The sequence below is a fragment of the Ranitomeya variabilis genome, chromosome 2 (genome assembly GCF_051348905.1).
Source record: "Ranitomeya variabilis isolate aRanVar5 chromosome 2, aRanVar5.hap1, whole genome shotgun sequence".
Taxonomy (NCBI): Eukaryota; Metazoa; Chordata; class Amphibia; order Anura; family Dendrobatidae; genus Ranitomeya; species Ranitomeya variabilis.
In genome coordinates this window covers 855,815,124-855,959,302 of record NC_135233.1, presented here as the reverse complement: position 1 = coordinate 855,959,302, position 144,179 = coordinate 855,815,124, and the positions used below count along the sequence as shown (strand labels likewise).

General features: G+C 43.8%; 2 protein-coding genes across 4 annotated transcripts; both read right to left on the bottom strand.

Annotated features, from left to right (window-relative positions):
* Positions 1–34,639: 34,639 nt before the first annotated feature.
* On the bottom strand, positions 34,640–87,168 carry PDCD1 (programmed cell death 1). 3 transcript variants are annotated; one of them, XM_077290252.1, is made up of 5 exons: positions 86,413–87,168; positions 76,846–77,157; positions 62,792–62,959; positions 40,133–40,167; positions 34,640–36,613 (listed from the first exon to the last, which is right to left on the bottom strand). In XM_077290252.1, the coding sequence occupies exons 1-5, from the start codon at positions 86,483–86,485 to the stop codon at positions 36,434–36,436; spliced, it is 768 nt and encodes a 255-aa protein (XP_077146367.1). In that variant the 5' UTR covers positions 86,486–87,168; the 3' UTR covers positions 34,640–36,433. The 3 variants fall into 3 exon arrangements, with proteins under 3 accessions (XP_077146367.1, XP_077146369.1, XP_077146368.1); XM_077290254.1 differs by lacking the exon at positions 86,413–87,168 and adding an exon at positions 85,467–85,538; XM_077290253.1 differs by lacking the exon at positions 62,792–62,959.
* On the bottom strand, positions 52,835–55,193 carry LOC143808987 (uncharacterized). The gene is made up of 3 exons (XM_077292166.1): positions 53,199–55,193; positions 53,003–53,112; positions 52,835–52,901 (listed from the first exon to the last, which is right to left on the bottom strand). Exons 1-3 carry the CDS (start codon positions 53,340–53,342, stop codon positions 52,835–52,837), a joined length of 321 nt encoding a protein of 106 aa, XP_077148281.1. The 5' UTR covers positions 53,343–55,193.
* Positions 87,169–144,179: the final 57,011 nt, after the last annotated feature.

Genomic DNA, 144,179 nt, shown 5'->3' with positions numbered 1-144,179 from the left:
CAGCGGATCTGCAGCTGCGGGTTTGCAGCAGCTTTCCATGCGTTTACAGTACAATGTAAACCTATGGAAAACGCAATCTGCAGTGCCCATGCTGCAGAAAAAAACGCGTGGAAACACTACAGTTTACATTCCGCAGCATGTCAATTCTTTGTGCGGATTCCGCAGCGGTTTACACCTGCTCCATAATAGGAATCCACAGGTGTAAAACCGCAAGTGGAATCCGCACAAAATCTGCATAAAATCCGCCATAAATCTGCTGTAAATCCGCAGGTAAAACGCAGTGCCTTTTACCTGTGGATTTCTAAAATCCGCTGCGGAAAAATCTGCAGAGCTCCTTTCTACGTGTGCACATACCCTTATGCTCTCAAAATGGCCAGAAAAAAAAAATTTATGTTAAATTCGACAGACTATTCTTGTTCTTAGAAATGAAGGCTATTCCATGAGAGAAATTGCCAAGAAACAGAAGATTTCCTACAACGGTGTGTACTACTCCCTTCAGAGGAGAGCACAAACAGGCTCTAACCAGAGTAGAAAGAGAAGTGGGAAGCCTCGCTGCACAACTGAGCAACAAGACAAGTACATTAGAGTCTGTAGTTTGAGAAATCAACGCCTTCCAGGTCCTCAACTGGCAGCTTCATTAAATAGTACAAGCAAAACACCAGTGTCAACTTCTACAGTGAAGACTGAGGCGACTGCGAAATGCTGGCCTTCAGGGCAAAGTGGCAAAGAAAAAGCAATATCTGAGACTGACTAATAAAAGGAAAAGATTAATTTGGGCAAAAGAATCCAGACATTGGAGAAAGGAAGATTGGAAAGAAGTGTTATGGACAGACAAACCCAAGTTTGAGGTGTTTGGATCACAAAGAACAACCTTTGTGAGACGCAGAACAACTGAAAAGATGCTGAAAGAGTGCCTGACGTCATCTGTCAAGCATGGTGGAGGTAATGTGATGGTCTGGGGTTGCTTTGGTGCTGGTAAAGTGGGAGATTTGTACAAGGTAAAAGGGATATTGAATAAGGAAGGCTATCACTCCATTTTGAAGGAGAAAATTATTATTTCAAATTAAAATCTTTTTTGTAACCTTGTCAATGTCTGGACTAGATTTTCAATTCATTTAGCAACTCATTTGATTAATAAAAGTATGAGATTTCATGGAAAACACAAAATTGTCCGGGTGACCCTAAACTTTTGAACGATACTATATATATATATATATATATATATATATATACACTCACTGGCCACTTTATTAGGTACACCTGTCCAACTTCTTGTTAACACTTAATTTCTAATCAGCCAATCACATGGTGGCAACTCAGTGCATGTAGACATGGTCAAGACAATCTCCTGCAGTTCAAACCGAGCATCAGTATGGGGAAGAAAGGTGATTTGAGTGCCTTTGAACGTGGCATGGTTGTTGGTGCCAGAAGGGCTGGTCTGAGTATTTCAGAAACTGCTGATCTACTGGGATTTTCACGCACAACCATCTCTAGGGTTTACAGAGAATGGTCCGAAAAAGAAAAAAAATCCAGTGAGCGGCAGTTCTGTGGGCGGAAATGCCTTGTTGATGCCAGAGGTCAGAGGAGAATGGGCACACTGGTTCGAGCTGATAGAAAGGCAACAGTGACTCAAATCGCCACCCGTTACAACCAAGGTAGGCCTAAGAGCATCTCTGAACGCACAGTGCGTCGAACTTTGAGGCAGATGGGCTACAGCAGCAGAAGACCACACCGGGTACCACTCCTTTCAGCTAAGAACAGGAAACTGAGGCTACAATTTGTACAAGCTCATCGAAATTGGACAGTAGAAGATTGGAAAAACGTTGCTTGGTCTGATGAGTCTCGATTTCTGCTGCGACATTCGGATGGTAGGGTCAGAATTTGGCGTAAACAACATGAAAGCATGGATCCATCCTGCCTTGTATGGAGCATCTTTGGGATGTGCAGCCGACAAATCTGCGGCAACTGTGTGATGCCATCATGTCAATATGGACCAAAATCTCTGAGGAATGCTTCCAGCACCTTGTTGAATCTATGCCACGAAGAATTGAGGCAGTTCTGAAGGCAAAAGGGGTCCAACCCGTTACTAGCATGGTGTACATAATAAAGTGGCCGGTGAGTGTATATATATATATATATATATATATATATATATATATATGTATATATAATATAAAGCTGAATGTGTGTGTGTGTGTGTGTGTGTGTGTGTGTGTATGTATGTGTGTATGTCGCAGCTACAGCCACAAAATTTTGCACAGTCACATGCCTGGACCCCGAGAGTGTCATAGGCTATGTTGTGAGGCGAAATTTTAACCCCGCCCTTTCCAAATCACAAAACAATTTTTCCCCTATCTACATAATCGGAAAAAGTGAAAGGAAAAGTGTTGGAGGCAAATTGACAGCTGCCAGATGTGTACAAGGGGGACTTATAGAATGAGAGCAATGGCGCCAAAGAGTATATACCATACAGTTGCTAAGGTGGGGCCCCGACATGGGATACTCACCACACACGGGGATATGGACACACACACAAAATGCGCCACACACTACCATGGGCTTGACCACATATACCACCCTCAGGACACATTTCACCACACATACACCAACCTCGCCACATAAAAGTCGAAACACAAAAGTCACCGCTCAAAACTCGCCACGCGCAAAATTCACCACATGCAAAACTAGGCTCACGCAAAACTCGCCACACGTGCAAAACTCACCTCATGGAAAACTCGCCACACGCAAAACTTGCACACGCGGAAAAATTGCCACATGCACAAAAGTTGCAACACATGCAAAAGTTGCCTCACACAAAACTTGCACGTACTCAAAATGCACCACACATAAAACTCACCATGCGCAAAACTCGCCATGTGCAAAACTTGCTGCACACAACTAACCTGTCACATGCAACTCGACACACAAAAAGTTGCTACACGCATGTCGCCACACAAAACTCATCTCACAAAAGTCGCTACATGCATGTCGCCACACGCAACTCAACACACACAACTTGACACATGAAACTCGCCTTAAAACACACACAAGTCTGGCATTATCCTTCAAAAATAAAAATCTGATTAATAAGCAGACAAACTACAAGAGCAACAAATGTACCATATAGGAAATACGCCAGCTGTCAGTCACATGACCTGTCTATTATGTGTATGTGTGAGCTAATATATACTGCCAGGGGGTAGGGCTTCATGTTGACGGGATTTATCAGGCTGCCAATTTAGCTTACAAATACTGAGGTAACAATACTGACCAAATAACTTGTTAACGAGGTCTAATACAGGAGGAGATGACATACAGGTATATACTATATACAGGGGAGATGACACACAGGTATATACTATATACAGGAGGAGATGACTTACAGGTATATACTATATACAGGAGGAGATGACATACAGGTATATACTATATATAGGAGGAGATGACATACAGGTATCTATATATATAATTGTCTAAAGGTTTTTCCATCTGTCTGTCTGTCCTGGAAATCCCGCGTCTCTGATTGGTAGAGACCGCCAGGCCTCCACCAATCAGTGACGGGCACAGCATGGCGACGATGATGTCATAAAGGTTGCCTCGACCAATCAGCGACGGGCACAGTCTGCCGCGAATTCGCCTCGACCAATCAGCGATGGGCACAGTATCGACGTAGATGTCATAATGGTTGCCATGGTGACAATGATGTCATAAAGGTTGCCTCGACCAATCAGCGACGGGCACAGTCTGCCGCGAATTCTGGAATCATCATTGTCCATATACTATGGGGACATGCATATTCTAGAATACCCGATGCATTAGAATCGGGCCACAGTCTAGTATACTATATATAGGAGGAGATGACACACGTATATACTATATACAGGAGGAGATGACATACAGGTATATACTATATAAAAGAGGAGATGACACATAGGTATATAGAGGAGGAGATGACATACAGCAGGTATATACTATACACAGGAGGAGATGACATACAGGTATATACTATATAAAAGAGGAGATGACACATAGGTATATAGAGGAGGAGATGACATACAGCAGGTACATACTATATACAGGAGGAGATGACATACAGGTATATACTATATACAGGGGAGATGACATACAGGTATATGCTATATACAGGGGAGATGGCACACAGGTATATACTATATACAGGAGCAGATGACACATAGGTATATACTATAAACAGGAGGAGATGACTTACAGGTATATACTATATACAGGAGGAGATGACATACAGGTATATACTATATACAGGGGAGATGACATACAGGTATATGCTATATACAGGGGAGATGACACACAGGTATATACTATATACAGGAGCAGATGACACACAGGTATATACTATAAACAGGAGGAGATGACTTACAGGTATATACTATATACAGGAGGAGATGACATACAGGTATATACTATATATAGGAGATGACATACAGGTATATACTATATACAGGAAGAGATGACACACGTATATACTATATACAGGAGGAGATGACATACAGGTATATACTATATAAAAGAGGAGATGACACATAGGTATATTGAGGAGGAGATGACATACAGCAGGTACATACTATATACAGGAGGAGATGACATACAGGTATATACTATATACAGGGGAGATGACATACAGGTATACACTATATACAGGAGATGACATACAGGTATATACTATATATAGGAGGAGATGACATACAGGTATATACTATATACAGAAGAGATGACATACAGGTATATACAGGAGGAGATGACACATAGGTATATACAATATACAGGAGGAGATGACATACAGCAGGTATATACTATATACAGGAGATGACATACAGGTGTATACTATATATAAGGGAGATGACAAACATGTATATACTGAGGGGAAAGGTGTGAGGTGAAAATGAGAGGTGTGAGGTGAAAATGAGAGGTGTGAGGCGAAAATGAAAAGGTATGAGTGCAAAATGAGAGGAGTGAGGGAAAATAGTGGAGTGATCGGAAAATGACAGCTGTGAGGTCAAAATGACAAGTGTTAGGGGGGAATGAGAGGAGTGAGGGGGGAATGAGAGGAGTGAGGGGGAAAATAAGAGAAGTGAGGGGGAAAATGAGAGGTGTGAGAGAGAAAATGAGAGATGTGAGGGGGAAAATGAAAGATTTGAGGGGAAAAATGAGAGGAGTGATGGGAAAATAAGAGAAGTGAGGTGCTATAACTAACCACAGATATTTACTGTGCCCAGGCAACGCCGGGATCTTCAGCTAGTATACATATATATTGTGAGATAGTGGAACATCCGCGAGGGCCGTGGGAGGTACTCGGTACTGGGTCCGGTACTTAAAGGAGATGTCTTGGTGGTGGAAATCCACTCCGTTGCCCTGGGCGTCCAAGTAAAAGAGACTGTCCTTAGGGGTTTTGAATAAAGTTTGTGTTCGTGAGGCCACCTGTGGTTTCTCAGTCAGAGGTGACCAACGCTGCTTAAAGGGGTCCACTGGGGTGATGTTATGCCAGCTAAGATGGTATAGCTTCCCACAGGTGAAGCTGGGTCCCCAGGGCTCCCAGTGTGTAGATGAGATGGTGGGTAGTGTAGAAAGAATCTAGGACAAAGGTTTGCAGTCTCTCTACCTGGTTTACTGAAGACTTCAGTCAGCCACAGTCCGGGGCACCAGATCACAGGTACAGGCAGGATCCGGCCGGCTTGGAAGCGAGTTTAGAGTCCCCTCTACCAGGTGGAGTTAAAAGCCTTCCTACTAGTGCTGTGGTGTAGTCCCTTGCTGCCTGTGGCTTCTGTCAAGGTCCTCACTGTTCTCTCTGTCCTCCTTAAAGGTGGGACACTAACCCTTATGACAGGTAGCTCGAGCCTTTTTACAGGGTCTCTATCAAGACCCAGGCTCTATGCGCCACTGTGTCTCCAGGTGTTAAGGCGGACAGGTGACGTGTAGTCCAGCTGTCCTGACGGTTTCTGCTGCGAGTCTTGGAGTCCCTCACAACCTCGGTCTTCCGGCTATCGGAGTCTGCACTCTGTATGGAGGTAGCCCAGTCGCAGCTGTCCTCCCCAGTTCTCACTCTCCTGCACTTCACTTCTCCTACACGCTCTCTACAAATTGTTCATCTTTCTCTTTTTCTTTCCCCAGAAGCTGCAGCACTTCTCGTGGCTGCACGGCCCCTCTGCTTCCTTCTCCTCTGTCTCTCTGACAGGAACTCTCTCAGACTCTCACCGTCTGCTTCCTCTCTGTTCTGTCCCTCTGACAGACTGTCACAACTCTCTTTCCCTCCAGACCAGAATATATGTAGGGGAGCCACCCACAAGCTGGATCAGAGCTCCCCCTTCTGGCCTGGAGTGTGAACATGTTGCATGTTTGTGTGTACCTGATAAAGGAGATCTTTCCTCACTTCCAAGCATGACATCACTCTCCCCATGAGGAAAGCAATGCCACTGTGACAACCAGGAACCTGGGGTGTCACACCAGCGCTACCTGAGTGGATTGGGGGACACTCGCTTGGCAATAGGATTAAAGCACTCAGGCACGGTTTCTCATAAAAACAGTCTATTCCAGTATTTTTAGACTCATAAACCGCATCACAAACAGTTCATTATATGCATCAACGGAACACATTTACCACCGACAGTCTGCTCCAATGGCAGATACTTATCTGCTCGTAACTCCTTTTATCTGTAGTTACCTTACAGGAGCTCCTGCTCCACAAGCTGACTCCTGTCAGTCCTGGTTCCCAGGGAAGCTGCCGAACTGGGATCACCGTCCTTGTGACCAGGGCACTTCAGATAGTCCAGACCCAAATTCGGAACTGTAGCTTCCCCAAAACAGTAACAATCACAGGCTCTGCCAATACGGACTCTCTGTGCGCTATTCAGGAAGTCCAGTCCCAGGCACTTCCAACACACATCCCATCAGTCCATTGCCTCACCATGTGCTTCCAGAAATCCAGTCCACTCCAGGACATTACAACACAGACCATCCACACGACCTAACACTCTGACCATTCAGGTCCATACACTCTGAACATGTGACCCAAACCCTGGTCACATTATGTACCTGTAACCACCCCCATAGGTGGGAGGTGTGTGTGGTTAGCCAGTCCCGCCCAGCTCTCCGATGAACCCTGCAAGCCTCCCATTTAACTATACAAATACTTGTGGTACAGGTCCCAGGTCCAATTAATCACATCAGAACCCTTCTTGGTCAAATCTGTCAAGGGTTTAACCACGCCAGAAAAATTAGCAATGAAGCGACGGTAAAAATTAGCAAAACCCAAGAACTTCTGAAGACTCTTAACAGATGTAGGCCGAGTCCAGTCATGAATAGCCTGGACCTTGACTGGGTCCATCTCAATAGTAGAAGGAGAAAAAATAAAACCCAAAAAGGAAACCTTCTGTACTCCGAAGAGACATTTTGAGCCCTTCACAAATAAGGCATTGGCACGCAGGACCTGAAATACCATCCTGACCTGCTTCACATGGGACTCCCAATCATCAGAAAAGACCTAAATGTCATCCAGATACACAATCATAAATTTATCCAGATATTCTCGAAGATGTCATGCATGAAGGACTGAAACACAGAAGTAGCAGTAGAAAGTCCAAAAGGCATCACCAAGTACTCAAAATGGCCTTCGGGCGTATTAAATGCTGTTTTCCATTCATCACCCTGCTTAATACGCACAAGGTTATACGCACCACGAAGATCTATCTTGGTGAACCAACTGGACCCCTTAATCTGAGCAAACAGATCAGACAATAATGGCAAAGGATACTGAAATTTGACCGTGATTTTATTTAGAAGACGATAATCTATACAAGGTCTCAGAGAACCATCCTTCTTGGCCACAAAAAAGAATCCTGCACCAAGAGGGGAGGAGGATGGGGCGAATATGTCCCTTCTCCAAAGACTCCTTTATATAACTCCGCACAGCGGCATGTTCTGGTACAGACAAATTAAAAAGTCGTCCCTTAGGGAACTTACTACCAGGAATCAAATTTATAGCACAATCACAATCCCTATGAGGAGGCAGGGCACCGGATCTGGGCTCATCAAATACATCCTGGTAGTCCGACAAAAACTCAGGGACCTCAGAAGGAGTGGAAGAAGCAATTGACACCAAAGGAGCATCGCCATGAATCCCCTGGCAACCCCAACTTGACACAGACATAGCTTTCCAATCCAGGACTGGATTATGGGCCTGCTGTACTGTTATGATCCTTAGTGGCTGAGGATCACAGAACTGACTAGCTAAGTAACTGAACATAGGACGAGCTCTAGGGAGGTGGTAACTGGACTGACTGCAATCCTGATCCTAACCGCACACACTAAAGGTAGCCGGTGAACGTGCCTAAATTCCTAGACGTCTCGACGCAGCCTGAGAAACTAGCTAACCCTAGAGAGAAAGCAAAGACCTCACTTGCCTCAGAGAAATAACCCCAAAGATATAGAAAGCCCCAACAAATAATAACGGTGAGGTAAGGGGAAAATACAAACGTAGAAATGAAACAGATTCAGCAAATGAGGCCCGATAATACTAGATAGCAGAAGATAGATAGGAAACTGTGCGGTCAGTAGAAAACCCTATACAAAATATCCACGCTGAGAATTCAAGAACCCCCACACCAACTAACGGTGTGAGGGGAGAAACTCAGCCCCCTAGAGCTACCAGCAAGCAAGGAAATCACATACTAGCAAGCTGGACAAAGACTAATAATTAACCAAGAAACATATTGAACACTGATGAGCAAAAAATGAACAAACAGAAACTTAGCTTCTCTTGGAGAGACTGATAACGAAGGTAGTCAGGAGAGCTCAAAATAGCACTGAATACATCGACAGCAGGGAACAACTGAAAGTCCAGGTGAGCTAAATAGGAAACCAACTAGCAGATAACGAGACAGCTGATCCCAGCCACAGACCCACAGAATGACAAAAAGAGCCACCAGAGGGAGCCCAAAGATAGCACTCACACAGTACCACTTGTGACCACAAGAGGGAGCCCAAAAACAGAGTTCACAACAATAATGCACCCCATAGTTCTTCATATAGTATAATGTATTTCCCATAGTCCTCGATACAGTATAACGCAGCCCACATATAGTATAATGATGCAACCCCAGAGTACAATGCAGCCACCCTACAGAATATATTGTACCCCCCTGAGTATAATGTAACCCCCCAGAGAATATAATGCAGACCCCTCATATAGTATAATGCAGCCCCTGCATATATAATATATGGTAGCCCCCTCATAAAGCATAATGCAGCCCCCATAGAATATAATGTAGCCCCTCCATAGAATATAATACAGCACCCCATAGAATGTAATACAGCCCTCCCCCATAGAATGTAATGCAGCCAGCCCCCCATAGAATGTAAGGCAGCCAGCCCCCCATAGAATGTAAAGCAGCACAGCCACCCATAGAATGTAATGCAGCCAGCCCCCATAGAATGTAATGCAGCCAGCCCCCATAGAATGTAATGCAGCACAGCCCCCATAGAATGTAATGCAGCCAGCCCCCATAGAATGTAATGCAGCACAACCCCCATAGAATGTAATGCAGCACAGCCCCCATAGAATGTAATGCAGCACAGCCCCCATAGAATGTAATGCAGCACAGCCCCCATAGAATGTAATGCAGCACAGCCCCATAGAATGTAATACAGCACAGCCCCCATAGAATGTAATGCAGTACAGCCCCATAAAATGTAATGCAAAACAGCCCCCATAGAATGTAATGCAGCCAGCCCCCCATAGAATGTAATGCAGCCAGCCCCCCATAGAATGTAATGCAGCCAGCCCCCATAGAATGTAATGCAGCACAACCCCCATAGAATGTAATGCAGCACAGCCCCCATAGAATGTAATGCAGCACAGCCCCCATAGAATGTAATGCAGCACAGCCCCCATAGAATGTAATGCAGCACAGCCCCATAGAATGTAATACAGCACAGCCCCCATAGAATGTAATGCAGTACAGCCCCCATAAAATGTAATGCAAAACAGCCCCCATAGAATGTAATGCAGCACAGCCCCCATAGAATGTAATGCAGCACAGCCCCCATAGAATGTAATGCAGCACAGCCCCCATAGAATGTAATGCAACCAGCCCTTTTAGAATGTAATGCAACCAGCCCTTTTAGAATGTAATGCAGCACAGCCCCCATAGAATGTAATGCAGCCAGCCCCCATAGAATGTAATACAGCCCCCCATAGAATGGAATGTAGCACAGCCCCTATAGAATGCAATATAGCCAGCCCCATAGAATGTAATGCAGCATAGCCCCATAGAATGTAATACAGCACAGCCCCCATAGAATGTAATGCAGCCAGCCCCCATAGAATGTAATGCAGCCAACCCCCATAGAATGTAATTGTTGTGACCCCAGTGGACAGGGTCTCAGAGGAACGTGTAAGTCTGCAAGATACAAAAATCCAGCTCATAGGGCTGTGGTAACTGGGTTGACCAAATAGCTACTCCTAACGCCAACACTAGAAGTAGCCGGGGATCATGCCTACGGTGATCGCTAGATGACACGCGCCAGCCGGAGAATCTAACTACCCCTAGGAGAAGAAAACAAAGACCTCTCTTGCCTCCAGAGAAAGGGACCCCAAAGCAAGATACAAGCCCCCCACAAATAATAACGGTGAGGTAAGAGGAAATGACAAACACAGAAATGAACCAGGTTCAGCAAAGAGAGGCCAGCTTACTAATAGCAGAATATAGCAAGATAACTTATCTGGTCAACAAAAACCCTATAAAAATCCACGCTGGAGATTCAAGAACCCCCGAACCGTCTAACGGTCCGGGGGGAGAACACCAGCCCCCTAGAGCTTCCAGCAAAGGTCAGGATACAGATAGGAACAAGCTGGACAAAAATACCAAACAAAACAAAAGCAAAAAGCAAAGGAGCAGACTTAGCTTGAAAAACAGGAACCAGGATCAGAGGACAAGAGCACAGCAGATTAGCTCTGATTTCAACGATGCCAGGCATTGAACTGAAGGTCCAGGGAGCTTATATAGCAACGCCCCTGAACTAACGGCCCAGGTGAGGATATAGGAAAAGACAGACGCTCCAGAGTCAAATCACTAATGACCACTAGAGGGAGCAAAAAGCAAAATCACAACAGTACCCCCCCCTTAGTGAGGGGTCACCGAACCCTCACCACGACCACCAGGGTGATCAGGATGAGCGGCATGAAAGACACGAACTAAATCGGCCGCATGAACATCAGAGGCGACCACCCAGGAATTATCTTCCTGACCATAGCCCTTCCACTTGACCAGGTACTGAAGCCTCTGCCTGGAGAGACGAGAATCCAAGATCTTCTCCACCACGTACTCCAACTCGCCCTCAACCAACACCGGAGCAGGAGGCTCAGCAGAAGGAACCACAGGCACAACGTACCGCCGCAACAAGGACCTATGAAACACGTTGTGGATAGCAAACGACACAGGTAGATCCAGGCGAAAGGATACAGGATTAAGAATTTCCAATATCTTGTAAGGACCAATAAAACGAGGTTTAAATTTGGGAGAGGAAACCTTCATAGGAACAAAGCGGGAAGAAAGCCACACCAAATCCCCAACACGTAGTCGGGGACCCACACCGCGGCGGCGGTTGGCAAAGCGCTGAGCCCTCTCCTGTGACAACTTCAAGTTGTCCACCACAAGATTCCAGATCCACTGCAACCTATCCACCACAGAATCCACCCCAGGGCAGTCAGAAGGTTCCACATGACCCGAAGAAAAACGAGGGTGGAAACCAGAGTTGCAGAAATACGGCGAAACCAAGGTGGCGGAACTAGCCCGATTATTAAGGGCAAACTCAGCTAACGGCAAGAAGGTCACCCAATCGTCCTGATCAGCAGAGACAAAACACCTCAAATAAGCCTCCAAAGTCTGATTAGTTCGCTCCGTCTGTCCATTAGTCTGAGGATGGAAAGCAGACGAAAACGACAAGTCAATGCCCATCCTACTACAAAAGGATCGCCAGAATCTGGAAACGAACTGGGATCCTCTGTCTGACACAATATTCTCAGGGATGCCGTGCAAACGAACCACGTTCTGGAAAAACACAGGAACCAGATCGGAAGAGGAAGGCAGTTTAGGCAAAGGAACCAAATGGACCATCTTGGAGAAGCGATCACATATCACCCAGATAACAGACATGCCCTGAGACACCGGAAGATCAGAAATGAAATCCATGGAGATATGTGTCCAAGGTCTCTTAGGGACAGGCAAGGGCAAGAGCAACCCGCTGGCACGAGAACAGCAAGGCTTAGCTCGAGCACAAGTCCCACAGGACTGTACAAATGACCGCACATCCCTAGACAAGGAAGGCCACCAAAAGGATCTGGCCACCAGATCTCTGGTGCCAAAAATTCCTGGGTGACCTGCCAACACCGAGGAATGAACCTCGGAAATGACTCTGCTGGTCCACTTATCAGGCACAAACAGTCTGTCAGGTGGACAAGAATCAGGCCTATCAGCCTGAAATCTCTGCAACACACGTCGCAGATCAGGAGAAATAGCTGACAAGATAATACCATCCTTAAGAATACCAACAGGTTCAGCGACTCCAGGAGCATCAGGCACAAAGCTCCTGGAAAGAGCATCGGCCTTCACATTCTTTGAACCTGGTAAATACGAGACAACAAAGTCAAAACGGGAGAAAAACAATGACCAGCGGGCCTGTCTAGGATTCAGGCGTTTAGCAGACTCGAGATACATCAGATTTTTGTGATCAGTCAAGACCACCACACGATGCTTAGCACCCTCGAGCCAATGACGCCACTCCTCAAATGCCCATTTCATGGCCAACAACTCCCGATTGCCCACATCATAATTTCGCTCCGCAGGCGAAAACTTCCTAGAGAAAAAGGCGCAAGGTCTCATAACAGAGCAACCAGGGCCTCTCTGCGACAAAACGGCCCCTGCTCCAATCTCTGAAGCATCCACCTCAACTTGAAAGGGAAGCGAGACATCAGGCTGGCACAAAACAGGCGCCGAAGTAAACCGACGTTTCAACTCCTGGAAGGCCTCCACGGCAGCAGGAGCCCAATTAACCACATCGGAGCCCTTCTTGGTCATATCCGTCAAAGGTTTCACAATGCTAGAAAAGTTAGCGATAAAACGACGGTAGAAGTTAGCGAAACCCAAGAACTTCTGAAGACTCTTAACTGACGAGGGCTGAGTCCAATCAAGAATAGCTCGGACCTTGACTGGGTCCATCTCCACAGCAGAAGGGGAAAAAATGAACCCCAAAAAGGGAACCTTCTGTACACCAAAAAGACACTTTGAGCCCTTGACAAACAAAGAATTTTCACGCAAAATTTTAAAGACCATCCTGACCTGCTCCACATGCGAGTCCCAATTATCAGAAAAAACCAGAATATCATCCAGATAAACGATCAGAAATTTATCCAGATAGTTCCGGAAAATGTCATGCATAAAGGACTGAAAAACTGAAGGGGCATTAGAGAGCCCAAAAGGCATCACCAAGTACTCAAAATGACCTTCGGGCGTATTGAATGCGGTTTTCCATTCATCCCCTTGCTTAATGCGCACAAGGTTGTACGCACCACGAAGGTCTATCTTGGTAAACCACTTGGCACCTTTAATCCGGGCAAACAAGTCAGACAACAGCGGCAAAGGATACTGAAATTTGACAGTGATCTTATTTAAAAGCCGATAGTCAATACAAGGCCTCAAAGATCCGTCCTTTTTAGCCACAAAAAAGAATCCCGCACCAAGAGGGGAAGAAGACGGACGGATGTGTCCTTTCTCCAGAGACTCCTTGATATATGAACGCATAGGGGTATGTTCAGGTATCGACAGATTAAACAGTCTTCCCTTAGGAAATTTACTGCCTGGAATCAAATCTATTGCACAGTCACGTTCCCTATGATGAGGCAATGCACTGGACCTGGACTCGCTAAAGACATCCTGATAATCAGACAAGTACTCCGGAACTTCCGAAGGCGTAGAAGAAGCAATAGACACAGGCAGGGAATCCTCATGAATACCACGACAGCCCCAACTAGACACTGACATAGCCTTCCAGTCAAGGACTGGATTATGGGTCTGTAACCATGGCAGCCCCAAAACAACCAAATCATGCATTTTATGTAGAACGAGAAAACGTATCACCTCGCGGTGTTCAGGAGTCATGCACATGGTAACCTGTGTCCAATACTGCGGCTTATTTTCTGCCAATGGCGTAGCATCAATACCCCTAAGAGGGATAGGATTTTCTAATGGTTCAAGAATAAAACCACAGCGCTTAGCAAATGAGAGATCCATAAGACTCAGGGCAGCACCTGAATCTACAAACGCCATGACAGGATAAGATGACAGTGAGCAAATCAAAGTTACAGACAGAATAAACTTAGGATGCAAATTACCAACGGTGACAGGACTAACAACCTTAGATATACGTTTAGAGCATGCTGAGATAACATGTGTAGAATCACCACAGTAGTAGCACAAGCCATTCCGGCGTCTATGAATTTTCCTCTCATTTCTAGTCAGGATTCTATCACATTGCATCAAATCAGGTGTCCGTTCAGACAACACCATGAGGGAATTTGCGGTTTTTCTATCACATTGCATCACATCAGGTGTCTGTTCAGACAACAACATGAGGGAATTTGCGGTTTTGCGCTCCCGCAACCGCCGGTCAATTTGAATAGCCAGGGACATGGTATCATTCAGACCTGTGGGAATGGGAAAACCCACCATAACATTCTTAATGGCCTCAGAAAGGCCATTTCTAAAATTAGCGGCCAGTGCACACTCGTTCCAATGTGTCAGCACGGACCATTTCCGAAATTTTTGGCAATACACCTCAGCCTCGTCCTGGCCCTGAGACATAGCCAGCAAGGCTTTCTCTGCCTGAATCTCAAGATTGGGTTCCTCATAAAGTAAACCGAGCGCCAGAAAAAACGCATCAATATCAGCCAATGCCGGATCTCCTGGCGCCAACGAAAAAGCCCAATCCTGAGGGTCACCCCGTAAGAATGAAATAACAATTTTAACTTGTTGAGCAGAGTCTCCAGACGAACAAGGTTTCAGGGACAAAAATAATTTACAATTATTCCTGAAATTCCTAAACTTAAATCGGTCTCCTGAAAACAGTTCAGGAATCGGAATCTTGGGTTCAGACCTAGGATTTCTGGTAACATAATCTTGTATACCCTGCACACGAGCGGCAAGCTGGTCCACACTTGTAATCAAGGTCTGGACATTCATGTCTGCAGCAAGCTTAAGCCACTCTGAGGTAAAGGGGAAAAGAAAAAAAAAAATGAGAGAGGGAAAAAAAAAAAACTCAAAATTTTCTTTCTTATAATCCCACTTCTGCAATGCATTAAACATTTAATACTGGCCTGGCATACTGTTATGACCCCAGTGGACAGGGTCTCAGAGGAACGTGTAAGTCTGCAAGATACAAAAATCCAGCTCATAGGGCTGTGGTAACTGGGTTGACCAAATAGCTACTCCTAACGCCAACACTAGAAGTAGCCGGGGATCATGCCTACGGTGATCGCTAGATGACACGCGCCAGCCGGAGAATCTAACTACCCCTAGGAGAAGAAAACAAAGACCTCTCTTGCCTCCAGAGAAAGGGACCCCAAAGCAAGATACAAGCCCCCCACAAATAATAACGGTGAGGTAAGAGGAAATGACAAACACAGAAATGAACCAGGTTCAGCAAAGAGAGGCCAGCTTACTAATAGCAGAATATAGCAAGATAACTTATCTGGTCAACAAAAACCCTATAAAAATCCACGCTGGAGATTCAAGAACCCCCGAACCGTCTAACGGTCCGGGGGGAGAACACCAGCCCCCTAGAGCTTCCAGCAAAGGTCAGGATACAGATAGGAACAAGCTGGACAAAAATAGCAAACAAAATGAAAGCAAAAAGCAAAGGAGCAGACTTAGCTTGAAAAACAGGAACCAGGATCAGAGGACAAGAGCACAGCAGATTAGCTCTGATTTCAACGATGCCAGGCATTGAACTGAAGGTCCAGGGAGCTTATATAGCAACGCCCCTGAACTAACGGCCCAGGTGAGGATATAGGAAAAGACAGACGCTCCAGAGTCAAATCACTAATGACCACTAGAGGGAGCAAAAAGCAAAATCACAACAGTAATGCAGCACAGCCCCATAGAATGTAATACAGCACAGCCCCCATAGAATGTAATGCAGCACAGCCCCCATAGAATGTAATGCAGCCAGCCCCTATAGAATCTAATGCAGCCAGCCCCATAGAATGTAATACAGCACAGCCCCCATAGAATGTAATACAGCCAGCCAAATAGAATGTAATACAGCCCCCATAGAATGTAATACAGCACAGCCCCCCATAGAATGTAATACAGCACAGCCCCCATAGAATGTAATGCAGCCAGCCCCCATAGAATGTAATGCAGCACAGCCCCATAGAATGTAATACAGCACAGCCCTATAGAATGCAGCACAGCCCCCATAGAATGTAATACAGTCCTTCCCCATAGAATGTAATGCAGCACAGCCCCCATAGAATGTAATACAACACAGCCCCCATAGAATGTAATGCAGCCCCCCCAATAGCCCCACAATCCAGTTATCACTCAGAGATATATTTTAAAAAAAAATTCTCACCTCTCCTCGTGCCCTGCGCTGCTCCGGTTTCAGCAGCTGCCCGCCCGACACACAGCAGGTGCACGATGATATGACTTCATCAGCGTGAGGCAGAGCGGGGAATGATGGGAGAGGGTGCGTCAGTAGACGCTCTCTCCTTCATCATTGCATTCAACTGTACCGACGTCATAGACGCCGGTATAGCTGAATGTGGCAGCGCTGGCGGGGGGAGTCGGCGCTGACGAGCGGCCCACGACTGCCACCAGCCCTTCTGGCATTTGCCAGAACTGCCCGATAGCCAGTCCGGCCCTGGGTGCCACCATGACTCTGCCGCTCTGCACCAGCCACTGAAGATGTAGGACCGTAGCCAGGTCCATACACTTCCAATAGTTTCTCTTTTGTTAAATGTTCCTTATCATTGGAAATGGTTCACAGCAAAGAGACGTGTAGTTTACATGTTTTGAGATATTTATCCCTATATTGGTGGGAGGCCCCCACTTGGTGGGTGGCCCAGGGCCCAGGCCCCTTGGGCCCCCCCCCCCCCCTAAATCCAGGCCTGGTCCACATATATCAGCACATAGATCCATTTGTCTGTCAGTCTCTTTGTATATAGACAAGGATCCGCTTTGCTTCTTTGAAAATGTTCATTTATGAGTACTTCTGTGATTTTATCATTCCACGCTTTAGCGGCTTGTTTTAAACCATATATACTTTTCCGTAGCTCACAAACCATGTTTGGTTTCCTTTTATCCTTGAATCCTGGGGGTTATTCCATGTAAATGTCTTCTGTTACGTCTCCATTCAGAAATGATGCCTTTACATCCAGATGTTTCAACTGCATTTGTTTCGTTGCTGTAAATACAAACAAAGTTCTGATTGTGGTGTGTTTGACAACTGGAGCAAATGTCTCATCATAGTCTTCCCCATATTTCTGAGAATAGCCTTTAGCTACGAGTCTTGCTCGGTATCGATCAGCTGTGCCATCTGCTTGGTATTTTACTTTAAAAACCCATTTATATCCTATAGCCTTTTTTTTCTTTTGGTAGTTCTGTCAGTGTCCATGTCTTTGAATCATGCATGGATTTTATTTCTGTTTCTGCAGCCTTTATCCTTTTGTTGGCCTCTTCTTCTGAAAGTTGAGATATGTCCTCCCAAGATGTACAGTACAGACCAAAAGTTTGGACACACCTTCTCATTTAAAGATTTTTCTGTATTTTCATGACTATGAAAATTGTAAATTCACACTGAAGGCATCAAAACTATGAATTAACACATGTGGAATTATATACTTAACAAAAAAGTGTGAAACAACTGAAATTATGTCTTATATTCTAGGTTCTTCAAACTAGCCACCTTTTGATTTGATGACTACTTTGCACACTCTTGGCATTCTCTTGATGAGCTTCACTTAGTGCAGAAGAAACTTGTGAGAGTAGATTATATGGGGTAATTCAACTTTTATCTACACAGAACATGAGGTACATGCATCAACTTCTTAATACAGCATAACAGGAAGTCTGAAGGACCTTTTACCAAAGAGAAAGTGAAACCAAAGTACAACAAGTATACGCATTACATTCAACTAAGCATATAACAGTAACAACATCGACATCTACTGTCAAAAAAGTGTAAACTCCTCCTGCCCACAAATAAGTCTGTATCCGTTGCATATCTGCCAACAAGTATATTATACTCACACTATATTACATGCACATACACACATTTAATGAATAAAAAAGTTAGTGTGAGGCTTCTTTAAATGGTACCTAATTTTTATACACTGTACTATATTGAGGTTGTGTTACAATTTCTCTATGTATATACAGTATATGTAGGCAGCTCCCTGTATTTCAGAGTAAAATGTGCTATCATTTTTCACCTGCATAGTTATAAAGAATATATAATAAATGTAGCTTGAAATAGAAAATGTACCATATTTTATATAAAACTTACAGTTCTGATCCAAAACTCCCCTTTTTGCTTATATTCAATTCAAAACTGCCATCACAAATACGTTATAGACAGCATCAGTAATATAAAATTAAAAATATATAATTAGCAAAAAAAAAGACACACAGCTCAACATCTAAATACAGTACTAACGTTCTTCTTATGAATGTGCTGTGAAAATGAAATTTGCAGCATGTCAGCAATTTACTGATTTATCACTTTCCTGTAATATACGGCAAAAGTGAGAGGTTGTCGTTTCCATTCCCCAATGTTTCCACTGTATGCGTGGTATACTTGTCATAGGGCTGTAAATGCATCGAGTGGTTATCGTCTGTGTGCCGTTTTGTTGAATATGATGGGATTATTTAGAAACCATGCAAACTAGGGTTGAGCGACTTTCATTTTTTTAAGATCGAGTCGGGTTTTGGGAAACCCGATTTTGTCCAGAGTCGAGTCGAGTGCAGTCGGCCGATTATCGCTAAAAGTCGGGGATCGACCGAATCACGAAACCCAATGCAAGTCAATGGGGAAGCATAGTCGACAGTGAGTGGAGGCCAGGAAAACACCTACAGTGCCCATTTTAATGCCAAAAACATCCATTCTTGTTTCTGAAGCTTGTCAATCTTAATTAACTTTATAATAATAGTTGGGCATTGGAAATTGGGGGTCATTTGGCTAAAGTTGTGGGGGGTAGGGCTGGCTCAAGATTTTCGTGGGCCCAGGAAACGCGGACTACGTCACGGCGGTGGAGCAGGGAGAGGTAAGTATTTCAACGTTGCAAGTGCTGTGATCCTGAGCAAGCAGGGGGGGCCCACTCGTTCGCATTGGCACTGGCACAGGGCCCCTCAAAGTACGGCGGTGTGTTTGCATGGCGGGGGCGCCTCCCACCAGCAGCGACACTTTTGCGTACTCTGAGGGGCCCTGTGCCAGTGACGTCACCAACGAGTATGCCCCCCCCCACCTGATGAAGGAACCTGCACTTTCATCTGCACCTTCCTCTTTGTCCCTGTGTAAGGTGGTATAACATGCGGGAAGGGGAACCTTACTTTCAGCAGGGTCAGATTCTGGCTGTGTAGAGTGCAAGGGGAATGTAGTGGTCTAGGTCAATGTACCAGCAGACTCATCTAGCAGTGGCTGGGCAATGGGCAGGATGAAGAGGAAACAGATATAGGGCCAAAGAATAAAGTAGGCTAAATGCAGTTCAAAATTGGTAACAGGACTAAACAGGCGGCATTGCTTTGTTCAGTGGAGTAGCAAACCCAAGAGCAGCAGAAACTGTTTCAAGGGCCCAACCACACTAGTAGGCCAAATGCAGTTTAATATCTGATAGTATAGGCCGAAAGCCAGAAGGTAGAAGCTCAGCTTTATTCAGTTGAGGACAACACCAGGCAGGGGCAGACACCGTTAGTAGGCCGGAACCACCAATTTTTAAAAAAACAGCAGTTAATCAGAGCCAGAAGGTAGAAGCTCAGCTTTATTCAGTTGAGGACAACACCAGGCAGGGGCAGACACCGTTAGTAGGCCGGAACCACCAATTTTTTAAAAAACAGCAGTTAATCAGAGCCAGAAGGTAGAAGCTCAGCTTTATTCAGTTGAGGACAACACCAGGCAGGGGCAGACACCGTTAGTAGGCCGGAACCACCAATTTTTAAAAAAACAGCAGTTAATCAGAGCCAGAAGGTAGAAGCTCAGCTTTATTCAGTTGAGGACAAACACCAGGGAGCAGCAAACAGAGGTATTAGGCCCCATCCAGCAATTTAAAAAAAAAAAAAAAAAAACTTAATCAGAGCCAGAAGGTAGAAGCTCAGCTTTATTCAGTTGAGGACAACACCAGGCAGGGGCAGACACCGTTAGTAGGCCGGAACCACCAATTTTTTAAAAAACAGCAGTTAATCAGAGCCAGAAGGTAGAAGCTCAGCTTTATTCAGTTGAGGACAACACCAGGCAGGGGCAGACACCGTTAGTAGGCCGGAACCACCAATTTTTAAAAAAACAGCAGTTAATCAGAGCCAGAAGGTAGAAGCTCAGCTTTATTCAGTTGAGGACAACACCAGGCAGGGGCAGACACCGTTAGTAGGCCGGAACCACCAATTTTTTAAAAAACAGCAGTTAATCAGAGCCAGAAGGTAGAAGCTCAGCTTTATTCAGTTGAGGACAACACCAGGCAGGGGCAGACACCGTTAGTAGGCCGGAACCACCAATTTTTAAAAAAACAGCAGTTAATCAGAGCCAGAAGGTAGAAGCTCAGCTTTATTCAGTTGAGGACAACACCAGGCAGGGGCAGACACCGTTAGTAGGCCGGAACCACCAATTTTTTAAAAAACAGCAGTTAATCAGAGCCAGAAGGTAGAAGCTCAGCTTTATTCAGTTGAGGACAACACCAGGCAGGGGCAGACACCGTTAGTAGGCCGGAACCACCAATTTTTTAAAAACAGCAGTTAATCAGAGCCAGAAGGTAGAAGCTCAGCTTTATTCAGTTGAGGACAAACACCAGGGAGCAGCAAACAGAGGTATTAGGCCCCATCCAGCAATTTAAAAAAAAAAAAAAAAACTTAATCAGAGCCAGAAGGTAGAAGCTCAGCTTTATTCAGTTGAGGACAACACCAGGCAGGGGCAGACACCGTTAGTAGGCCGGAACCACCAATTTTTTAAAAAACAGCAGTTAATCAGAGCCAGAAGGTAGAAGCTCAGCTTTATTCAGTTGAGGACAACACCAGGCAGGGGCAGACACCGTTAGTAGGCCGGAACCACCAATTTTTAAAAAAACAGCAGTTAATCAGAGCCAGAAGGTAGAAGCTCAGCTTTATTCAGTTGAGGACAAACACCAGGGAGCAGCAAACAGAGGTATTAGGCCCCATCCAGCAATTTAAAAAAAAAAAAAAAAACTTAATCAGAGCCAGAAGGTAGAAGCTCAGCTTTATTCAGTTGAGGACAACACCAGGCAGGGGCAGACACCGTTAGTAGGCCGGAACCACCAATTTTTTAAAAAACAGCAGTTAATCAGAGCCAGAAGGTAGAAGCTCAGCTTTATTCAGTTGAGGACAACACCAGGCAGGGGCAGACACCGTTAGTAGGCCGGAACCACCAATTTTTAAAAAAACAGCAGTTAATCAGAGCCAGAAGGTAGAAGCTCAGCTTTATTCAGTTGAGGACAACACCAGGCAGGGGCAGACACCGTTAGTAGGCCGGAACCACCAATTTTTTAAAAAACAGCAGTTAATCAGAGCCAGAAGGTAGAAGCTCAGCTTTATTCAGTTGAGGACAACACCAGGCAGGGGCAGACACCGTTAGTAGGCCGGAACCACCAATTTTTAAAAAAACAGCAGTTAATCAGAGCCAGAAGGTAGAAGCTCAGCTTTATTCAGTTGAGGACAACACCAGGCAGGGGCAGACACCGTTAGTAGGCCGGAACCACCAATTTTTTAAAAAACAGCAGTTAATCAGAGCCAGAAGGTAGAAGCTCAGCTTTATTCAGTTGAGGACAACACCAGGCAGGGGCAGACACCGTTAGTAGGCCGGAACCACCAATTTTTTAAAAACAGCAGTTAATCAGAGCCAGAAGGTAGAAGCTCAGCTTTATTCAGTTGAGGACAAACACCAGGGAGCAGCAAACAGAGGTATTAGGCCCCATCCAGCAATTTAAAAAAAAAAAAAAAAACTTAATCAGAGCCAGAAGGTAGAAGCTCAGCTTTATTCAGTTGAGGACAACACCAGGCAGGGGCAGACACCGTTAGTAGGCCGGAACCACCAATTTTTTAAAAAACAGCAGTTAATCAGAGCCAGAATGTAGAAGCTCAGCTTTATTCAGTTGAGGACAACACCAGGCAGGGGCAGACACCGTTAGTAGGCCGGAACCACCAATTTTTAAAAAAACAGCAGTTCATCAGAGCCAGAAGGTAGAAGCTCAGCTGTATTCAGTTGAGGACAACTTGAATTAGGGACTGCAGACAGACTTAGCAGGCTGTCCCCTGTGTGGACCATGCATCCAATACATTAACCCATTGCGCCACAAAGGACACGTAACCTTCCGTGGCCATGCCTACAGGTCCATGTGTCTGTTGTCAGGTGTACCTTTGGACTCACAGATTGACAGAATGCAAGGACAATGCGGTCTTTAACATGCTGGTGGAGGGGTGGGATGGCTTTTCTCGCAAAAGAATTGTCAACTGGGTAGCTCATAGCGTGGTACAGCGTAGTCCATCATGGCTTTATTAATATTAAAAAAAATAAAAAAATAGGCTCTATGCACTGTAAATTAGGTTCCAGGGGTACACGGGCAGCAGTGGTCTGGTCAGTGGAGGCCTAGTGGAAGGAGGGACCGCAGACAGGCTTCGAAGGCCTAACACAATAAAATGGGTTGGCTGTAGGCACTTTATAATTGTTTCCAGGGGTACACGGGCAGCAGTGGACTGGTCAGTGGAGGCCTAGTGGAAGGAGGGACCGCAGACAGGCTTCGAAGGCCTAACACAATAAAATGGGCTGGCTGTAGGCACTTTATAGTTGTTTCCAGGGGTACACGGGCAGCAGTGGTCTGGTCAACGGAGGCCGATTGTAATGAGTGTCTGCCAGTTAGTAGTCAAAAACAACAATTAAATGTGAATGTCTCGCATTAAAACAAAACAAAAACACTAAAGGGTGCAAACATTAGGTTCAGGGGTGGGATCCTCTGCGTTGTTTCAGACCTACTAATTTAGCGCAAAGTATTTACTGTGGTAAATAGAGGACACTGCCCCTGACTATGTTAAGTACCATCATACATGTCAACACAATGGTATTGTCAGTGGCAGGTATGGAAGGATGTCAGCGCATAGACTAAACATTGGTAGAAGTGTGAGAGATAACTGTGGAAGTGGTAGAGCAATGTTTGACCTGGGGGTGGGTGAACTCTCTTGTGGCCGGCGGTACAGGCCCAGGGCCCCTCATGTTACAACAGTGTGTCTGACGTTGGGTGCGCACCACCACCGCCAGAGACACTTTATTGTACTATGAGGGACCCAGTAGCAATGCCATCGACCAAAAGCAAGCACACCCACCTCTTCAGACAAACAGCAGTCTCACGGGTGCTTGCGCCAAGTCGCGATACCACGGCCCCGTGTGGGGAGTTTGGCCATTTAGGGAGGTGTAAACATGTCGTATGCTGGACAATCAGCTGCAGAAAATTAGACATTAGAAAAGTAATTCACAGTAGTCCACAGGCAAGAGCTTTTCATAGGAAAGCTAGGTGTCGGCCGGGCAAGGTGGGGCAAAAGATTTTGAAATCCAGTTGTGGTTCATTTTAATGAATGTTAGATCGACAACATTTTGGGTAGCCAGACGAGTCCTTTTTTCGGTTAATATTGAACCTGCAGCACTGAATACTCTTTCTGATAGGACACTTGCTGCCGGGCAAGCAAGCTCCTGCAATGCATATTCTGCCAATTCTGGCCAGGTGTCTAATTTTGATGCCCAGTAATCAAATGGGAATGACGGTTGAGGGATAAAATCGATAAGGGATGAAAAATAGTTAGTAACCATACTGGACAAATGTTGTCGCCTGTCACTTTCAATTGATGCAGCAGTACCTGTCCTGTCTGCGGTCATAGCAAAATCACTCCACAACCTGGTCAGAAAACCCCTCTGTCCAATGCCACTTCTGATGTGTGCACCCCTAACACTCCTAGTCTGCTGCCCCCTGGAGCTCGTGTGAGAACGATCACGTGCGCTGTGTGCTGGGAATGCCTGAAGCAAACGGTCAACAAGAGTTGATTGTTTGGTTGCTAATATTAGTTCCAAGTTCTCATGTGGCATAATATTTTGCAATTTGCCTTTATAGCGTGGATCGAGGAGGCAGGCCAACCAGTAATCGTCATCGTTCATCATTTTCGTAATGCGTGTGTCCCTTTTTAGGATACGTAAGGCATAATCCGCCATGTGGGCCAAAGTTCCAGTTGTCAAATCTCCGGTTGTGATTGGTTGAGGGGCAGTTTCAGGCAAATCTACGTCACTTGTGTCCCTCAAAAAACCAGAACCCGGCCTTGCCACGCAACCAATTTCCAATGCCCCCGGGAAAGCTTCCGCATTAAAAATATACTCATCCCCATCATCCTCCTCGTCCTCCACCTCCTCTTCGCCCGCTACCTCGTCCTGTACACTGCCCTGACCAGACAATGGCTGACTGTCATCAAGGCTTTCCTCTTCCTCTGGTGCAGACGCCTGATCCTTTATGTGCGTCAAACTTTGCATCAGCAGACGCATTAGGGGGATGCTCATGCTTATTATGGCGTTGTCTGCACTAACCAGCCGTGTGCATTCCTCAAAACACTGAAGGACTTGACACATGTCTTGTATCTTCGACCACTGCACACCTGACAACTCCATGTCTGCCATCCTACTGCCTGCCCGTGTATGTGTATCCTCCCACAAAAACATAACAGCCCGCCTCTGTTGGCACAGTCTCTGAAGCATGTGCAGTGTTGAGTTCCACCTTGTTGCAACGTCTATGATTAGGCGATGCTGGGGAAGGTTCAAAGACCGCTGATAGGTCTGCATACGGCTGGAGTGTACAGGCGAACGTTGGATATGTGAGCAAAGTCCACGCACTTTGAGGAGCAGGTTGGAGAACCCAGGATAAGTTTTCAATAAGCACTGCACCACCAGGTTTAAGGTGTGAGCCAGGCAAGGAATGTGTTTCAGTTGGGAAAGGGAGATGGCAGCCATGAAATTCCTTCCGTTATCACTCACTACCTTGCCTGCCTCAAGATCTACTGTGCCCAGCCACGACTGCGTTTCTTGTTGCAAGAACTCGGACAGAACTTCCGCGGTGTGTCTGTTGTCGCCCAAACACTTCATAGCCAATACAGCCTGCTGACGCTTGCCAGTAGCTGGCCCATAATGGGACAACTGGTGTGCAACAGTGTCATCTGCCGATGGAGTGGTTGGCCGACTGCGGTCTGTGGAAGAGCTGTAGCTTCTGCAGGAGGACGAGGAGGAGGAGGAGGAGGGGGTGTGAACGCCTACAGCCAACTGTTTCCTAGACCGTGGGCTAGGCACAACTGTCCCGAAATTGATGTCCCCTGTGGACCCTGCATCCACCACATTCACCCAGTGTGCCGTGATGGACACATAACGTCCCTGGCCATGCCTACTGGTCCATGCATCTGTAGTCAGGTGCACCTTTGTACTCACAGATTGCCTGAGTGCATGGACGATGCGCTGTTTAACATGCTGGTGCAGGGCTGGGATGGCTTTTCTGGAAAAAAAGTGTCGACTGGGTAGCTCGTATCGTGGTTCAGCGTACTCCATCAGGGCTTTGAAAGCTTCGCTTTCAACTAACCGGTAGGGCATCATCTCTAACGAGATTAGTCTAGCTATGTGGGCGTTAAAACCCTGTGTACGCGGATGCGAGGATAAGTACTTCCTTTTTCTAACCAGAGTCTCATGTAGGGTGAGCTGGACTGGAGAGCTGGAGATCGTGGAACTTTCTGGTGTGTCGGTGTACATGGCAGACTGAGAGACGGTTGGAGACGGTATTGTTTCCGCCGGTGCCCTAGATGCAATATTTCCTCCTACAAAACTGGTGATTCCCTGACCCTGACTGCTTTTGGCTGGCAAAGAAACCTGCACAGATACTGCCGGTGGTGCGGAAAATGGTGGCCTTACAGTGATGGAAGGGATGTTGCGTTGCTGACTAGCTTCATTGGCCGAGGGTGCTACAACCTTAAGGGACGTTTGGTAGTTAGTCCAGGCTTGAAAATGCATGGTGGTTAAGTGTCTATGCATGCAACTAGTATTTAGACTTTTCAGATTCTGACCTCTGCTTAAGCTAGTTGAACATTTTTGACAGATGACTTTGCGCTGATCAATTGGATGTTGTTTAAAAAAATGCCAGACTGCACTCTTCCTAGCATCGGATCCCTTTTCAGGGATTGCAGACTGAGCTTTAACCGGATGGCCACGCTGTCCTCCAACAGGTTTTGGCTTTGACACGCGTTTTGGGCCAGATACGGGCCCGGCAGATGGAACCTGTTGCGATGTTGATGCCTGCTGCGGCCCCTCCTCCACCTCCGCTTCTGAACTACTGCCGCCTGCACCCTGTTCCCCCAATGGCTGCCAATCGGGGTCAACAACAGGGTCATCTATTACCTCCTCTTCGAGCTCGTGTGCAACTTCGTCTGTGTCACTGTGTCGGTCGGTGGTATAGCATTCGTGGCGGGGCAACATAGTCTCATCAGGGTCTGATTGTGGATCAGTACCCTGAGAGGGCAATGTGGTGGTCTGAGTCAAAGGAGCAGCATAGTACTCTGGCTGTGGCTGTGCATCCGTGCACTCCATGTCAGAATCTACTTGTAATGGGCATGGCCTGTTAAGTGTTTCACTTTGTAAGCCAGGGACGGTATGTGTAAAGAGCTCCATGGAGTAACCCATTGTGTCGCCTGCTGCATCCTTCTCTCTTGTTGTAGTTTTTGCTGAAGAGGACAAGGAAGCGACTTGTCCCTGACTGTGAACATCCACAAGCGACGCGCTGCTTTTACATTTACCAGTTTCAGAAGAGGAGGCAAAAGAGCTAGAGGCTGAGTCTGCAATGTAAGCCAAAACTTGCTGTTGCTGCTCCGCCTTTAAAAGCGGTTTTCGTACTCCCAGAAAAGAGAGCGTTCGAGGCCTTGTGTAGCCAGACGACGAAACTGGCTCCACGGCTCCAGACTTAGGTGGAATATTTTTATCCCCACGACCACCTGATGCTCCACTACCACTACCATCATTACCAGCTGACAATGAACGCCCACGACGATCTCTTGCACCAGACTTCCTCATTGTTTTAAAATCTTAACCAAAGTAACTTTATTTGTTGCTGTCAAACAACTTACACGGTGAGCTATAACTTCAGTATGATTTCAATATCCCTTAACAGGTTGGTGAGACCACAAGGAAAATCAGGCACAATGTTACACACTCTGTTTTCTGTGGCACCAAATCACAGAGATGCCACACACGCAGGACTGTCACTCAAGCACAAATGTCAATATTAATCTCCCACTGTTTTATTTTTTTTTTCTTTTTCAGGGAGACTTTAGAAACAAAATAATAAAAAATAAATAGGCTTTCTATGGCCCACTGAGTGAGAGATGGCACACACAGGAGTCAGGAGTGGCACACAAGCAGAAAGGGCAATATTAATCTCCCACTGTTTTCTTTTTTTTTTCTTTTTCAGGGAGACTTTAGAAACAAAATAATAAAAAATAAATAGGCTTTCTATGGCCCACTGAGTGAGAGATGGCACACACAGGAGTCAGGAGTGGCACACAAGCAGAAAGGGCAATATTAATCTCCCACTGTTTTCTTTTTTTTTTTTTTTTCAGGGAGACTTTAGAAACCAAATAATAAAAAATAAATAGGCTTTCTATGGCCCACTGAGTGAGAGATGGCACACACAGGAGTCAGGAGTGGCACACAAGCAGAAAGGGCAATATTAATCTCCCACTGTTTTATTTCTTTTTCTTTTTCAGGGAGACTTTAGAAACAAAATAATAAAAAATAAATAGGCTTTCTATGGCCCACTGAGTGAGAGATGGCACACACAGGAGTCAGGAGTGGCACACAAACAGAAAGGGCAATATTAATCTCCCACTGTTTTATTTTTTTTTTCTTTTTCAGGGAGACTTTAGAAACAAAATAATAAAAAATAAATAGGCTTTCTATGGCCCACTGAGTGAGAGATGGCACACACAGGAGTCAGGAGTGGCACACAAGCAGAAAGGGCAATATTAATCTCCCACTGTTTTCTTTTTTTTTTTCTTTTTCAGGGAGACTTTAGAAACCAAATAATAAAAAATAAATAGGCTTTCTATGGCCCACTGAGTGAGAGATGGCACACACAGGAGTCAGGAGTGGCACACAAGCAGAAAGGGCAATATTAATCTCCCACTGTTTTATTTTTTTTTTCTTTTTCAGGGAGACTTTAGAAACCAAATAATAAAAAATAAATAGGCTTTCTATGGCCCACTGAGTGAGAGATGGCACACACAGGAGTCAGGAGTGGCACACAAGCAGAAAGGGCAATATTAATCTCCCACTGATTGATGTAGTGATTTTTTTTCAGGTAGATTTTAGAACCCAAATCAAGCAAAAAAATTAATAGGCTTTCTATGGCCCACTGAGTGAGAGATGGCACACACAGGGATGGCACTCTAGCAGAAATGCCAATCTTAATCTCCCACAAAAAAAAAAAAAAAAAAGAAACTGTCCTACAATTACTATCTCCCTGCAGTAATCTCAGCCAGGTATGGCAGGCAGCAATAAGGAGTGGACTGATGCACAAATTAAATAAAAAGTGTGGACAAACAAAAAAGATAGCTGTGCAGAAAGGAAGGAACAAGAGGATATGTGCTTTGAAAAAAGCAGTTGGTTTGCACAGTGGCGTACACACAGCAATACAGCTATCAGGGAGCCTTCTAGGGCAGCCCAATGAGCTACAGCGCTGAGAGAAAAAAAAAATGTAGCTTCCACTGTCCCTGCACACCGAAGGTGGTGTTGGACAGTGGAAATCACTACAGCACAAGCGGTTTGGTGGTTAATGGACCCTGCCTAACGCTCTCCCTGCTTCTAATGAAGCGGCAGCAACCTCTCCCTAAGCTCAGAGCAGCAGCAGTGAGATGGCGGTCGGCGGGAACGCCCCTTTATAGCCCCTGTGACGCCGCAGACAGCAAGCCAATCACTGCAATGCCCTTCTCTAAGATGGTGGGGACCAGGACCTATGTCATCACGCTGCCCACACTCTGCGTTCACCTTCATTGGCTGAGAAATGGCGCTTTTCGCGTCATTGAAACGCGACTTTGGCGCGAAAGACGCGTACCGCATGGCCGATGCAACGCTGGGATCGGCTCGGTTTCATAAGACGCCGACTTTGCCAAAAGTCGGCGACTTTTGAAAATGAACGACCCGTTTCGCTCAACCCTAATGCAAACGATCAAACTGAGTTACAAGTCAATTGCAAATAATACACAAAAAGCTTTATAGTGTATAAATAATGTTCCAAAAAGAGACCTAGGACTGGAATACAAATACCAGAGGATAACAAAGCATTAAAGTGACCCTGTCACTTCAAAAAGTGCCATTCATACTCTGTATACAGGCATATAGGCACAGACCCATCAATCCAGGGCAGTGGGCGGTGAGAATCCCTTGGAGACCCGCCTGACTGACTAGATTATAGTGCAGCTCAGTCCCGACAGCTTTTAGGGTATGTTTTCCTAATAAATGTGGCAGTCAGACCTATCTGGCTGAAATCATGCAGCCACAGTGTAATACATACTGACTGTGGATCAGGCAGCAGGTATCAGCTGTCAGGCTCTCCTTAGTCCTGACATTATGAAATACTATGCTATTTTCTAGTTTCTAATATACATTTTGGTTTAATTCCTTGTGATTTTTAAGATTTCTGATTGCTGTGTGAATGTAAATATGTTGTATCTCCCGTTCAGTGGCTGAAAACCCATACTGATTCAGCAGGATGGCACAAGGGGAAGGAAAGTGAAACATTACCCCATAGCGCAATGAAAGCCAGTAGAGAAAGTGACAATTTCTTTTTAGGTTTCTATTTTATGGGAACTTTCTGACTTGTCTCATCGCTGATGGTTTCAGCACAGTTCTCTCCTGATCGCTGCCCTTTACATAACTTAAATCCATTCTGCTGACAGTTTCACATTTTTCTTCAGTGACTAAATTCTTTATGCAATGTATATGGAAGGTGGCAGATATGCCTCCCACTGAAATTACACAATGACTAATGATGGGCTTTCTGCTCTGTAAAAATGTTTGTTTTAAAAAATGACTGAGATGACTCCCCAGACAATGAGAAATAGGGAATCAAATCTATATTGGCTGATATAGTTTGCAGTGAAGCAATAGTTTCTTTACTTCCATTGTGTAAAGGTGATACTTGGTTGTGTCCATAGAGAGACTGGAGGTCACTGCCGGCTGTTCCCACATTGTTTACAGGCAAAGAGTAGCACATACCAGAGTCAGTACATACATTTTTATTTTTATTCATTTTTTTCCTAACAGTGTAAACAGAGTCACTCCATTCGGGATGAAGAATGCCCCTGCGACCTTCCAGAGGCTGGCTGACCGGCTTCTGGATGGTCTCCAGGACTATGCGTGTGCCTTCCTGGATGACATCGCCATCTACAGCGCGACATCGGAAGAGCATCTAAATCACCTAGAGACAGTATTAGACAGGATCCACAAGGCCGGAATCACCCTGAACCCAAACAAGTGTCACGTGGGCAAAGCGGAGGTTTAGTATTTAGGGCATTGGGTGGGAAGTGGGAAACAGTGACCAGAACCAGCCAAGATTGAGGCCATAGCCAAATGGCCCACCCCACGCACTAAAACCCAGGTCATGGTGTTTCTAGGGACAGCGGGGTATTACAAGAAATTCGTCCCCAATTACAGCAGCGTAGCCAAGCCCCTCACTGATCTGACCCGTAAGAACCAACCCTGCCAGGTAACCTGGACCCCAGAGTGTGAGGAAGCCTTCCGCCAGCTAAAGGACGCCCTCACCAATACCCCTGTATTGGCCGCACCCAATCCAACTAAACGTTTCCTTGTTCACACAGACGCTTCTATGTTTGGATTGGGGGCAGTACTGAGCCAAGTCGGGCAGGACGGCCAAGAACACTCGGTAGCTTACCTGAGTCGGAAACTACTGCCCCGTGAAGTAAGCTATGCGGCCATCGAGAAGGAGTGCCTGGCAGTAGTATGGGCACTCAAAAAGTTACAACCATATTTGTAAGGACGACAGTTTTCCCTCCTAACGGACCATAATCCCCTAGTCTGGCTTAATCGGGTCTCTGGAGACAACGCCAGATTACTGCAGTGGAGTTTAGCCCTACAACCTCTGGACTTCACCATCCACTACAGACCCGGCAAACAAAACGGTAACACCGATGGACTAAGTCGACAAACGGAACTTGTACCAACCCCATAAACTTCGGTCATCCCCAAACCGATCCGTTAAGGATCAGACTGTGTATGCCGATTGCGTCACTGAAAGGGGGAGCCGTGTTACAGAACCCCCCAGCACCCAGAATATGTTATGCAGTTATTTGTATATATAATAGGTTCCATGTGAGATATATGTCCCTAATGCATCAGCCCACAGGCTGTGCCCCTGGGCAGAGGAGACAAGATATCCCCCTTCTGACCTCCCCCACCTTTGTAATTCCCACAGTAAATATCAGCAGGCTCCGGCCCTCTGCGGCTATTGTAATATATGTCTGGCCTGCCGCTTTTGAATGGACCTGCCCTCTGTATCTGTTGTTACATATATTCTGTGTTCTGTGAATAAAGCGTTGTGAGGCTGGAAATATGTGGAGAAGCAGTCAGCTTTTATATGCTCTCATGTAATCAAGGAATTCCAGCCAGCGTCCTTCATTCAGACTCCAGCCAATGCAAAGTGGACCTCCTGAAACACGGGGTGGTACTGAAAGAGGTACCCCAGCTTGGTAGACCCCGTTACAGGCGCCTCTTCCCTTCTGAGTTTTGCACTGTGCCTCAAAAGTAGTATTTTCCTACATATAAGGTATTGGGAAATACAAGACAAATTATAATGCAAATTTTGCTGTCCAATTTCTCCTGTTACCCTTGGTAAAATAAAAATATTTGGGTCAAAAAGATTATTTTTGTGGAAAAAATATGATATTTTATATCTATTATAAAATAAAATATATATTTTATTTTCATGGCTCTACGTTATATACTTCTGTGAAGCACTTTGGAGTTCAAAGTGCTAACGACACATCTAGATAAGTTCCTTGGGGGGCCTAGTTTCCAAAATGGTGTCACTTTTGGGGGGTTTCCACTGTTTAGGCACATCAGGGGCTCTCCAAATGCGACATGGCGTCCTATCTCAATTCCAGCCAATTTAGCGATGAAAAAGTGAAGCAGAACTCCTTCCCTTCAAAGCTCTGCCATGTGCCAAACAGTGATTTAGCCCTACATATGGGGTATCAGTGTACTCAGGACAAATTGCACAACAACATTTTGGGTCCAAATTCTTCTGTTACCCTTGGTAAAATGAAACAAAATTGGATCTGAAGTAAATTTTTGTGGCAAAAAAGTTGTGTTTTTTTTTTTTTTAAACATTCCAAAAATTCCTGTGAAGTACCTGAAGGGTTAATAAACTTTTTAAATGTGGTTTTGAACACCTTGAGGGTGCAAGTTTTCAGAATGGTTTCACTTTTGGGTATTTTCTATCATATACACCCCTCAAAGCGACATGCTCCAGAGTTCAGCGCAGGTCAGGCTGTGAGGGAGCGCAGCTTCAGTGATGGCTCCACTAGTCGCTAAAGCTGTGCTGGCTGCATCTCCTCATTCACCAGAAGTTTTCAGCCAGGGCGGGCGCATCTTGGCACCATCCTGGTTGAAAACTGTATATACCCCAGATATGGATTACAGTGTGGGACACAACTACGGACAGGTATGAGTATATTTTTGTTTATTTTTTTACTTTTATTACAGGTCGAGGGCATCGCATGGATTAGGAGTAACAATAAAATGGTAAAACTGTGTTGTGTTTTATTTCATTAAAAGACTTTATTCTGGCTGTTTCTTTATTTAACATGTACCAACTATAGGATTAGTAATGGATAGGTGTCTTATTGACACCTCTCGATTACTAAGCTGTGGGCTTGATGTCACCTTTCAATACAAAGGTGACGTCAACCCCACAACTATTACCCCACTTGCCACCGCTACAGGGAAGTGAGGCTAAGTGCATCTTAGAGATGCGTCTTTTCTGGGGTGCCTGAGTGCTGATGTTTTTAGCCAGGAGGGGGCCAATATTCATGGCTCCTTCCTAGGCTATTAATATCAGCCCGCAGCTGTCTGCATAGCCTTTGCTGGTTATTAATTATGGGGGAACCCCACATCAGTTTTTGGGGGTCCCCCATTTTAATAGCCAGTAAAGGCTAAATACAGCTGTGAGCTGATATTAATAGGCTGGGAATCTCCATGGGTATTACCCCCTTCCCAGGCTATAAACATCTGCCCCTAGTCACTGGCTTTCCCCCTGCTGGTTTTGAAAATTGCATTCCACGACCTTTTTTCCATAATGTAATCTTTTATTAATTAAATACATGTCCAGTAATTTGCACAAACACAGTACTAATTGTATTTGTCACTGACATCTATATATCTACCTATTCTATTGGTATTTACTGTATGTAATCCATCTTTTCTATCCTGTCGGCTCCTGCAGTGAATTTACAGAACCCGACAGATGTATTACCGGCTTTTCTTCTATCTATCTCTCTATGCAATATAAATACATATATTTATATACATGTGTGTCACTGACAAATATATGTATTATATGTGTATATGTCTATTCTGTCTATTCTATTCTAACCTTTCAGTGTGATTTTACTCTACGCCCACAGGAATTGCCGGCTTTTCTTCTATCTATCTATCTATCTATCTATCTATCTATCTATCTAAGTAAAAAAAGGAAACAGCACAAAAAAATAGAAAAAGTGGGCTTTAATGCCTGAACGGCATGGCAACGTTTCGGATATGGTATCTTTTTTCAAGCAATGAACATACAAGTGAAATGAGTTTATATAGAACACACACATGTTCAATCATATTAAATTATTAACAATATTTAGCGTTTTCAAACATCTCTGCATATATCTATCTATTATATATATATATATATATATATATATATATATATATATATTTACACAGTATGTGTGTGTTTTGAAAAATATTTCCTTTGAAAACAATGTGTAAATGACAGAGAACTGCTGTATGTAAAAGCTCATGTTAAAATCGCATTGCAATTGGATAGCAATCGCAATGCACTCGGATGTAAATCTGATGCTAGGTGTGAAAATCGCACTGTACTTCAATGACACTCACATGACACTTGCATAGCACTCGTCCGTTTTTTCAGTCCGGAAATCGGACCTTTTTTCTCACATATGGGTATGAGCCCTAAGTTGACCAATTATATTGTATTGATCTTTAAGTCATCAATCTCACAAATTTAAAGCCCAAAAAACTATATAAGTCAAAAATTATACAAATAGTTTAATAAATATACACTTACAAATGCTAAGTAAATATCATAAACAAAAGTCAGTGATAAATGTGCATTGCAAACTTATTGGCATTAAATGAGTATTGCAGCCAATTAATGACAAATCCAGAAACAAAGTCATTTCTGTTTGTGTGACTTCCATGCAGAGAGACAGATTTTTCTTTGTCACCTTCAAGTTGTTGCTGCTGATTGCACCACATGGATGCCTGACACTGCATAAGACTCACTGTTGGCACTGTATAAAGCTGGCAGTCTATAAGGGCTTTGTGTCCAACATTAACTGTAAAATACGGTAGTTATATGATACCCAATATCTTCTGCCCACTTAACGTGAAGTGTAATCATTGTATAATAATTCACATGAAAATAATCGTATTTTATCAGAGAAATCTGCTTCCTTCTCCCTCTAGACTGAACTTTCACTCTCAATTCATGAGTAAAATTTGCATTCAGCGAAGACAAATTTTCCCACTATTAACAGGAAATTTTCATTTGGTGCTTTAAAATTTTATGGAGGTGGGGGAAAAGCTAGAGGCAGACAGTAGACAATTACAGTTCTCCATAGAACTTTATGAGAACTGACTGTCATCTCTCAGCAATGGGCTAGTTTGTATTCATTGAAGGCAGAATTTATGCATTTAATTAAGAATTTTCAGAGCAAATGATCAGTCCACAAGGAGAAAGAAGCAGATTTCTCTGATAAGATATAATACAAAATGCCTTATTTTCATGTGTAATACTGATTTATGGAATAAAATGTAAAACAAATGTTACTCTCTATGCAGACTATTAATAACACAGATCAAGAATATGCTTTTTGTTAATTTTCTTCTGGTGGGTTTTCTTAAGTATTTTAAGCAGTTGGCCACTTTCTTACAATTTTTACAAATGTTCCAAGAAACAAACTTATGAACTAGCAACTTATGTGTGGTATTTACCACAACAGTGACGATCTGCAAATTTTTCTAAAAAAAAAAATAAAATGATAATGGATGAAAGTAAAAAAAGACATTGTGATGCCTTTAACTTGATAAATCTCTCTCACCGTGAGAGTCACTGGTTTATAAGGGGTTGCAAAAAAAGTTGTGTGCTTCACGTACCTTCCCCAGTCTCCATTCTTTAGCTGCAAAAGTGATGTTGCATCAACATCGTTGCTGCAGCCAATTACTGAATCTCAGCAGCTTGCGCCATCTACAATGATTGGCTGCAGCGATGTTGACGTGACTTCACCGCTGCAGCCAAAGCAGCAGCAGTGACAGAGAGTAAAGGACACTTTGTTTTTTGCAACAAACTGTGCAGAAAGGGAAAACTTTTCTGAAATAAGACAACCCCTTTTGAGTATGTTTTTTGGCCATTTTTGAAAAAGTTTCCTAGCCTTTTTTTTTTCTAGCCCTAGAATTTTAGAAAGTGGCCTTTTAAAAAACATGGGTGATAGAGAATTTTCCCACCGTATCCCAAATGTACCAGAGCATCTTCCAAATATACAAATAGACATTATTATTTACATCGACATCAGTACATCATATTCTATTTTATTATATTCCATATTGACTTGTTTGATGTCTTTAAAGTCTTTCCTAGTTTACAAGTTACAGGCACATGGACTGAATTGTTACTCAATGTCCCACACAAAAGATGAAATTTGTCCATTCAGATAGATCAAAACAGTCTTCTTATCATGGCAGATTGGCACCACTGCCCGAGCAGCCACTGATCCATAAATATAAATTCAAGTTTGAATGTTATTAGTCCACTTTTTGGAAATCATGCTGATCTTCCCTTCTTTTCTCCCATTGATGGAGTCGGTGGTGGGAACATGATAGTTGCATATTCCACTTGTTCTGGGACATTCAGTTCTGATGACTTCCTGTAGGGTTGTCTAGATCCGAATTCTAAAATCCCATAATTTATGGTGTAAACTGAAGGATCCTGAGGAGATTTTTCCTATTACAGAAAAAAATAACTGTTTTTCTAACATGGTAAAGATTACAGGTTGATATAAAAGTGTTTTGTTACTTATAATTTTGTTAAAAAAATAACGTCATATTCTCCAATTATGCAGGCTACTAAATGTTTCCATAGTGTTTGAATAGAGTTGTGCAGTCGTCAGTCATCTGCCAGTTTATGTGGGTGTACACATGCTGTAAAGTCTGCCAACGCAATACGTGCACTAGGAGGCACTGACCGATTGAATTTCTGTCCTGAATTCTGTACACAATTCTCTCTTTGGACTATATAGAATATGACAAGTGAAATGGGGGACAGAGAAAATAGTGAACGCACTTTCATTAAAGGCAAGTTGGCTGAAAGTGAGAGACTTAGGCCCCAATTCATGAAAGCAATTTCACCAGAATTCTTGCTTAAATTGCTTTACAAGTCGCAAAATGTTTGCACAACTTGCAGTTGCACAAAAATTTAGCAACTTTTAAAATTAGTACAACAGGTTCTCCCAGCTCCACCAAAATGGGCAAAGCTGGGCCGGGATAGAGCGCAGCGGGGGTGGGGTAAGATTTGTGGCGATGCACTCACTACTTCATGGGAGGCGTACGCCTTAGGAGCATCTGACTCCTATTCCCCCCTCTCGCAAATTGGAGCCTTTGTGGCTGATACCATAGAGTCATTTTTTCAGTTGAGTGTGTAGGGGGGAGTAAATTCTCTCAGAAATAACGTAAAATATAATGCAGCCATTTACGACACTCTTTCATATGCAGAGAAGTTACTCGAAAGTACAATAAACACTGAACACTGCTCATGGCTCATGGGGGCACTTTGAGAGAAAACAGCTTAATGTTTTGCAGGACACACATAGGATAGCAGTAAAGTGAGGAGACAGTGGTATTTGTTGTAAAAGGTAAGCACCTAAAAACTTTCTTAGTTTAAAGAATAACTAAACTTTCATATTTTTTTAAAATAATTTTGTCCAGTATGGAAAATTATGAAACTTTGAAAATTGCTTTATTTTCACGTTTATCTTCATTCCTGAATAAAATGCAAGTAATGTAAGTGGCTTCCAAACTCCTGCTTTTCACATGGTCCATTTGCGTTCATTTAGCTGCATTGTTATCAGGATGTACTCATTAGGAGTACAGATTCTGGTAGTGAAATGGTCAGCACCTGACTCCTCCTCTGATGGTTCTGCTTATCTAACCATCTCCTGCAGGAGTTTATTCCCAAAGTTAGTGAGACACAGTTGCTGACCCTTCCACTGCCATCATCAGAACTCCAATTCAGTACATGCTGATATTACTGCAGCTAAAGGCAGGCAAATAAATTGTGGAAAAGCAGAGGTTTGGAAGCCACTTAACCCATTACTTGCCAAATTAGCAATTTCCATATTATTTTTTTAATGACAGATTTTTAATTATTTGGGTCCTAATGAATCAGAAACATAATTTGCAAAATTTTTTCAAGTACGGATTTTTCAGAAAAGGGCATCCCAATATTCAATTAAAAATGACAATGACATGATTTCCTATTTTGTAAACATTCATTTTACAAACACAACACAGAAAATTGGACCTAATTATAAAAATTATAAAATTTTAGTTGCTAGAAGCAAAAGATTAGGCGTCCCAAAAAAAGGACATTGGTAGATAATGCGTTCATTTTTTTATAGGGATGAGGACAAATCATCTAATAAAGTGATTTGAAAAATTTTATAACTTCCATACTGGCCATAATTATAAATAAACTAGATGGTGGCCCGATTCTAACGCATTGGGTATTCTAGAATATGTATGCGTAGTGTATAGCACAGCCCACGTAGTATATTGCGCAGCCCATGCAGTACATTGCGCAGCCAACGCAGTACATTGCGCAGCCCACGAAAGTACATTGCGCAGCCCAAGTAGTACATTGCGCAGCCTACGTAGTACATTGCGCAGCCCACGTAGTACATTGCGCAGCCCACGTAGTACATTGCGCAGCCCATGTAGTACATTGCGCAGCCCACGTACTACATTGCGCAGCCCATGTACTACATTGTGCAGCCCACGTTGTATATTGCGCAGCCCACGTTGTATATTGCGCAGGACAGGAAGTATATTCCGCAGGCCACGTAGTATATTGCGCAGCCCACGTAGTATAATGTGCAGCCCATATTGTACATTGTGCAGCTCATGTTGTACATTGCGCAGCCCACGTTGTATATTGCGCAGCCCACGTAGTATATTGCGCAGCCCACGTAGTATATTGCGCAGCCCACGTTGTATATTGCGCAGCCCACGTTGTATATTGCGCAGCCCACGTCGTATATTGCGCAGCCCACGTAGTATATTGCCCAGCCACGTAGTACATTGCGCAGCCCACGTAGTATATTGCGCAGCCCACGTTGTATATTGCGCAGCCCACGTTGTATATTGCGCAGCCCACGTAGTATATTGCGCAGCCCACGTAGTATATTGCGCAGCCTGTTGTATATTGCGCAGCCCACTTAGTATATTGCGCAGCCCACGTAGTATATTGTGCAGCCCACATAGTACATTGCCCAGCCCATGTAGTATTTTGCACAGCCCACGTTGTATATTGCACAGCCCACGTATATAGCAATGTGGGCATGATATCCCTGTTAAAAAAAAGAATTGAAATAAAAAATAGTTATATACTCACCTTCCGTTGGCGCCTGGATCCAGGAAGCGGTTACCGATGCTTGGGATCCGCCGAAGCTCCGCCGAGCTGCTCGCGCCGGCGGACATCTTCTGTTCCCAGGATGAACTGCGAAATTACCCAGAAGACTTAGTGGTCTCGCGAGACCGCTAAGTCTTCTGGGTAATTTCAGAATGCATCTCCGGGAACGGAAGATGGTGGCCAGCGCGAGTGGCTTGGCGGACTACGGAGTGTGAGTATAGCAGGTTTTTTGTTTTTTATTATTTTTAACATTACATTTTTTTTTACTATTGATGCCGCATAGGCAGCGTCAATAGTAAAAAATTGGGGACACACAGGGTTAATAGCAGCGGTTACGGAGTGCGTTACCCGCGGCATAATGCGGTCCGTTACCGCCGGCATTAACCCTGTGTGAGCGGCGACCGGAGAGGAGTATGCGGGCGCCAGGCAGTGAGTGCGGGGAGTAAGGAGCGGCCATTTTCTTCTAGACTGTGCGCGTTGCTGATTGGTCGTGGCAATGGTCGTGGGCGTTTTGCCACAATCAATCAGCGACTTGGATTCCATGACAGAGAGGCCGCGACCAATGAATATCCGTGACAGACAGAAAGACAGACAGAAGGACAGACAGACAGGCGGAAGTGACCCTTAGACAATTTTATAGTAGATGTTTAGTTACACTTTAACATTGGTTTACTTGGCAAGTGCCAATTGATTGGTTACATCCTTAATGACTATGTGCAGCTATTTCAAATTGTTAACAGTTATTAATGAAAAATTGTCCTTTTTTTCAGGGTTTCAAGAGAAAATATATATTTCCATATTTTTCTAAAGAGATAAGTATTATATAATAATACTCACCGGGTCCTGTTGCTGAGGCTGTGGAATTCTGTTTCCTAAAATGTAAGAAGGAAAAAAAAGCAATAATTAATTTAATATGGTATTATAATTATGCCTTTAGCTTCTGTGCATATGAAAAATTAATTATCACTGTGCTTGATTGGCCAGCAAACTCGTCTGACCTTAACCCCATAGAGAATCTATGAGGTATTGTCAAGAAGAAGATGAGACACTAGACACCACAATGCAGACGAGTTGAAGGATGCTATCAAAGCAACCTGGGCTTCCATAACACCTCAGCAGTGCCACAGACTGATCGCTTCCATGCCACACCGCATTGATGCAGTAATTGATGCCAAAGGAGCCCTGACCAAGTATTGTGTAAATTTACTGAACATACATTTCAGTAGGCCAACATTTCAGATTTTAAAATCATTTTTCAAGCTGGTGTTATAAAGTATTCTAATTTACTGAGATAATGACTTTTGGGTTTTCATTGGCTGTAAGCCATAATCATCAACATGAACAGAAATAAACACTTAAAATACATCACTCTGATTGTAATGACTCTATCGAATATATGAGTTGCACTTTTTGTATTGAAGAACTGAAATAAGTTAACTTTTTGATGATATTCTAATTTTGTAAGATGTGGCCAAAGTGGCCATTTCTATGGGATACCGGATATATAGTGTGTTTTCATATAAATACTGTGAATTTTTTATATGGACTGTGCATTTTAAATACATTGTGAGACTTGCTGACAGGCAGCACCAAAAGGGGGTTAATCTTCTCCTCACAGGCTTGATCAGGTGATCCAGCTCTGTTTTAGCTATGTGCACACGTTGCGGATTTACCTGCGGATCCGCAGCGTTTTTGACGCTGCGGATCTGCAGCAGTTTTCCATGTGTTTACATTACAATGTAAACCTATGGAAAACCAAATCCGCTGTGCACATGCTGCAGAAAATACTGCGTGTAAATGCTGCGTTGTATGTCATTGTTGTCAAACCCGCAGCAAAATTGCAGATATAAAAAATATCTGCGGTTTTGCTGCGGATTAGGGTGTCAAAAATGCTGCAGAGTGAAGTGATGTCAGGTGGGAGGAAGTGTGTGGGCGGAGTGTGTAGTTTAGTGGAAGTAGGAAGTGACCGTCATGGAGTCGTATCGTCACATGGGGATTGATGTCTGGCGTCTTATTGACCTGGTATGTATGTACTGTATGTGTGTGTCTGTCTATGTGTGTGAAGTCTGTCTGCATCTGTGTGCTTCTGTGTGTGTCTGTCCACATGCGACGATAGTGCTACCTAATTGTACTCAGTTGCCGTATGGGACTACTGCTCCCATCCGGTATTAGGATGGGAGAGTAGTCCCTGTGTCCGGCTAGTGAGTACAATTGTGAGTAAAACACATAACACATACAATACACATACAATACATGTAACATACATGACAAACAGTACATACACCATACAACATAGAGTACATACTCACCATACAGCACATACACCTCTGCGAAGCCCTTGGCCACCTAGGAAAAAATCCAAAAACATAAACCAAATTTATACTCCATGTCCACAGAAATTCCATAATAAGTGTCCCACGCCGATCTGTCACTTCCTCCGGTGATACACTACCAGGAGCTATGCTCCTGGAGTGTATCGCAGAGTTTCCTGGAGTTTTGCAGCTCCGGCCTATGATTTTACGGCACTAGAGCTGAGTGAGAATTTTCCCACGCAGCTGTGCCATAAAGCGAGAGTCCCGGAGTCAATGAACTCCAGTAAACTCTCGCGCATGCGCAGTTACACACTGCAGGAGCCATAGCTCCCGTCAGTGTGTTGCTGGAGCCGTGGAGAGCAGACACAACTCCTGATGTGTCTGTTCTCCATGGCAGATCGTCGTGGGACCCTCATTTTGGACTACATTGCATCATGGAGTATAAATTTGGTTTGTTATTTTTACCTTTTCTCCAGGAGAACAAGGGGGTCGCAGGAATGAGAGTGCAATAAAAATATGGTCAAAAACACTGTGTCATTATTTCATTAAAATACTTTTTTCTAGTGTCTGTGTGTTTAATTTACTCTTTATTACTACTATAGGATTAATAATGGATAGGTGTCTTATTGATGCCTCTCCATTATTAACCGGGCTTAATGTCACCTTACAATAGTAAGGTGTCATAACCCCTTATTACCCCATATCCCACCGCTACACGGGAGTGGGAAGAGAGAGGCTAAGTGCCAAAATAGGTGCATCTTATAGATGCGCCTTTTTTTGGGTGGCAGCGGGTTGGTATTTGTAGCCAGGGGGGGCAGTATCCATGGCCCCTTCCTAGGCTATATCAGCCCGCAGCTGTCTGCATGGCCTTTCTGGCTATACAATATAGGGGGACTCCACGTCATTTTTCTAGGGGGGTCCCCTAATTTTCTAGCCAGTAAAGGCTATGCAGACAGCTGCGGGCTGATAATCATGGCCTGGGAAGATCCATGGGTATTAACCCCTTCCCAGGCAACAAATATTGGACCCCGGCCGTCGGCTTTCCCACTCTGGCGCAGAAAATTGCATGGGAGCCCACACATTATTTTTCCCCATCCCCTTTGTCTTTACACCAAAACAAAGGTATTACTAAAACAAAAATCCTGACATTAAATGATTAACAAAAACCCTTGAGTCACCCCATAATAATGTAAAAAAAAACATAATTATTTTTTAAAAATTTCCTGTTTCAAATTAGTATTATGGTTAGGGCTAGGTTTGGTATTAGGGCTAGAATTGTGATTAGGTTAGGGTTGAGCTTAGGGTTAGGGTTGGGATTAGGGTTGAGATTAGGGTTAGGGTTCACATTAGGGTTAGGGTTGGGATTAGGGTTAGGGTTGAGATTAGGGTTAGGGTTGGGATTAGGGTTAGGGTTGGGATTAGGGTTAGGGTTGGGATTAGCGTTAGGGCTGACATTAGGGTTAGGCTTGGGATTAGGGTTAGGGTTGCTATTAGGGTTAGCGTTCGGATTAGGTTTGGGTTTATGGTTGTGATTAGGGTTAGGGTTGCTATTAGGGTTAGTGTTGAGATTACGATTGGGATTAGGGATAGGGTTGAGATTAGGGTTAGGGGTGTGTTGGGGTTAGGGTTCTGGATATGCCTGGCGTTATGTTTTGGAATAGGTTTTTTTCTCTTTTTTGGTGTTTGGCTTTATGGCTAGGCCTTGGGTTAGGGGTATATCTAAATATATATCAAATTTATTACCATATATACTCGAGTATAAGCCGAGATTTTCAGCCCACTTTTTGTGGCTGAAAGTGCCCCTCTCGCCTTATACTCGAGTCGTTGTCCCAGGGGTCGGCGGGGGAGCGGCGGCTGTCACATACTCACCTGCTCCTGGCGTGGTCCCTGCATGTCCAATGGTCTCTGGGCAGCTCTTCCTGTGTTCAATGGTCACTTGGTACCGCTCATTAAAGTAATGAATATGGATGCATATTCATTACTTTAATGAGCTGTACGTGACCGCTGAACATAGGATGATGCCGATGGCTCCTGGAGACCATCTAACAGTGAGATTATGCCAGGGTCTGTGCCGGGAGCAGGTGAGTATGACGGGGGAGGTGAGCACTGTGCGATATTCACCTCTCCCCATTCCACCGCTGCGCGCCGCTCTGTCTTTCGTCCTCTGGCTGTGACTGTTCAGTTCAGAGGGCGCGATGATATAGTTATTGTGCGCCCTCTGCCTGAGCAGTCATTGCGGAGGATGGAAGACAGAGCGGCGCGCAGCGGTGGAATGGGGAAGGTGAATATCGCAAGTGCCGGGGGCCTGAGCAAAGAGAGGTGAGTGTGATTTTTTATTTTAATCGCATATGGGGCATAATGTATGGAGCATCTTATGGGGCATAATGTATGGAGCATCTTATGGGGCATAATGTGTTGAGCATCTTCTGGGGCATAATCTATGGAGAATTTTATGGGGCATAATGTGTGGAGCATTTTATGGGGCATAATGTATGGAGCATCTTATGGGGCATAATCTATGGAGCATTTTATGGGGCATAATCTATGGAGCATCTTATGGGGTATAATGTCTGGAGGATTTTATGGGGCATAATCTGTGGAGCATCTTATGCGGCATAATCTATGGAGAATTTTATGGGGCATAATCTATGGAGCATCTTATGGGGCATAATCTATGGAGCATCTTATGCAGCATAATCTATGGAGCATTTTATGGGGCATAATCTATGGAGCATCTTATGGGGCATAATCTATGGAGCATAATCTATGCAGCATCTTAGTTGGCCATTATTAACCTTTGTGCAGCATTATATGGGGCATCTTTTAATATGGACATCTTATGGGGCATATTTTGTATGGAGCATCTTATGGGGCCCATCATGAACTTTATGGAGCATTATATGGGGCTCCTAATTCAATATGGATATTCAAAAACACTTAACCTACTGATTTATCAATTAATTTTACTTTTATTGGTATCTATTTTTATTTTTGAAATTTACCAGTAGCTGCCTCATTTCTCACTCTAGGCTTATACTCGAGTCATTAAGTTTTCCCAGTTTTATGTGGCAAAATTAGGGGAGTCGGCTTATACTCGGTTCGGCTTATACTCACTCGAGTATATACTGTATATATTTTTTTAAGATTATTTTGGTTTTTGATATAGTATCTAATGGCATTATTGTATTCACTGTAGGTTAGTGATTATCCAGCAATATGGGATGCCGCAGATGAGTCCTATAAAGACAAATATTGCACCAACATTTGCTGGACAAAAATATTTCCTGTACAAATGCCAGGCAATTGGAAATTGGTAATTATAATGTTATTTAACAATTAATATTATACTTTCTTCAAAATTTACTAAGATTGATATTTTTTTAAATATTTTTTAGAGAGAGATATTAAACAGAGGTGGCGGTCGGTGAGGGACCGGTTCACTAAATTTGTGAACACTTGTGATAGAAGTGGCTCCTCTCCCAGTCAGAAAATGTTTCCATTTTATGAGGAATTGCAGTTTCTGATCACAAGCAGGAGGTAATTTGTAAACCAAAAATAGAGAAATCTTTAATTAACGATATATATGTAGCCTCTATGTTTCCAGGTGGCGTAGCACAGTTGGCTGCGTATTGAATGCTGCGTACAGCGACAACGTTCAATACGCAGCATCCAGATGTTATAGCATTGTGGAGGGGATTTTGAGAAATCCCGTCTCCACCATGCTTCCAAAGATGGAGGTGTCAGACCTACGTCACCGGACATGCGTTGCATCTTTTGACACCACAGCATGTCTATTTATCTTGCGATGGAGCTCTGATTCCGCAAGATAACTATCACAGTGTATTGATAGCATGTGGTGAGAATGCATGTGTTCAATGAAAACATGCGTTATCACTACACAAACAAAAAGGGGGCCGCGCTTTGAGCGGAGCGGCCTTTTTGCTGCATCCAAAGCATTGCTCCTCAACAGCATTGTAAAAATACCGTAATAATTTATTGTTTTCTTTTTTTTCACACAGGACTGAAGGGAACATTTCTCTTCCTGAGCCTCCTGCAGATGATGAATCCGAAGATGGAGCAGGCAATTCCTCTGGAGCTGGTGGCACCAGTTCTCCATCTGTTGCAACAGCTTCTGCTGGTGCCACATCTTCAGCAACTGCTGCAGGCACATCTGCTTCAGCAGCTGTTGGAGCATCTGGTTCCGCAGAAGCTGTTGTAATGGAGAGGAGAGAAAGAGCTTCCTATCAGGTGGCAGGAGAGCCGAGAAAAAAAAAAAAAAAGAAAAAAATTGATGATTACACTATTAAAATTAGCAAATGAGACTCAGGATTTGATCAATAATTAACTACAGAGGATCATTTTGACTTTTTTGCCTTGACAATTGCAAGGAAGGCTCGCTCACTGCCATCGGATAGGCAGTCAATTTTTATGACTATGGTACAGATGTCACTGACAGCTTTTGGAGGACCCTGCTCCAATTTTGCCGTACATGAAGACGTATTGATGGGGGTTTTTGGACTTTTCCGTCTAAGACCAAAACCCCAAGTACGAGAACCCCAACAAAGAGAAGCTGACTACCCATACAGCAGACCAGCCACCACTTTTTCTCATAATTCTGAGGCAGGAAACACATAAAGGCTGGGACCCTCACCAACTGCCACTTTCCCTACTGATCCTGCTACCTCCTATGGGTATTGCCTGGACTATCAGTACTTGCATTAATGTGCAATTTTGTTGGAAAATATTTCCAGTTTGCCAGGCCGAGTTGGACGTTGCCACCAAAAGGTCCACTTCAGCACCAAGAGAGCAATAAACTTTGTTGACGCCTGGCTAATGTTTTGTTAAATCGTCCAAAAATGTATTTCTTTGGGCAAAAGTTTATGTTTTCATATTAAAAAAATAATGACAATGTTTGTCATGAGTTCTTTATTGGTTTTAAAATAAAGTTATATTTAAAAATGTCATTTTTGTTTTTTATATACTTTAGCATAAGTGAACTAGACAAGGCCTCTATGTATTACAGTTTCATGGGTATATGAGCAATGTACTATGGGATAGAAGATATGTATGATGGTATATGGGCACTGGCCTATAGGATGGAGGATAAGTATGATGGTATATGGGCACGGGACTATGGGAAGGAGAAGAATCATGATAATTTGTTTCAACAAACACGACTTAGTAAATTGAAAACTATCCACATGAAATTAACAATACATTTTTTTATTACATACAAATCCAGATGAAATTTAAAAAAACAAAAACGTTAAACACAATTGATCTTGGCTTCTTCAAACAGAATTTGATAGTGATCTTGGCTTCTTCTCACACATTTTGATAGTGATCTTGGCATCTTCTTTTTGGTGGATCAATCTTGATGCATCCTTCTCTGCTGCTCAGGCTGCCCAACACCAGCACAGGAGTATTGCCAGTGCACGGCACCTTCTGGACTCAAAGTATTCAGTGAAGGTTTCTCTCACACGCACACCCGAGTTGGAGGGCCTTCCCCACGTTGACCATTGGATTTGATACTGGCTGCTGGTACTCCACATCTATGTCAGTGCTGTACTTACGAGCATAGTTGTGGAGTACACAGCATGCCTTAATCACAGCGTCAACGATGTCTTTGTCCAACTGGATGGGTGTGTGAAAGATCCTCCACTGACTACTCATGATCCCAAAGGTGCATTCCATATATCTACGTGCACGACTCAGCCGATAATTAAAAATCCTCTGCTGGGCATTCAGTCCCCTTCATGGGTATGGGCGCAGCAGGGTTGTCATTAAGGGAAAGGCCTCATCCGATACCATCACAAAGGGCACTGGATGTGTGGAACCCAGCAAAGGTCGTGAGGCTGGAAGCGTTCTGCAATCTCAAAGAATTTGCAGACTGATCTGTGATGTTCGCAACACCCGAGAGTCTCCAGTACTGCTATAAGCACCAACATCAATGGCAACAAATTTGTAATGGGCATCAGCCACCGCCATCAGGACCACAGAAAAACACTTCTTATAATTAAAGAAGTGTGATCCTGATCGTGGTGGCTGATGAACCCTTACATGTTTACCATCGACTGCACCTATGCAGTTTGGGAAATTGGTCACAGACTGAAAGCCTGCTGCAATCTGCAGCCAAGTCTCCTCGGTTGGGGAAGGCATCATGATGGGCTGCAACTTCTGCCAGATCACGTTACATGTGCACCTCACAATTTTAGAGATGGTGGATTTACCATGTCTAAATTGGAGGTGCAAAGATGTATAGCTCTCTCCTGTGGTCAGAAATTTGCAAAGAAAAAAAAAAGATTATTAGAAATGTCACACAAATAGGTAAGGAAACCTGTCAGCAGTTATGGGCAATATAATATGCGGCCACCACCTTTCAGATCTTATCTAAAGCATTCTATAATGTGGGGCGGTCACGTCAGATGGGACTTGCAGGTCCATGTCTTTCCACTCCAATCTTTTGGCAATGCCGCCGCCCTCCAGCTTGCTTCAAAGCTCTATTGCTTAGCCATACTTATCTGGCCTGTTGAGGGCAGAACTAATTCCTGCAGTGAGCAGGGAAAGGTCTGAGGCCCAGCGCATGCACACCTCCGAACTTCTATCCTCATCATGACACAAAAGAACGCCAGCGCAGTAGAGCAATGAAGCAAGCAGAACAGTGGTATTGCAGGAAGAAGGGAGGAGCTGGACCTGCGACACCTATCGGATAAGATCACACGATAGCGCCCCACCCACGGGTATAATCCAAATTATGTGTCTAATTTTTCTTATCTATCTCCTCTGACCCGTGGGCTTAATTATAGAATGCTGTAGATAAGCCCTGAAAGACAGTGGGCGCATCTTATAGCAGCCAAAAATGCTGACGGGCTTCTGGCATGTTTTAACCCCTTAAGCCCCAAGGGTGGTTTGCATGTTAATGACAGGACCAATTTTTACAATTCTGACCACTGTCCCTTTATGAGGTTATAACTCTGGAACGCTTCAATAGATCCTGATGATTTTCTCCTGAAATATTGTACTTCATGTTGTTGGTAAAATTTATTTGATATTACCTGCGTTTATTTGTGAAAAAAACGGAAATTTGGCGAAAATGTAGAAAATTTTTGCAATTTTCCAACTTTGAATTTTTATGCCCTTAAATCACAGAGATATGTCACACAAAATACTAAATAAGTAACATTTCCCACATGACTACTTTACATCAGCACAATTTTGTAAAGAAAATTTTTTTTTTGTCAGGGAGTTATAAGAGTTAAAAGTTGACCAGCAATTTCTCATTTTTACAACACCATTTTTTTTAGGGACCACATCACATTTGAAGTCATTTTGAAGGGTCTATATGATAGAAAAAACCCAAGTGTGACACCATTCTAAAAACTGCTCCCCACAAGGTGCTCAAAACCCCATTCAAGAGGCTGATTAACCCTTCAGGTGTTTCACAGGAATTTTTGGAATGTTTTAAAAAAAAAAAGAACATTTAACTTTTCTCACCAAAAATTTAATTCAGCTCCAATTTGTTTTATTTTACCAAAGGTAACAGGAAAAAATGGACGCCAAAACTTATTAAACAATTTGTCCTGAATACGCCGATACCCCACATGTGGGTGTAAACCAATGTTTGGGCGCATGGCAGAGCTCGGAAGGGAAGGAGCGCTGTTTGACTTTTCAATGCAAAATTGACTGGAATTGAGATGGGACGCCATGTTGCGTTTGGAGAGCCCCTGATGTGCCTAAGCATTGAAAACCCCCAGAAGTGACACCATTTTGGAAATTAGACCCCCTAAGGAACTTATCTAGATGTGTGGTGAGCACTTTGATCCAACAAGTGCTTCACAGAAGTTTATAATGCAGAGCCGTAAAAATAAAAAATCATATTTTTTCACAAAAATGATTTTTTCGCCCCAAATTTTTTATTTTCCCAAGAGTAACAGAAGAAATTGGACCCCAAAAGTTGTTGTGCAATTTGACCTGAGTACCCCGATACCCCATATGTGGGGGTAAACCACTGTTTGGGCGCATGGCAGAGCTCGGAAGGGAAGGAGCGCCGTTTGACTTTTCAATGCAAAAGAATGGAATTGAGATGGGACGCTATGTTGCGTTTGGAGAGCCCCTGATGTGCCTAAACATTAAAACCCCCACAAGTATCACCATTTTGGAAAGTAGACCCCCTAAGGAACTTATCTAGATGTGATGTGAGAGCTTTGAACCCCCAAGTGTTTCACTACAGTTTATAACGCAGAGCTGTGAAAATAAAAATTCTTTTTTTTCACAAAAATTCTTTTTTAGCCCCCAGTTTTTTATTTTCCCAAGGGTAACAGGAGTAATTGGACACCAAAAGTTGTTGTCCAATTTATCCTGAGTACGCTGATACCCCATATGTGGGGGGACCACCGTTTGGGCGCATGGCAGAGCTCGGAAGGGAAGGAGCGCCGTTTGTAATGCAGACTTAGATGGATTGGTCTGCAGATGTCACATTGTATTTGCAGATCCCCTGATGTACCTGAACAGTAGAAACCCAGGACAAGTGACCCCATATTGGAAACTGGACCCCCCAAGGAACTTATCTAGATGTGTTGTGAGAACTTTGAACCCGCAAGTGTTTCACTACAGTTTATAACGCAGAGCCTTGAAAATAAAAAATCATTTTTTCCCACGAAAAGGGTTTTTTAGCCCCATAAATTTTTATTTTCCCAAGGGTAACAAGAGAAACTCGACCCCAAAAGCTGTTGTACAATTTGTCCTGAGTACGCTGATACCCCATATGTTGGGGTAAACCCCTGTTTGGGCGCACGGGAGAGCTCGGAAGGGAAGGAGCACTGTTTTACTTTTTCAACGCAGAATTGGCTGGAATTGAGATCGGATGCCATGTCACGTTTGGAGAGCCCTTGATGTGCCTAAACAGTGGAAACCCCCAATTCTAACTGAAACCCTAACTCAAACACACCCCTAACCCAAACACACCCCTAACCCTAATCCCAACTCTAACTATAACCCTAACCACACCCCTAACCCGAGCATGCCCCTAACCCTAATCCCAACCACACCCCTAACCCCAACCACATCCCTAACCCCAACACACCCCTAACCCCAACACACCCCTAACCACACCCCTAAATCCAACACACCCCTAACACTAATCCCAACCATAACCCTAACCACACTCCTAACCCTGACACACCCCTAACCCTAATCCCAACCGTAAATGTAATCCAAACCCTAACCCTAACTTTAGCCCCAACCCTAACCCTAGCCCCAACCCTAACCCTAACCCCAGCCCTAGCCCCAACCAGATCCCTAACCCTAGCCCCAACCCTAACCCTAGCCCCAACCCTAGCCCCAACTCTAACCCTAGCCCTAGCACCAACCCCAGCACCAACCCTAACCCTAATGGGAAAATGGAAATAAATACTTTTTTTTATTACTTTTCCCTAACTAAGGGGGTGATGAAGGGGGGTTTGATTTACTTTTATAGCGGATGTTTTAGCGGATTTTTGTGATTGGCAGCTGTCACACACTAAAAGACGCTTTTTATTGCAAAAAATAGTTTTTGTGTCTCCACATTTGGAGAGCTATAATTTTTCCATATTTTGGTCCACAGAAAAATGTGAGGTCTTGTTTTTTGCAGGACAAGTTGATGTTTTTATTGGTACCATTTTAGGGCACGTGCCATTTTTTCTTTATTCTGAGGACTATAACTTTTTTATTTTTTCGCTGATGATGCTGTATGGTGGGTCGTTTTTTGCGGGACAAGATGCCGTTATCAGCGGTACCATGGTTATTTATATCCGTATTTTTGATCGCGTGTTATTCCACTTTTTGTTCGGCGGTATGATAATAAAGCGTTGTTTTTTGCCTCGTTTTTTTTTTGTTTTACAGTGTTCATTGAAGGGGTTAAATAGTGGGACAGTTTTATAGGTCGGGTCATTACGGACGCGGCGATACTAAATATGTGTACTTTTATTTGTTTTTTTATTTAGATAAAGAAATGTATTTATGGGAACAATATTTTTTTTTTCTCTATTTAGGATTTTTATTTTTTTTTTACATATGGGAATATTTTTTTTTTTTAACTTTATAACATTGCCCCAGGGGGTGGAATCATGTTATAGGGTCAGATTGCTGATCTGACACTTTGCAGAGCACTGTGTCAGATCAGCGATCTGACAGGCAGGGCTGCAGGCTTACCAGCGCTTGCTCTGAGCAGGCGCTGGTAAGCCACCTCCCTGCAGGACCTGGAAGCAGCCCCGTGGTCACATTGGATCCGGGCATGCAGGGAAAAGGACGTAGGAGACCCTCGGAGCAACGCTATGTGATCGCGTTGCTCCGAGGGTCTCAGGGAAGCACACAGGGAGCCCCCTTCCTGCGCGATGCTTCCCTATACCGCCGAAACACATCAATCATCTTTGATCGCAGTGTGCTCCAGGCACATAGTGCCGGATGTCAGCTGCGATAGTCAGCTGATACACGGTGGCGATCGGCCGCGCTCCCCCGTGAGCGCAGCCGATCGCATATGACGTACTATCCCGTCACTAGGAATTAAGTCCTAGGTAACCTCGACGGGACAGTACGTCATATGGGATTAAGGGGTTAAACATGATATTTCAAGTACCGTAAAACACTGTACCAGAGATATCCATGTCCATGTGTCTGTGTGTGTGCGACACACATGAGGCCACCGTGTGCCGCACATGTGCTGCATCATTCCCACACGGATGGCTAGCAGGGAAAAAGCGCTACAGTAAGCGCTGTTACATGGTGTTAGGGGAGGAAGACAAAGCCCATTCTTCCCTGATGGCGCTGAAATCATGCAGAGCAGGGGAGAATGATGAAAGCATCTTCATCACCTTCCACCAGGGAACAGCGCTTCCTGTAGCGCTTCTTCACCAGTGCCAATGCATGTCACACAGAGGACATCAATGTGTGTTCTTCATGTACACGTGTGAGTGACGCTTTGTGGACCGTGCAAATGGTAAAAATCTGATATGCGTGTTTGGCCCACGGACACACGGCCCGCGAAAACACGCTGACATGTGCATAGACCCATTAATTTGAGTGGGTCTAAGTGTGTCAGTGTCTCCGCGACATGTGAAAACTTTCATCACACAGGACACACTGACGTGTGAAAGAGCCCTAATGACATACAAACAATTAGTTACTTAACCCAAGGTGATGAGCAGCCTTTCCTCAGCAGACATGGCCTTCTTCCTGACCGTATCATACAATGTCAGATGGGGTGCCAGAATGTGAAGCAGTCTATCAAAAGCCGGGATTGTGAGACGGCAGAAGGAAATCTGAAAATTTGACAGGAAAAAAAATGGTTAGTTAACATATGATAAAATGTTTGGAAACACATTTTAATTCGGAAATTGTCTTTATATATTTTGGAACTAACCTCCTCAAATCGGTGTAAAGCACATAAAAGTGATCCTTCTCTGTGCGCTCAGCTACCAGAGGGTGCACCCACATTCTTTTACACGCTCGCCTTCTCGTCTGCTGTTGCGCCTAAAATAAAAAATAAATATTGTTTAGAACACAACACAGTGAAAAAAAATACATGTTAAGATTTTTTGACATGTACTTTAGCTTACCTGCTTTCTGTGATTGAGGATTTGCAGCAGCAACCCCGGCATCAGAATCCTGTAGGGCCTTCGAAGCTGTAGCTGTGGGCTCTGATCTTGGCTCCACTCTGTGCTCTGCTGAAAGCTCTCATCTTGGAGCAAACGTCGACTCATTATTGGAGTGTGTTTCCAAAATGGAGAATGGAAGAAGAAGGGGTTGGACAAGGAAATGATATCTTTTTTTTTTTCTTAGTGAAGTTTGTCAAGTTTATAGCTTTATTGGTGTAAAAACGCAGACAATTCTGCAGGAAAAAAAGCAATGAAAACCGCGTAAAAAAACGCGTCAAAACCTCACCTGCGTTTTCTGCCAAGAGATGCGGATTCAGTGCAGAAAAATCCGCAGGCAAATCTGCAACATGTGCACATAGCCTTAATATGCAGAAGGTTCTGGAAAAACACCTCAGGGCAGTCAGTCAATTACTGCAGCTCTACAGTCACATAGAAGGGGGAGATAGTTTTAATTTGAAGTGGCAGTTGGTGGTCGGACATCTTGAGAAGAGGAAGCCATTTTGTAGATGAAGGAATTGCCTACCTTTATCACTGCCTGCTTTGCTTAAAAAGGGGACTGACACGATAAGGGGAGTTAATAGTCTTCATATGAGGAAGACAACCATTGCACCTCTAGGAGGAATAATTACATCAGGGCAGAAACAGAGCACAGCGCTGAAGAAGAAATATTCAGACTTAATAAAACCAGAGGTTACTAAGATCTGCCTGTCTGCAGGTACACAGCAATCATCAACCGTGAGTGTAGTCCTGTACATCAGTTTCCTGCTGTTTGGAAATTATTATTATTATTATTATTTATTAATATAGCGCCATTTATTCCATGGCACTTTACATATGAGGAGGGGTATACATAATAAAAACAAGTACAATAATCTTAAACAATACAGGTCACAACTGCTACAGGAGGAGAGAGGACCCTTCCTGCGAGGGTTCACAATCTACAAGGGATGGGTGAGGATACAGCAGGCGAGGGTAGAATTGTTCGTGCAGCGGTTTGGTCGATTGGTGGTTACTGCAGGTTGTAGGCTTGTCGGAAGAGGTGGGTCTTCAGGTTCTTTTTGAAGGTTTCGATGGTAGGCGAGAGTCTGATATGTTGTGGTAGAGAGTTCCAGAGTAGGGGTGATGCGAGAGAGAAATCTTGTATGCGATTGTGGGAAGAGGAGATAAGAGGGGAGTAGAGAAGGAGATCTTGTGAGGATCGGAGGTTGCGTGCAGGAAAGTATGGGAGAAGAGGTCACAGATGTATTGGGGAGAAAGGTTGTGGATGGCTTTGTATGTCACGGTTAGGGTTTTGTACTGGAGTCTCTGTATAATGGGGAGCCAGTGAAGGGATTGACAGAGGGGAAAGGCTGGGGAATAGTAGGGGGACAGGTGGATTAGTCGGGCAGCAGAGTTTAGAATAGATTGGAGTGGTGTGAGAATGATAGAGGGGAGGGCACAGAGCAGGAGGTTACAGTAGTCGAGGGGGGAGATGATGAGGGCATGGACTAGGGTTTTTGCAGATTCTTCGTTTAGGAATGAACGGATCCGTGAAATATTTTTGAGTTGAAGGCGGCAGGAAGTGGAAAGGGCTTGGATATGCAGTTTGAAGGAGAGATCAGTGTCAAGGATTACCCCGAGGCAGCGAGCTTGTGGGACTGGGGAGAGTGGGCAGCCGTTTACTGTAATGGATAGGTTTGTTGGGGGGGTCGCGTGAGATGGGGGAAAGACGATGAATTCTGTTTTGTCCATGTTAAGTTTTAGAAATCTAGCGGAGAAGAAGGATGAAATAACGGACAGACATTGAGGGATTCTGGTTAGTAGGGTGGTGATATCTGGTCCAGAGTTGTAGATCTGCATGTCATCAGCATAGAGATGATATTAAAAACCGTGAGATTCTATGAGCTGTCACAGGCCAAAGTTGTAAATGGAGAAGAGCAGGGGCCCTAGAACTGAACCTTGCGGGACTCCAACAGATAGGGGGTGAGGTGAGGAGGTGGTGTGTGAGACGCTGAATGTCCGGTCTGTTAGGTATGACGAGATCCAGGATAGGGCCAAGTCTGTGATGTCAAGGGATGAGAGGGTCTGTAGCAATAGGGAATGGCCTACTGTGTCAAAGGCAGAGGACAGGTCCAGGAGGAGGACTGTTCTTGGCGGTTAATAGGTCATTGGTGACCTTAGTTAGGGCAGTTTCAGTGGAGTGGTGTGACCGGAAGCCAGATTGTAAGTGGTCAAAGAGGGAGCAGGAAGAGAGATGGGAGGATAGTTCAAGATGGACATGTTGTTCCAGTAGTTTTGAGGAGTAGGGGAGAAGTGATGTAGGGCGATAGCTAGATACAGAGGATGGGTCAAGAGAGGGCTTTTTGAGGATAGGTGTGATTGAGGCATGTTTAAAGCTTGAGGGGAAAACACTAGTTGTTAGTGATAGGTTGAAGAGATGGGTTAGGGTTGGTATGAAGACTGTGGCGAGGTTTGGGATGAAGTGGGATGGGATTGGGTCAAGTGCACATGTGGTGAGATGCGATCTTGAGAGTAGAGTGGAGAGTCGATCTTCTGTAATGGTGGAGAAGTTGGTTTTGGAGGTGGAGGGCTGGGCAGTTGGGAGGAAGGGCTCTGGGGGTTCTCGACTAAAACTGTCTCTGATGTTATCAATCTTCTGCTTGGAAAATGAGGCAAAGTCTTCAGCTGAGATAAGTGGGGAGGGAGGAGGTGCTGAGGGACGGAGGAGAGAATTGAAAGTGTTGAATAACTGTTTAGGGTTGAGAGACAGGGAGGATATGAGAGATGAGAAGTAGGTTTGTTTTGCTGTGGCGTGTGTTGTCTTGAAAGTAGTGAGGGACTGTTTGAATGCGATGAAGTGCTCGTTGGAATGGGATCTTTTCCATCTCCGCTCAGCAGCCCTGGAAGCTCACCTCAGTTCTTTGGTCAGGCGGGTGTGCCAGGGCTGTCTGTTGATATTGCGAGCTTTGGTATGTGTGAGAGGGGCAAAAGATTCCAAAGCTACAGCTATTGTGGTGTTATATAGAGCGGCAGCATCATCTTCATTGTGTAGGGAACTTACGTCTGTGAGAGGGAGGAGAGATTCAGAGAGTGAGTGTAGATCAAGGTGTTTAAGATTTCTGCGAGGGTGTGCAAGATTGTGGGGTGGGGATTGTAGACAAGGAGTGGAGAGGGTAAATAATAATTTGCCCCATTACCTTCATTAAAAATACTTCTGCTTTAAATTCTTACGGCTGCTTAATAACTCAGCTCAAATGCACCAACTACTACCACCATTATCATCGTCTGCCTAAAGGCAGTTACTGTGCAAAAATTATATTGTTGAATTTCCTGTGTGCGTTTAATTTGAGAAGGAAAGACTCTTCTCCTGACAGAAAGCTCGGCTACTGTAAAATACATCATACCCTGTTAGGAGTACAACCTTCAGCCATATACCACATGAGAACGCCACACATACAGTATACAGATATGATATATTATATACTGTGACACAGATATCAGATATCATATAAAGGATAACATGTGTTGGTATAATATCTGATGTCTGTGGTCACAGTATAAAATATACCAGTTATATATTACCCTGTACATGACACCTGATGGGTGTAAACAATATACCACATGCATCATACAGGATAATATGATATACAGTGAGTACAGCCATCAGATGGCATACATTGGTCACATATTTTCCTGTATATTGTATATAGTATGCTATGTACATAGACATCAGATATAAAAGGGTATTCCCATCTCCAATATTCTATCCCATTATGTAATAGGCGTAATAATAGTAATATTAGCAAATAGAAATATAGTAAACTTTTTCTGATTCACTATGTCTCTTTCCTCATGTGCAGGTGCAGCGCCCCCACTGCCGCAGGGCCGAGGGGTACCCGGTACCGGACCTCTGAGTCTCTGCTCCGGGGTTGTCACGGTGGCTAGGCCCGGTTCGTGACCCTGCTCAGGGGCGCGCAGCAAATGAGGGTTGCGGATGGTAGTAGTGGTGCGGTGTAGTGCCGGTCGCAGTAAATGACGAGGACACCAGGTTGCAGTCTCTTTACCTCTTTACTGAAGATCTCTGTGTCCTCAGTCCGGAATACGGTTCACCAGGCTGCGCAAGTCCGGCCGGTCCAATGGCACCTCCAGAGTTCTCCTTGCAGGTGGAAATCTGTGCCTACCTGCTAGCGCTATGTGTTGTGGTCCTTCCCTGCTGTGCTTACGGAAAGTCCCCACAACTGTTGTGTCCGTTTCTTAAGTTCCCTCACAACTCGATTAGATGATGTTCTGCTAATCCTCCGTCCCTCCCTGATGTTACGGTTAGGACGGCACCCGTATGACGGGTAGGCTTGGAGCTCTTCCGGGACCCTAGAGTCGCCCCTCTCCACAAGTTGCCCCCCAAGACTGCATAGGTGATTTAGATGAGACAGCCCGCCTTTGACTGACTGTCCTGCCGTTGGTTTGAAGTATTGCCTGAAGCTGAATATAGTAATACTTCCTCGGCGTTCCGGCCGCCGGTTGTGCACCTCAGTAGGATGTTGCCTCGGTCTTACAGCACGACTCCTACTGGTATTCTCCTCCTTGCTTTGATCTCGTTTCTCACTCAGCACAATATATCTCGCTTCTCTTCCTTTCTTAGGGCACCGCCGCTATGCTGAGCAGGCACGGTCCCGTGACGTTCCTTCTTGTAGCCAGGCCTCTGTCAGCGTCCCAAACCTGACAGAGACCCTACCGAATCTTTCCCCACAACACCCTCTGCCACCAGGTGTTGTCTGGTCCAACCCAGTCAGCTTTCTGAACTAACTTCCTGCCTGACCCCCAGTTTTCCCACAGTGGTGAGGAGTGGCCTAATAAATAGCACCCTTAGCTCCCCCTGGAGGCCCGACTGTGAAATGTATTGGTGTCTGTGATACCTGGTCAGATGAACTCCTTCAGTGCCATCAGACGTACCATAGCTCCCCTTAGCGGCAGAGCTTCAGTACTGCAACGACCAGGACTCTGGGGCACTGCACTCCCCCCCGGTTAAATCCAGTACTCCGGGACTGGGAAGAAAACAACAATACAGGTTAGCAAAAGACATACAATTTTTGTGAGTGCAATAACAATAAGCATACTTGAACAGGGCTTCCCTTTATGGGAGGTGAGGACTCTTGAACGTTACAAACATAGTTAACTATTACAGCAACATACTATAAATAACTTTCTTTTACCCAACCGGGCATTCTACTTAGTGCAATTCTTGAATAATAACTTAACACTGCCTTTAAGGACGTACACTCTGCATCCACAAAAGACCTTCTTATAATCACATTATAAGGCAATTAACTTCATTCTCCTTCTTTAAGTTTGCAGGACCGCCTGTACTAACGGCTCCAGACCTACTGCCTCTCCTTTCTTTGCAGGACCGCCCCGTTCAGCCCGGGCCTACTGCCCTTCCACCACTATACACAGTATAGAACACATCATTTCTTTCAGTTTGAGAGCACTGAGCCATCTCTATATGGCTCCTAAGAGGACTCACCAACTAACCCCGCCAGGTTCACTTTCTGTCCTCATCCTTCCATCAACATTATCAAACACTTTTCACATTTAACTAGTTAGTTACATTAACGTTTACATATCAACATTATTACTTTCTTTCAAGGCATCATTATCACTTTACTGTTTTAAGGCAGTATTACTCATAAGTACACAGATGAACATCCCCTTTAAGAGGGGACCAAGTCTTTATGAGGTAGCGCAGCTTCTTCAGCTACCAGTCCATACACAGTAAGGACTCCGGTGCGGTATCTTCGCAAAGAGTCCTTCTTTAAGTAAAACCAGTAGGGAGCACCTTTAAGAAGGTGCAAACTATTTACAAGCAGTTTGTATCATGCACTGTTCATGATTGCGGCAGTTCTTGGTAACGGAACAAAAAGGTAGAAAAACAAACAAAAAGCAGAAACAATAGGGATCCCGGGTCAACAAAGGGATCCCTTTAAGAGTTAACCCTGGACGGGTTTTAGCAGCAACATAGCAGAAAAACAGTTAACTTATTTACAGTCATTAAAACTTATTTACTACTCCATTTCTGGCAGCCCCCACCGAGGCTTTACCTGGCAGGTGGCTTTCTGCGGCCCGGACAGGCTGAACTCCAAGTCCACTCCCGCAGCCAGGTGTACCCCGTGGGTTCGGGTCTCCTGCACGACCAGGTCGTGCGCTGCTATGAGGGTCTGTGTGGGTCGATGGATAATGCTGGCAGCGGCGGCGGCAGCAGCGGCTTCAGCGGCGAGCTCCTCCCCCTCGGTTCGGGATACCGCCAGAACGGCGGTGCAGCGCTGCATGTCCCGGGCCCACCAGCTGCTCCCCTTTAGGTGCCGGCGATATGTGACCACATCCCCCGGCTTCATGAAGGACTTGGCGCCATCTCCGCACAGGCAGGGCTCCACTTCATCCCAGGTGAGGGGGACTCTCAGGGCTGTCCCAATCTTCTGCACGAAGCCCTTTCCTGTCTGGGGCAGGTAAACAATCACGACACCCCACTTCGGCAGGGAGCCCTCCAGCAGCTCACCACACGCCTCCCGTTCCACTTCTCGCTGGAACTCTGCAATTAGGTGATTCCTGTACTCTCCCCAAGGGAAGGGCCCCATGTGTGGCCCCCCCGGTTCTTTGGGAGCAGGCGGCAGGAATGTTGGAGCGCCGGTGGCCGCAGCGGCGGCCGGGTCTGGTGCAGAGGTGAGGCGATCTCCCTGGGGGTCGCGGCACTCAGTACCCCTACCTGGGGTGACTCCTCCAGCGTCACTCCTTTCCCCTGAGGGGGGCACACAAGCTGGGGACTGTGCAGGCAAAGGGTGCCCCATCGACAGCTCCCACGGATCCAGATCCTCCAGCGGGGGCATATCCGAATAACCCTCCGGTGACGGGGGTCGATGCAGGGCCATCCTTTTCTGAAGGCCTTCTCCAGTCTCCAGTCCCACCTCATCTGAGTCATAGTTTCGTTTCTTCGGTCTCCGCCCGCCATAGAAGATCAGGAGGCGGATCTCCCCTGCTGACGGGTCCGCCCTTAGGATGCAACAATATTTAGACTGGGCGGCCATGGTCCTTCGCGCTCTTCAGCTTTTCTACGCCTACTCCACGCCCCTCTTCTTCTCCTGCGCTCTCCTCAGCGCTGTAATGGCGGCAGATTTTGGCGGTAAATGGCAACACACAGTCTTTGCAATAAAGTACAGTCCAAGCACAATAAATCACAGTTCCAAGGCACACATGACCTGATTCTTCAGGCTTAAGTAGATCCTGTTCGTGACGCCAAGTTTTTGCAGCGCCCCCACTGCCGCAGGGCCGAGGGGTACCCGGTACCAGACCTCTGAGTCTCTGCTCTGGGGTTGTCACGGTGGCTAGGCCCGGTCCGTGACCCTGCTCAGGGGCGCGTAGCAAATGAGGGTTGCGGATGGTAGTAGTGGTGCGGTGTAGTGCCGGTCGCAGTAAATGACGAGGACACCAGGTTGCAGTCTCTTTACCTCTTTACTGAAGATCTCTGTGTCCTCAGTCCGGAATACAGTTCACCAGGCTGCGCAAGTCCGGCCGGTCCAATGGCACCTCCAGAGTTCTCCTTGCAGGTGGAAATCTGTGCCTACCTGCTAGGGCTATGTGTTGTGGTCCTTCCCTGCTGTGCTTACGGAAAGTCCCCACAACTGTTGTGTCCGTTTCTTAAGTTCCCTCACAACTCGATTAGATGATGTTCTGCTAATCCTCCGTCCCTCCCTGATGTTACGGTTAGGACGGCACCCGTATGACGGGTAGGCTCGGAGCTCTTCCGGGACCCTAGAGTCGCCCCTCTCCACAAGTTGCCCCCCAAGATTGCATAGGTGATTTAGATGAGACAGCCCGCCTTTGACTGACTGTCCTGCCGTTGGTTTGAAGTATTGCCTGAAGCTGAATATAGTAATACTTCCTCGGCGTTCCGGCCGCCGGTTGTGCGCCTCAGTAGGATGTTGCCTCGGTCTTACAGCACGACTCCTACTAGTATTCTCCTCCTTGCTTTGATCTCGTTTCTCACTCAGCACAATATATCTCGCTTCTCTTCCTTTCTTAGGGCACCGCCGCTATGCTGAGCAGGCACGGTCCCGTGACGTTCCTTCTTGTAGCCAGGCCTCTGTCAGGGTCCCAAACCTGACAGAGACCCTACCGAATCTTTCCCCACAACACCCTCTGCCACCAGGTGTTGTCTGGTCCAACCCAGTCAGCTTTCTGAACTAACTTCCTGCCTGACCCCCAGTTTTCCCACAGTGGTGAGGAGTGGCCTAATAAATAGCACCCTTAGCTCCCCCTGGAGGCCCGACTGTGAAATGTATTGGTGTCTGTGATACCTGGTCAGATGAACTACTTCAGTGCCATCAGACGTACCATAGCTCCCCTTAGCGGCAGAGCTTCAGTACTGCAACGACCAGGACTCTGGGGCGCTGCACAGGCATTGTATGACATTAAGCATCCATGGTCGTCATGACCACTAGCAACTAGCTAACTAACTGTCACTATATCAGTGGCCGTAACCATGGATATATAAGGTCCTGCAACGCCTTCACAGGTGGAGGAGGCTGATGGATAAGTGTGATCACATGCTCCTCCACCATTTAATGGACAGCAGCGGTGTTAATACAGGTTTCCCCACAGATTACACAAGTGCCTGCAACAATTAGTAAGCTCCACAGAGTTATGCCCTCAACACATTTGTTAATATAATGATAAAGTGGCTAATAGTGTTGAGCATTCCGATACCGCAAGTATCGGGTATCGGCCGATATTTGCTGTATCGGAATTCCGATACCGAGTTCCGATATTTTTGTGATATCGGAAATCGGAATCGGAAGTTCCCAGTGTGTGGTTCCCGGGGTCTGGAGGAGAGGAGACTCTCCTTCAGGCCCTGGGATCCATATTCATGTAAAAAATAAAGAACAAAAATAAAAAATATGGATATACTCACCCTCGGACGGCCTCTGGTCTCACCGCTGCAAGTGTCTGCCTCCATTCCTAAGAATGCTGTGAGTGTAGGACCTGCGATGACGTTGCGGCTTGTGATTGGTCGCGTGAGCGGTCACATGAGCGGTCACGCGACCAATCACAAGCCGCAACGTCATCGAAGGTCCTTCACTCTGCATTCTTAGGAACAGAGGCTGCCGGTTACATCGCTAAGGTCCAGGGTCCGCCGGAGGGGTGAGTATATCCATATTTTTTATTTTTATTCTTTATTTTTTACATGAATATGGATCCCAGGGCCTGAAGGAGAGTTTCCTCTCCTTCAGACCCTGAGAACCATCCAGGATACCTTCCGATATTTGTGTCCCATTGACTTGTATTGGTATCGGGTATCGGTATCGGCGAGATCCGATATTTTGCCGGTATCGGCCGATCCAATCCGATACCGATACTTTCGAATATCGGAAGGTATCGCTCAACACTAGTGGCTAACACTTTAAACAAGAACATTTTGGATGCCTGGAGTCACCACAAGTAGAAGCCTAAAAACAGCAATCACTTTACAAGTCAACAACACTGATGTGATATTTTATTAAATAGTTTTAAAATATTGTAATACTTACGTTTCTTGTACCAAATAAAAATGATAGTAGAGCCAATTGCTAGAAGCAGGAGAATCAGAGCAATCAGAGTCAAAACAAAGGAAGTGGAAATTGACATTTTTAGTGGATTTTGGTTATCTTCGGTTAAATTGTTATGACTAGTTTTATCAGTCACTGCACTTAGGAAACCTAATGGATGAAAATATACATTTATATTACTACTACTATAATTCAATTCAAAATTAGTCATAAGTTTATTATAAGAATCCATTGAAAGCATTGTCTTAGTCATTGAGGGTATATCTCTTTATCCAAAGGCCATATGGTTGGTCCGTTCTAGTCAATGGCTCAAAAGGTGGCCACTGGATAAAGCTGAGCAGAGTTGACAGACAATAAATTGACATTGCACTTTTTTTTTTAATACTAGTGGTGGTCCACAGCAGTCAGACCAATGCTGAAGGTATTTTATGATGGTTCTTACAAAAACCAGATTGTATCTTAATTTCCCAGACAACCATGTTTTTGCAAACCAAGAAGAATTGACTTTGTATCTGTATATTCGCTTGTGGATTTAAGTGTTTATGTCTGGTGGGTCAAGAAGAAAGACTTGCAAACTGATATACGATTTAACATACTGTGTAAGTCTGTAATAGTGATTTTTAGATAGTGCATGTTTGTCCTTGTTTTTTGTGTGCTGATATGCTATTTGTGTGTTGTATTCTGTAACCAGTTTGTTGACTTCCAAGGTAGATAGGTAAAGGCTGTGAGGGTGCACTGAAGGACACTGGGTAAATCTAAAAATAGATCACATGCCTTGGGGATAAAAGAGACTTCTTTTCTTCTGGTTGGAGTCACTCTTCAGAATCTCAGCTGAGGGTACATTGGACCCCGCTGAAGGAACACAGGACTGCTCTCGATTATCTCCCTATGCTTGTCATTACCTCTTCTATGCGTGCGTATCACAGGTGGAATAGCAACCCTGGGAGCTCAGACATAACATCTACCATTATCCCAGCGAGTCAGCGGAAGAGTGAGACCCTGTAATGTGCACCATCTTGGGTTAATTGCTTGGATTGCTCTGTTTGCTATTGGGTGTTCAGGTTCAATAAAGTATTAACACAGTTTTACCCTAACCCTGTGTTGTCTGTGTAGTGTATTGCCCACCGGGCGATAGAGCAAACCTTCAGTGGTATGAGCCCTGGTCCATGCAGTCTTGCTAAAAGGCAGCTGGGCCAGCAGACGGGAGCACCCACTGACCCCATTTCTCCAAAGGTGCCTTTAGTGTCTTTTCCAAGACAATCCCTTTAAAACTTGCACAAAATTTGATGTTCCCATTGTAAAGCATAGTGGGAACCCTCACAAAATTGTTAAAACTGCTTCTATGGCACATGTAGATTTTGGCATAATACGTCTTGTTCAATTGTAGACTGTTTAAATGTTTGCTAACTGCCACAGGTTCAAACTAGGAGTTAAATTATTATGGTTGCGTTGCTTAATATGTATTCTCATGTCCAAGGTGCTATCCCAATATGTAGTAGGTATAATAATAATAATTTTAGCACATATCTCCAATTAGACATGTAGTATAGTTCTTATTTGCTAAGTCACTTACCCTATGTGCAGGGCATTGCAGCAGCTTAGGAATCTATAGTTGCTACCACTCAGATAGTGACAGTTGCTTAGTTGTTAGTGGTGGTAGCCATGGACTCCTAAGCTACTGCAAGGCCCTGCATATGGGGTAAGCGACTTAGCAATATCGAGTGTGAGTTGACGGTCATAGTATTTGTAAGTTTACTTTTTTTCCAATTATATTGTCGTCACGTTTTTAACAGTGCAGTATGACTATCTGTGGCCAAAACAGTTTTAGTTTTGTGAGTTGATTATTTTTCCAATTACAATTTTTCCTCACATTTTTTAACATTGTGTTATTGCTATCTCTGGATTATTAGGTGATACAGGAAAGATATATATCTTGGTACCATGTTAGCCAGTGGATAGAAAGATATTTAGAATTGAGAGTCCTCAGTGGTTGATACCTTTTAATGGCTAACTGAAAAGATGGTAACAAATTACAAGCTTTCGAGACTAATCCGGTCTCTTCATCAGGCATAGACTAATAGAAATTCTGAAGAATCACATATTTAGGCACAACACAGCACTGAAAAATGTCATAGATAAGACAGGTGACGTGAAACAGAATTACCATTATGTGAGTTATAAACAGTTATGTCCATAAATATTGGAAGAGTTCATAGATAAGGTGTGTGAATTGTTTTATTGACCTGTGATTGGTGTCTGGTTCTATGTTATGATTCCCCCACACGGTCTGAGAAGCAAATTCCTTAATTGATGTAAAAAGACATAAATCTATGTGACACATTCATTCCTGCACTGAGAGTGTCAAAGGTCATCACCAGTTTATATTCTCAGACTCTTCTGTCTCTCTGAGATTTAAAGTTACCTTTTAATACAATTTTATGTCCATAATGCTATGATCAGGGAGACAGAAATGTATTGTCACAGGTAGATCCATTCTTTTTCTCTTATTGTATGGAGATGAGAGTTCATCCTTGTTCTCAGTTTCTGCCCTGCCTCCCCTACATACAGACCCCCAGTTGGACATTTACAAATAATTAAGTACACCACATTGGAAGGGACGTAGCTGAAAATACCTGGTATTTTGCAGCCCTGATGTGAATTAGGGATCTTTATCTTTTCCGTGGTCTTTAAAAATGGACAGGTTTTACATTTTATCTGGTTGCAAGGAAAGGTTCCTGCAGCTGTTGGAGAGGATAGGGAGCTTCTGACAATAATACTTCTTAGATTTGGGAGCTGCCTAAAACACAGTAGTAAGGAGTTTGGAAAAATGGATTGTAAGCGGGCATCTTTTTGTAGCTCCCCTTAGCACCTCCAGATTTGGATTGAAAGTGACTACTAGAGGCACCCGATTATTTTATTCTTATTATTTTATTCTTCAGCTTTGTAATGCAGCAGGTGATTCCTTGATATTCTAGTGGCTTTTGTAATTTGGTTTTGAATTGTTCTTGGATGGTAGCCCTGATTCAAAAAGTTCTTTCTGAGGTGACCAAGGTGTTCATCTCTATCCATGGGGTTGGAACATATACGACTGTATCTGACGGCTTGGTTGTAGACAATAGAGTTTTTTATGTGTTTTGGATGGAAACTGTCCTATTTAAGGTATGTTGAACGGTCGATTGGCTTCTGATACAGGGATGTTTCTATTTCATTGTTCTGCAGCTTAATAATAGTGTCCAAAAGTTAATTTCAGTGCAGGAGTAGTTGAGTGTTAAGTTGATGGTAGGATGAAATTGATTAAACTGTTCATGGAACGTCTTTAGCTGTGGCTCAGACTCTGTCCAGATGATTAAAATATCATCAATGTAGCGGTAGTACGCCAGAGGCCTGATGGGACATGAGGACAAAAAGTCGCTTTCAAGCTTGGCCATGAAAAGATTTGCATACTGTGGGGCCATTTTACTTCCCATTGCTGTGCCAGTCTCCTGTAGATATAGCTTGTTGTCAAAATCAAAGTAATTGCGATGAATTTTATAAGTTTCACCACAGAATCAGTATCAGTCCCTGTGTTTTCCAGGAAGAATTTGCAGGCATTTAATCCATCTCAGAGAGATAGAAGAGTCTGGGTATATAAGCTGATGATGACCTTTGACACTCTCAGTGTAGGAATGAATGTGTCACATGAATTTATGTCTTTTTACATCAATTAAGGAATTTGCTCCTCAGACCATGTGGAGGCATCATAACATAGAACCAGACCTGAATCAGAGGACAATAAAACATTCACACTCCTTATCGATGAACTGTTCCAATATTTATGGACATAACTGTTTATAACTCACACTAGATGGTGGCCCGATTCTAACGCATCAGGTATTCTAGAATATGCATGTCCACGTAGTATATTGCCCAGTTACGTAGTATATTGCCCAGCGACGTAGTATATTGCCCAGCCACGTAGTATATTGCCCAGTGACGTAGTATATTGCCCAGCCACGTAGTATATTGCCCTGGCACGTAGTATATTGCCCTGCCACGTAGTATATTGCCCTGCCACGTAGTATATTGGCCAGCTACATAGTATACAGCACAGCGACGTAGGATATTGCGCAGCTACGTAGTATATTGCACAGAGCCACATAGTATATTGCACAGCTTTGTAGTATATTGCCCAGCCACGTAGTATATTGCCCAGCCTTGTAGTATACAGCAGAGCCACGTAGGATATTGCCCAGTGACGTAGTATATTACCGAGGCACGTATGTCACAGGTCCAAAAAATAAAAAATAAACATACTCACCTAACGATCCGAGGGCCCCTTGTAGTGTATCATACTCACCATTCTTGTCGCTGCACTTCTGCGTCCCGTGTCTCCTCTTCCGGGGATCCTGTGCAGATGGTAGTGCTCGGCTTCAGGAAAATGGCCGCGGGATGCCGTGCGTGCGCAGATCGAGATCGTGGCGGCCATTTTCCTGAAGCCGAGTTCCATTGCAAGTGCCAGAGCTGGTGGGAGCAGGACCTATGAAGACGTCGCGGTCACGTGACCGTGACGTCACGGCAGGTCCTTGCCGCACACCAGACCTGGGACGGGACCTCACCGCAAGCTGACGCTTGTAATGGAGCGGTCCGGGGAGCGTGGCGAGGAGCGAGAAAGGCGGCGGAGGGTGAGTATAGCAGGTTTTTTTTTTTAATTTATTATTTTTAACATTACATTTTGTACTATTGATGCCGCATAGGCAGCGTCAATAGTACAAAGTTGGGGACACACAGGGTTAATAGCAGCGGTAACGGAGTGCGTTACCCGCGGCATAACGCGGTCAGTTACCGCCGGCATTAACCCTGTGTGAGCGGTGTATGCGGGCGCTGGGCAGTGAGTGCGGGGAGTAAGCGGCCATTTTTTTCTGGACTGTGCGCGTCGCTGATTGGTCGCGGCAGCCATGACAGGCAGCTGCCGAGACCAATCAGCGAACGAATAACCGTTACAGAAGGACAGACGGAAGTACCCTTAGGCAATTATATAGAAGATAATGGTAATTCTGCTTCACGTCACCTGTCTTATCTATGGCATTTTTCTGTGCTGTGTTGTGTATAAATATGTGATTCTTCAGAATTTCTATTAGTCTATGCAAGAGACCGGATTAGTCTCGAAAGCGTGCAATTTGTTACCATCTTTTCAGTTAGCCATTAAAAGGTATCAACCACTGAGGACTCTCAATTCTAAATATTTTTCTAAGTGATACACACGTTGATTCTTTTGTGTGCATGTTGCACTGCTGTATACTACATGTGATTGGACTATGTATCTATTTTCATTCTCCTCGCTCTTGGCAATACCTTTTGAGTCCATATATATATATATATATATATATATATATATATATATATATCTTTCACATACTAGAGAAAATACTCTGGGTTACATCTTAAAGAGCAACCACCTCTGTGACACATGTCTCCCATCAACTATGCGACCATTAGCCACAAACCTCCATGTACAGACAAAAAACTAAGGCAGCATATCAGTTCAGGGTGAAAAAATTTGGCTATTCACCCCCGGAGCTTTTTCCGTTTTTCCGTTTTCGTTTTTCACTCCCCTCCTTCCCAGAGCCATAACTTTTTTATTTTTCCGTCAATTTGGCCATGTGAGGGCTCATTTTTTGCGGGACGAGTTGTACTTTTGAACGACATCATTGGTTTTACCATGTCGTGTACTAGAAAACGGGAAAAAAATTCCAAGTGCAGTGAAATTGCAAAAAAAGTGCAATCCCACACTTGTTTTTTGCTTGCCTATTTTGCTAGGTTCACTAAATGCTAAAACTGACCTGCCATTATGATTCTCCAGGTCAGTACGAGTTCATAGACACCTAACATGACTAGGTTCTTTTTTACCTAAGTGGTGAAAAAAAATTCCAAACTTTGCAAAAAAATAAATAAATAAAATTGCGCCATTTTCCGATACCCGTAGCGTCTCCATTTTTCGTGATCTGGGGTCGGGTGAGGGCTTATTTTTTGCGTGCCGAGCTGGCATTTTTAATGATAGCATTTCGGTGCAGATACGTTCTTTTGATCGCCCGTTATTGCATTTTAATGCAATGTCGTGGCGACCAAAAAAACGTAAATCTGGCGTTTCGATTTTTTTTTTCATTACGCCGTTTAGCGATCAGGTTAATGCTTTTTTTTTATTGATAGATCGGGCGATTCTGAACACGGCGATACCAAATATGTGTAGGTTGGGCTTTTTTTTTATTGATTTATTTTGATTGGGGCGAAAGGGGGGTGATTTAAACTTTTATATTTTTTTTATTTTTTTCACATTTTTTTTTACTTTTTTTTTTAACTTTTACCATGCTTCTATAGCCTCCATGGGAGGCTAGAAGCAGGCACAGCCCGATCGGCTCTGCTACATAACAGCGATCATCAGATCGCTGTTATGTAGCTAAAATGCAGGTGTGCTGTGAGCGCCGACCACAGGGGGGCGCTCACAGCCACCGGCAATCAGTAACCATAGAGGTCTCCAGGACCTCTATGGTTACAATGCACAAGCATCGCCGACCCCCGATCATGTGACAGGGGTCGGCGATGCGCTCATATCCGGCCGCACGGCCGGATGCGGTAGTTAAATGCCGCTGTCTGAGTTTGACAGCGGCATTTAACTAGTTAATAGCGGCGGGTGATCGCGATTTCACCCGCCGCTATTGCGCGCACATGTCAGCTGTAAAAAACAGCTGACATGTCGCGACTTTGATGTGCGCTCACCGCCGGAGCGCACATCAAAGCGGGGGTCCCGACATGTGACGTACTATTACGTCACATGTCGGGAAGGGGTTAATTACCCAAAATGGCAACATTTCAGCTCAGGTTCGCCTCCTGACGAAGGGACGAAACGCTCATTGGGGCGTCTGGGGAAGACCACATGTAGCAGACCACCACCAATGTAAGTGCCCTATTAGTATTGCCGCATCTGATTATGGCCTCAGTAGGACACTAGTTGTACCGGAGATAGGATAGTTTATGGGGCTAAAAAGGTGGGACTGTATTACGCACTATGCACCTTGGTTGTAGCTCGGGCTAATGGTGGGATATTTCCCCGTTTTGTTTAAGTAGTGACCTTGATGTTCTAAGTGAAACTATGTTGTATTATGTATACATGAACTTTGTTGAGTTATATTTTATGTACATTTTAATTATGGCACGCTATGCTGGATGATTTCTTCTTCTGTGGTTTAAGACAAAAAACTAAGGCAGCATACCAGTTCAGGGTGAAAAAAAGTCTGCTTATTATATAATGTACAATAAACTTGTTGCATCATTCCCAAAAAGACTCATGGCTGTACTAGCTCAAAAAGGGTGCTTCTACTCAATACTGAGCAAAAACACTTATGACTATGTGATATTTCAGTTTTTCTTTTTTAATAAAATTGCAAAAATTACTACATTTCTGCTTTTTTTCAGTCAAGATGGGTGCAGAGTGTACATTAATTAGAAAAAAATGAACTTACTTGAATTTACCAAATGGCTGCAATGAAATGAAGAGTGAAAAATTTAAAGGGGCCTGAATACTTTCCGTACCCGCTGTATGTATGTATATATATATATATATATATATATATATATATATATATATATATATATATATATATATATATATATATATAGTCAGTATAATATTTTGGTGTACTTATTGTATTGCAATTATTATCGCATACAAGAGCCAGTTGGGATATTTCCTTATCTATATCTTTGACCATTATTTAGGTTACATATTAATGTGAAAGCAAAAATAAACAAAGTACACATATTTATAAAACTGTCATGTTAGTTAACCCCTTCAGTGAACACGGTAAAAAAAAGTGGCAAAGAACTATGCTTTTTCATCATGTCATTAAACAAAAAGCAGAATAAGACGTGGTATAAAAGTCAAATGTAAACAAAAATTATATCAGTGAAAACGTCATCTTGTCCCACAAAAAAACAAGCCACCATACATCTTCCTCAGCAGAATAATAAAAATCTATAGCTCTCAGAATAGAGCAATGCAAAAACAATTCTTTTTTCTAAAAAAAAAATGTTTTTATTGTGTAAAAGCGGCAAAAAATAAAAATAAGTATGCTTATTTGGAAAAAATACATTTGGCACTCCAAAGTAGAGGCAAAAAATTATATGCCTCTACTTTGGAGTGCCGAATTTATTTTTTACATTTTTGTGTAGTGGAATACTTTTTGTACACCCACCTACAGAGCAGTATCGCACAGCCTTTGTCTATACATATTTGGAATAGCCACGTCCAGAATGACCCCGATCTATAAAAGTGTCACACTACTTAACCCGTTCAGTGAACAATGTAAAAAAGAATAATTGGTAAAAAACAATACTTTTTCATCATAACGCCGAAAAAATAATGGAATAAACACGATCAAAAAGTTGAATGTAAATAAAAATGATATCACTGAAAAAACATCATCTTGTCTCGCAAAAAGCAAGCTGCCATACAGCTCTGTCATTGGAGAAATAAAAAAGCTATAGCTCTCGCAATATGATGATGCAAAAACAATTATTTTCTCTATTGTGTAAAAGCAGCAAAACAAAAAATAAGACATATACAGTATGTGGTATCGCTGTAATCATACTGACCTGAAGAATAAAGCTGCCTTCTGACTTTAACCACACATTGAACAGCATAAAAAAAATCCTAAATTGCTGGTTTTTGTTCATTCTGCCTCTCAAAAATCGGAATAGAAAGCGATTAAAAAATGTTATGTGCCTGAAAATGATACCAATGAAAACTATGACTCATCCTGAAAAAAAACAAGCACTCACATGACACTGTCAGCAGAAATATAAAAAAATTTATAGCTCACAAAATAAGGCGATGCAAAAAAAAAAGTTTTTCAGTGTTTGACGGTAACCAAACATAAAAAAAAATACAGTAAGTCTGGTATCGGTATGATAGCACTATCCCAAAGAATAAAGTTGTCTAATCACTTATACCGAATGGATAATGGCATAAAAAACAAATAAAACCAATTCTTGACCTGATATTGATTTGTTTATTATGTATCCCAAAGATCGCAGTGAGGTTTAGCTCATATTTATCCTGCACTCTGCTCTGAGCGCTTACTCCTTGGTCCATGCCCATCCACTGGCAGGATGGATGAGAAGATGACCTACGCTCCCAGTTTCTTCAATTTCCAGCCTAGGTCCTCAAAGTCTCTGCATCTAGTTTCCAGGTCCTTTTTTGCTGTCCTTTGTTCCTATGAGTATTAGTAGACATGGGTGGTCGTCTGTAGCACTGAAGAGCTTTGATACCCTGTCAGACACATGGTTGATATGGTCACCTGGAAAACAGCACGCTTCTCATCAGGTAATGTCCGGTTGGCAGATAGTGGCTTCTGTTCCTCTCAGTAGGGAATCCCCCACTACCTGCACTCTCCTTTTCCTCTTCACCATAGCGGTTCTTTTTCTTCCTTCACAAGGCTTCTGATTTCTTACCGGAGTGTTCTTTGTGGGCAAAGCACTTTTGTGATGTACAGCTCAATAGTTTTCCTGCTTGAGAGCGGTTCTTCTGTGGTATGGGTGCTGACTAGTGATGAGCGAATATACTCGTTACTCGAGATTTCCCAAGCACACTCGGTGTCCTCTGAGTATTTTTTAGTGCTCGGAGATTTAGTTTTCTTTGCCACAGCTGAATAATTTACAGCTACTACCCTGCTTGATTACATATGGGGATTCCCTAGCAACCAGGCAACCCCCACATGTACTTAGCCTGGCTAATAGCTGTAAATCATTCAGCTGAGGAGATGAAAACTAAATCTCCGAGCACTAAAAAATACTCGGAGGACACCCAAGCATGCTCGGGAAATCTCGAGTAACGAGTATATTCGCTCATCACTAGTGCTGACTGCTTCCTCATCCTCCTGCTTCTTTGGGTCACATCATTCCATTTCTCTTCTTCTGCAAGTACATTGAAAGGTGCTTCTTTTAAGACATTCTGAATAGCTATTTCTACTCTGTCTGCTCTGCAAAAATACTGTAAATATATTTTCTTGCAACATTTATTTTCTCCTGTTTACACTCTTGCGACATTCGTTTTCATCTCTTTACCCTTGTGAAAATCAAAAGTTTGGGGCTAAAGCAATATTTTTATGGGAAAAATGTTTTCTTTTTTTCACGGCTCTTGCTATAAAATTCGGTGTAGCACCTGCTGGTTGAAGGTGCTTGCCACACCTTTAGATAACTTTTCTGAGGCATGTAGTTTCCAAACTGGGGTCACTTGTGCAGGGTTTCCACTGTTTAGACACATCAGGGGCTCTCCAAATACAACATGGCACCTACAGACCATTCCATCAAAGTCTGCATTCAAAAACGTTGCTACTTCCTTTCAGAGCTCGGCATTTCCCACCATACATGGGTTATTTGCATTCTCAGGATAAATTGCACAATAAATTTTGGGGTTCATTTTCTTCTGCTACTTTTGTGAAAATGAAAAATTTGGGGCCATAGCAACTTTTTTTGGGGAAAAATCCTAATTATAGTTTTCATGGCTCAACGTTATCAAATTCTGTAAAGCATGTGTGAGTTCAAGATGTTCACCACATCTGTACATAAATTCCTTAAAGGGTGAATTTTCCAAAATTGGGTCACTTGCGGGGGGTTTCCATCATTTAGGCACATAAGTGACTCTGAAAACACAACATGACGTCTGCTATCTATTCCAGCCAATTTTGTGCCCCAATAGCGCTCCTTCCCTTCTAGCTCTTCTGTGTGCCCCAGTAGTTTTCCACCAGATATGGAGTGTCGGCGTACTCAGCAGAAATTGCACAACAAACTGGGTAGTCCATTTTATCCTGTTACCCTTGGTGCTAAAGTAACATTTTTGTGGGAAAAAAATTATTTTCTCTTTTCCCTTTCATAATGTTTTAATTCCTGTGACACACTTAAAGGATTAATAAACTTCTGTGGTTTTGAGCACTTTGAGAAGTGCACTATTTAAAATGATGACACTTTTGGTCATTTTCTGTCACATATACTCTTCATAGTCACTTCATATGTGATATCGTCCCTAAAAAAATTGGTTTTGTAAATTTTGTTGGAAAAATTAGAAATTGCTGAAAACTTTTAACCCTTCTAACTTCGCAAAAAAATAAAATTATGTTTAAAAAATGAGGCTGATGTAAAGTAGATATGTGGTAAAGTGTATTTATTATCTATTTTGCATAGTATATCTGGTTTAAGGGCAAACAATTTCAACGTTTGAAAATTGCGATATTTTCAAATTTTTTTTAAAATTTTAGATATTTTTCTCCAATAATTGTCAACCTAAATTTCCCACTAGTATGAAACATAACATGTCATGAAAAAACAATCTCAGAATCGCTGGGATATGATTAAGCATTCCGGAGTTATTACCTAATAAATTGACACTGATAGGAATTGAAAAACTTGGCCTTGTCCGGAATGTGAAAATAGGCTTCAGTTAGAAAGAGTTAAACAAGCAGAAATTGGACTGTGCAAATTAAGACCCTGAAATTGAGCTTCTGAAAAGAACCAGAGATTGGTGGATTTGAAGGACTGAGCTAAGATGAATCATGCTGAGATCCCTAAAGCATGGACGATTATGTTTGTGTACAAACACTGTCTAGAATTCCAAGTAGGAAGAAAAAGTGTCACTCACTAACTCAACATGTAATTTGATTATTATATATCCATTAAAATAAAACAAAAAAACTTATGTTTTTTGGTTGGTGAGTGCCACTATATTTTCACACTTGGAAGAATGGTAGAGTATCTGTCCTTATACTTAGTGAAGTGTCTGCACATGTAACATTCTTTTCAGCTAATATCAGGAACAATTCTGAAAGACAATTAGGTCCCACCGAATACACACTGCAAAATATAATGTACAACTTGTTCTGAGCATACCAGACTGTCACGGGAAGCCTAGGTAGGCAAGAGCTAATAACCCAGGCCCCTGCGATTTCCCTCAACTCTAGGAAACCCTGACTGACCCTCTCCCAGAGTTTACACTGATGGTGTGCATGTCTGGGCCTCCACCCTCACCCTGTCTCCTGTTTCAACCCTAGGCTGAAACCTCCACCCACCACCCAGTGAAGAGACCACTAACCAATACCCACAGTTAGCACAGACAAGGATAACGGAAAGTATACACCACGCCGCAGTCACTCAGGAATACACAATAAGTGCACAGGGCAAAACAAATACAAATATAGGAAGGAGGAAAATATGACAAAGGGAAATATACACCACCAGATACGATATGTCACGGGGGAACTAGGTGAGCGAGAGCTAATAACCCGGGCCCCTGCAATTTCCCTCAGACTAGGGAAATCCTGACTGACCCTCTACCTGGAGTTTACACTGATGGTGTGCATGTCCAGGCCTCGAACCTCACCCTGTCTCCTGTTTCAACCCTAGGCTGAAACCTCCGCCCACCACCCAGTGAAGAGGTAATACACCAATACCCACAGTTAGCACAGACAAGGATAAAGGAAAATATACACCACGCCGCAGTCACTCAGGAATACAGTATAAATGTGCAGGGCAAAATAAATACAAATATAGGAAGGAGTAAATAAGACTAAGGAAAATACACCACCAGCAACGAATCTCCAACAACCAGCTCTCCACTCCAGACCGAGATAACAACGCACAAGACAGAAGCTATAATCGGCGACGCCTAATGATCAGGAGAACTATTTAAAGGCAATGGGCATGGCCCAGCTTCCAATCCGAGGATCAGGTAAATTAACCCCGGAACAGCTAGATAAAATCTAGCCGACGCCAATGAGCAAATAGTGGTCAAAAGCGGAATTACCGCTGTCTGTCGAAAGACCTGGTCTGAACAGCGTCCGACATGACACGATACTCCTATTCCTAAACCACCACTCCAGACCGAGATAACCAAGCACAAGACAGAAGCTATAATCGGCGACCCCCAATGTTCAGAAGAACAATTTAAAGGCAGTGGGCGTGACCCAGCTTCCAATCCGAGCACCAGCTAAATTAACCCCGGACCAGCTAGACAAAATCTAGCCGACGCCACTGAGCGCATAGTGGACAAAAGCGGAATTACCGCTGTCTGTCGAACGCCCTAGTATGAACAGCGTCCGACATGACACAGACATTCTCTTGAAAAATATCTATATTACATTGTTTAAAGGGAATCTGTCAGTAAGATCAACCATATATAAGGGCATGCTGTTAATTAAAAAGTAAATACATCAACACCTTTAAATCTTCTATCTGTAGCTACATTTCCAAGTAATCAGTGTTTTAACTAATATACAAATGAGACCTTAAGTGCTTTGTGCATAACTGAGCACTTAACAAACCTCTGTCTACCCAGGTTATTTCCCCCACCCATCACCAGCCTCTTTAACTTGATTGATAACTTACTGTCTGATTTCACCTAATTTCAGGGAAATTTTAATACTTTTTTTTTATTAAAAACATTGCAGTACTAATAGGCGTTTAAATATGGCATGCCAAAAAGTCTTTGATTGTATTCGTGGCAATGATGGAGTCATAGAAATTCCTTCCCTATTGAATTACTGAAAGCCACAGTCACCATTAGCCACGGGTTTTGTCTTTGGCGTGCTCGAATAATATGTTTGAGTCCCCACGCCTGCATGTCAAGGGGCTGTTTGATACCCACAACACATGCAGGAATTGCATGTTTGTTAGACAATCCCTGCATGTATTGCAGATGTCAAACAGCCGCAAGACACGCACATGAGCAGGCTCAGATAATATCTTATCCAAGCATGTTTGCTAATCACTAGTTATTACATCTATCATCCCACTCCCAACAGAGACGGCACAGGCATCATTTGCTTCTGTTGATCACATAAAATAATTAGTGGTGGTTTCTATAAAGTTAACACAGATGGAAATAGGGAGTAAGACAGATATCCCTGTTAGCAGTTTAATGAACTAGATGCTGCAGTCAATTGAAATAAATTACAGCTTGAAAACTGCTAAAAATATATTAGACAAGTAAATTAAACTTTTGTGATACTTACTATTCACAAATAGCTCTGACTCATTGCTTTGAAAGATCTGCCCGTTCTCAGATATGTAACTACAATGATATTTTCCACTGTCACTAAATGTAACATTGACTATGTGCAGTTTGGCTTCTCGCAGCTTCCAGTTAGTCGTTAAATTCAGTCTTCTATCTGTTACGTTGTTTAGATCTGCAATCTTTACCATTTTGTACCAGTTAAAGTCCTTTGGGTCACTATGCAGTGCTGAAATGTTGCAAGTGAATGCCGCATTTTCTCCAGGTTTTAAACGGAGAATTGTGGGAGAATGGACAAACAGAATGTTTACTCCTGGAGAAAATAAAGATGAGATTACTTTAAAACATTTCTCAACAAACAAAATGGTTTTTGTAACATAAATCGAATTACTATTATTATTATTATCAACTATATAAATCAATAAGTCCATACTACAGGGTGGGCCATTTATATGGATATACCTAAATGAAATGGGAATAGTTGGTGACCCAGATCGGCACGTTGAATTTGCAGAATGGGAAAGACAAAAATTGGAACAGGACCCTCAGTTTACACAGAACATTATGTTCAGTGATGAGGCAAACTTTTTTGGGTATCATTTATATGGATACACCTATTTAAAATGGGAATGGTGACAGTTTTTCGTAGGGTGTCTCGCATTGAAATCTGCTGCAATGACCCGGATACTACATTCACCAGACCTAAACACAATTTCTATCCGCTCATCACGTTAACCTCTGCGACATGTCAAAGGCTGTAAACAAAGAGAAACTTGTAAATAACTCATGAAAGAATAGTTACGTTAAAACCAAGCACACCATTATTTTTCTTGTGAAATTCGCAATAAGTTTGATGTGTCACATGACCCTCTTCCCATTGAAAAAAATGAAGTTGGATCCAAAATGGCCACCATGGTCACCACCCATCTTGAAAAGTTTCCCCCTCCCATATACTAATGTGCCACAAACAGGAAGTTGATATCTCCAACCATTCCCAATTTATTTAGGTGTATCTATATAAATGGCTCACCCTGTATATTAGATAGATAGATGGTTAATAGTATTAAACCTGGGAAAGTAGCATTCAAAAATGAAGGGGACTTAATTATATAGGTGTGCAATAATAAAGCATGTACGACATAATACACCCTCAAAACTTAATAAATACTACTTCATTGGCATACTAAATTCCGACCATACCCTTACAATTGTATCCCAGTGTTAGTTAACATAATGCTTATATGCATGAATTCATTACCTAGGTAAACAATGATGTGTTAATTTGTGCAGCTGACTGTGCTGGGTAAGGGATAGGTGCAAACGGTCCCTATAGCAGGCTGTGCCTTTATTGCACCCATTACAGCTCTATTTAGCCATATCGGTTTTCTCAATCTTCCCCTCCTGTACAGTAATTGCCCTCACCCCAGTTTTGACACTCCTCCAACCTTCTAGACATTATTTCATACAATAGCGGCACCCTCCATAAAGATGTGCAGTCCATTTCTCTCTACCATAAAGCCTGTAGCCAACAGAGAAGTAGGCCCAGTTCTCCAGGAACCCAAGGCCCACCTTCTTATACTAATTTCTGAGCTACATATTTACTTTCTTACAGTCTTGCTGACTCTGGCATGGCACATGGTACAAGTAGTATTTCAGGAAATGCTACCAGTGAAGTTCTTGCATTAAGCTTATGGCCTTAATCTCCTAAATTATTTTAAGGACCTTCCAACTACCTTTAACTCTTGTAATTGGTGGGAATGTGCACCATGACCAGTGGGTTCTCACCAAGCCCTCCCAGTAATCTGTCAGCCCAATCCATGGTCTTAGTCAAGCAGCAGCAAAGCTCAAATTTCTACTATTCTGAGCTCTGTGACTGATTGCAATGTCTGTTGCCCTAATTCATTCCCAATTACCAGCACCTATATGGGCTGCCTTGCGCTCCGATTCCCCTCCATACTGGAGCAAACATTCCCTTGGCATTCAGTGGACTTGTCTTGCAGTAGTCATCTGCCAATCTACCAAACTTGTTGGGGTGTGCCAGATCAGGACTAGCCTCCCTGACACTTTTCTTTATACTCTTGTATCGGTATCCCAGCTAGCTCCCTCATTGTCTTGAGCTTCCATTCTATTCTCCTTACCACATGTACCCCAGCAAGCACCTGCTCAATGAGCAGCATTCTCCTTTCCATATTTTCAATGGATCTCCATGATGCAAACTGCATGTACTTGGTCTTCCAAACGTTCAACATGGACTCATCAAGCCCAGCAGAATGCACCCTCAAATGGCTGGTCAGAGATTGCATACATCCGACAATATATACACTGAATGGCATTATCAATAATGGAGTATTGCCCAAACTCAGTAATTTATACAAATAAATAAATACAATCAGTGGAAACTATCTGACTGTCGTTATACAAATGACTAAACACTTGCAAGCTTGCTTTCTCTCTTTTTCCAGATGTATTTAAAGATCCTTTCTTGTCCTTAGCTCTATTTTAGCCTGCAAGGTTGGCACAAAAAGTGTGCAATGGCTTCATTGAAATAAAACCTGGACAGCACTTCCTAATAGAAAGAAAGCAAATGTGAACATGTGCAAGCTATATTGACTGCATTAGATACATACAAAAAGAGGAGCAAACATATGTACAAACATTCTAAATCTATGTCATTTAAACTGCAACACTAAGGCTGCCGTCACACTATCAGTATTTGGTCAGTATTTCTCATCAGTGTTTGTAAGCCAAAACCAGGAGTGGGTGATAAATGCAGAAGTGGTGACATTTTTCTATTATACTTTTCCTCTGATTGTTCCTCACCTGGTTTTGGCTTCCAAATACTGATGTAAAATACTGACCAAATACTAAGGGCTCATTTCCACATGCGAGGCACATGTCCGTATCTCGCATGTGGAAACCAAGCTGTGGAGCCGGCACTCCAGAGCGGAGCGTGCGGCCGCATAGGAACACATGGAGCTGCACAGCTCCGCTCCAAAGTGCCGGCACCAGGGCTTGGTTTCCACATGCGAGATACGGACGTGTGCCTCGCATGTGGAAATGAGCCCTAATAGTGAGACTGCAGCCTAACAGAAGATGCTTCCACCAGCCACAATCTCTTGGGGCACAAAGTGTGCTGCTGTATGTTTAGATATATGTCCAATGCCTGCAGCTAATCATTGGCCTCTGCAGTATATTATTATTATTATTATTATTATTACTACACCATTTATTCCATGACGCTTTACATATGAGGGGGTATATATATAATAAAAATATATATGAAGGGGTATATATATAATAAAAACGAGTAGAGTAATCTTCTTCAACAATAAAAGTCACAACTGGTACAGGAGGAGAGAAGACCCTGCCTGCGAGGGTTCACAATCTAAAAGGGATGGGTGAGGTTATGTTAGGTGAGGATAGAGCTGGTCATGTAGCGGTTTGGTGGTTACTGCAGGTTGTAGGCTTGTCAGAAGAGGTAGGTCTTCAGATTCCTTTTGAAGGTTCCCAGAGTAGGACAGAGTCTGATATGTTGGGATAGAGAGTTCCAGAGTAGGGGTGATGTGCGGGAGAAATCTGATATGTGATTGTGGGAAGAGGAGATAAGAGGGGAGTAGAGAAGAAGATCTGGTGAGGATCGGAGGTTGTGTGCAGGTAAGTACCATATATGTCACAATGAGGATAGTGATTGGCTGCAGCAGTTATGTTGGCTATAGGCTGTGAATATGCAGCCAAAGAGAAGGAGACTTAGCAGGAAGAATGAGAAGCTAGAAAATCAGGGATTACAATGTGGAATATACGGTATGTTATTTATTTATTCTAAATTGCCTCCGGTGGGCTGATTTTGCATTATCTTGAACAACCCATTTAACATTTGTAAAGTTGATCCAGACAGAGACAAAAATTCCTTTGGGGCAGAAACCAGCCTTTCTTAAGGTACCTTCACACGAAGCCGATCGCTGCAGCGTCGCTGTTTGATCGCTGGGGAGCTGTCACACAGACCGCTCTCCAGCGACCAACTATGCCGAGGTCCCCGGGTAACCAGGGTAAACATCGGGTTGCTAAGCGCAGGGCCGCGCTTAGTAACCCGATGTTTACCCTGGTTACCAGCGTAAAAGTAAAAAAAACAAACAGTACATACTCACCTGCGCGTCCCCCAGCGTCTGCTTCCTGACACTGACTGAGCTCCCGCCCTAACAGCACAGCGGTGACATCACCGCTGTGCTTTCACTTTCACTTTAGGGCCGGCGCTCAGTAAGTGTCAGGAAGCAGACGCTGGGGGACGCGCAGGTGAGTATGTAGTGTTTGTTTTTTTTACTTTTACGCTGGTAACCAGGGTAAACATCGGGTTACTAAGCGCGGCCCTGCGCTTGGTAACCCGATGTTTACCCTGGTTACCAGTGTAAAACATCGCTGGTATCGTTGCTTTTGCTTTCAAACACAACGATACACGGCGATCGGACGACCAAATAAAGTTCTGGACTTTATTCAGCGACCAGCGACATCACAGCAGGATCCTGATCGCTGCTGCGTGTCAAACTAAATGATATCACTAGCCAGGATGCTGCAACGTCACGGATCGCTAGCGATATCGTTACAAAGTCGTTTCGTGTGAAGGTACCTTTATCTCAGGGAAATTTTCTTTTTCCTACTCGAAATATGACAATTGTATAAAAATCCTATTTCATCAACTTATCTATAGTAATTTAATAAATATAACTTGCATTATTGGTACATTATGCAAAATAGTTATGCCGTACCCCTTTAAACTTTTTTTATTATTATTTACAATGGTATCATCCTCTGGTAGAAGGTTCAGTATTCTCTCTGCTCTGACAGTAAAGAAACCTTTCTTCAAGATCCATAGTCATACTTCTGTATGTTCTCTATAAACAAGGCTAACAATGGGCAAACAACATAGCCAATTAGGCAGTTAAATGTGTAATTAACTTTTTAATTAAAAAAGACAGGTTATTGCAGGCACCAAGTCACTTTATTCTGTGCGTTATTTCAACCTAAATTGTCAGAAATAGCCTCGTCGGATGTCTTCTGGGTGGTGCATGCTTAAAGAGCATATATAATATCAGCAAGAGTAACAAGAAAAACTTTCTATTGTTTTAACATTGCCTTTGAAATGATAAGAAAAAAACAGGATGATCCAGGCAATGTAAATCTTTGTAAATCTAAAATATATAAAGATAAAACGTTAATTATTATATCAGCAGAATAACAAGAAAAACAGCACTCACCCGATCCTTCCAACAGGTCTCACTCTTCATGAAAAAACTCCCCTGACACCTGCACTTCCGCAAATATTAATGTCACCTATTTAATGGATTAAAACCACATCTTGAAAGAAGAATCGGGTGAGTGCTGTTTTTCTTGTTATTCTGCTGATATAATAATTAACGTTTTATCTTTATATATTTTAGATTTACAAAGATTTACATTGCCTGGATCATCCTGTTTTTTTCTTATCATTTCAAAGGCAATGTTAAAACAATAGAAAGTTTGTGTTCCCTATCCACGCGGCCAGCTGATGAAGAAACGTCAAGTGCCATAAACAATGTAAAATATAATTTTATTTATTTTTTTCTATGCGTTTCAAAGAATAACCCACTTCTTCAGGAAACAAAAAACATAGCCCGGTGGCTCCACCCTGACACTGCCGTTTCCCCTGGAAGAAGTATGGTGAAGCGGCGTTGATGGAGTGCAGCTACAGGGCATGTGGGCCCTCTTACGCTGATCCTGGGCTGTAAGTTTATCTATATTTTGAATGTCCATATTGAATGTATATGTTTGTCAAATGTACTTATGGACTCTGAACAGACTTATTTTGAGGCTAATATGGAAGATTAAACTTATAACTATGTTGGCACTTGCACTTTAGCCTGATCCTGAACAGAAAACTCATCTTTGTAACAAATTCAGAAATGTTTATGTCTTTGCATATTCCCAAATATTTTGTTTTTGATAGCTGAGAGATTCCCTGCTTCTTTTTAATGGTGAATTTTTGTATGTATTTAACTTCAATAAAAATTGTATATTTTAATCTCCTAAGCATACGTCTCTTTATAACCTGAGGTTATTTCCCTTGGGCAGTGTTTGCATATTTTGATATGGAAGTGGTATGCATAATGTGATTATTGAGACAAGTGTTGTAATTTGTCAGTAATAGCAGTAGTAACAATATAGACTGTATTGCTCTGTCAATGGTTTCAACACAATCTATACACCATATTAAATATCATTATCCATCTCTAACAGCTTTCTACAAGTAGAATAACATATTTCATTACCCAGTTTTTCATCAAAGCCATAAAATATTAAACTACCTTGACCTCTTTTTTTTCTAAATTCTTTTCATTATTTAAACAATAACGATCCTGTCCACGCAAGAATCTGAGAAAAACTGGAGGTCTAGTCTTTTTATACAGTGGGCTAGCTGTTTTTTTATTTACTGTTTAGTAGTACTAAGGCTATATTCACACTTTCCAATTATGTGTTTTATTTTAGGAACAGAAACAGAACTTGTCTCCAAAATGGATCCATTGCATAACTGATGTGAATAGAAGCAGAGGGGCCCCATTGATTATTATGTGTCAGGTTTTAGAAAAAAAAATTCTGCGTTATGTACCTTTTTCATCCATTCTAAAAACGAACAGAAAATGGAACAAAGATGGTCCCCCCCATATTTATTAATGAGGCATCTTTGTTTCTGTTTGCATCAGTTATACAACAATTATGTTTGAGTTACGAGTTTGTTCCTAAGATAAAACAGGCAATCAGAATTCCAGAATGCAGGTGTGAATTGGCCTAAATTGGTTAAGCATTGTAACTGGATCTCATAATTGTATAAAATGGGAAAGCCACAATATCAGTAAAACACATTACCAATGTTATTAATAAACCAAAAAGCAATATAAGCAATCAAATCCACACTCTAATCATGGCCTAACACTTAATATTAACAGAATTATTACTGAATGTCATATACTAATTTTACTTTTCATATGAACTGTTGCTGTGCCCCCCATTCCTGTTATCATATGTTCAATATCAAAGAAACACTGTAAGGCCAAAATCACACTTCAATTTTTTTGGAGGGAACTAAAAAATGGGCTGTTTTTCAATAGTGATCTGAATTCGATTTTCATCCATTTTTGGTTCCAGAACCGGATTTTACCATCTATTGTCATCCATTTTTCTCACATATATTCATTTCAATGAGATTCAAATTCAGACAAGTCTCTGTTTTTCACAAGTGGACATGTGAATATGGTCATAGACTAAAAAATGAATAGGACACATATGAAGCTCGAACGTGTGGATTCAATCTAAGTAGCAGCTAAGATTCAGAGTGGTGACATTTCTCATTCATTCTTTTCAGAAAGAAATAGAACATTAAGCTATGCAGTCCAGTATATGTATGGGAAAAATACATCCATCAACAACTTATTTAGCACGACTGTACTTTTTGAAAGAATACATGGTTCCTTGTAGTCCAAAGATACTACTTTAATAAAATATTTAAAATTTCAAATATTTATGTACAAAGTTTTTAGTATCTAATCATAGAGAAATTATTCCTGTTATTACACATTAATTGTAAAATGATTTTGAAATGTGTTAGGGAGTTTTTCATTGGTATTTTATGCATATGTAAGATTGCATGCAGTATTTTTTTCAATGCATATAACATTATCAGACTGGATGGGTATATCTGGGACAATTAGGAAATATAATTGTGTCAAACATGCAGACTTATTCTGTATTATTCAATATATTTCTGAACATAAATAGGTAACATTGCTACTTTATCATTTCCAAGAGCACTTTAAAAAACTGTTATGACATTTTAATAAGCACCACATACAATTATTCATGATGCAATTTTAAAAATTCAGGTTTTTTTTTTTACTACATTTAATTCTGTCTTACTCAACTTTTAATTTCCTGTATATGCCTCTAAACCAAATTCTTAGGAACAAAACACATGAAAAATGCAAAAGTTTTGGTCACGGTCTTAAAATATAATGACATTTGTAAAGTTTATTGAATTTAAGAATTCATACATATATTCATAAAATATGTTTTGGTATGATGTAGCATGGTATTCTAGGGTTCTTATGGTAAGTCATAGTATAACATAGTAAGGTGTTATATACTATGGTATGGAAAGGTATAATATATGGTATAATCTAACTTGCTATAGTAACATTAGATAATACTGTTAGTTAAAATATATTACTATATAATATGGCACACTAAGGTATAAAATAAGATATAGTATATCAGCTGTCAGCAGGTATCCTAATGTAGCCTATTGTATAGTACAGTATGGTAAAGTATTTTATATGAGCTGTGGTATAGTATAAAGTGTTGTGGTGGCATTTTATTGTATAATAGAAACCATATTATATAATATGATACACTACTGCATATACAATAATATAAGGTATTGTATCAAAATGTAATATTGGAAGGTAAAGACTAAAATGATGATCCATACACTGGCTCCCATTGCCCAGAGACTCCAGTTCAAAACCCTAGCCATGACATACAAAGCCATCCACAACCTTTCTCCTCCATACATCTGTGACCTCGTCTCATGGTACTTACCTGCAAGCAACCTCCGATCCTCACAAGATCTCCTTCTCTACTCCCCTCTTATCTCCTCTTCCAACAATCGCATACAAGATTTCTCGGGCTCATCCCCCCTTCTCAGGAACTCTCCACTCCAACATATCAGACTCTTGCCTACCATGGAAACCTTCAAAAGGAACCTCAAGACCTATCTCTTCCCGAAAAGCCTTCAACCTGCAGTAACCACCAAACCGCTGTATGACCCTGTCTACCCTCACCAACCATATCCTCACCCATCCTTTGTAGACTGTGAGCCCTCGTAGGCAGGGTCCTCTCTCCTCTTGTACCAGTTGGTGACTTGTATTGTTCATGATTATCGTAATTGTTTTTTATTATGTATACCCCTTTCACATATAAAGCGCCATGGAATAAATGGTGCTATAATAATAAATAATAATAATATTGTAGTTTAATAAAAATTTGATATGGTAATATACAGTATATTGTAATAGGGTAAGGTATCACATAGTATGGCAAAGTGTCATAAATTATGTCATGGAAAGGTATAGTAAAATATTTTATGTTATGGTACAAAAAAATATAAAGTATGCAAGCATGTGTCTGAGTTCTGTTATATGTCCTTACCAAGCAATATATTACTTCAACATCTTTTCATCACCCATAATGGATTACATCCCATTGACCAATTTTTTAAGTACTAAATATGGCATAACCCACCATAACTGATTTGTGTCAGCAATGTTGCTAAATTTTGTTTTTCATTCACACTACATTACAAATTCTATTTCAGTTAGTGAAATATCACGTCTGACCTTTTCATTTTATAAACATATTTTTTTTTATAAATTTCCCATTATATGCAAAGCTCTATAAATATAGCTAACTGTTGATACATACAGATAAACATATGTGTGTAATCAGTAAAATACACAGTGATATATAGATGAAGTAACATTCTTACCAGAAAGGGCATCTCCCAGAACAATGCTGACACAGATACTTTGTGTGATAAGAAACAAACGCTCCATTCTCATCAAAGCGAGCGGAGGAGTCTTATTTCCCTCTGTCTCTGTCTACTTGAACATAAAACTGAGTTGGCACCTGTGTAGCTCACGTGTTGAGAAAAATAAAGAAGTCTGTTCTGATAAAAATTAACTGTTGTAGATGAAGGAACTTGTGGTGAGTAGAATGGGTGGTCTTTCTGTGGCTTGTGGTCTACCTTGATAGATGAGCTGTGGTTGTATTCACAATTCTCTTGACAGCGAAGTATTATTGAATTCAGATTGTTCCTAAAAAAGACTTGTCCATAGAGAAAAATGTAGCCAGATGGTCAAAAAGTGAAGGTTCCAACTTGTTTCATGTCTTGGATTCTTTAAAGTCCTATATCTAAAGACTAATTAGCACTGATCAATGTTCTGAAATCTTTAACAAGGTATAGTAATACAATTCTCTTTCCATCCTGTGTCCTATAGCTGGTTATTTTTGCTGTGTCTCAGTTTCATATGAGGTTGGAAGCGCTTATGGATACAGGCCTTGTCCGCGGAACGAATGCAGAGAAGAGAGAAACACGAGGAAGCATCTGAATATGAAAGCTGATGACTTGCAGACTATGTACTGATGTACTTACCTCTCATTGTAGGAGGAGTATTTTACTTGTGTCTCTATTATATGACGATGTGGAGGCGGTGAAAGGAAGAAATCTCATACACTGAGTGATGTAGAAAGGGAACGTACCTTGTCTAGCATGCATGTTTGTCAGATTCATATAAATGGAAATTAGAATCATTGTATAATCAAACTTTACACAACTTTCTAAAATACTTTCTTTTTCATTTTGTCACTATTTTCAATATCTTAAATTGCTGTCAGCAAAAAAACATTCTGATTCACACAAAGAGGTTAAAAAAATCTGTACAAACTTTAACTGTCCCAACTCAGTTGCTCAAAGAATAAGTGATGACTTGATTGTGCAATGGACACCGCACTGCCCTTGCTTACCGAGCCAGTGCGCGTGTCCTGAGGTGAGTGGATGGTGCCCAGAGATTCCAGAGGAATGGGACAGCTTGCTTCAGCTAAAAATGACCTGAAGAATGTGACCGCAAGGGGAGTGTCAGGGGCGGAGACAAGCCCCGGACTCCGGGGACCGGAGCTTGGGCTAGAGAAGCCCAGGGGAATTCCAGACCGACGCAGGTAAACCAGGAGATGACACAGTACAGACGGAAACAGACAGAGATGTGGTCAATAACAATCAATGGTCAGAAAGCTGGAGATAGCAGCGTGGTATAAGACAGCAAACTCAAAGCAGAAGGTCAGGGACAAGCAGAGGTCAAAACCGAGAGACTAAGAGAGTACAGAATCGGGTAGCAAACTCAGAAACAGGAACGGACCGGATCATACACAAGCAATCACACACAGGCAGGCAATATTCTCAGATACACGGGGGTCAGGAACTCAGCCGAGGTCAAAAGTATCACTGACAATGGACAGAGCCCAAAAGAGGCTATTTAAAGCCCTCCCACAGCCAGAGGGAGGCCAACAGCATTAACCCCTGAAACACTAGACAAGAACTTCCATACAGACCATGACAGATTGTTTCTGAGCCACTAGGCCCTCTATGTACCAAGGTCATAAATAGACTCGGGAAAATTAATCAAAAGTGAACATATAATCCCTTAAAACAATTAGCTTTATTTAATACATTGTTAAAAAAAAACACCTACTTAGTGAATACAATCGTTTAAATACCAAAATAAAAAAAGGGCAATAAAATTCTACAGCAACCTGCAATAAACCTAATCCAGAACCTGCCTGGCAGTGGAGGTTGGCACCCTAAAAGAACGATATTTTGGCACCGCCACTCAAGGAGGACTATCTCTCACTTCTCCATTTAGCCCTACCAATGCAGGTGGGAAAACAATATAGATGAAAGAAAGGGATTAAATAAATGTTATAAATTCCCAGGCTGCTGTTTGATGTAAATGATCCCCTGTGACGGGGTGTACGACAGAGCAAGAAGGGACAACAGGCCAAGGGATGATTCAACGAGATTTATTAAAGCAGGGAGCATACAACATCAAATATCCATAATGTCCTTCAAGTCCACGAGAAGTCCAAGTAAAGAAACAGATCTGGAGGTGCTTTCCAGTAATCCCGCACCCGATAAACGAAACAATAGTCCTTCCACAAGTCCAACAGATCCACCACAATCACACGGATACCGATTGCTTCCTCAGACAGCTTCGGTTCCTTCTCTTCCAGTAACCAACACACAACTGGCTAGATTACACATGGGTCTCTTGTCTGTGCTCCTGGGATCCGCCCATGAAGGGGGGTAGGGGTCACACCTTCTATTCAATGGCTGGGTCCACCAGAAGATTCCAGACTGGTAGGCTCCGCTTAGTCTATATAGTATGTACATTTGACTAGCCACCTGCTGTGAGGAAGAATGGCTATTCCTCCACTAGTGGTGTTGACAAAGCTCAATTACATTATAGCTTAGGGCTGCAAGTATTGGGGGAATGAGACATATTGTTACAGGTGAACTCCCAGCACAAGAAAATACATAAATTACAGCTAATAGAAACAAGAGAACAGTTACATACATCAAATGGCATATTATTCAAATACAGGACAGGGCAAAAGTACATATCATGACATCCCCTGCTGGTATTCTGTAAATCATCTACTATATAATTGTCTAAGGGTCACTTCCGTCTTTCTGTCTGTCCTTCTGTCTGTCTGTCTTTCTTTCTGTCACGGATATTCATTGGTCGCGGCCTCTGTCTGTCATGGAATCCAAGTCGCTGATTGGTTGTGGCAAAACGCCCACGACCATTGCCACGACCAATGAGCGACGCACACAGTCTGGAAGAAAATGGCTGCTCTTTACTCCCCGCACTCACTGCCCGGCGCCCGCATACTCCCCTCTGGTCACCGCTCACACAGGGTTAATGCCGGCGGTAACGGACAGCGTTATGCCGCGGGTAACGCACTCCTTAACCGCTGCTATTAACCCTGTGTGTCCCCATTTTTTTACTATTGATGCAGCCTATGCGGCATCAATAGTAAAAAAATGTAATGTTAAAAATAATAAAAAAACAAAAACCTGCTATACTCACCCTCCAGTAGTCCGCCGAGCCGCTCGCGCCGGCTGCCATCTTCCGTTCCCGGCGATGCATTGCGAAATTACCCAGAAGACTTAGCGGTCTCGCGAGACTGCTAAGTCATCTGGGTAATTTCGCAATGCATCCTGGGAACAGAAGATGGTGGTCGGCGCGAGCGGCTCGGCGGAGCTTCGGTGGATCCCAAGCATCGGTAACCGCTTCCTGGATCCAGGCACCAACGGAAGGTGAGTATATAACTATTTTTTATTTTAATTCTTTTTTTTTTAACAGGGATATCATGCCCACATTGCTATATAACTGGGCTGCGCAATATACAACGTGGGCTGCGCAATATACAACGTGGGCTGCGCAATATACAACATGGGCTGCGCAATATACAACATGGGCTGCACAATATACAAAATGGGCTGCGCAATATACTATGTGGGCTGCACAATATACAACGTGGGCTGCGCAATATACAACTTGGGCTGCGCAATATACAACATGGGCTGCACAACATACAACGTGGGATGCGCAATGTACAACGTGGGCTGCGCAATATACAACGTGGGCTGCGCAATATACTGCGTGGGCTGTGCAATATACTACGTGGGCTGCGCAATATACAACGTGGGCTGCGCAATGTACAACATGGGCTGTGCAATGTACAACGGGGGCTGCGCAATGTACAACATGGGCTGCGCAATATACTACATGGGCTGCGCAATATACAACGTGGGCTGCACAATAATACTACGTGGACTGCGCAATATACTACGTGGGCTGCGCAACATACAATGTGGGCTGCGCAATATACAACGTGGGCTGCGCAATATACAATGTGGGCTGTGCAATATACTACGTGGGCTGCGCAATGTACTACGTGGGCTGCGCAATGTACTACGTGGGCTGCGCAATGTACTGCGTGGGCTGCGCAATGTACTGCGTTGGCTGCACAATGTACTGCGTTGGCTGCGCAATGTACTGCGTGGGCTGCGCAATGCACTGTGTGGTCTGCGCAATGTACTGCGTGGCTGTGCAATATACTACGTGGGCTGTGCTATACACTACGCATACATATTCTAGAATACCCGATGCGTTAGAATCGGGCCACCATCTAGTACAGATATAATAGTAATGAATACAAAATTAATCATCCCTCCCTATGAAAGCTATCCTATAAAGATGCTATTATTAAGATATATGCTTATTCTGGCCTATAGCGTGATCATATGCTCAGGGATTAATTTCACAATATGCATATAAAATTTTAGTGGATGTAATATCTAGGACCCCCCACTAAAGATGAACAGGCCTTTTGAAATTTAAACTCACCAGCTTTTTTCCCAAACATTCAATTAGTGGCTGTAAGATGGATACTGGACAGGTCCTCGAAGGGACATACTGTATGTATCATTGAAGTTGCTAGCCACGGTGATGTAAGCCCAGAAAAGCAGGCTCCAACATGTATAGTGCTGAGAGTTAATAGGGTATGCAGGGCCGGGTTTACAAGCAGTCAGAGAGATGGGTGGGAATAGCTGCTTACATACAGTTAGGGCCGAAAGTGTTGGCAGCCTTGAAATTGTTCCAGAAAATTAAGTGTTTTTCCCTCAAAATTATTGCAATTACACATGTCAGTTATGCCCAGCCCATTTTTGGGGTTTTGTGTGAAATTATGTACAATTTGACGTTTGTTCTGTTTTTCTTTTGTGTTATTTTAATGCACACAAAGGAAATAAACATGTGTATAACAAAATATGTGTAATTGCATTACCGTATTTTTCTGACTATAAGATGCACTTTTTCACCAAAAGTTTGGGGGGAAAATGGGGGTGTGTCTTACAGTTTGAATGTACTTACAAGGAGTGTGGCGGCAGCAGGAGTCGGGCAATTCTGCCGGCCCTGTGCTGGGAAGAGGGGGTGTTCGGTGGTCCGACGCTGCAGGTCAGTGATATGACTCCCATCCCGGACTGGTGCGGCAGTATTCGGCGATGCTCAGTGGTGCGCGGGCTCCGCCAATATTTTGTGAAAGCCTGGAGCCCCTGCACATCCATTGCTACAATGCGGTGGCCTCCAGGAAAATTGTCGCCAGAGGTGGTGCATGCGCAAATTAAAATCTCGGCAATGTGTTCTCGATTTAACGTCAAATAAAACCGTGGCTGGTTTCTTGCCCAATACAATCCTGTCAATGCACCGGGTTTATATCTATCGAGGAACGGGTGACAGTCCTACCTGGCTGGCAAGGCTCTGTTTCACTGGTGCTTGTGAAAAGGGTCTCCCAGCCTGTCAGGGTTGTGAGCGAGTGTTGTGCCACGCCGGTGGTCGCGTGGGCCATCCTTTCTCACTCACTGTGCTTCCCTGTATCCATGTGCACAAGAGTGCCTGTCTAAAACTGTGCCAAGCTGATTTTACGTATCCCCAGGGGTGCAGAATGTCATGCTCGTAAAACTGGGGAGACCGTGCCGCTTGACCACCGACTAGGGTTGAGCGAAACGGGTCGTTCATTTTCAAAAGTCGCCGACTTTTGGCTAAGTCGGCGTCTCATGAAACCCGATCCGACCCCTGTGCTTGTCGGCCATGCGGTACGCGACTTTCGCGCCAGTCGCGTTTCAATGACGCGAAAAGCGCCATTTCTCAGCCAATGAAGGTGAACGCAGAGTGTGGGCAGCGTGATGACATAGGTCCTGGTCCCCACCATCTTAGAGAAGGGCATTGCAGTGATTGGCTTGCTGTCTGCGGCGTCACAGGGGCTATAAAGGGGCGTTCCCGCCGACCGCCATCTTACTGCTGCTGATCTGAGCTTAGGGAGAGGTTGCTGCCGCTTCATCAGAAGCAGGGATAGCGTTAGGCAGGGTCCACTAACCACCAAACCGCTTGTGCTGTAGCGATTTCCACTGTCCAACACCACCTTCGGTGTGCAGGGACACTGGAAGCTACATTTTTTTTTTTTCCCTCAGCGCTGTAGCTCATTGGGCTGCCCTAGAAGGCTCCGTGATAGCTGTATTGCTGTGTGTACGCCACTGTGCAAACCAACTGCTTTTTTCAAAGCACATATCCTCTTGTTCCTTCCTTTCTGCACAGCTATCTTTTTTGTTTGTCCACACTTTTTATTTAATTTGTGCATCAGTCCACTCCTATTGCTGCCTGCCATACCTGGCTTACATTACTGCAGGGAGATAGTAATTGTAGGACAGTCCCTGTTTTTTTTTTTTTTTTTTTTTGTGGAAGATTAAGATTGGCATTTCTGCTACAGTGCCATCCCTGTGTGTGCCATCTCTCACTGAGTGGGCCATAGAAAGCCTATTTATTTTTTTCCTTGATTTGTGTTCTAAAATCTACCTCAACACAAAAACACTACATCAATCAGTGGGAGAAAAATATTGGCCTCAGTCAGGGCTTGTGTGCCACTCCTGTGTGTGCCATCTCTCATTCAGTGGGCCATACAAAGCCTATTTATTTTTTTGTTTTTTTTAATATTATTGGGTTTCTAAAGTCTCCCTGAAAAAAAAAAAAATACATAAAAAAACAGTGGGAGAGTAATATTGCCCTTTCAGCTTGTGTGCCAGTCTTGACTCCTGGGTGTGCCACCTCTCTCTCTCTAATTGTGGGCCATAGAAAGCCTATTTATTTTTTTGCTTTTTTTAATATTATTTGGTTTCTAAAGTCTCCCTGAAAAAAAAAAAAAAAAACATAAAAAAACAGTGGGAGAGTAATATTGCCCTTTCAGCTTGTGTGCCAGTCTTGACTCCTGGGTGTGCCACCTCTCTCTCTCTAATTGTGGGCCATAGAAAGCCTATTTATTTTTTTGCTTTGTTTAATATTATTTGGTTTCTAAAGTCTCCCTGAAAAAAAAAAAATACATAAAAAAACAGTGGGAGAGTAATATTGCCCTTTCAGCTTGTGTGCCAGTCTTGACTCCTGGGTGTGCCACCTCTCTCTCTCTAATTGTGGGCCATAGAAAGCCTATTTATTTTTTTGCTTTGTTTAATATTATTTGGTTTCTAAAGTCTCCCTGAAAAAAAAAAAAAAACATAAAAAAACAGTGGGACAGTAATATTGCCCTTTCAGCTTGTGTGCCAGTCTTGACTCCTGGGTGTGCCACCTCTCTCTCTCTAATTGTGGGCCATAAAAAGCCTATTTATTTTTTTTGCTTTGTTTAATATTATTTGGTTTCTAAAGTCTCCCTGAAAAAAAAAAATACATAAAAAAACAGTGGGAGAGTAATATTGCCCTTTCAGCTTGTGTGCCAGTCTTGACTCCTGGGTGTGCCACCTCTCTCTCTCTAATTGTGGGCCATAGAAAGCCTATTTATTTTTTTGCTTTTTTTTAATATTATTTGGTTTCTAAAGTCTCCCTGAAAAAAAAAATACATAAAAAAACAGTGGGAGAGTAATATTGCCCTTTCAGCTTGTGTGCCAGTCTTGACTCCTGGGTGTGCCACCTCTCTCTCTCTAATTGTGGGCCATAGAAAGCCTATTTATTTTTTTGCTTTTTTTAATATTATTTGGTTTCTAAAGTCTCCCTGAAAAAAAAAAATACATAAAAAAAACAGTGGGAGAGTAATATTGCCCTTTCAGCTTGTGTGCCAGTCTTGACTCCTGGGTGTGCCACCTCTCTCTCTCTAATTGTGGGCCATAGAAAGCCTATTTATTTTTTTGCTTTTTTTAATATTATTTGGTTTCTAAAGTCTCCCTGAAAAAAAAAAAAAAACATAAAAAAACAGTGGGAGAGTAATATTGCCCTTTCAGCTTGTGTGCCAGTCTTGACTCCTGGGTGTGCCACCTCTCTCTCTCTAATTGTGGGCCATAGAAAGCCTATTTATTTTTTTGCTTTGTTTAATATTATTTGGTTTCTAAAGTCTCCCTGAAAAAAAAAAATACATAAAAAAACAGTGGGAGAGTAATATTGCCCTTTCAGCTTGTGTGCCAGTCTTGACTCCTGGGTGTGCCACCTCTCTCTCTCTAATTGTGGGCCATAGAAAGCCTATTTATTTTTTTGCTTTGTTTAATATTATTTGGTTTCTAAAGTCTCCCTGAAAAAAAAAAAAAAAACATAAAAAAAACAGTGGGAGAGTAATATTGCCCTTTCAGCTTGTGTGCCAGTCTTGACTCCTGGGTGTGCCACCTCTCTCTCTCTAATTGTGGGCCATAGAAAGCCTATTTATTTTTTTGCTTTTTTTAATATTATTTGGTTTCTAAAGTCTCCCTGAAAAAAAAAAATACATAAAAAAACAGTGGGAGGGTAATATTGCCCTTTCAGCTTGTGTGCCAGTCTTGACTCCTGGGTGTGCCACCTCTCTCTCTCTAATTGTGGGCCATAGAAAGCCTATTTATTTTTTTGCTTTTTTTAATATTATTTGGTTTCTAAAGTCTCCCTGAAAAAAAAAAATACATAAAAAAACAGTGGGAGAGTAATATTGCCCTTTCAGCTTGTGTGCCAGTCTTGACTCCTGGGTGTGCCACCTCTCTCTCTCTAATTGTGGGCCATAGAAAGCCTATTTATTTTTTTGCTTTGTTTAATATTATTTGGTTTCTAAAGTCTCCCTGAAAAAAAAAATACATAAAAAAACAGTGGGAGAGTAATATTGCCCTTTCAGCTTGTGTGCCAGTCTTGACTCCTGGGTGTGCCACCTCTCTCTCTCTAATTGTGGGCCATAGAAAGCCTATTTATTTTTTTGCTTTGTTTAATATTATTTGGTTTCTAAAGTCTCCCTGAAAAAAAAAAAATACATAAAAAAACAGTGGGAGAGTAATATTGCCCTTTCAGCTTGTGTGCCAGTCTTGACTCCTGGGTGTGCCACCTCTCTCTCTAATTGTGGGCCATAAAAAGCCTATTTATTTTTTTTGCTTTGTTTAATATTATTTGGTTTCTAAAGTCTCCCTGAAAAAAAAAATACATAAAAAAACAGTGGGAGAGTAATATTGCCCTTTCAGCTTGTGTGCCAGTCTTGACTCCTGGGTGTGCCACCTCTCTCTCTCTAATTGTGGGCCATAGAAAGCCTATTTATTTTTTTGCTTTTTTTAATATTATTTGGTTTCTAAAGTCTCCCTGAAAAAAAAAAATACATAAAAAAACAGTGGGAGAGTAATATTGCCCTTTCAGCTTGTGTGCCAGTCTTGACTCCTGGGTGTGCCACCTCTCTCTCTCTAATTGTGGGCCATAGAAAGCCTATTTATTTTTTTGCTTTTTTTTAATATTATTTGGTTTCTAAAGTCTCCCTGAAAAAAAAAATACATAAAAAAACAGTGGGAGAGTAATATTGCCCTTTCAGCTTGTGTGCCAGTCTTGACTCCTGGGTGTGCCACCTCTCTCTCTCTAATTGTGGGCCATAGAAAGCCTATTTATTTTTTTGCTTTTTTTAATATTATTTGGTTTCTAAAGTCTCCCTGAAAAAAAAAAATACATAAAAAAACAGTGAGAGAGTAATATTGCCCTTTCAGCTTGTGTGCCAGTCTTGACTCCTGGGTGTGCCACCTCTCTCTCTCTAATTGTGGGCCATAGAAAGCCTATTTATTTTTTTGCTTTTTTTAATATTATTTGGTTTCTAAAGTCTCCCTGAAAAAAAAAAAAAAAAACATAAAAAAACAGTGGGAGAGTAATATTGCCCTTTCAGCTTGTGTGCCAGTCTTGACTCCTGGGTGTGCCACCTCTCTCTCTCTAATTGTGGGCCATAGAAAGCCTATTTATTTTTTTGCTTTGTTTAATATTATTTGGTTTCTAAAGTCTCCCTGAAAAAAAAAAAAATACATAAAAAAACAGTGGGAGAGTAATATTGCCCTTTCAGCTTGTGTGCCAGTCTTGACTCCTGGGTGTGCCACCTCTCTCTCTCTAATTGTGGGCCATAGAAAGCCTATTTATTTTTTTGCTTTGTTTAATATTATTTGGTTTCTAAAGTCTCCCTGAAAAAAAAAAAAAAAACATAAAAAAACAGTGGGAGAGTAATATTGCCCTTTCAGCTTGTGTGCCAGTCTTGACTCCTGGGTGTGCCACCTCTCTCTCTCTAATTGTGGGCCATAGAAAGCCTATTTATTTTTTTGCTTTGTTTAATATTATTTGGTTTCTAAAGTCTCCCTGAAAAAAAAAAAATACATAAAAAACAGTGGGAGGGTAATATTGCCCTTTCAGCTTGTGTGCCAGTCTTGACTCCTGGGTGTGCCACCTCTCTCTCTCTAATTGTGGGCCATAGAAAGCCTATTTATTTTTTTGCTTTTTTTAATATTATTTGGTTTCTAAAGTCTCCCTGAAAAAAAAAAATACATAAAAAAACAGTGGGAGAGTAATATTGCCCTTTCAGCTTGTGTGCCAGTCTTGACTCCTGGGTGTGCCACCTCTCTCTCTCTAATTGTGGGCCATAGAAAGGCTATTTTATTTTTATTTATTTTTTTATTAGTATTTGGTTTCTAAAGTCTCCCTGAAAAAAAAAAAATACATAAAAAAACAGTGGGAGAGTAATATTGCCCTTTCAGCTTGTGTGCCAGTCTTGACTCCTGGGTGTGCCACCTCTCTCTCTCTAATTGTGGGCCATAGAAAGCCTATTTATTTTTTTGCTTTGTTTAATATTATTTGGTTTCTAAAGTCTCCCTGAAAAAAAAAAATACATAAAAAAACAGTGGGAGAGTAATATTGCCCTTTCAGCTTGTGTGCCAGTCTTGACTCCTGGGTGTGCCACCTCTCTCTCTCTAATTGTGGGCCATAGAAAGGCTATTTTATTTATTTATTTTTTTTATTAGTATTTGGTTTCTAAATTGTCCCTGAAAAAAACATTTTATCTTATTTGGTTTCTAAAGTCTCCCTGAGAAAAAAAAAAAAAATTAGGTGGGAGAATAATATTGACATTAGTGCTTGAGTGACAGTCCTGCGTGTGTGTCATCTCTGTGATTTTGTGCCACAGAAAACAGAGTGTGTAACATTGTGCCTGATTTTCCTTGTGGTCACACCAACCTGTTAAGGGATATAGATATCATACTGAAGTTATAGCTCACCGTGTAAGTTGTTTGACAGCAACAAATAAAGTTACTTTGGTTAATTTTTAAAAACAATGAGGAAGTCTGGTGCAAGAGGTCGTGGCCGTGGGCGTTCATTGTCAGCTGGTAATGATGGTAGTGGTAGTGGAGCATCAGGTGGTCGTGGGGATAAAAATATTCCACCTAAGTCTGGAGCTGTGGAGCCAGTTTCGTCGTCTGGCTACACAAGGCCTCGAACGCTCTCTTTTCTGGGAGTAGGAAAAACGCTTTTAAAGCCGGAGCAGCAACAGCAAGTTTTGGCTTACATTGCAGACTCAGCCTCTAGCTCTTTTGCCTCCTCTTCTGAAACTGGTAAATGTAAAAGCAGCGCGTCGCTTGTGGATGTTCACGGTCAGGGACAAGTCGCTTCCTTGTCCTCCTCAGCAAAAACTACAACAAGAGAGAAGGATGCAGCAGGCGACACAACGGGTCACTCCATGGAGCTCTTTACACATACCGTCCCTGGCTTAGAAAGTGAAACACTTAACAGGCCATGCCCATTACAAGTAGATTCTGACATGGAGTGCACTGATGCACAGCCACAGCCAGAGTACTATGCTGCTCCTTTGACTCAGACCACCACATTGCCCTCTCAGGGTACAGATCCACAATCAGACCCTGATGAGACTATGTTGCCCCGCCACGAACGCTATACCACAGACCGACACAGTGACACAGACGAAGTTGCACACGAGCTCGAAGAGGAGGTAATAGATGACCCGGTTGTTGACCCCGATTGGCAGCCATTGAGGGAACAGGGTGCAGGCAGCAGTAGTTCAGAAGCGGAGGTGGAGGAGGGGCCGCAGCAGGCATCAACATCGCAACAGGTTCCATCTGCCGGGCCCCTATCTGGCCCAAAACGCGTGTCAAAGCCAAAACCTGTTGGAGCACAGCGTTGCCATCCGGTTAAAGCTCAGTCTGCAATCCCTGAAAAGGGATCCGATGCTAGGAAGAGTGCAGTCTGGCATTTTTTTAAACAACATCCAATTGATCAGCGCAAAGTCATCTGTCAAAAATGTTCTACTAGCTTAAGCAGAGGTCAGAATCTGAAAAGTCTCAATACTAGTTGCATGCATAGACACTTAACCACCATGCATTTTCAAGCCTGGACTAACTACCAAACGTCCCTTAAGGTTGTAGCACCCTCGGCCAATGAAGCTAGTCATCAACGCAACATCCCTTCCGTCACTGTAAGGCCACCATTTTCCGCACCACCGGCAGTATCTGTGCAGGTTTCTTTGCCAGCCAAAAGCAGTCAGGGTCAGGGAATCACCAGTTTTGTAGGCGGAAATATTGCATCTAGGGTACCGGTGGAAACAATACCGTCTCCAACCGTCTCTCAGTCTGCCGTGTCCACCGGCACACCCGCAAGTTCCACGATCTCCATCTCTCCAGTTCAGCTCACACTACATGAGACTCTGGTTAGAAAAAGGAAGTACTTATCCTCGCATCCGCGTACACAGGGTTTTAACGCCCACATAGCTAGACTAATCTCGTTAGAGATGATGCCCTACCGGTTAGTTGAAAGCGAAGCTTTCAAAGCCCTGATGGAGTACGCTGAACCACGATACGAGCTACCCAGTCGACACTTTTTTTCCAGAAAAGCCATCCCAGCCCTGCACCAGCATGTTAAACAGCGCATCGTCCATGCACTCAGGCAATCTGTGAGTACAAAGGTGCACCTGACTACAGATGCATGGACCAGTAGGCATGGCCAGGGACGTTATGTGTCCATCACGGCACACTGGGTGAATGTGGTGGATGCAGGGTCCACAGGGGACATCAATTTCGGGACAGTTGTGCCTAGCCCACGGTCTAGGAAACAGTTGGCTGTAGGCGTTCGCACCCCCTCCTCCTCCTCCTCCTCGTCCTCCTGCAGAAGCTACAGCTCTTCCACAGACCGCAGTCGGCCAACCACTCCATCAGCAGATGACACTGTTGCACACCAGTTGTCCCATTATGGGCCAGCTACTGGCAAGCGTCAGCAGGCTGTATTGGCTATGAAGTGTTTGGGCGACAACAGACACACCGCGGAAGTTCTGTCCGAGTTCTTGCAACAAGAAACGCAGTCGTGGCTGGGCACAGTAGATCTTGAGGCAGGCAAGGTAGTTAGTGATAACGGAAGGAATTTCATGGCTGCCATCTCCCTTTCCCAACTGAAACACATTCCTTGCCTGGCTCACACCTTAAACCTGGTGGTGCAGTGCTTATTGAAAACTTATCCTGGGTTCTCCGACCTGCTCCTCAAAGTGCGTGGACTTTGCTCACATATCCGACGTTCGCCTGTACACGCCAGCCGTATGCAGACCTATCAGCGGTCTTTGAACCTTCCCCAGCATCGCCTAATCATAGACGTTGCAACAAGGTGGAACTCAACACTGCACATGCTTCAGAGACTGTGCCAACAGAGGCGGGCTGTTATGTTTTTGTGGGAGGATACACATACACGGGCAGGCAGTAGGATGGCAGACATGGAGTTGTCAGGTGTGCAGTGGTCGAAGATACAAGACATGTGTCAAGTCCTTCAGTGTTTTGAGGAATGCACACGGCTGGTTAGTGCAGACAACGCCGTAATAAGCATGAGCATCCCCCTAATGCGTCTGCTGATGCAAAGTTTGACGCACATAAAGGAGCAGGCGTCTGCACCAGAGGAAGAGGAAAGCCTTGATGACAGTCAGCCATTGTCTGGTCAGGGCAGTGTACAGGACGAGGTAGCGGGCGAAGAGGAGGTGGAGGACGAGGAGGATGATGGGGATGAGTATATTTTTAATGCGGAACCTTTCCCGGGGGCACTGGAAATTGGTTGCGTGTCAAGGCCGGGTTCTGGTTTTTTGAGGGACACAAGTGACGTAGATTTGCCTGCAACTGCCCCTCACCCAATCACAACCGGAGATTTGACAACTGGAACTTTGGCCCACATGGCGGATTATGCCTTACTTATCCTAAAAAGGGACACACGCATAACGAAAATGATGAACGATGACGATTACTGGTTGGCCTGCCTCCTTGATCCACGCTATAAAGGCAAATTGCAAAATATTATGCCACATGAGAACTTGGAACTAATATTAGCAACCAAACAATCAACTCTTGTTGACCGTTTGCTTCAGGCATTCCCAGCACACAGCGCACGTGATCGTTCTCACACGAGCTCAAGGGGGCAGCAGACTAGGAGTGTTAGGGGTGCACACATCAGAAGTGGCGTTGGACAGAGGGGTTTTCTGACCAGGTTGTGGAGTGATTTTGCTATGACCGCAGACAGGACAGGTACTGCTGCATCAATTGAAAGTGACAGGAGACAACATTTGTCCAGTATGGTTACTAACTATTTTTCATCCCTTATCGATGTTCTCCCTCAACCGTCATTCCCATTTGATTACTGGGCATCAAAATTAGACACCTGGCCAGAATTGGCAGAATATGCATTGCAGGAGCTTGCTTGCCCGGCAGCAAGTGTCCTATCAGAAAGAGTATTCAGTGCTGCAGGTTCAATATTAACCGAAAAAAGGACTCGTCTGGCTACCCAAAATGTTGACGATCTAACATTCATTAAAATGAACCACAACTGGATTTCGAAATCTTTTGCCCCACCTTGCCCGGCCGACACCTAGCTTTCCTATGAAAAGCTCTTGCCTGTGAATTACTTTTCTAATGTCTAATTTGCTGCAGCTGATTGTACAGCATACGACATGTTTACACCTCCCTAAATGGCCAAACTCCCCACACGGGGCCGTGGTATCATGACTTGGCGCAAGCACCCGTGAGACTGCTGTTTGTCTGAAGAGGTGGGTGTGCTCGCTTTTGGTTGACGGCATTGCTACTGGGTCCCTCATAGTACAATGTAGTGTCTCTGGCGGTGGTGGTGCGCACCCAACGTCAGACACACCGTTGTAACATGAGGGGCCCTGGGGCGGTCCCGCCGGCCTCAAGAGAGTTCCCCCCTCCCCCAGCTCAAACTGTGCTCTACCACGTGCAAAATTATGTCGCACAGCTCCACCAATCTTTAGTCTATTCGCTGACATCATTCAATGTCTGGCACTGACAATACAAATTTGTAGACATCTATGATGCAACTTAAAGTAGTCTGTGTCTGTGTCCTATATTGGCACCATTAAATAGTTACTGCCAAATTACTATGTCAGAAACTCAGCAGATGAGCCCACCCCTGTACCTAAGTATGCCACCTTTTTTTTTTTTCTGGTTGTTTTGCGAGACATTAACATCTATTTATATTTTGGGAGTACTGGGACAGACACTCCTTGCAATACTCCTCCACTGACCACCAAGCTGCCTGCCCGTGTATCCATGTAACCGATGTAAAACAGCCATGAGCCTATTGTTTGTTATTTTAGGCCTTTGATAGCCTGTCTGCGGTCCCTACTTTAAATACTCCTCCACTGACCACCAAGCTGCCTGCCCGTGTATCCATGTAACCGATGTAAAACAGCCATGAGCCTATTGTTTGTTATTTTAGGCCTTTGATAGCCTGTCTGCGGTCCCTACTTTAAATACTCCTCCACTGACCACCAAGCTGCCTGTGTATCCATGTAACCGATGTAAAACTGCCATGAGCCTATTGTTTGTTATTTTAGGCCTTTGATAGCCTGTCTGCGGTCCCTACTTTAAATACTCCTCCACTGACCACCAAGCTGCCTGTGTATCCATGTAACCGATGTAAAACTGCCATGAGCCTATTGTTTGTTATTTTAGGCCTTTGATAGCCTGTCTGCGGTCCCTACTTTAAATACTCCTCCACTGACCACCAAGCTGCCTGCCCGTGTATCCATGTAACCGATGTAAAACAGCCATGAGCCTATTGTTTGTTATTTTAGGCCTTTGATAGCCTGTCTGCGGTCCCTACTTTAAATACTCCTCCACTGACCACCAAGCTGCCTGCCCGTGTATCCATGTAACCGATGTAAAACAGCCATGAGCCTATTGTTTGTTATTTTAGGCCTTTGATAGCCTGTCTGCGGTCCCTACTTTAAATACTCCTCCACTGACCACCAAGCTGCCTGTGGATCCATGTAACCGATGTAAAACAGCCATGAGCCTATTGTTTGTTATTTTAGGTCCTTGATAGCCTGTCTGCGGTCCCTACTTTAAATACTCCTCCACTGACCACCAAGCTGCCTGCCCGTGTATCCATGTAACCGATGTAAAACAGCCATGAGCCTATTGTTTGTTATTTTAGGCCTTTGATAGCCTGTCTGCGGTCCCTACTTTAAATACTCCTCCACTGACCACCAAGCTGCCTGTGTATCCATGTAACCGATGTAAAACTGCCATGAGCCTATTGTTTGTTATTTTAGGCCTTTGATAGCCTGTCTGCGGTCCCTACTTTAAATACTCCTCCACTGACCACCAAGCTGCCTGCCCGTGTATCCATGTAACCGATGTAAAACTGCAGTATTTTGCTTATAAAAAAGAAAATACTGGAGAGATATCAAATGCAGACATTTTAACATTAAAAACAAAAACACATACAACAAAAAACTGGTACAGTACAAAAATTGGCCACCAGCTACAAAAACTTTCTCCTGCAAGTAGTTAACTGAAAGGTTTTTTTCCATTGAAAACACAGATATGGCATCCACCGAGTGTTGTCCTGTCGCGTCTTCTTTATATTATTGCCAAGAAGCTGCAACTGAATAAAGCTGAGCTTCTACCTTCTGCCTCTTATTAACTGCTTTTTTTAAAAAAAATTGTCCACCAGCTACAAAAACTTTCTCCTGCAAGTAGTTAACTGAAAGGTTTTTTTCCATTGAAAACACAGATATGGCATCCACCGAGTGTTGTCCTGTCGCGTCTTCTTTATATTATTGCCAAGAAGCTGCAACTGAATAAAGCTGAGCTTCTACCTTCTGCCTCTTATTAACTGCTTTTTTTTAAAAAAAATTGTCCACCAGCTACAAAAACTTTCTCCTGCAAGTAGTTAACTGAAAGGTTTTTTTCCATTGAAAACACAGATATGGCATCCACCGAGTGTTGTCCTGTCGCGTCTTCTTTATATTATTGCCAAGAAGCTGCAACTGAATAAAGCTGAGCTTCTACCTTCTGCCTCTTATTAACTGCTTTTTTTAAAAAAAATTGTCCACCAGCTACAAAAACTTTCTCCTGCAAGTAGTTAACTGAAAGGTTTTTTTCCATTGAAAACACAGATATGGCATCCACCGAGTGTTGTCCTGTCGCGTCTTCTTTATATTATTGCCAAGAAGCTGCAACTGAATAAAGCTGTGCTTCAACCTTCTGTTCCAAATTACGAATTTTAAAAATGAAATTGGCTGTTCCGGCCTACTAAAGGTGTCTGCCCCTGCCTGGTGTTGTCCTCAACTGAATAAAGCTGAGCTTCTACCTTCTGCCTCTTATTAACTGCTTTTTTTTTATAAAATTGGCTGTTCCGGCCTACTAAAGGTGTCTGCCCCTGCCAGGTGTTGTCCTCAACTGAATAAAGCTGAGCTTCAACCTTCAGTTCCAAATTACCAATTATAAAAATGCAATTGGCTGTTCCGGCCTACTAAAGGTGAATGTCTGCCCCTGCCTGGTGTTGTCCTCAACTGAATAAAGCTGAGCTTCTACCTTCTGTTCCAAATTACCATTTTTAAAAATGCCATTGGCTGTTCCGGCCTACTAAAGGTGTCTGTCTGCCCCTGCCTGGTGTTGTCCTCAACTGAATAAAGCTGAGCTTCAACCTTCAGTTCCAAATTACCATTTTTAAAAATGCAATTGGCTGTTCCGGCCTACTAAAGGTGTCTGTCTGCCCCTGCCTGGTGTTGTCCTCAACTGAATAAAGCTGAGCTTCAACCTTCAGTTCCAAATTACCATTTTTAAAAATGCAATTGGCTGTTCCGGCCTACTAAAGGTGAATGTCTGCCCCTGCCTGGTGTTGTCCTCAACTGAATAAAGCTGAGCTTCTACCTTCTGCCTCTTACTAACTGCTGTTTTTTTAAAAAAATTGGCTGTTCCGGCCTACTAAAGGTGTCTGTCTGCCCCTGCCTGGTGTTGTCCTCAACTGAACAAAGCTGTGCTTCAAACTTCTGTTCCAAATTACCATTTTTAAAAATGCCATTGGCTGTTCCGGCCTACTAAAGGTGTCTGTCTGCCCCTGCCTGGTGTTGTCCTCAACTGAATAAAGCTGAGCTTCAACCTTCAGTTCCAAATTACCATTTTTAAAAATGCAATTGGCTGTTCCGGCCTACTAAAGGTGAATGTCTGCCCCTGCCTGGTGTTGTCCTCAACTGAATAAGGCTGAGCTTCTACCTTCTGCCTCTTACTAACTGCTGTTTTTTAAAAAAAATTGGCTGTTCCGGCCTACTAAAGGTGTCTGTCTGCCCCTTCCTGGTGTTGTCCTCAACTGAACAAAGCTGTGCTTCAACCTTCTGTTCCAAATTACCATTTTTAAAAATGCCATTGGCTGTTCCGGCCTACTAAAGGTGTCTGTCTGCCCCTGCCTGGTGTTGTCCTCAACTGAATAAAGCTGAGCTTCAACCTTCAGTTCCAAATTACCATTTTTAAAAATGCAATTGGCTGTTCCGGCCTACTAAAGGTGAATGTCTGCCCCTGCCTGGTGTTGTCCTCAACTGAATAAGGCTGAGCTTCTACCTTCTGCCTCTTACTAACTGCTGTTTTTTAAAAAAAATTGGCTGTTCCGGCCTACTAAAGGTGTCTGTCTGCCCCTTCCTGGTGTTGTCCTCAACTGAACAAAGCTGTGCTTCAACCTTCTGTTCCAAATTACCATTTTTAAAAATGCCATTGGCTGTTCCGGCCTACTAAAGGTGTCTGTCTGCCCCTGCCTGGTGTTGTCCTCAACTGAATAAAGCTGAGCTTCAACCTTCAGTTCCAAATTACCATTTTTAAAAATGCAATTGGCTGTTCCGGCCTACTAAAGGTGAATGTCTGCCCCTGCCTGGTGTTGTCCTCAACTGAATAAAGCTGAGCTTCTACCTTCTGCCTCTTACTAACTGCTGTTTTTTAAAAAAAATTGGCTGTTCCGGCCTACTAAAGGTGTCTGTCTGCCCCTGCCAGGTGTTGTCCTCAACTGAATAAAGCTGAGCTTCAACCTTCAGTTCCAAATTACCAATTTTAAAAATGCAATTGGCTGTTCCGGCCTACTAAAGGTGAATGTCTGCCCCTGCCTGGTGTTGTCCTCAACTGAATAAAGCTGAGCTTCTACCTTCTGTTCCAAATTACCATTTTTAAAAATGCCATTGGCTGTTCCGGCCTACTAAAGGTGTCTGTCTGCCCCTGCCTGGTGTTGTCCTCAACTGAATAAAGCTGAGCTTCAACCTTCTGTTCCAAATTACCATTTTTAAAAATGCCATTGGCTGTTCCGGCCTACTAAAGGTGTCTGTCTGCCCCTGCCTGGTGTTGTCCTCAACTGAATAAAGCTGAGCTTCAACCTTCAGTTCCAAATTACCATTTTTAAAAATGCAATTGGCTGTTCCGGCCTACTAAAGGTGAATGTCTGCCCCTGCCTGGTGTTGTCCTCAACTGAATAAGGCTGAGCTTCTACCTTCTGCCTCTTACTAACTGCTGTTTTTTAAAAAAAATTGGCTGTTCCGGCCTACTAAAGGTGTCTGTCTGCCCCTGCCTGGTGTTGTCCTCAACTGAACAAAGCTGTGCTTCAACCTTCTGTTCCAAATTACCATTTTTAAAAATGCCATTGGCTGTTCCGGCCTACTAAAGGTGTCTGTCTGCCCCTGCCTGGTGTTGTCCTCAACTGAATAAAGCTGAGCTTCTACCTTCTGCCTCTTACTAACTGCTGTTTTTTAAAAAAAATTGGCTGTTCCGGCCTACTAAAGGTGTCTGTCTGCCCCTGCCTGGTGTTGTCCTCAACTGAACAAAGCTGTGCTTCAACCTTCTGTTCCAAATTACCATTTTTAAAAATGCCATTGGCTGTTCCGGCCTACTAAAGGTGTCTGTCTGCCCCTGCCTGGTGTTGTCCTCAACTGAATAAAGCTGAGCTTCAACCTTCAGTTCCAAATTACCATTTTTAAAAATGCAATTGGCTGTTCCGGCCTACTAAAGGTGAATGTCTGCCCCTGCCTGGTGTTGTCCTCAACTGAATAAAGCTGAGCTTCTACCTTCTGCCTCTTACTAACTGCTGTTTTTTAAAAAAAATTGGCTGTTCCGGCCTACTAAAGGTGAATGTCTGCCCCTGCCTGGTGTTGTCCTCAACTGAACAAAGCTGAGCTTCTACCTTCTGTTCCAAATTACCATTTTTAAAAATGCCATTGGCTGTTCCGGCCTACTAAAGGTGTCTGTCTGCCCCTGCCTGGTGTTGTCCTCAACTGAATAAAGCTGAGCTTCAACCTTCAGTTCCAAATTACCATTTTTAAAAATGCAATTGGCTGTTCCGGCCTACTAAAGGTGTCTGTCTGCCCCTGCCTGGTGTTGTCCTCAACTGAATAAAGCTGAGCTTCAACCTTCAGTTCCAAACATACAACCAAAAACTGGTACAATACAAAAAGTGGCCTCCAGCTACAAAAACTTTCTCCTACAAGTAGTTAAATGACAGTTTTTTTTCCAGTGAAAACACAGATATGGCATCCAACGAGTGTTGTCCTGTCTCGTCTTCTTTATATTATTGCCAAGAAGCTGCAACTGAATAAAGCTGTGCTTCAACCTTCAGTTCCAAATTACCATTTTTAAAAATGCAATTGGCTGTTCCGGCCTACTAAAGGTGAATGTCTGCCCCTGCCTGGTGTTGTCCTCAACTGAATAAAGCTGAGCTTCTACCTTCTGTTCCAAATTACCATTTTTAAAAATGCCATTGGCTGTTCCGGCCTACTAAAGGTGTCTGTCTGCCCCTGCCTGGTGTTGTCCTCAACTGAATAAAGCTGAGCTTCAACCTTCAGTTCCAAATTACCATTTTTAAAAATGCAATTGGCTGTTCCGGCCTACTAAAGGTGTCTGTCTGCCCCTGCCTGGTGTTGTCCTCAACTGAATAAAGCTGAGCTTCAACCTTCAGTTCCAAATTACCATTTTTAAAAATGCAATTGGCTGTTCCGGCCTACTAAAGGTGAATGTCTGCCCCTGCCTGGTGTTGTCCTCAACTGAATAAAGCTGAGCTTCTACCTTCTGCCTCTTACTAACTGCTGTTTTTTTAAAAAAATTGGCTGTTCCGGCCTACTAAAGGTGTCTGTCTGCCCCTGCCTGGTGTTGTCCTCAACTGAACAAAGCTGTGCTTCAACCTTCTGTTCCAAATTACCATTTTTAAAAATGCCATTGGCTGTTCCGGCCTACTAAAGGTGTCTGTCTGCCCCTGCCTGGTGTTGTCCTCAACTGAATAAAGCTGAGCTTCAACCTTCAGTTCCAAATTACCATTTTTAAAAATGCAATTGGCTGTTCCGGCCTACTAAAGGTGAATGTCTGCCCCTGCCTGGTGTTGTCCTCAACTGAATAAGGCTGAGCTTCTACCTTCTGCCTCTTACTAACTGCTGTTTTTTAAAAAAAATTGGCTGTTCCGGCCTACTAAAGGTGTCTGTCTGCCCCTGCCTGGTGTTGTCCTCAACTGAATAAAGCTGAGCTTCTACCTTCTGCCTCTTACTAACTGCTGTTTTTTAAAAAAAATTGGCTGTTCCGGCCTACTAAAGGTGTCTGTCTGCCCCTGCCTGGTGTTGTCCTCAACTGAACAAAGCTGTGCTTCAACCTTCTGTTCCAAATTACCATTTTTAAAAATGCCATTGGCTGTTCCGGCCTACTAAAGGTGTCTGTCTGCCCCTGCCTGGTGTTGTCCTCAACTGAATAAAGCTGAGCTTCAACCTTCAGTTCCAAATTACCATTTTTAAAAATGCAATTGGCTGTTCCGGCCTACTAAAGGTGAATGTCTGCCCCTGCCTGGTGTTGTCCTCAACTGAATAAAGCTGAGCTTCTACCTTCTGCCTCTTACTAACTGCTGTTTTTTAAAAAAAATTGGCTGTTCCGGCCTACTAAAGGTGAATGTCTGCCCCTGCCTGGTGTTGTCCTCAACTGAACAAAGCTGAGCTTCTACCTTCTGTTCCAAATTACCATTTTTAAAAATGCCATTGGCTGTTCCGGCCTACTAAAGGTGTCTGTCTGCCCCTGCCTGGTGTTGTCCTCAACTGAATAAAGCTGAGCTTCTACCTTCTGCCTCTTACTAACTGCTGTTTTTTAAAAAAAATTGGCTGTTCCGGCCTACTAAAGGTGTCTGTCTGCCCCTGCCTGGTGTTGTCCTCAACTGAACAAAGCTGTGCTTCAACCTTCTGTTCCAAATTACCATTTTTAAAAATGCCATTGGCTGTTCCGGCCTACTAAAGGTGTCTGTCTGCCCCTGCCTGGTGTTGTCCTCAACTGAATAAAGCTGAGCTTCAACCTTCAGTTCCAAATTACCATTTTTAAAAATGCAATTGGCTGTTCCGGCCTACTAAAGGTGAATGTCTGCCCCTGCCTGGTGTTGTCCTCAACTGAATAAAGCTGAGCTTCTACCTTCTGCCTCTTACTAACTGCTGTTTTTTAAAAAAAATTGGCTGTTCCGGCCTACTAAAGGTGAATGTCTGCCCCTGCCTGGTGTTGTCCTCAACTGAACAAAGCTGAGCTTCTACCTTCTGTTCCAAATTACCATTTTTAAAAATGCCATTGGCTGTTCCGGCCTACTAAAGGTGTCTGTCTGCCCCTGCCTGGTGTTGTCCTCAACTGAATAAAGCTGAGCTTCAACCTTCAGTTCCAAATTACCATTTTTAAAAATGCAATTGGCTGTTCCGGCCTACTAAAGGTGTCTGTCTGCCCCTGCCTGGTGTTGTCCTCAACTGAATAAAGCTGAGCTTCAACCTTCAGTTCCAAACATGCAACCAAAAACTGGTACAATACAAAAAGTGGCCTCCAGCTACAAAAACTTTCTCCTACAAGTAGTTAAATGACAGTTTTTTTTCCAGTGAAAACACAGATATGGCATCCAACGAGTGTTGTCCTGTCTCGTCTTCTTTATATTATTGCCAAGAAGCTGCAACTGAATAAAGCTGTGCTTCAACCTTCAGTTCCAAATTACCATTTTTAAAAATGCAATTGGCTGTTCCGGCCTACTAAAGGTGAATGTCTGCCCCTGCCTGGTGTTGTCCTCAACTGAATAAAGCTGAGCTTCTACCTTCTGTTCCAAATTACCATTTTTAAAAATGCCATTGGCTGTTCCGGCCTACTAAAGGTGTCTGTCTGCCCCTGCCTGGTGTTGTCCTCAACTGAATAAAGCTGAGCTTCAACCTTCAGTTCCAAATTACCATTTTTAAAAATGCAATTGGCTGTTCCGGCCTACTAAAGGTGTCTGTCTGCCCCTGCCTGGTGTTGTCCTCAACTGAATAAAGCTGAGCTTCAACCTTCAGTTCCAAATTACCATTTTTAAAAATGCAATTGGCTGTTCCGGCCTACTAAAGGTGAATGTCTGCCCCTGCCTGGTGTTGTCCTCAACTGAATAAAGCTGAGCTTCAACCTTCAGTTCCAAACATACAACCAAAAACTGGTACAATACAAAAAGTGGCCTCCAGCTACAAAAACTTTCTCCTACAAGTAGTTAAATGACAGTTTTTTTTCCAGTGAAAACACAGATATGGCATCCAACGAGTGTTGTCCTGTCTCGTCTTCTTTATATTATTGCCAAGAAGCTGCAACTGAATAAAGCTGTGCTTCAATCTTCAGTTCCAAATTACCATTTTTAAAAATGCAATTGGCTGTTCCGGCCTACTAAAGGTGAATGTCTGCCCCTGCCTGGTGTTGTCCTCAACTGAATAAAGCTGAGCTTCTACCTTCTGTTCCAAATTACCATTTTTAAAAATGCCATTGGCTGTTCCGGCCTACTAAAGGTGTCTGTCTGCCCCTGCCTGGTGTTGTCCTCAACTGAATAAAGCTGAGCTTCAACCTTCAGTTCCAAATTACCATTTTTAAAAATGCAATTGGCTGTTCCGGCCTACTAAAGGTGTCTGTCTGCCCCTGCCTGGTGTTGTCCTCAACTGAATAAAGCTGAGCTTCAACCTTCAGTTCCAAATTACCATTTTTAAAAATGCAATTGGCTGTTCCGGCCTACTAAAGGTGAATGTCTGCCCCTGCCTGGTGTTGTCCTCAACTGAATAAAGCTGAGCTTCTACCTTCTGCCTCTTACTAACTGCTGTTTTTTAAAAAAAATTGGCTGTTCCGGCCTACTAAAGGTGAATGTCTGCCCCTGCCTGGTGTTGTCCTCAACTGAATAAAGCTGAGCTTCTACCTTCTGTTCCAAATTACCATTTTTAAAAATGCCATTGGCTGTTCCGGCCTACTAAAGGTGTCTGTCTGCCCCTGCCTGGTGTTGTCCTCAACTGAATAAAGCTGAGCTTCAACCTTCAGTTCCAAATTACCATTTTTAAAAATGCAATTGGCTGGTCCGGCCTACTAAAGGTGTCTGTCTGCCCCTGCCTGGTGTTGTCCTCAACTGAATAAAGCTGAGCTTCAACCTTCAGTTCCAAATTACCATTTTTAAAAATGCAATTGGCTGTTCCGGCCTACTAAAGGTGAATGTCTGCCCCTGCCTGGTGTTGTCCTCAACTGAATAAAGCTGAGCTTCTACCTTCTGTTCCAAATTACCATTTTTAAAAATGCCATTGGCTGTTCCAGCCTACTAAAGGTGTCTGTCTGCCCCTGCCTGGTGTTGTCCTCAACTGAATAAAGCTGAGCTTCAACCTTCAGTTCCAAATTACCATTTTTAAAAATGCAATTGGCTGTTCCGGCCTACTAAAGGTGTCTGTCTGCCCCTGCCTGGTGTTGTCCTCAACTGAATAAAGCTGAGCTTCAACCTTCAGTTCCAAATTACCATTTTTAAAAATGCAATTGGCTGTTCCGGCCTACTGTTGTGAAATTGGATTCTGGGCTCCCCCGGTGGCCACTGGTGGAATTGAACTTGTGTGCATCATCCTCTCTGTTCACCTGTTCCCATCAGGATGTGGGAGTCTCTATATAACCTTGTTCCTCTGTCAGTTTCATGCCGGTCAACAATGTAATCAGAAGCCTTTCTTTGCATGTTCCTGCTACTAGACAACTCCCAGCTAAGTTGGACTTTCGTCCTTGTTTGTTTTTGCATTTTGTTCCAGTTCACAGCTGCTGTTTCGTTACTGTGTCTGGAAAGCTCTTGTGATCTGAAATTGCCACTCTGGTGTTATGAGTTAATACTAGAGTCTTAAAGTAATTTCTGGATGGTGTTTTGATAGGGTTTTCAGCTGACCATGAAAGTGCCCTTTCTGTCTTCCTGCTATCTAGAAAGCGGACCTCGATTTTGCTAAACCTATTTTCATACTACGTTTGTCATTTCATCTAAAATCACCGCCAATATATGTGGGGGCCTCTGTCTGCCTTTTGGGGAAATTTCTCTAGAGGTGAGCCAGGACTGTATTTTCCTCTGCTAGGATTAGTTAGTCCTCCGGCTGGCGCTGGGCGTCTAGGGATAAAACGTAGGCACGCTACCCGGCCACTGTTAATTGTGCGGCAGGTTTAGTTCATGGTCAGTTTAGATTCCATCTTCCAAGAGCTAGTTCTTATATATGCTGGGCTATGTTCTCTCGCCATTGAGAATCATGACAGTTTGACCGGCCAAAAAGGGTTAAATTATTGGCTGAGAAAGGAGAGAAAAAAGAAGTCTGCTGAAATTTTTTTTTTTTTTTTTCTCTAGTTCTGAGTGTGCTCATAATTGAATCACTTGCTAGTCTCCTATACTGCAGCCTTCCTCTCTTTCTCTCCTTCTAATCCTTGAATGGCTCTGTGTTCACCTGTTTGAAATGGATCTTCAGAGTGTAGCTACAGGTTTGAATAATCTCGCCACGAAGGTACAAAATTTGCAAGATTTTGTTGTTCATGCACCTATGTCTGAACCTAGAATTCCTTTGCCTGAATTTTTTTCAGGGAATAGATCTTGCTTTCAAAATTTTAAAAATAATTGCAAATTGTTTTTGTCCCTGAAGTCTCGCTCTGCCGGAGATCCTGCACAGCAGGTCAGGATTGTAATTTCCTTGCTCCGGGGCGACCCTCAAGATTGGGCTTTTGCATTGACACCAGGGGATCCTGCGTTGCTCAATGTGGATGCGTTTTTTCTGGCCTTGGGGTTGCTTTATGAGGAACCTCATTTAGAGCTTCAGGCGGAAAAAGCTTTGATGTCCCTATCTCAGGGGCAAGATGAAGCTGAAATATACTGCCAAAAATTCCGTAAATGGTCTGTGCTTACTCAGTGGAATGAGTGCGCCCTGGCGGCGATTTTCAGAGAAGGTCTCTCTGATGCCATTAAGGATGTTATGGTGGGGTTCCCTGTGCCTGCGGGTCTGAATGAGTCCATGACAATGGCTATTCAGATCGATAGGCGTCTGCGGGAGCGCAAACCTGTGCACCATTTGGCGGTGTCTACTGAGAAGACGCCAGAAAATATGCAATGTGATAGAATTCTGTCCAGAAGCGAGCGGCAGAATTTTAGACGAAAAAATGGGTTGTGCTTCTATTGTGGTGATTCAACTCATGTTATATCAGCATGCTCTAAGCGTACTAAGAAGCTTGACAAGTCTGTTTCAATTAGCACTTTACAGTCTAAGTTTATTCTATCTGTGACCCTGATTTGTTCTTTATCATCTATTACCGCGGACGCCTATGTCGACTCTGGCGCCGCTTTGAGTCTTATGGATTGGTCCTTTGCCAAACGCTGTGGGTATGATTTGGAGCCTTTGGAAGCTCCTATACCTCTGAAGGGGATTGACTCCACCCCATTGGCTAGTAATAAACCACAATACTGGACACAAGTAACTATGCGTATTAATCCGGATCACCAGGAGATTATTCGCTTTCTGGTGCTGTATAATCTACATGATGTTTTGGTGCTAGGATTGCCATGGCTGCAATCTCATAACCCAGTCCTCGACTGGAAAGCTATGTCTGTGTTAAGCTGGGGATGTAAAGGGACTCATGGGGACGTACCTTTGGTTTCCATTTCATCATCTATTCCCTCTGAGATTCCTGAATTCTTGTCTGACTATCGTGACGTTTTTGAAGAACTCAAGCTTGGTTCACTACCTCCGCACCGGGAGTGCGATTGTGCCATAGATTTGATCCCGGGTAGTAAATACCCTAAGGGTCGTTTATTTAATCTGTCTGTGCCTGAACACGCTGCTATGCGAGAATATATAAAGGAGTCCTTGGAAAAGGGACATATTCGTCCTTCGTCATCTCCCTTAGGAGCCGGTTTTTTCTTTGTGTCTAAGAAAGATGGCTCTTTGAGGCCGTGTATTGATTATCGGCTTTTGAATAAAATCACGGTTAAATATCAATATCCGTTACCACTGCTGACTGATTTGTTTGCTCGTATAAAGGGGGCCAAGTGGTTCTCTAAGATTGATCTCCGTGGGGCGTATAATTTGGTGCGAATCAAGCAGGGGGATGAGTGGAAAACCGCATTTAATACGCCCGAGGGCCACTTTGAGTATTTGGTGATGCCTTTTGGTCTTTCAAATGCCCCTTCAGTCTTCCAGTCCTTTATGCATGACATTTTCCGCGATTATTTGGATAAATTTATGATTGTGTATCTGGATGATATTCTGATTTTTTTCGGATGACTGGGACTCTCATGTCCAGCAGGTCAGGAGGGTTTTTCAGGTTTTGCGGTCTAATTCCTTGTGTGTGAAGGGTTCTAAGTGCGTTTTTGGGGTTCAAAAGATTTCCTTCTTGGGATAAATTTTTTCCCCCTCTTCCATCGAGATGGATCCTGTCAAGGTTCAGGCTATTTGTGATTGGACGCAACCCTCTTCTCTTAAGAGTCTTCAGAAATTTTTGGGCTTTGCTAACTTTTATCGTCGATTTATTGCTGGTTTTTCTGATGTTGTTAAACCATTGAGTGATTTGACTAAGAAGGGTGCTGATGTTGCTGATTGGTCCCCTGATGCTGTGGAGGCCTTTCGGGAGCTTAAGCGCTGCTTTTCTTCCGCCCCTGTGTTGCGTCAGCCTGATGTTGCTCTTCCTTTTCAGGTTGAGGTCGACGCTTCTGAAATCGGAGCTGGGGCGGTGTTGTCGCAGAGAAGTTCCGACTGCCCCGTGATGAGACCTTGTGCTTTTTTTTCCCGTAAATTTTCGCCCGCCGAGCGGAATTATGATATTGGGAATCGGGAGCTTTTGGCCATGAAGTGGGCTTTTGAGGAGTGGCGTCACTGGCTTGAGGGGGCCAGACATCAGGTGGTGGTATTGACTGACCACAAAAATTTAATTTACCTTGAGTCTGCCAGGCGCCTGAATCCTAGACAGGCGCGCTGGTCGTTGTTTTTCTCTCGGTTTAATTTTGTGGTGTCATACCTACCGGGTTCTAAGAATGTTAAGGCGGATGCCCTTTCTAGGAGTTTTGAGCCTGACTCCCCTGGTAATTCTGAGCCCACAGGTATCCTTAAGGATGGAGTGATATTGTCTGCCGTTTCTCCAGACCTGCGGCGGGCCTTGCAGGAGTTTCAGGCGGATAGACCGGATCGTTGCCCACCTGGTAGACTGTTTGTTCCTGATGATTGGACCAGTAGAGTCATCTCTGAGGTTCATTCTTCTGCGTTGGCAGGTCATCCTGGAATCTTTGGTACCAGGGATTTGGTGGCAAGGTCCTTCTGGTGGCCTTCCCTGTCACGAGATGTGCGAGGCTTTGTGCAGTCTTGTGACGTTTGTGCTCGGGCCAAGCCTTGTTGTTCTCGGGCTAGTGGATTGTTGTTGCCCTTGCCTATTCCGAAGAGGCCTTGGATGCACATCTCGATGGATTTTATTTCGGATCTGCCTGTTTCTCAGAAGATGTCTGTCATCTGGGTGGTGTGTGACCGTTTCTCTAAGATGGTCCATTTGGTTCCCTTGCCTAAGTTGCCTTCTTCTTCCGAGTTGGTTCCTCTGTTTTTTCAAAATGTTGTTCGTTTGCATGGTATTCCGGAGAATATCGTTTCTGACAGAGGGACCCAATTCGTGTCTAGATTTTGGCGGGCATTCTGTGCTAGGATGGGCATAGATTTGTCTTTTTCGTCTGCTTTCCATCCTCAGACTAATGGCCAGACCGAGCGGACTAATCAGACCTTGGAGACATATTTGAGGTGTTTTGTGTCTGCGGATCAGGATGATTGGGTTGCTTTTTTGCCATTGGCGGAGTTCGCCCTCAATAATCGGGCCAGCTCTGCCACCTTGGTGTCCCCGTTTTTCTGTAATTCGGGGTTTCATCCTCGATTTTCCTCCGGTCAGGTGGAATCTTCGGATTGTCCTGGAGTGGATGCTGTGGTGGAGAGGTTGCATCAGATTTGGGGGCAGGTAGTGGACAATTTGAAGTTGTCCCAGGAGAAGACTCAGCTTTTTGCCAACCGCCGTCGTCGTGTTGGTCCTCGGCTTTGTGTTGGGGACTTGGTGTGGTTGTCTTCTCGTTTTGTCCCTATGAGGGTTTCTTCTCCTAAGTTTAAGCCTCGGTTCATCGGCCCGTACAAGATATTGGAGATTCTTAACCCTGTGTCCTTCCGTTTGGACCTCCCTGCATCTTTTTCTATTCATAATGTTTTTCATCGGTCATTATTGCGCAGGTATGAGGTACCGGTTGTGCCTTCCGTTGAGCCTCCTGCTCCGGTGTTGGTTGAGGGTGAGTTGGAGTACGTTGTGGAAAAGATCTTAGACTCCCGTGTTTCCAGACGGAAACTCCAGTATCTGGTCAAATGGAAGGGATACGGTCAGGAGGATAATTCTTGGGTGACTGCCTCTGATGTTCATGCCTCCGATCTTGTCCGTGCCTTTCATAGGGCTCATCCTGATCGCCCTGGTGGTTCTGGTGAGGGTTCGGTGCCCCCTCCTTGAGGGGGGGGTACTGTTGTGAAATTGGATTCTGGGCTCCCCCGGTGGCCACTGGTGGAATTGAACTTGTGTGCATCATCCTCTCTGTTCACCTGTTCCCATCAGGATGTGGGAGTCTCTATATAACCTTGTTCCTCTGTCAGTTTCATGCCGGTCAACAATGTAATCAGAAGCCTTTCTTTGCATGTTCCTGCTACTAGACAACTCCCAGCTAAGTTGGACTTTCGTCCTTGTTTGTTTTTGCATTTTGTTCCAGTTCACAGCTGCTGTTTCGTTACTGTGTCTGGAAAGCTCTTGTGATCTGAAATTGCCACTCTGGTGTTATGAGTTAATACTAGAGTCTTAAAGTAATTTCTGGATGGTGTTTTGATAGGGTTTTCAGCTGACCATGAAAGTGCCCTTTCTGTCTTCCTGCTATCTAGAAAGCGGACCTCGATTTTGCTAAACCTATTTTCATACTACGTTTGTCATTTCATCTAAAATCACCGCCAATATATGTGGGGGCCTCTGTCTGCCTTTTGGGGAAATTTCTCTAGAGGTGAGCCAGGACTGTATTTTCCTCTGCTAGGATTAGTTAGTCCTCCGGCTGGCGCTGGGCGTCTAGGGATAAAACGTAGGCACGCTACCCGGCCACTGTTAATTGTGCGGCAGGTTTAGTTCATGGTCAGTTTAGATTCCATCTTCCAAGAGCTAGTTCTTATATATGCTGGGCTATGTTCTCTCGCCATTGAGAATCATGACAGCCTACTAAAGGTGTCTGTCTGCCCCTGCCTGGTGTTGTCCTCAACTGAATAAAGCTGAGCTTCAACCTTCAGTTCCAAATTACCAAATTACCATTTTTAAAAATGCCATTGGCTGTTCCGGCCTACTAAAGGTGTCTGTCTGCCCCTGCCTGGTGTTGTCCTCAACTGAATAAAGCTGAGCTTCAACCTTCAGTTCCAAATTACCATTTTTAAAAATGCAATTGGCTGTTCCGGCCTACTAAAGGTGTCTGTCTGCCCCTGCCTGGTGTTGTCCTCAACTGAATAAAGCTGAGCTTCAACCTTCAGTTCCAAATTACCATTTTTAAAAATGCAATTGGCTGTTCCGGCCTACTAAAGGGGTCTGCCCCTGCCTGGTGTTGTCCTCAACTGAATAAAGCTGAGCTTCTACCTTCTGCCTCTTACTAACTGCTGTTTTTTAAAAAAATTGGCTGTTCCGGCCTACTAAAGGTGTCTGTCTGCCCCTGCCTGGTGTTGTCCTCAACTGAACAAAGCTGAGCTTCCACATTCTGGCTTTCGCCCTATACTATCAGATATTAAACTGCATTTGGCCTACTAGTGTGGTTAGGCCCTTGAAACAGTGTCTGCTGCTCTTGGGTTTGCTACTCCACTGAACAAAGCAATGCCGCCTGTTTAGTCCTGTTACCAATTTTGAACTGCATTTAGCCTACTTTATTCTTTGGCCCTATATCTGTTTCCTCCTCATCCTGCCCATTGCCCAGCCACTGCTAGATGAGTCTGCTGGTACATTGACCTAGACCACTACATTCCCCTTATACTCTACACAGCCAGAATCTGACCCTGCTGAAAGTAAGGTTCCCCTTCCCGCATGTTATACCACCTTACACAGGGACAGAGAGGAAGGTGCAGATGAAAGTGCAGGTTCCTTCATCAGGTGGGGGGGCATACTCGTTGGCGACGTCACTGGCACAGGGCCCCTCAGAGTTCGCAAAAGTGTCGCTGCTGGTGGGAGGCGCCCCCGCCATGCAAACACACCGCTGTACTTTGAGGGGCCCTGTGCCAGTGCCAATGCGAACGAGTGGGCCCCCCCTGCTTGCTCAGGATCACAGCACTTGCAACGTTGAAATACTTACCTTTCCCTGCAACACCGCCGTGACGTAGTCCGCATTTCCTGGGCCCACGAAAAACTTGAGCCGGCCCTACTCCCCCCACAACTTTTGCCAAATGACCCCCAATTCCCTATGCCCAACTATTATTATAAAGTTAATTAAGATTGACAAGCTTCAGAAACAAGAATGGATGTTTTTGGCATTAAAATGGGCACTGTAGGTGTTTTCCTGGCCTCCACTCACTGCCGACTATGCTTCCCCATTGACTTGCATTGGGTTTCGTGTTTCGGTCGATCCCCGACTTTTAGCGATAATCGGCTGACTGCACTCGACTCGACTCTGGACAAAATCGGGTTTCACAAAACCCGACTCGATCTTAAAAAAATGAAAGTCGCTCAACTCTACCACCGACGTATTAGTGACTTCAGGAGGGGTTGTGAAGTGTGGTTCTTCACAAGACCCTTTTGAATCAGTGCTCTACGCAGAGCACTTACATCATGGTTTCCATCTGCTGTAAGTCTCTGAAATACATGATTTAGATGAAACCCCCAATGGATCCATTAACTAATGAGGCAGTAGTTACTTCCTTTGGCTTCTATGCATCGGTGTCCACCTTTTCATAGATGCACAAAACTGTGACTGGCAGTGTTTTTGTGCATGCCTAAAAAGACAGACATCGCAGAATCATATGTCAGAAGGAGTCCAAAATTATTCCATCTGGCTCATTATACGGAACATTCCACTGGGGATTTTGTGTGAAGCATGTATTTCAGAAATTTACACGGAAACCCTAATGTAACTGCTGAGCATAGAGCATAAAAAAATGTGATCCGAGCCTTAACAGGTTTTTTGCACAAAAAAAAGTTTTTTCATCACCATATTTTGAGAACTATAGTTTTTATGTTTTTGGGCTCACAGACTAATGTGAGGGCTTGTTTTTTGCAAGATGAGTTGGAGATTTTATTGGTACCATTTTCTTGCACCATTTTTTAATCACTTTCTATTCTGATTTTTGGGAGTCAGAATTAGCAAAAAAATGCAATTCAGGAATACATTTTCTGCTGTTAATTATGTTGTTCAACATGTGGTAAAAGTGATAAAACAGCTTTATTTTTCTGGACAGTACGATTACATCAATAACACATTTATATAGTTTTTTTATGTTTTCCTGCTTTTACACAATAAAAACAATGTTAAAGAAAAAAATGTTTTTGCATTTTCTTATTCTGTAGCTTTTCTATTTTTGCACTGATGTAGCTGATTAAGGTTTTTTTTTTGCGGGACAAGCCACCTTTCCATTTTCAGTGACACCATTTTGTTATACATATATCTTTTATCTCATATTTTATGTTATGTTTTTTTACGGGATATGATGAAAAAATATAATTTATGATATACTTGTACTTATTTTTTTACAGTGTTAACTGAAGGGCTAAATAATGAGACAGTTTTATAGATCAGGTTGTTTCAGACCTGATAATACCAAATATGCGTACTTTTTTTCATTTAATTTTGTCTTTACATAAATATGCATAATTGTTGTCAATTGTTTTGCTATTTATTTTGTGTTTTTTTCTTCATATTTTTATCAAAATAAATTAATGGTGTCCGACAGACGCTGTGAATGACAGCTCTGGCTGAGGTTGGGGACTGTCACGACTCCACCATTCACGGAGTCCGAGGGACACTGTGAGTGACAGCTCTTCCTCAGATTGGGTAGAAGAGCCATTTCCACCTGAGATTGAGGGCTGGTTGAGCTACCAGGATTGTGAGTGACAGCTCTTCCTCAGATTGGGCAGAGGAGCCATTTCCACCTGAGATTGAGGGCTGGTTGAGCTACCAGGATTGTGAGTGACGGCTCTTCTGTTCAATCTAAGGCAGAGCTGTCATTCACCACATGCCTCGGACACCATGAATGGTGGAATCGCAACAGGACTTCAACGTTTACTAGTTAGATCCCTGTTGAAGTGCAGGGCAATACACATGGACTACAATACATTATAGCTGTCAGTGTTACACTAATAAAATGTCTATCAACCATGCTATGGTGGCATGGTCTAGCAGGCACCGTAGCTGGTAGACCCGGAGATCATTATTTGAATACATCAGCAGCTTGCAATTATGTTGTGGGGGTGCTGATTGGGTGATACAGGGAGATACCTTCCTCTCCATGCATTCTAAATGCTGTGACCAATATTGATTGCAGCATTTAGGGGGTCAATCAGCTATTACTTAAGCCGAGTTCAAAGTGGTGTTCGTACAGACTTCAGTGCACGGGGCTGAGTCTTTGCTGGCCTGTCTGTGATTCCCTGGCCCCATATGCCCTCCTCAGTCTTTGAATGACAGATCACTGCTGAGATTTTCTAACAGAGAAGGCAAGTCATTCAAAGGCAGGCAGAGTGGCACAACAATGATACAGTTCAATCCCGTGAAAGAGCAGGGAACCAATCATGCTTCCTCTCATAGGGGGTCACTTAAGGCACTAACTTTTAAAGTGCCTTTTTTGGCAATATTACTTTCAGGGACATTAAGGCTAGTTTCACATTAGCGTTTAAATCCGCAGCGTTTAAAACGCATCCGCAAGTGGTGGAAAAACGCATATAAACGCGTACAAATGCAGCATTTTTTAGACGCATGCGTTGTCGCATGCGGTTAAAAAAACGCCGCGTTTGTAAGCGTTTATATGCGTTTTTCCTGCGTTTGCGTTTTTGGTGCGCATGATGAGAAATTTCACAAGAGAAAAATCAAGATAACCAGACACCGCCAATGGGACTACAGAGGGCGTGTATTATGGGCTCTCTATATATAGACCCTAGGGCTACTGAAATTTTAACAGTTTGCTACTCTATCCTGTGTCATGATGGATCTTCGCTTGGGGAGCTTTTATTTCAACCTGGATTTAAGCTTCAAGCTGTTTATTGCCTGTGCTTTTGCTTGGGAGCAAGACAGAAATCGCGAAAGATGGAGAAGGAGACAACGTAGGCGTTTTTGGAGGCACCCCATTATCGAACTACGTGAGAGACGTGGAGCCTATCACACGCTGTATGGCGAGCTTAATGCCAACCCGGACAAATTCCAGGAATACACAAGGATGTCGCAAGACTCGTTCCGGGATTTGCTTTCTCGTGTCCAAGGAGCCATACGGCGACAGGACACCCAGCTCCGTAGAGCGATTCCACCGGAGGAACGTCTGCTAGTTACATTAAGGTACATTCAAAATCTAAACCAATGACAGTCCAAATTTAGTGTTTTCTGACATGTATTTTTTGGGTGTTTTCCTTTCTTTCTTTAGCGTAACCACACCATAAAAAGAATAGATTGTAATGTTTTTTGTGTTTGTTTTTCTTCCAGATTTCTTGCAACCGGAGAGAGTTTATCATCCCTCCACTTCCAATACCGGCTTGGAATATCCACCCTGTCCGGAATAGTTGTGGACACCTGCCGGGCTTTGTGGAATGTACTCCGGGATCAGTTTATACCCCTACCCACCTTGGACATGTGGCTTGAAATTGCGGAAAAATTCTGGAATGTGTGTGATTTCCCCAACTGTTTAGGAGCAGTGGATGGAAAGAACATCCGCATTATCAAACCTGCCAGAACAGGATCGGAGTACTTCAATTACAAAAAATATTTTTCTGTTGTGCTCATGGCAATAGCCGATGCGAACTGTCACTTCATCGCCGTGGACATTGGAGCTTTTGGCCGTGGCAACGATTCCCAGACTTTCAAGAACTCGGATATGGGCCGCCGTGTGTATGGCAACAATTTCAATTTTCCCCCGCCACAACCTCTCCCCAACACTCAAGGTCCACCGATGCCATTTGTTATGGTTGGGGATGAGGCCTTTCAGATGTGTGAAAACCTACTGAAGCCCTATTCCAGTCGGGACTTGAACCACACTAGAAGGATCTTTAACTACAGACTGACCAGGGACCGAAGAACAGTAGAGTGTACCTTTGGCATTCTGGTCGCTAAATGGCGCATTCTTGCATCAGCCATAAATCTAAAAGTGGAAACAGTCGACGAGGTGGTCAAAGCCTGTGTGGTTCTGCACAATTATATAATGGTTAAGGAGCAACCCAACATTGAACTGGATAAACCAGTTGCACACCCACTGCCCGATTTCCAGCATCATCCGCTGCGGTCAACTGCAGCCGTTGGTCACATGCGGGACCAATTTGCTGCCTTTTTTGATTCAGATAATGGACGTGTGTCATGGCAGGACAATGTTGTGTAAATGTCCTGTTGTAATTACATCTGTACCAGTAATTTTCTACAATGATAATAATATTTCTCATTAATAAACTTTACTTTTGGTTGTGTTGACCGTGTCTCCTATCTTTTTCCTCTCCAAACCAAGGCTGTCCTAAAACTGGCAGTATTTGATCTGTATTTAATATCAGTTTTTGTAATCCAAAAACAAGAGTGGGTGATAAAAGCAGAGGCGCTAGTTATTATGTTAATATCATAATTTACCTCTAATTGTTCCACTCCTTGTTTTGGCTTACAAATACTGATATAAAACACTGGCCACATACTGCTAGTAATGGCAGCCATGTTGCTTTATTGGTAAGCTTGTTGACGTCATTGCGTCATGATTCTCTTCTCCTGTATCCATTGGACACAAACTGAAGAGACAATCACTGTCACACTATCTATACTCATCAAGTCAGGTGTCACAAATAATGAATTCATGATAAACATATACAGGCTCATGAATTCACTATTTCTGACACCTGTGCAGGTGAGCATAGATATGTAGTGTGTGACCACCATTGTCCCTCAATTTGTGTGTAATAGATTATGTATAAAGAAGAGAAAATGGTGGTTATACAAGGCAGTTCTCTACTCTCAACAGGTCAGGTGTCATAACTAATGAGTTTATTGACACCTGACCTGTTCAGTAGAGGTCTGCACTGTATTTCCACCATTTTCTCTTCAGACTGCCACACTAGGCGCAGACAAAAAGAGATTATGGAGATACATGTAATATTTTTTGGCCCACCTCATATCTGTATACTAAAGACACACAAAGCTGCAGTCTTTTTATTTTTAACTATTGGAGATATGATGTGGCCCAAAAAGTAAGTGTGTGGCGAAGTATCTTGGCGCACGGTGTATGTTGCCGGCGGCGGAAGACACAATAAACCAAACATAATTGTGGCAAACCAAACTTTTTTTATTTTGCAAAACAACTCAAAAATGTATTTACTGCGCCAGCTTGGGGTAGAGTGATGTAAACGGTGGGTGTGAAGAACTGAGGCCTGGCTAACCGTGGATGACGCAGAGGTGGCAGGAGAAGGGGCAATGAAACTAGAAGGGTCTGGAAGTTCGGGGATGGGGCTTGACACATGAGAGGCTTGAGACGCACTGGAAGGGTGAGACAAACCTGACATTACAGACACATTCGGAGATGAAGGGGGAGGAATGCTAAGAGTCCTCTGGGTTTTTTTTTCTGTGTTTTTTTTGGTTTGCCTGGTTGTGGGAGGTCTTGGTGGGCTCAAATGGCATGGCGTGGTGGCGGGTGACCTGTCAGGGTCCGGCTGCACTGTGTCAGAGTCCATAGTGCTCGTAGAGCATGCAGCCATGCCAGAGTCCATAGTGCTCATAGAGCGTGCAGCCATGCCAGAGTCCATAGTGCTCGTAGAGCGTGCAGCCATGCCAGAGTCCATAGTGCTCATAGAGCGTGCAGCCATGCCAGAGTCCATAGTGCTCGTAGAGCGTGCAGCCATGCCAGAGTCCATAGCGCTTGTAGAGCGGAAGGCCATGCCAGGGTCCTGCTGCATCGTGGAGGTGGTGGTACGGAAGGCCATGCCAGGGTCCTGTTGCATCGTGGAGGTGGCGGTATGGAAGGCCATGCCAGGGTCCTGCTGCATCATGGTGGTGGCGGTACGGAAGGCCATGCCAGGGTCCTGCCGCATCATGGAGGTGGCAGTATGGAAGGCCATGCCAGGGTCCTGCTGCATCGTGGAGGTGGTGGTACGGAAGGCCATGCCAGGGTCCTGCTGCATCGTGGTGTCAGTGGAGGAGGTCCAAGCAGGAGCAGCGGATGTCATGGTGGTGGCGGTGGGATGTCCAACTGCACTCGGCATGGTGGTGGTGCTGTAGTGGTGTCTGGCTGTGGAAGGAATTGAGGTGGCCGTGCAGTGGTATGCAGCAGAGGTCGGCATTGAGGATAATCGTGACAGTGAAGGCACAGGTGGATATGCCACCACTGTCTGCTGGAAATACCGACTCTGCTGCATAGCCTGCACGTAAGCAGCATTGCAGGCCTGCATGACACTCAGCTGGAGATCAGGAGTAAGGTGTTCCGACATGCCCTGCTCAATTTGATTTAAAAAATGATGTGCTGGCCTCTGGAGGTCGGCTTTCACTTGATCAAGGCTTTTGCTGACCTCCTGGATACGTGCATTCAAGAGGTTATGTGAAACATCCATTCGGTCACCCAAAGCCTTGATTGCGTCATGTAAAACCGAGCTCAAGTGCAAAAACTCGGGCATGAGTGACCTGTCCGAAGTCCTCTGCCGCTGCCGGGAGGAGCCCAAAAAAAAGGGGGCAGTGCAAGAGGACTGCGAAAGGGGAAGACCTGATTGACCAGCTTCCTGGTCTCCAGTTAGTGTGGAAGGCCCTCTTGCTGCTGCGCTGCTGGATGGCTGGGACAGGTCCGTGGCTGTCGGATGAAGGACCGCTCTAGAACCTGGGCCAACAGTAGTGCTGTATGTGCTGTGAAAAAAGGAAAAAGAAAATTACTATCAAAAATTTACCAGACGCAAAATCCTGTGGAATGTAAAAATACAGATTATGGCAATACAATACAACCTAATGCACGTGATAAATATTTACGTTCTCTGGGCAAGGACCGGTCTTAAAAATGACAGAACTCGATGGTATTTGTAGCGTCTGATCCTTGCTCCTGAACCACTGGGAACACGGCTCTCTTGACGCAGGTCCTTGTTGAAGCGGTCCTTCATCGAACGCCAACGTGTTTTGACTTTGGATACTGTTAAAAAAAATTGTGGTCAGAAAAAGGACTTTTGGCCGTGCTCACACAACTGTGTGTGATGAGAGAAACTCAATAAGATCATCCTCCCATTGTGAAACCTAAAAATTAAAGAAATTCATTACAGTTTGCTCAATTAAATAAGGAAAAGAAAGAAAAAAGATGCTGACAAATGGCATGAATAGGAAAGTCAACATACAAAGGGATTCCAGAAGAAAAAAGTAAAGAAATACGAGTGGAAAGAAAGGAAGATTCAAGAATATTACACTGAGGACAGTCAGCCTTGTATACGTACCCACTGCCGTCTTTCCACCGGACCTTGACTCCGCTGCTCCTGCCCTGTCTCTGCTGCAGTAGAAGAGCTCTAAAAAAAAGAAAAAATCAAATTGTCACATGTGTCGATGTGACAGTGAATACTTTCCAATCTGACGAGGCAAATACTCACCTCACTGACATGCTCCACTTCCGACTGTCCTGGACGAAACTCCTCACCAGATGAAGAATCCGAAGAAGACATTCTGATGCATGTAGAAAGAAAGAAATGGCAGAAATTAGGACATGTAGAGACAGAAAATAGAAAATAAAGGCATTGGCTAGGATATACTCACATTGTTCAGGGTCTTGTTTTCCTCCAAGATGTAGCCTGTGTCTCGTCTGCTTCAGAGTCTGGTGAGAAGTGACCTGCAACTGTCCACACCCTCTCTTTATCACCTTGATGGTGGGGGGTGGCTTATCAGTGTCTAGACATGTTTTTCTATATTGAAACACATGCGTTCAAGAACGCAACCAAACGCATGTGCTTGTAAACGCATGCGTTTACATAGACAGCCATGCTTTTTTTGTCGCAATCCTTGCGCAATCAACCGCATGCGTTTCCAGGCGGCAAATAGACACCTCTAAAAATTACTACATGTTGCATTTCCGCGCCAAGCCGCAAACGACGCATGAATCGTCAAACGCGGCAAAACGCGAACAAAAAAAAACGCATGCGTCGCTAATGTTAAGTATAGGAATACACGACGCATGCGCTTATTTGTGGTACAAATGCTGTGGCCACAACCGCAAATGTGAAACCAGCCTAACCCCTTCACCCCCGAAGCTTTTTTTGTTTTCGTTTTTCGCTCCCCTCCTTCCCAGAGCCATAGCTTTTTTATTTTTGGGTCAATATGGCCATATGAGGGCTTATGTTTTGCGGGACGAGATATACTTTTGAATGACAGCATTGGTTTTACCATGCCGTGTAACAGAAAACAGGAAAAAAATTCCAAGTGCGATGAAATTGCAAAAAAAGTGCAATCTCACACTTGTTTTTTGTTTGGCTTTTTTGCTAGGTTCACTAAATGCTGAAACTGACCTGCCATTATGATTCTCCAGGTCATTACGAGTTCATAAACACCAAACATGTCTAGGTTCTCTTTTATCTAAGTGGTAAAGAAAAATTCCAAAGTTTGCTAAAAATAAAAAATTGCGCCATTTTCCGATACCCATAGCGTCTCCAATTTTCATGATCTGGGGTCGGTTGAGGGCTTATTTTTTGCGCGCCAAGCTGGCGTTTTTAATGATACCATTTTGGTGCAGATACGTTCTTTTGATCGCCTGTTATTGCATTTTAATGCAATGTCGCGGCGACCAAAAAAAAGGAATTTTGGCATTTTGATTTTTTTTTCTCGCTACGCCATTTAGCGACCAGGTTAATCCTTTGTTTTTATTGATAGATCGGGCGATTCTGAATGCGGCGATACCAAATATGTGTAGGTTTGATTTTTTTTAATTGTTTTATTTTGATTGGGGCGAAAGGGTGTGATTTGAACTTTTATATATTTTTTATTTTTTTATATTTTTAAACACTTTTTTTTATTTTGGCATGCTTCAATAGCCTCCATAGGAGGCTATAAGCATGCGCTACACGATTGGCTCTGCTACATAGAGGTGAAGCACAGATCACCTCTATGCAGCAGAAATGCAGGTGTGCTTTGAACGCCGACCACAGGGTGGCGCTCAAAGCAATCGGCCATCAACAACCATAGAGGTCTCAAGGAGACCTCTGGTTGTTATGGCAATGCACCGATGACCCCCGATCATGTGATGGGGGTCAGCGGTGCGAGCACTTCCGGCCACGCGGCCGGAAGTGCTAGTTAAATGCCGCTGTCAGCGTTTGACGGCGGCATTTAACTAGTTAATGGGCGTGGGCAGATCGCGATTCCGCTCGCGCTCATTGCGCGCACATGTCAGCTGTACAAAACAGCTGACATGTCGTGGCTTTGAGGTGGGCTCACCGCCGGATCCCACCTCAAAGCAGGGGATCTGCCAGCTGACGTACTATTCCGTCAGCTGGCAGAAAGGGGTTAAGGTGTTTTACTTGAAGGGAGAACTTGGAGCATTATAACCTCAAAGGAGCATTGGGGGCATTATTACTTTCTAGGCAGCACAATGGGGGGATTATTAGTTTCTCTGGGTCACTTATTTTTGGAGGCACTCTCTATCTAGTACACTGTCTGTGTAGTATTTTTGGAGGAGATATTATACAGCACCTTCAGTATTTGAAGAGTGTTTGTGTGGAAGAATGGGCCAAAATTACACCTGAGCAATGCATGCAACTAGTTTCTCCATACAGGAGGTGTGTTGAAACCGTAATCATCAACAAAGGCTTTTGTACAAAGTATTAAATAAATTTCAGTAAGCGTGAGCAATGTTTTTTCTGTGCCAGTTCTCATTATTACACATAACTTAATTTATGGACAGCTATGGTTTAATTCCTTTGCCTGTGTGGATTGGATGGGTTGTTACCGACATCTGGTGAGAATTCCATGTCCATAGCACCTTTAGAAATATATTTACAGAGAAAATTGGTGACGTGTTCTATACAGTGGCTTGCGAAAGTATTCACCCCCTTGGCATGTTTCTTGTTTTTCTACCTCCCAACCTGGAATTTCACTTTTTTTTGAGGGTTTGCATCAGTTTATGTAAAGAATATGAGCCTAAAAAATGTATTCGCAACAGAGCAATGTATATAAAATAATCATTTTATTAGAGAATCAACCTCATTAAAAGCAACATAAACAGGAGGTCATTTAAAATAAATAAAAAAAACTAGAGGGATATGGGTATATCCAAAAATACAAAAAAAAAATCAAAAAATCATCATCATGATAACCGAAAATAGAATAAGGTAATATCTAGAAGTTAAAAGTACTTTGACTAAATACCTAGTAAGTAGTATAATATAAATAAACATAGGCCTAATAGCAAATAGTTATGTTGTTAAGAATGACACCACATACCGTATTTTTTGGCATATAAGACACACTTTTTCCCCCCAAAAAAAGGGGGGAAAATGGGGGGTGCGTCTTATATTCGCAATGCAGGCTGACCGTGGCGGCAGAGGTGCGGCGGCAGAGGTGTGGTGGCAGAGGTGTGGAGATGAGGAGGCGCAGTGAGCGGGGTCCCTTTCCCCGGTGAGGTGATGCAGCAACCCCGGTAATGCAGCAGGGCCGGGTGAATCCTGCTGTTATCGGTGCGCGCGGCCATCTTTCTGAGGCCGCGCGTTCGCAGATGGAGCTCTGCTGCCCGGGGCTTCAGGAAAATGGCCGCGGGATGCCGCGCATGCGCAGATGGGGATCGCGGCGGCCATTTTCCTGAAGCCCCGGGCAGCAGAGCTCCATCTGCGAACGCGCGGCCTCAGAAAGATGGCCGCGCGCACCGATAACAACAGGATTCACCCGGCCCTGCTGCATTACCGGGGCTGCTGCATCACCTCACCGGGGAAAGGGACCCCGCTCACTGCGCCTCCTCATCTCCACACCTCTGCCACCACGGTAACAACAGGATTCACCCGGCTCTGCTGCATTACCGGGCTGCTGCATCACCTCACCGGGGAAAGGGACCCCTCTAACGCCATACCTCTCACTGTGCCTCCTCATCCCAACACCTCTGCCGGTAACCACTGCTGCCACCCTCCCATGGACACCAGGCCGTGGCGTCGCCCACCTAAGCAGGAAGGGACCCTGCTCAGGTGCACGCCGTACCGCCTCACCCCACCTCTGCTGACACCATGCCTCCTGTGACCCTGCTCTGCCACCACCAGCCCACAGGTAAGATACTGTAAATTCGGACAATAAGACGGACCCCCATCTTATAAAAAATCTTTTTTTCTGCAATTTTCACCCCAAATTTGGGGTGCGTCTTATGGTCCGGTGCGTCTTATAGTCCGCGAAATACGGTAGTCAGCATGATAACAAAATAAATAACATTGATGTCAGTTATAATGACAAATCAGAACCACAAGGCAATACAAAGTTATTGAACTAAAATTCAGCTTCAGAAGTATGCAAAATAACATCTAAACAAGCCTAATGCATTTTGGAAAAAGTCCTGTGGACCGATGAGGTTAAAATAGAACTCTTTGGCCACAATGATCAAAGGTACAGTATTTGTGGATAAAAAAGGGCATAGAATTTCAGAAGAACATCTTGCCAACCATTAACCCCTTTACCACAGGGGTGGTTTGCACGTTAATGACCGGACCAATTTCTACAATTCTGACCACTGTCCTTTTATCAGGTTATAACTCTGGAACGCTTCAACGGATCCCGGTGATTCTGACATTGTTTTCTCATGACATATTATACTTCATGATAGTGGTAAAATTTCTTTGATATTACTTGCATTTATTTGTGAAAAAAAACGGAAATTTGGCGAAAATTTTGAAAATGTTGCATATTTCCAAATTTGAATTTTCATGCCCTTTAATCACAGTGATATGTTACACAAAATACTTAACCCCTTTACCCCCAAGGGTGGTTTGCACGTTAAAGACCGGGCCAATTTTTACAATTCTGACCACTGTCCCTTTATGAGGTTATAACTCTGGAACGCTTCAACGGATCTTGGCGATTCTGACAATGTTTTCTCGTGACATATTGTACTTCATGATAGTGGTAAAATTTCTTCGATATAACTTGCGTTTATTTGTGAAAAAAAAGGAAATTTGACGAAAAGTTTGAAAATTTCGCAATTTTCCAACTTTGAATTTTTATGCCCTTAAATCACAGAGATATGTCACACAAAATACTTAATAAGTAACATTTCCCACATGTCTACTTTACATCAGCACAATTTAGGAACCAACATTTTTTTTGTTAGGGAGTTATAAGGGTTAAAAGTTCACCAGCAATTTCTCATTTTTACAACACCATTTTTTTTAGGGACCACATCTCATTTGAAGTCATTTTGAGGGGTCTATATGATAGAAAATACCCAAGTGTGACACCATTCTAAAAACTGCACCCCTCAAGGTGCTCAAAACCACATTCAAGAAGTTTATTAACCCTTCAGGTGTTTCACATGAATTTTTGGAATGTTTAAATAAAAATTAACATTTAAATTTTTTTTACACAAAATTTATTTCAGCTCCAATTTGTTTTATTTTACCAAGGGTAACAAGAGAAAATGGACCCCAAAAGTTGTTGTACAATTTGTGCTGAGTACGCTGATATCCCATATGTGGGGGTAAACCACTGTTTGGGGGCAAGGGAGAGCTCGGAAGGGAAGGAGCGCCATTTGGCTTTTCAATGCAAAATTGACTGGAATTGAGATGGAACGCCATGTTGCGTTTGAAGAGCCCCTGGTGTGCCTAAACATTGAAACCCCCCACAAGTGACACCATTTTGGAAAGTAGACCCCCTAAGGAACTTATCTAGATGTGTGGTGAGTAGGGTTGAGCGAAACGGATCGGTCATTTTCAGAAATCGCCGACTTTTAGGCAAAGTCGGGTTTCATGAAACCCGAACCGATCCTAGTGTGGGATCGCCATGCGATACACGATCAGAGCGCCAAAGTCGCGTTTCGTATGACGCTGTTACCGTTGTTTTTTATCCAATGAAGGAGGACGCAGAGTGTGGGCAGCGTGATGACATAGGTCTCTGTCCCCACCATCTTAGACAAGGGCATGGCAGTGATTGGCTTGCTGTCGGCGGCGTCACAGGGGCTATAAAGGGGCGTGCACGCCGACCGCCATCTTACTTCTGTCGATCTGAGCATAGGGAGAGTTTGCTGCAGTTAGTCAGAAGCAGGGACAGAGTTAGTGAGGAAATATAAACCCCCAAACCGCTTGTGCTGTAGTGATTTCCACTGTCCCACACCACCTTTTTGTGCAGGGACAGTGGAGGTCGTATTTTAGTGCAGCAGCTGCATAGCTGTGTGCACGGTGCTGTGCAAACCAACTGCTTTTTTTAAAGCAAAAATCCTGTTGCTCCTTTCTGCACAGTTACCTGTCTTGTTTATTTGTCCACACTGTTTTGTTCTGAAGTCCTTTTTATTGCTGCCATACTTGTCCTGAGTAGGGTTGAGCAAAACGGGTCGGCAATTTTCAGAAGTCGCCGACTTTTGGCAAAGTCGGGTTTCATGAAACCCGACCCGACCCCTGTGTGGGGTCGGCCATGAAGTCGGCGATCTTCTGAATCTGGAATCGGAATTCCGATACCGATTCCCGATATGTTTAAGATATCGGGAATTGGTATCGGAATTCAGGTTTAAGTGTAAAATAAAGAATTAAAATAAAAAATATCGCTATACTTACCATCTGATGCGCCCTGGTACTAAGCGGGAACCTTCCTTCCTTAGAATCAGCCTTCCAGGACCTTGCGGTGACGTCGCGGTGACGTCGCGGCTTGTGATTGGTCGCGCGGCCGCCCATGTGACCGCTCGCGCGACCAATCACAAGCCGCGACGTCACCATGACGTCACCGAGGGTCCTGGAAGGGCTGATTCTTAGGAAGGAAGGCTGCCGGAAAGAAGCAGGGCGCGTCCGAGGATGAGTATATACCTAATAGGAATATACTCACCCTCGGCTTCTTTCCGGCAGCCTTCCTTCCTAAGAATCAGCCCTTCCAGGACCCTCGGTGACGTCACGGTGACGTCGCGGCTTGTGATTGGTCACGCGAGCGGTCACATGGGCGGCCGCGCGACCAGTCACAAGCCGCGACGTCACCGCGACGTCACTGCAAGGTCCTGGAAGGCTGATTCTAAGGAAGGAAGGTTCCCGCTTAGTACCAGGGCGCATCAGATGGTAAGTATAGCGATATTTTTTATTTTAATTCTTTATTTTACACTTAAATATGGATCGCAGGGCCTGAAGGAGAGTTTCCGCTCCTTCAGACCCTGGGAACTATTGGAAACCCAATGCACTGCATTGGGTTTCGAGTTTCGGCCGACCCCGACCCCGACTTTTTTATAGGATCGGCCGATTTCACTCGACCCGACTTTTGAAAAAGTCGCGTTTCGTGAAACCCGACCCGATCCTATAAATGTAAAGGTCGCTCAACCCTAGTCCTGAGATCATTGTAGGGACTAGGGAGCGTGTTATTGCAGTGATTTTTTTTTTTATAATAATTACAGCCACTTTCTGCCACGTTCATGGTGTTGTGTTATACCACTGTGCCAGAGTTGTGGTTCAGTTTCTCCCCCCAAAAGTGAGATAGTAAGGCCGGCGTCACACTTGGCGTAAGATAATACGCCACGTATTATACGTACGTAATACGGCCGTAATACGGAGAAATGTTCCCAAAATAGTGATCCGTAGGCAGGGTGTGTCAGCGTATTTTGCGCATGGCATCCTCCGTATGTAATCCGTATGGCATCCGTACTGCGATATTTTCTCGCAGGCTTGCAAAACCGACATCTAATGGATTTATGTGCTCAAATGTTCGGGAAAACATATATACAGTATATATATATATATATATATATATATGTCATTGAGACACATATATATATATTCTGTATTTATATTTCATTCAGCGTGATATCTGTGAAAAGCCGGTAATTCAATTGCCGGCTTTTCATTTCTCCTGCCTAAACCCGACAGGATATGAGACATGGTTTACATACAGTAAACCATCTCATATCCCCTTTTTTTTGCATATTCCACACTACTAATGTTAGTAGTGTGTATGTGCAAAATTTCAGCGCTGTAGCTGCTAAAATAAAGGGTTAAATGGCGGAAAAAATTGGCGTGGGCTCCAGCGCAATTTTCTCCGCCAGAGTGGTAAAGCCAGTGACTGAGGGCAGATATTAATAGCCAGGAGAGGGTCCATGGTTATTGGCCCCCCCGTGGCTAAAAACATCTGCCCCCAGACACCCCAGAAAAGGCACATCTGGAAGATGCGCCTATTCTGGCACTTGGCCACTCTCTTCCCACTCCCTGTAGCGGTGGGATATGGGGTAATGAAGGGTTAATGCCACCTTGCTATTGTAAGGTGACATTAAGCCAGATTAATAATGGAGAGGCGTCAATTATGACACCTATCCATTATTAATCCAATTGTCTGAAAGGGTTAAAAAACACACACACACACATGAATAAAAAGTATTTTAATGAAAGAAACAAACAGGTTGTTTTAGTATTTTATTGCTCTCTCAATCCATCAGGAACACCCTCGCTTGGCAAAATAATAAACACACAAGATACATACCTTCTGATGTCCTATCACGTCCCACGAGGTAATCCATCTGAAGGGGTTAACTAATATTACAGGCAGGAGCTGCGATAAACCACTCGCTCGTGCCTGTAATCCCCGGGTGCTGAAAGGAAAGCAGTGATCTATACTTACATTCAGTCGCGGTGATGCGCCCTCTACTGGATGTCCTCATATGACCTGGAGCGTGGAAAAAAGTTCCCAGGCTGCAGTTCATGAGGACATCCACCAGAGGGCGCATCACCGTGACTGAATGTAAGTATAGATCACTGCTTTCCTTTCAGCACCCGGGGATAACAGGCTGGCGCGAGACGTCTAGGATCAACGTAGGAACGTTCCCCGGCTGCTGGTATTTGTGGTGCTAGGATTAGATATATGGTCAGCCCAGTTACCACTGCCCTATGAGCTGGTTTTCTGTGTTTGCAGACTTAGCAGTTATTCCTGAGACCCTCTGCCATTGGGGTCATAACAGTATGCCAGGCCAACATTGAATGTTTAATGCATTGCTGAAGTGGGATAATAAGAAAGGAAATTCTGAGGTTTTTTTTTGTTTTGTTTTTTTTTCTTTCCTCTCTTCCTCCCCTTTACCTTTGAGTGGCTTGTGCTTGCTGCAGACATGAATGTCCAGACCTTGATTACAAGTGTAAACCAGCTGGCAGCTCGTGTGCAGGGCATCCAAGATTTTGTTACCAGTAGTCCTATGTCTGAACCTAAAATACCTATTCCGGAATTGTTTTCTGGAGATCGATTTAGGTTTAGGAATTTCCAGAATAATTGTAAATTGTTTCTTTCTCTGAGACCCCAATCATCTGGAGATTCAGCTCAGCAAGTTAAAATTGTTATTTCTTTTTTGCGGGGCGACCCTCAGGATTGGGCTTTCTCGCTAGCGCCAGGAGATCCGGCATTGGCAAATATTGATGCGTTTTTTCTGGCGCTTTACGAGGAACCCAATCTTGAAGTTCAGGCAGAAAAAGCCTTGCTGGCTATTTCTCAGGGTCAGGATGAAGCTGAAGTGTATTGCCAAAAATTTCGGAAATGGTCCGTGCTTACTCAGTGGAATGAGTGTGCTCTGGCCGCAAATTTCAGAAATGGCCTTTCTGAAGCCATTAAGAATGTGATGGTGGGTTTCCCCATTCCTACAAGTCTGAATGATTCTATGGCGCTTGCTATTCAAATTGACCGGAGTTTGCGGGAGCGCAAAACCGCTAATCCTCTGGTGGTGTTGTCTGAACAAACACCTGATTTAATGCAATGTGATAGAATTCAGACTAGAAATGAACGGAAAAATCATAGACGTCAGAATGGGTTGTGTTTTTACTGTGGTGATTCTACACATGTTATATCAGCATGCTCTAAACGCCTAACAAGGGTTGTTAGTCCTGTCGCCATTGGTAATTTGCAACCTAAATTTATTTTGTCTGTGACTTTAATTTGCTCTTTGTCTTCTTACCCTGTTATTGCGTTTGTGGATTCAGGTGCTGCCCTGAGTCTTATGGATCTGTCATTTGCCAAGCGCTGTGGTTTTGTTCTTGAACCGTTAGTAAGTCCTATTCCTCTTAGAGGTATTGATGCTACGCCATTGGCGGAAAATAAACCGCAGTTTTGGACGCAGGTGACCATGTGCATGACTCCTGAACATCGGGAGGTGATTCGTTTTCTTGTTCTGCATAAAATGCATGATTTGGTCGTTTTGGGTCTGCCATGGTTACAGACCCACAATTCAGTTTTGGATTGGAAGGCAATGTCTGTGTCAAGTTGGGGCTGTCAGGGAATTCATGCTGATTCCCCGCCGGTGTCTATTGCTTCCTCTACTCCTTCGGAAGTTCCTGAGTATTTGTCTGATTTTCAGGATGTATTCAGCGAGTCCAGATCCAGTGCTCTGCCTCCTCATAGGGACTGTGACTGCGCCATAGATTTGATTCCAGGTAGTAAATTTCCTAAGGGAAGATTATTTAATCTGTCTGTACCTGAGCATGCCGCAATGCGTTCGTATATCAAGGAGTCTCTGGAGAAGGGGCATATCCGTCCTTCCTCTTCCCCTCTTGGTGCGGGATTCTTTTTTGTGGCCAAGAAGGACGGATCTTTGAGACCTTGTATTGACTATCGGCTTCTGAATAAAATCACTGTAAAATTTCAGTATCCTTTGCCTCTGTTGTCGGACTTGTTTGCCCGGATTAAAGGTGCCAAGTGGTTCACCAAGATAGATCTTCGTGGTGCGTACAACCTTGTGCGCATTAAGCAAGGTGATGAATGGAAGACTGCATTTAATACGCCTGAAGGACATTTTGAGTACTTGGTGATGCCTTTTGGGCTTTCTAATGCTCCCTCAGTGTTTCAGTCCTTTATGCATGATATTTTCCGGAAGTATCTGGATAAATTTATGATTGTTTATCTGGATGATATTCTGGTTTTCTCTGACGATTGGGACTCACATGTGGAGCAGGTCAGGATGGTGTTTCAGGTTTTGCGTGAGAATGCCTTGTTTGTTAAAGGCTCAAAGTGTCTCTTTGGAGTACAGAAGGTTCCCTTTTTGGGGTTTATTTTTTCCCCTTCTGCTGTGGAGATGGACCCAGTCAAGGTTCGAGCTATTCATGAGTGGACTCAACCCACGTCAGTTAAGAGTCTTCAGAAGTTCTTGGGTTTTGCTAACTTCTACCGTCGTTTTATCGCTAATTTTTCTAGCGTTGTTAAACCTTTGACGGATATGACCAAGAAAGGTTCTGATGTTGCTAACTGGGCTCCTGCAGCCGTGGAGGCGTTCCAGGAGTTGAAGCGCCGGTTTACTTCGGCGCCTGTTTTGTGCCAGCCTGATGTCTCACTTCCCTTTCAGGTCGAGGTGGATGCTTCTGAGATTGGGGCAGGGGCCGTTTTGTCACAGAGAGGCCCTGGTTGCTCGGTAATGAGACCATGTGCTTTCTTCTCTAGGAAGTTTTCGCCTGCTGAGCGGAATTATGATGTTGGCAATCGGGAGTTACTGGCCATGAAGTGGGCATTTGAGGAGTGGCGTCATTGGCTCGAGGGTGCTAAGCATCGTGTGGTGGTCTTGACTGATCACAAAAATTTGATGTATCTCGAGTCTGCTAAGCGCCTGAATCCTAGACAGGCCCGCTGGTCATTGTTTTTCTCCCGTTTTGACTTTGTGGTCTCGTATTTACCAGGTTCAAAGAATGTGAAGGCTGATGCTCTTTCAAGGAGCTTTGTGCCTGACTCTCCTGGAGTCACAGAACCTGTTGGTATTCTTAAAGAGGGAGTTATCTTGTCAGCCATTTCTCCTGATTTGCGACGTGTGTTGCAGAGATTTCAGGCTGGTAGACCTGACTCTTGTCCACCTGACAGACTGTTTGTTCCTGATAAGTGGACCAGCAGAGTCATTTCCGAGGTTCATTCCTCGGTGTTGGCAGGTCATCCGGGAATTTTTGGCACCAGAGATCTGGTGGCTAGGTCATTTTGGTAGCCTTCCTTGTCACGGGATGTACGGTCATTTGTGCAGTCCTGTGGGACTTGTGCTCGAGCTAAACCTTGCTGTTCTCGTGCCAGCGGGTTGCTCTTGCCCTTGCCTGTCCCGAAGAGGCCTTGGACACATATTTCCATGGATTTCATTTCTGATCTCCCGGTATCTCGGGGTATGTCTGTCATCTGGGTGGTATGTGATCGCTTTTCAAAAATGGTCCATTTGGTGCCTTTGCCTAAGCTGCCTTCCTCTTCCGATCTGGTTCCTGTGTTCCTTCAGAATGTGGTTCGTTTACACGGCATTCCTGAGAATATTGTGTCTGACAGAGGATCCCAGTTTGTTTCCAGGTTCTGGCGATCCTTTTGTGCTAGGATGGGCATTGATTTGTCGTTCTCGTCTGCCTTTCATCCTCAGACTAATGGACAAACTGAGCGAACTAATCAGACTCTGGAGGCTTACTTGAGGTGTTTTGTTTCGGCAGATCAGGATGATTGGGTGACCTTCTTGCCGTTGGCTGAGTTTGCCCTCAATAATCGGGCTAGTTCCGCTACTTTGGTTTCGCCATTTTTCTGCAACTCTGGTTTCCATCCTCGTATTTCCTCGGGACATGTGGAGCCTTCTGACTGCCCTGGGGTGGATTCTGTGGTGGATAGGTTGCAGCTTATCTGGAATCATGTGGTGGATAACTTGAAATTGTCACAGGAGAAGGCTCAGCGTTTTGCCAACCGCCGCCGCGGTGTGGGTCCCCGACTTCTTGTTGGGGATTTGGTGTGGCTGTCTTCTCGATTTGTTCCTATGAAGGTCTCCTCTCCTAAATTTAAGCCTCGCTTCATCGGTCCTTACAAGATATTGGAAATCCTTAATCCAGTGTCCTTTCGCTTGGATCTTCCGGTTTCGTTTGCCATTCACAACGTGTTCCATAGGTCTTTGTTACGACGCTTCGTTGTGCCTGTGGTTCCTTCTGCTGAACCTCCTGCTCCGGTGTTGGTTGAGGGCGAGTTGGAGTACGTGGTGGAGAAGATCTTGGATTCTCGTCTCTCCAGGCGGAGGCTTCAGTATTTGGTCAAGTGGAAGGGCTATGGTCAGGAGGATAATTCCTGGGTGGTTGCCTCTGATGTGCATGCGGCCGATTTAGTTCGTGCCTTTCACGCTGCTCATCCTGATCGCCCTGGTGGTCTTGGTGAGGGTTCGGTGACCCCTCCTTAAGGGGGGGTACTGTTGTGAATTAGACTTTTTGGCTCCCTCTTGTGGTTACTAGTGATATGACTCTGGGATTTCTTTCCCTCAGTTTGCACCCAGCTGGGTCGTTACTTCAGGGGCGTTGCTATATAAACCTCCTGGAACCTTAGTCCAGTGCCTGGCATCGGTGTTATCAGACACATTCTGTTTGCTCCTATCTGCTGGTCCTGGTTCGTGCAAAATTAAGCTAAGTCCTGGTTCTTTGTTTTTTGGGTTATTTGCTTGCTCTCATTTTTGTCCAGCTTGTACTAAATGTGATTCCTGACCTTGCTGGAAGCTCTAGGGGACTGGTGTTCTCCCCCCGGGCCGTTAGACGGTTCGGGGGTTCTTGAATTTCCAGTGTGGATATTTTTGATAGGATTTTTTGCTGACCATATAAGTTATCTTTCTATATTCTGCTATTAGCTAGTGGGCCTCTCTTTGCTAAATACCTAGCTCATTCTTATGTTTGTCTTTTCCTCTTACCTCACCGTTATTATTTGTTGGGGGCTTCTATCTAACTTTTGGGGTATTTTCTCTGGAGGCAAGAAAGGTCTTTCTTTTCCCTTCTAGGGTTAGGTAGTTCTCCGGCTGGCGCGAGTCGTCTAGGATCAACGTAGGAACGTTCCCCGGCTGCTGGTATTTGTGGTGCTAGGATTAGATATATGGTCAGCCCAGTTACCACTGCCCTATGAGCTGGTTTTCTGTGTTTGCAGACTTAGCAGTTATTCCTGAGACCCTCTGCCATTGGGGTCATAACACTCCCCCCAAAAAATGAGGAAGTCTGGTGGAAGAGGCCATGGGCGGGGGTTGCCAAATAGTACTGATGGTGGTGGTGGTGCTGCATCTGGTGGTAGTGGCAAAAGCACAGTAGCACCTAAGGCTGGAGGTGTTGAGCCTGCGTCATCGTCTGGCTACACAAGGCCTCGAAGGCTCCCTTACCTGGGAGTAGGAAAACAGCTTTTAAAGCCGGAGCAGCAGGAAAAAGTTTTGTCTTTCCTTGCTGACTCAGCCTCTAGCTCTTTCGCCTCCTCTTCCCAAAGTTCAAAATTTAAGAGCAGCCAGTCGTCAGTGGATGCTTCCGGTCCGGAAAAAGACGTTTCCTTGTGTCCTTCTCCCAAACCAAAAGTGAAGGATGCATCAGGTGACACTACAGGTTACTCCATGGAGCTCTTTACCCATACCGTGCCAGGGTTAGAAAGGGAAATTGTACACTGCCCATTACAAGAAGAATCGGACATGGAGTGTGTTATGATCCTTAGTGGCTGAGGATCACAGAATGAACTAGCTAAGTAACTGAACATAGAACGAGCTCTAGGGAGGTGGTAACTGGACTGACCGCAAAACCTGATCCTAACCAAACACACTGAAGGTAGCCGGTGAACGTGCCTAAATTCCTGGACGTCTCGACGTAGCCTGAGAAACTTGCTACCCCTATAGAGAAAGTAAAACCTCACTTGCCTCAGAGAAATGACCCCAAAGATATAGGAAGCCCCCAACAAATATTAACGGTGAGGTAAGGGGAAAATACAAAACGTAGAAATGAAAACAGATTCAGCAAATGAGGCCCACTAATACTAGATAGCAGAAGACAGGCAGGGAACTGTGCGGTCAGTAAAAAACCCTATACAAAATATCCACGCTGAGAATTCAAGAACCCCCACACCAACTAACGGTGTGAGGGGAGAAACTCAGCCCCCCAGAGCTACCAGCAAGCAAGGAAATCACATATTAGCAAGCTGGACAAGGACAAGTAAATAACCAAGAAACCTATTGAACACTGATGAGCAAAAAATAACCAAACAGAAAACTTAGCTTCTCTTGAAGAGACTGATAGCGAAGGAATTCAGGAGGGATCAAAATAGCACTGAATACTTCGACAGCAGGCAAACACTGAAAGTCCAGGTGAGCTAAATAGGAAACCAGCTAACAGATAACGAGACAGCTTATCCTGCCTCAGACCTGCAGAATGACACAAAGAGCCACCAGAGGGAGCCCAAAGACAGCACTCACACAGTACCACTTGTGACCACAAGAGGGAGCCCAAAAACAGAGTTCACAACAGTACCCCCCCCCCCCCTTGAGGAGGGGTCACCGAACCCTCATCAAAACCCCCAGGGCGATCAGGATGAGCCACATGGAAGGCATGAACCAAATCGGCCGCATGAACATCAGAGGCGACAACCCAGGAATTATCCTCCTGACCATAGCCCTTCCACTTAACCAAATACTGAAGCCTCTGTCTAGAAATACGAGAATCCAAGATCTTCTCCACCACGTACTCCAATTCGCCCTCAACCAGCACCGGGGCAGGGGGCTCAACAGAAGGAACCACAGGCACCATATACCTCCGCAACAAAGACCTATGGAACACGTTATGAATGGCAAACGACGCTGGGAGGTCCAAACGAAATGACACCGGGTTAAGGATTTCCAAAATCTTATAAGGACCGATGAAGCGAGGCTTGAATTTAGGAGAGGAGACCTTCATAGGAACATACCGATAAGACAGCCATACCAAATCCCCAACACGAAGTCGGGGACCCACACCGCGACGGCGGTTGGCAAAGCGCTGAGCCTTCTCCTGTGACAACTTCAAGTTGTCCACCACATGGTTCCAAATCTGCTGCAACCTATCCACCACAGAATCCACCCCAGGACAGTCAGAAGGCTCAACCTGACCCAAGGAAAAGCGAGGATGAAAACCAGAATTGCAGAAAAAAGGCGAAACCAAAGTAGCAGAACTAGCCCGATTATTAAGGGCAAACTCGGCCAATGGCAAAAAAGTCACCCAATCATCCTGATCAGCAGAAACAAAACATCTTAAATAAGTTTCCAAGGTCTGATTAGTTCGCTCGGTTTGGCCATTTGTCTGAGGATGGAAGGCCGACAAAAAAGACAAATCAATGCCCATCTTAGCACAAAAGATCCGCCAATATCTGGACACAAACTGGGATCCTGTCAGACACAATATTTTCAGGGATGCCGTGCAAGCGAACCACATTCTGAAAAAATAGAGGAACCAAATCGGAGGAGGAAGGCAACTTAGGCAAGGGCACCAAATGGACCATTTTGGAAAAATGATCACACACCACCCAGATGACAGACATTCTCTGAGACACTGGAAGATCCGAAATAAAATCCATGGAAATGTGCGTCCAAGGCCTCTTCGGGACAGGCAAAGGCAAAAGCAAACCGCTGGCACGAGAACAGCAAGGCTTAGCCCGAGCACAAATCCCACAGGACTGCACAAAGGAACGCACATCCCGCGACAAGGAAGGCCACCAAAAGGACCTAGCCACCAAATCTCTGGTACCAAAAATCCCAGGATGGCCAGCCAACACCGAAGAATGAACCTCGGAAATAACTCTGCTGGTCCATCTATCTGGGACAAACAGTCTCTCTGGTGGGCAACGGTCAGGTCTATCCGCCTGAAATTTCTGCAGCACTCGTCGCAAATCTGGGGAAATGGCAGACAAAATCACTCCCTCTCTGAGGATACCAGCCGGCTCTGAAACTCCCGGAGAGTCAGGCACAAAACTCCTAGAAAGAGCATCAGCCTTCACGTTCTTCGAACCAGGCAGGGACGAGACCACGAAATCGAAATGGGAGAAAAACAACGACCAACGAGCCTGTCTAGGATTCAGCCGCTTGACAGACTCGAGATAAATCAGATTTTTGTGATCAGTCAAGACCACCACACGATGCTTAGCTCCCTCGAGCCAATGTCGCCACTCCTCAAATGCCCACTTCATAGCCAACAACTCCCGATTACCAACATCATAATTCCGCTCGGCAGGCGAAAACTTTCTTGAAAAGAAAGCACAAGGTTTCATCACCGAGCAATCAGAGCTTCTCTGCGACAAAACAGCCCCTGCTCCAATTTCAGAAGCATCAACCTCGACCTGAAAGGGAAGAGAGACATCAGGCTGACACAAAACTGGAGCCGAAGAAAACTGGCGCTTCAGCTCCTGAAAGGCTTCCACGGCCGCAGGAGACCAATTAGTCACATCAGAACCCTTCTTGGTCAAATCCGTCAAGGGTTTAACCACGCCAGAAAAATTAGCAATGAAGCGACGGTAAAAATTAGCAAAACCCAAGAACTTCTGAAGACTCTTAACAGATGTAGGCTGAGTCCAGTCATGAATAGCCTGGACCTTGACTGGGTCCATCTCAATAGTAGAAGGAGAAAAAATAAAACCCAAAAAGGAAACCTTCTGTACTCCGAAGAGACATTTTGAGCCCTTCACAAATAAGGCATTAGCACGCAGGACCTGAAATACCATCCTGACCTGCTTCACATGGGACTCCCAATCCTCAGAAAAGACGAAAATGTCATCCAGATACACAATCATAAATTTATCCAGATATTCTCGGAAGATGTCATGCATGAAGGACTGGAACACAGAAGGAGCATTAGAGAGTCCAAAAGGCATCACCAAGTACTCAAAATGGCCTTCGGGCGTATTAAATGCTGTTTTCCATTCATCCCCCTGCTTAATACGCACAAGGTTATACGCACTACGAAGATCTATCTTGGTGAACCAACTGGAACCCTTAATCCGAGCAAATAGATCAGATAATAATGGCAAAGGATACTGAAATTTGACCGTGATTTTATTTAGAAGACGATAATCTATACAAGGTCTCAGAGAACCATCCTTTTTGGCCACAAAAAAGAATCCTGCACCAAGAGGGGAGGAGAACGGGTGAATATGTCCCTTCTCTAAAGACTCCTTTATATAACTCCGCATCTCAGCATGTTCTGGTACAGACAAATTAAAAAGTCGTCCCTTAGGGAACTTACTACCAGGAATCAAATTTATAGCACAATCACAATCCCTGTGAGGAGGCAGGGCACCGGATCTGGGCTCATCAAATACATCCTGGTAGTCCGACAAAAACTCAGGGACCTCAGAAGGAGTGGAAGAAGCAATTGACACCAAAGGAGCATCGCCATGAATCCCCTGGCAACCCCAACTTGAAACAGACATAGCTTTCCAATCCAGAACTGGATTATGGGCCTGCAGCCATGGCAGACCCAAAATGACAACATCATGCAAATTATGCAGCACAAGAAAGCGAATCACCTCCTGATGTACAGGAGTCATGCACATGGTCACTTGAGTCCAATACTGAGGCTTATTCTCAGCCAATGGTGTAGCATCAATTCCCCTCAGTGGAATAGGGAATTCTAAAGGCTCCAGAACAAAACCAAAGCGCCTGGCAAACGACAAATCCATCAGGTTCAGGGCAGCACCTGAATCCACAAAAGCCATAACCGAGTAGGATGACAAAGAACAAATTAAAGTAACAGACAAAATGAATTTAGGCTGTATAGTACCAACGGTGACAGATTTAGCGTTTTTTTTTACGCGCTTAGAGTATGCTGAGATAACATGAGTTGAATCACCACAGTAAAAGCACAACCCATTTTGACGTCTATGATTTTGCCGCTCAATTCTGGTCAGGATTCGGTCACATTGCATAGACTCAGGTCTCTGTTCAGAAAACACCGCCAGATGGTGCGCAGATTTGCGCTCCCGCAAACGCCGATCAATCTGAATGGCCAAAGCCATTGAGTCATTCAGACTTGCAGGCGTGGGGAACCCCACCATAACATTCTTAATGGCTTCAGAAAGACCTTCTCTGAAATTTGCAGCCAGGGCACACTCATTCCATTGAGTAAGCACCGACCATTTCCGAAATTTTTGACAATACACCTCAGCTTCATCCTGGCCCTGAGAGAGAGCCAGCAAGGCCTTTTCTGCCTGGTTCTCAAGATTAGGTTCCTCATAAAGCAAACCAAGCGCCAGAAAAAACGCATCCACATTCAGCAATGCAGGA

Bases quoted from the DNA above. Each gene is read 5' to 3' on its own strand.
- PDCD1 (XM_077290252.1), bottom strand. From the start codon at position 86,485: ATGAGAATGGAGCGTTTGTTTCTTATCACACAAAGTATCTGTGTCAGC. The intron at 40,168-62,791 runs GTAAGTATTACA...CTTACATTTTAG, and splicing joins TTTTATTTGGTACAAGAAAC to GAAACAGAATTCCACAGCCT. The intron at 36,614-40,132 runs GTGAGTATTATT...TTTCTGTAATAG, and splicing joins AGCCTCAGCAACAGGACCCG to GAAAAATCTCCTCAGGATCC.
- LOC143808987 (XM_077292166.1), bottom strand. From the start codon at position 53,342: ATGAGTCGACGTTTGCTCCAAGATGAGAGCTTTCAGCAGAGCACAGAG. The intron at 53,113-53,198 runs GTAAGCTAAAGT...TTTTTATTTTAG, and splicing joins TCCTCAATCACAGAAAGCAG to GCGCAACAGCAGACGAGAAG. The intron at 52,902-53,002 runs GTTAGTTCCAAA...TCAAATTTTCAG, and splicing joins CTTTACACCGATTTGAGGAG to ATTTCCTTCTGCCGTCTCAC.